This window comes from Nannobrachium achirus (genome assembly GCF_963921795.1).
Source record: "Nannobrachium achirus genome assembly, chromosome: 15".
NCBI lineage: Eukaryota > Metazoa > Chordata > Actinopteri > Myctophiformes > Myctophidae > Nannobrachium > Nannobrachium achirus.
Genome location: NC_137822.1, coordinates 4,921,158 through 5,054,362, shown reverse-complemented (window position 1 = coordinate 5,054,362; position 133,205 = coordinate 4,921,158). Strand labels below are relative to the sequence as shown.

The 133,205-nt window shown below is 42.6% G+C and overlaps 3 protein-coding genes across 3 annotated transcripts; all 3 read left to right on the top strand.

Annotated features, from left to right (window-relative positions):
* Positions 1-17,988: 17,988 nt before the first annotated feature.
* On the top strand, positions 17,989-90,028 carry slc12a2 (solute carrier family 12 member 2; the record flags this gene model as incomplete). The annotated part of the gene is made up of 27 exons (XM_080742879.1): positions 17,989-18,534; positions 46,318-46,437; positions 47,714-47,789; positions 48,301-48,396; positions 53,580-53,719; positions 54,638-54,748; positions 55,417-55,525; positions 56,059-56,186; positions 56,823-56,907; positions 57,686-57,861; positions 58,939-59,046; positions 60,258-60,381; positions 60,843-60,944; positions 63,465-63,620; positions 65,301-65,400; positions 68,778-68,889; positions 71,208-71,348; positions 71,901-72,007; positions 73,197-73,276; positions 75,936-76,079; positions 81,598-81,645; positions 84,059-84,181; positions 84,685-84,796; positions 86,289-86,375; positions 88,015-88,150; positions 88,664-88,731; positions 89,893-90,028. 27 exons carry the CDS (start codon positions 17,989-17,991, stop codon positions 90,026-90,028), a joined length of 3,471 nt encoding a protein of 1,156 aa, XP_080599005.1.
* An 8,169-nt stretch (positions 90,029-98,197) lies between these two features.
* Positions 98,198-124,307, top strand: LOC308298945 (long-chain fatty acid transport protein 6). The gene is made up of 12 exons (XM_080742640.1): positions 98,198-98,484; positions 100,057-100,348; positions 103,585-103,794; positions 104,719-104,877; positions 105,870-105,994; positions 108,119-108,313; positions 109,244-109,334; positions 110,538-110,736; positions 117,177-117,274; positions 118,623-118,753; positions 120,851-121,023; positions 124,255-124,307. Exons 1-12 carry the CDS (start codon positions 98,296-98,298, stop codon positions 124,256-124,258), a joined length of 1,866 nt encoding a protein of 621 aa, XP_080598766.1. The 5' UTR covers positions 98,198-98,295; the 3' UTR covers positions 124,259-124,307.
* LOC308298947 (proteasome maturation protein-like) lies at positions 111,528-111,956 on the top strand (the record flags this gene model as incomplete). The annotated part of the gene is made up of 1 exon (XM_080742642.1): positions 111,528-111,956. One exon carries the CDS (start codon positions 111,528-111,530, stop codon positions 111,954-111,956), a length of 429 nt encoding a protein of 142 aa, XP_080598768.1.
* Positions 124,308-133,205: the final 8,898 nt, after the last annotated feature.

The following is a 133,205-nucleotide window of genomic DNA, read 5'->3' as shown; positions in this document are numbered from 1 at the left end:
AAATATATATATATATACTATATGTATATGTATATCTTGAAACATTTTAAAGACACTGCAGAGTCAGACAATGTGTGCTCTCGTCTCTATGTGCCATTTCAGATCAAAATGCAGACATTCACAGGAAATATGTGGATCATTTCCCTTCCAATGACCTTTTACTGTGTGTGTGTGTGTGTGTGTGTGTGTGTGTGTGTGTGTGTGTGTGTGTGTGTGTGTGTGTGTGTGTGTGTGTGTGTGTGTGTGCGTGCGTGCGTGCGTGCGTGCGTGCGTGCGTGCGTGCGTGTGTCGGCGTGCATGTGCACATACCGTATGAAGCTTTTTTAATGCCTTCTGAACGTTGCTACGCATCTTGTGCAGCATGGTTTTTGTTTAGATATGCATGCGTGTGTGCATGCGTTAGTTCTGCTCCAGTGGCACTCCGGCGCACACGATTGCCCTGCATTGGTACGCGTGGACACGTCATGTAAATGTCCACTATGGTTCCACTATGGTACGCGTGACCCGTCATGTAAAAAAAAAAAAGGATGGCACTGACTGGAAAAAAAAAGCCCTTCTATTTTTGCAAAAGCAATGCGCGGCCGCTGCTTCTATAAGCGAACGATTCAGCTGTGCGTAGAGCGGCAGTTCATAGGGGTGGAAGAAGAAGAAGAAAAAAAAGGAATGAGTTTATGTGCATCTCCCCCCATCTCTCTTTCTCTCTTTCTTTCTTTCTTTCTTTCTTTCTTTCTTTCTTTCTTTCTCTCTCTCTCCCTCTCTTTCTCTCTCTCTCTCTCTCTCTCTCTCTCTCTCTCTCTCTCTCTCTCTCTCTCAACGCAATCTTGTAACGGCCTAGTATTATTCCTGTACTTCAAGCTTGATGGTTTGATGGAGGGACAATTAAAGCATTTAGGCCTATATACACTGTATTCAGACACTTCACAGATAGTACTTAAAATTAGAAAAATCCCTTGAGAATTGACCGAGAAATAAGGCTTTGTGCGTCCACCGAGGCGGCGCCAACACCCAGGCAGCATCGGAGCTTCATCCAGTGGTCCCCCGGCCCCGCGGACCACCGCCTGTCACCCCGCCGTTCAGTGGGCACCTGGGCCAGCCTGCCAGGCCCACCGGAGCCCCGGGGAGCCACGGACAGCAACGACGCGCCATTCCCCGCATTAATGATTGAATAATATCCTACAGAACAGATGAAATCACGTAGCTGTAATGTAGGCTATATTGCTGGCTTAATTTGTTAATTATTAGGAGCAATAAATATAGTCTATACGCCTACTTGATTTAACAATAGGCTCAAAAAAGTTGCCAAATTACAATGGGTCACTGTGACATGGCTTATTTAATCTAATCTAATCAAAGCTTTATAGTATGCCTTGGGGTAGCTCACCAGATCTGCAAACTCGCAAGCATGCATGTTGTGTAGTCTGTAGACACACCTCGTTGTGAGCTTGTAGATCGGCAATTTTTCGCAGTTTGGCTGGGGTCTGTCTTGTTATCAAATGATAGCCTATCGTCGGCCCAAAACTGATGGACATGGAATATATAGCTACTGACAAGTCGCACAGTTGTGCACGACGCTGTCTGTCTGTCTGTCTGTCTGTCTGTCTGTCTGTCTGTCTGTCTGTCTGTCTGTCTGTCTGTCTGTCTGTCTGTCTGTCTGTCTGTCTTTATTTAGATCAGATTGGTCAATGAAATGCACCTATTGTCGCGCTGTTGCATTAGTCCTATTCCTATATCATTATCATCATCACATAAACAATCCATATGTGTGCGCCTGGCGGCCCATGGGCCTATAAAATAGCCTAATAGGCTCCAATCGCTCCATATACAAGTGCTTAAAAAGGCTTAAATAGGCCTACTTCTAAAATGGACAATTTCTTATATCCCTTTACTCCAGTCCCCTTAATTTATCTGATGAAGGATATTTTGCTGTGGTTTCGTTATTCGTAGGCTATTTATGATCGCAAGCCAAGAAGACAATTAAGGTGGCGTTTCCAAAACGTTTCTGGACACACACGCACACACTGACACACACACGCACGCACACACACGCACATGCACACATTTGCGCTAAGTTATGTAGGCCTATTGCTGCAACCAAATCGCCCCTCTGGAAAAACGAATATACACGTAGGCCTAAATGAACTCTGAGTGGATCGATCGCTCTCTCCCTCTCTCTCTTTCTGTCATTTGTTTCTTTTCCTAAATAAATAAGCAGCAGCAGTTAACGGCTGCATGGCGCTGTCAACTAAATGATAAGGTCGCTTTTGGCTGTATCCATATGAACCTCTCCCTCTGTCGATGAGTAGTTACTGGTAGTCTGGTAACTGTCGTTTCCATTCTGTGTAGAGCAATGGTTGTGCCAAAGTGCACCAAAAAATGAGAGAAAAAGAAAAAAGAATCATGATCATCATAATAACTCATATTTTCGCCGCCTAAAAATAATCACGGCATGCATGCATGCATGCAAGCAAGCATGCGTGATGCCAGATCAATGGTTGTGATGCCTGCTCTGTTTAATTCATTTGATATGTGGGTGGTGCATTGAAAAAGCGCGCAGTCGGGCACAAAATGGGTTGCAGCGGCGGCCTCTCTCTCTCTCTCTCTCTCTCTCTCTCTCTCTCTCTCTCTCTCTCTCTCTCTCTCTCTCTCTCTCTCTGAAACGCAGCTTACTTCTCGTTCATGCGTAATTTGGGGCTCTTGGACAGCTCTCCAAAAACCCATCAACATTCAGAAGGCCTTTTCTCAAATTCTCAATGAATGTCTGTTTTACTAATTTCTAATTCTCTCCCACCGTCCCCGTGACCCAACACACACTGTGCGCACATCTACCACATAACGGTATTCGAAACTAAGTTATGATGCCAGACAGAAAACATCCAACAGCAGCTTTCATCCCAGAGGGACACTTTACTTATATGCTTTTTATACATTGTATTATCTTATATCGTTTTGCACTAAATTAGAAACCAAATTAAACAAAGTCCAGGCTTAAGATGTGATCTTTCACAGCTGAACTGGCATATTTCTTTCAAAGTATAGACATGAGATTTACTCCACGGTAAAACAAAAAAACAATGGAATTATGAATGATTATTAACATAAAAATGTAGGTATAACAACGGTATAGGCCTACTGATGCACAATGTTGGTCCCAATTCAAGTTTTCAAATGTATACAAATCAACAGTGCACCCCAGCAAAATTGCGGCGCTTATCGCGGTCGGAAACGGGCGATCAAAAAATAAAACCAGCGGCGTTAAACCCTGCAATAAACCAGACAAATTATATAGAGCCTATACTTAGTTTAGCAAGATATTAATGTATATTCAACGTCTCTCTCTATCTTAACCTGGCTGTCTCTCCTCTCGCCCTCCCTCTCTGCTCTATCAATCTCTCCTCGCAGCCCAGGCTTGAGCTTGGTGAACTGGAGCGGGTGAACTTCTTCTTAGCTGGTGGTCCCATGTTGGAGTTCAGTCAGTAATGAATCAAGGCTAGTCTGAGAGCCTGTTTTATACAGTAGCCCACCTTTCAGCCAGGTAGAGGTGATAATGGCCCAAAATCTCCTCCCCTGCCCTGTAACACCATTATAACAAAAGACGCACAGGAACAAAAAGGCGAGAAAAAGGCGAGGAGAAGCAATTTACATCCCAAAGAACTGGCTGGCTGCCTTCCCCAGCGAGTGTGCAAGGGGGGTTGAGAGACATTCTTGAAATTAGCAGGGCCTTTTGGGTGCTTGGGGGTGCTTTGGGGGCTATTTTTAACATTTTCTACAGAATTAATGTAAGGCGACGGCCTTTTCGCCTTAATGAAGTGTACGCGCCTGCTATAGGGTCAACGAGTTAACCCAATTAGCGCAGCAGTCCCGCAGCTGGTCTGAATGGACCAGCTCTGCGCTTCTCAAAGTTACATTAGATAACTTAAACCATTGTGGCATTATATTCTCAGTCAGCCAACTAATGATAGTCTATCCTGCATTCTGGTCACCCCAAATAACGGATTACTTCTTCATGGACCTTCAAAATGCATCACATCACATCACAGCGGCAGGCCGGCAGTGACAGTATAAGGTAAAAGGCCCATTCCCACTGGGCCAGATAACAGATATCTGGAGATATTTCTCCAGATATTTTTCCATGCAAAGTGGATGGTAGATACAGATAAAAAAAATATTTGCCACAGATAAAAGTATCTGTGGCAAATATCTGTGGTAGACTTTTTTTTTTATCTGTATCTACCATCCACTTTGCATGGAAAAATATCTGGAGAAATATCTCCAGATATCTGTTATCTGGCCCAGTGGGAATGGGCCTAAAGGGTTATTCACAATTCACATAGTAGTCTTTATTCAGTTTATTGGATGACTTTTCAGACAGTAATGAATAATGATAATGAATGCATGCACAGCCAGCCTGAAGGTGCACTCACTGCGGGCGACCACCCAAATCGATTATCACAACAACCATTGATTAGGCATCACGCAACATTTTGGCATGCATTCCGTGTTTATTTTTAGGCGGAGCAAATAGGCTACCAGTAGGCCTACATATTAGTTATTAGGCTCTGAATCTATGATGATGATCGGCACACACACACACACACACACACACACACACACACACACACACACACACACACACACACAGAGAGAGAGAGAGAGAGAGAGAGAGAGAGAGAGAGAGAGAGAGAGAGAGAGAGAGAGATAGCCTGATCAAGTGAGAAAAAGAGAGCGAAAGCGAACAAGATTAAGAACGACAGAGAGAAAGAAACAAACCCACAGCTTGTTCGTGGGATGTTTAAATTCCCTATACTTGGCAGTTATGCGTGAGGAATCTATGAATGAAATCTCAACTTTTTTAGCGCAGGGCAACCACGGAGGTGTAACGAGCGCGACAAGTGGTCACAGGCTCGCAGCTGTTTCGTTTTACTGTGGATTGGAGCACTGGGCATTGCCTCATCATGACAATTTAACAAATTAGACAAATAACACACTATTTAACAGCAATATTAGCCTACTAGTGATCTGTCCGCTGGACCGCTGCGTAATAATGCCCTGATCTTTCTCCATTCTCCAGCTCTCCTCATGAAATACATGGCTGCAGTAGCCTTACATTAAGAGGCCTATAATGTAGTATTGGAAGCTAATAATTAAAACAGCGGCGAGACTAGGAGGAGAACCACGTATCTGTCTGTCTACACCCCCCCCCCCTCCTCTCTCCTCTCTCTCCCTTTCTATCTCTCTCCGCTCCTCGCTCCGTGCGTATCATCCATTTGAAACACACACACACAGAGAGAGAGAAAGAGAGAGAGAGAGAGAGAGAGAGAGAGAGAGAGAGAGAGAGAGAGAGAGAGAGAGAGAGAGAGAGAGAGAGAGAGAGAGAGAGCCTTTCATACACAGCGAGCAAAACGATCTCTCTCTCTCTCTCTCTCTCTCTCTCTCTCTCTCTCTCTCTCTCTCTCTCTCTCTCTCTCTGGAGAGTCCCAAAAATCCAGCGCTGGGCGCAAGGCCGCGCTGGGAGGCCGCACCGCCGCAGGGCGCTCGCTCCGGCGAATAATCCAATCAGACAGCAAGCAGCTGAAATTAAATAAAATACATTTATAAATAAATGATAAGATCACAAGAGACCAAGATGACTACATTCTACGTTGGCCATTGGGTATATATTGCTAACAGTTAAAGGCTAGGAGGCTGTAGGCCTACTCACCGATCTTATAAATTGTGACGAAGAAAAGGCCGCTGCTCAGAGCTGAAATTAATAACTAAACAAAACAAACAAATAACGAAATAAAGGTCTAAACACAACATAACTGAACAGAACTAAACTAATAATAAATAAAGCAATTTAACTGACAACATAACCAGAAGGCAGCCATTCCGAAGGGCTCAACTTAGGAACACCAAACAAAACAAAAACAGTTAAATAAATAAATATAAATAAATTAACGAAATATGTATAGTCTCAATCAGTCAGGACCACCAGGACCACCAACTCACCAAAGGACCACCGCGGTGGTCCTTGAGGGTCTGTATTTTATCTCAATTCAAATAGGCCTATATAAAGCAAATTTGCTACGCCAGCCCTAAGGAGCACAGAGAGCATGCAGCCCACAGTGACAGACCAACGCATGCTCGCATGAACGTCTGGAATCCAGACTCTGGATGGATGTTTTATTTGATATACACGTCTACACACACACACGCAGGTTTAGCGCTGAGAATCAAATGGGTGGCACACAGCTCACACGTGCGTCCCAGAGCAGAGCAACAAGTCAATCACGCGTACAGTTCATGGCGGCGCTGCATTTGACCGTGTCGTCTCACGCATGATGGCCACATGACCAAAAGATGTATGCGTGCGTTAACACATGCGTTCGCCACAAACGCCTAATTAAACGCGTCCCAGTGTACCCCGCCTGGCCACTTAAATGAAGACACACAGCTACGCGTGCCAGCGACGCCTACGTGTAATGCTATTAAATGCCATTGAAAAATTACAGGAGAAGTCCATGCGTTCAGTACAACACAGATAAAATCGAATGCGTGCACGCGCACGCACCAACGTCCCCGTGTCACGATTCGAGCCCCATACATACCGTACGTGTGTGTGTGTGTGTGTGTGTGTGCGTGCGTGTGTGTATGAGCAGTGAGCTCATAGATCAATGCTAAAGTGATCTAAGGTCACTGATTGATTGTAATGAAGACCAATGAGGCTGATTTACATTACGTTACCAATGCGGTCAATTGGTTTTGTTATTAGGAACAGGAAATTGGAAATGTATTCACTCACATTTTATATATTTTTTACGTCTATTTGATTTTCTTTCTTTTTTCACTGTCACTTATAAATTAAATAAAGGAATAAAAGTAAAAGTTTCCAAAAGATTTGGCTACATTCTTCATGTTTCTTTTATGTTTACCCTTTATTACTGTATATATCCTTGTTGGGCATAACTCTCTATCTCTTTATCTCTATATTTTAACCTTTTGTACTATACACGTTTCCCTATACACCAGTGGTTTTCAACCTTTTTAATATCAAGGTCCATTATCTATTCTGCATTTGAGCCACGGACCACCATTTGATGAGAGTTGGGTCTCAGACCCAAAACATAGAATGTTTTGTTATTGTTGGATAAGATTTTGTCCACAATTCCATGCTGTATTGATGTTGGTACCATAGGAGAGATAACAGGTCAACCGAAATCACAATTCTTCTGCATTCTGTAATTGTGTAGACTTCTTGTAAATTAAGTAATGCAGGAGCATTAATTTACCTCTTGAGAGCGTAAAATGAAACCAAATGAGCCTGTGAGGGTCTATAAGGGTCCATTTGGCAAATTGGTTACCAACTCTCCATCATTTAGCTGGGGACCACCTGAACCCCCTCAAGGACCACTGAGAACCACTGCTCTACACCAAATCTCTGCCTTATTGTATGAAATAGTATGGAGTATTTGAATTGTCTTTTCACTAGATACTTTTACTCTTACTCAAGCAATTATTTGGACGACAACTTTTACTTCTACATGAGTCTTTCTTATTGTAAAATAACACAACATTTTACTAGTGTGTTTAGTTTAGTTTAGTTTAGTTTAGTTGCTGTTAAAAACACATGGGAAAGGAAGAGAAAATAAATAAAATAGTTTGTTAGAATAGGTATGCAATAACGAAAAGACAAGATTGATTGATTGATTGATTACTTTATTAGCAGTTTGTATAGGAAAAGGACCGCACAGGACAGTACAAGGTCTACTAATGGTATTTAAACCCAAGAAAGCCCATTTGCTGTTTACATTGGGGTCCTTTTGTACAAGATGATGATGCATGTAGAGGCCCCAAAGGGGCTTGTCAGGTGGCCTTCCAAATGAGAGTCCTAAAAAACAACAACAAAATACTAAAGTAAGTAAAAGCATGGTGACAAAAAGATAATACTGGGAAGCAGTCTGGAAATAGGGACATACGTTTATATCCCTATAGTGTTTTGGCTACTCTAGCCAGATCTGCAGCCTAGCATGGCTGATATACACATGAGCTTTCTCCACCCAGATGCCAAATACCAAATGGCTATTCACCAGGGCGTCACACGAGGGCTGAAAACGGAGCCGCAAAGACGATACATTTGTCATCTGATTGGTAGCGATCAGATTCAACATAGTGACAACTTGAAGAGCTGCTGATTTACGTTGGAAGATGACCAGTGACCACAACAGAAATAACCCCAGACTGAGGCAGTGGCGTCAGTTCAGAAAAAGCTAAGGTATGGCAACATGACTGGTGTCTTGCACGCGCGCCCTCGCGCGCGTGCAAGACACCAGTCATGTTGCCATACCTTAGCAACAGGCCCGGTTACAGTACATTTTATTATTTTCCCCTGTAGCCAAGGTATGGCAGCTGCCATAGCTTGCCATACCCAATTGACGCCTCTGGACTGAGGTACGAGCTGGAGCCGTCATATCTTCTTACAGTCAACTTAACACCAGGAGGAAGGGGGAAGCAATGCAGACTCTGACCACTTAACTTAAAAAAAACTGCTGTGAAAATAGTCGATCTGCAAACTCACTGCATTGCTTCACACTGCGATCGGCTAATTTCGGTGATTTGATGAAGAAGGGGGGAAAAGGAGGGGGCCAAGAACAGAACCCTGAGGGACCCCGGGCAACAAAGTAGCTAAAGGGTTATGGCAACTTTTGTCAGAGGAATATCTTTATCTTTGCATTCATGATTAGCCATCATCATCATCATCACCATCAGTAGTAGGCCAACAATTGCAGTAACTTTTATTTCTTGTTGCTGCATATGGAGTCAATGTTTGCTACATGTTTTTCCTTGCAGCCCGAGAAGATAAGAAAACCAAATCAAGCGTCATACTATTACAGTAGTACACCTTAACCTACAGATACTATTCAGTACCTCACCCTGAACAGCTATTCAGAAATGGCTAAACACCAAACTCTTATTGCCAAATGCCCAGAACCCCCACCCCCATCCAGCAACAACTCCCATGGGACATCAGAGTCATAGATACTGTAGCCCTGGGGACAACTGGGGTAGTGTTTGTAGACAAATAACAGAATATAAGCCTGTATTTGGAGAAGAGGAAAAAACACACAAACAAACAAAAAAAGAGTTTGAATTACCGGTTTGACCCTCAGGAAAGTGATCCAAAAATAGGGCCCTGGTTTAAAATGAATAAAGTTCCCCTAAAGCCCCTGTAAATCAGTTTGTGTCTGTGATATAATGAAAGCATATAGTTTCAAATAATGTAGGCCTAGATTATTAGAATAAGTATGCTAGATTATTAGAATAAATGTGCCGTATAAATGGGTGACAGATTATTCACAAGCTGTTTAATGAGTTATTCATTAATTGTTTAATGTTCATAAATTGCTGGTTAAAACTATGCTCAATAGGTCATTCATTAATAAGCTATTATAGTAAACTAATTGCTTGTTAAGTATTTGTTTATAGTTGATGAACAACTTTCATTACAGATAAATAATCATTACTGGGAAAACAACCTACACATGCACGCACACACGCACACAAGCACACAAGCACACAAATTGTGGTGACAAATGTACTTTGTAGCACCTTTAAGATAGGTGCTATATAGCACCAAAAGAGGTTCCCCCTTAGATTACGAGCTAAATATCCACTTTTAGGGCTATTTAGCACCATTTGTTTGTTTTAGGGCAAATAAAGGAAATGTGGCCCCTTATAAAAGTTGAGTACCGATATGTGTCCAACAAATAGTTGTTTCTTTTCCCCTGCTGAAAACTGAAGACGCTCTTGTAAAAGCTCTATTCAAAACGCCCAGAAGTGACACATTTTGAGCTTGAAGATCTGCTGCTACTTTTGGATTAGAAACCTTAAAAGTAACAGTTTTGGACACCTGACAGAGGTGATATAGTGTGAATGTGGGGTGCTGCCATTGAAGTAAAATAAAGTCTTACACTCAATTGCCACTATACCTCAAACATCGTACAGTAATTAGGTGCAAGGACTTGAATAAACATACTTTATTACTTTCCACATACACTCAGGTCAAGAGACAAAAATACGTTTGCTTTTCCAAATGTGCAGTTCCAAATGTCTATATCCCAAGAGTGTACAAAGGTGACCCGTATAAGGGTCCATTTGGTTACCGTTGTACTCTGGTTACTCTTTGTACCTTTGAGCTTCCAAGCGACACACACAAAAGGGAAGATGGCTGATGGACAAGATGGATAATTGACCTGGGAACCTGTTTCCAAATGTCCCCCCGCTCCCGACTCTCCAGTGCTCCGTCTTTCAACTCCAGTGAATGCTTTGAAAAGATGCTTTCTACTGTATGTTAATGCCTACACAACCGCTCCTCTGTGAGGCATGGCCCCCTGCAGGGATGCACATTGGAATGTAGAACAGTTACAGCAGCTATGGCCAATATTTGATGATGGTCTGTGATAAACATACACAGCAATGTACTTACTGTACAGTAAAACTGTTGATTGTGAGTTTGTGAGGTTCTCAAACATGTTTCATGTCAATGATATACAATGTAATTTTACAATGATATACAATGTAATTTTGTCCAATCTGTATGGTACAGTATGTTAATACAATATGACTTTATGATTTCCCTGCTCTGCTATTGAGAAATGTAGGTTGTGTCAAAGGTCATGTCTCACCTAGACACAGGATCTGACAAATTCTGACCTGATGGTCAAGATTAAATTTATTTCCTGAGCAGGCATGCCGGCTCTATTAGCTCAATGGTAAAAATGTCAACACTTGCATAGGAAAACCTGGTGAAGAGGAACGTTACATACAGTGCTGCTTTAAGCTGCACATTTTCAAATGTTTCATTTAAAAAGAAGTTGTGCCAGCAACCCATGAGAGAAGATCTTAGTTGTTAGATTAGGCCTACATGTAGTATTCTACAACTTGGAGAGGGAGAAACCTAGGCATTCTATACATTCTCCCGTTGGATTAGCTTCTGGATGGTGAAATTACCGTTTGTGCAGGTCACATAGGCAAAACATTTGAAGAATACAGTAGCAAAGATATGCAGATCTACTAGCAACTAGCTCACGAAAGTGCCACATCACGACGGGTTGTCTCACACTTACACATGTGAAATGAGAGTTAGCAGAGTAAGCATGAACCTTAATAGTCAATAAACAAGGTAAACAATCACATAAGCAGAGTGAGAGAGTACAATGAAGTTCCTCAACGTAACTAGGATACCAGGTAAACAATGAACCTAGCATCTGTCTAAACCAGTGGTTCTCAAACCTTTTCACGTCAAGGACCCCCATTTCAAAAGATATGCCAGGGAACCCCATAAGAGAAGATTTTAACAGCTTTAGCAGTGATTCTCAACCATTTTAATTTCATGGACCCCCAGTTTGACTTGCATTAGGCTACGGACCCCCTTTTAATGTAATTTCTATCTCTGGGACCCCAATTTACATTGTAAAATCAATGTTAATTTAACTCTGAGAGTGTACGGTTCCATTTGTACACTCTCTGAGTTACAGACCCATAAGGGTCCATTTGGTTCCTAACTATCATTTAGCTGGAGACCCCCTGGAACTCCCTCAAGGACGGCACTTTGGACTCCATTTTGAGGACCAATGGTCTAAATAACATGTTATCTAAATAACATGCTGTACATTTGTGGTTGAGAAAAAATAACATATCTAAATTATAAAAAGCTAAAAATAATAAAACTAGAAACGTGCAATACTGGGAAATTGCAAGTGTGGTTGAACTGACGCTATGGCCACAAGGAATCTGCTGGGAATACATGGGGAAATCACTCAACGCAATTTTGTAGAAGAGGCCTATTTAGTTACTATTCAGCTCTTATTTCTGCTTTATCAAAGTTCTATGGAAGATGGTTATGTCATCTGTAATGGACTTCAGTCCATTACAGATGGCATCTGTGGAAGATGGTTATGTGTCATCAGTTTTTTGTAAGCAAGAGAAGAGGAACTATTCAGTCAGTGGTTTGCACAATAAGATGTCCCATGTTTCGTGCCTATAAGCCTACTGCGGTCACCTCAAATTCCTAAAGTTGCATGGGCGCTGCTCTCTCATTGGCTGAAGGTTACTCTATAAAGAAGAAGAAGAAAGTTGGATGAGAACTACTGTTTGGTTGCCCTGTAGGCAACCACACAGGGTTATAACATTTGTAATAATACAAAATCACACATAGTGTGAAGTGAGTGGTGCTATTTATTTCATCAAGCGTCCTGCCATCCAATCACAGCGCTTCCTGCGAAGTTTGGCAAATGGGACCCTGGGCAAGTGGGCATACAACAATCTTTGAGCCGTTTGTGCCAAGATGTAGGCCATATCTAGGCCAGATGTAGGCCACGCTTCAGTTTACTGTCCGTTTACGGACATTTTTTAACACGTTTCTTCCCATCGGTTTTTGACCAGACAAAGCCAGATGTTCCAGGAGCACCGCTCAAAAAGAAAGAAAGAAATATCAAAAAGCATTAAAACAAGTGACGAGATGAGTGCTATAGGGGACGAGTTGGAGTCTGAAAAGGTCAGTGCTAGGGGGTGAGGTGGAGTCTGAAGAGGTGAGTGCTATAGGGGTGAAGAGGAGTCTGAAGTGGTGCTAGCTTGGGGGTGAGTCTGCAGTTCTGACTGCAATGAGGAGTTTATTGAACAGTTTGGGTCACTTTGGGAGCCAGGAGGGAGAAGAGTCTGGGACGTGTGAAACGTTGTCCAGGGTGATTTAGGGAAGGCTCGGACAGCATTCCTGTGTTAGCTGATCATCTAAGGGCTTCTTGCATGTCAAATAGCGAAATGAGCCGGTGTGTCTCGTGTGAGCTTGTATACTGGCTATTTTCACTATGTCTTTAACCTTTTGAAAAAAATGACACTATTTTTGAGCTATCAAAAACATCTTGCTCTGAGTCTGTCCACTAATCTGGCCGCCAGGGGGCTCTGAGATTGACTTAAGTGTGTGTCATGGCAGCCTGGACTCCCATGTAATGGGCTCCCAGTGGACAAGGAGGAACATTAAGTGGATTACAGATTTTCCTGGCTGATTAGCAGTAGTTGGAACAGTGGCGGGTCTGACCTTGGACCATAGGGGGTTTTGCAGCACTACTGTATACAGTGGTCTGTCCAACTGTTGTGTGAATGAATGAGCTGGACCTTTTGACTGCTTGCTTGGATGGTGCTTCCAGTGCCTGTCTAATAATAGAGAGGTCACAGCTGTTGCCATGCGTCCAGTCACAAGAAATCGGGACCAGAACACGCAAAGCCAAGTTTACTCAATGAGTCATTCTGGATATGACCAACCGCCTTTTATACTGTCATTAACATGTTGAACTCATAATTGTTGAGGAGCAATAGCACTTTTTCTTTTTTAATCCCGACCCTAATTTAGTTTTTATCTCAACTGATTCCTCCCCACATACATTTGTTGTATCCTACTGTCTGACTCACCTGCTGCCAGTGAGGAGCCCCCACCGGGAGGAAGTAGACGTAGAGCCTTCGTCCTGTACTCCTCCCCAGGGGCGTCACACCAAATTCTGGGCCCTGGGTACAAGGATTCACTGTGGGCCCCCCATGAATGTTAAATATTGAAAAATAGCAGATATACAACCAAGTGCCGCGCTGCGAGCTTGTAGATCTGCTATTTTTGAAAAATCGTGAAAATGTGTGCAAGAAACCTATGTTTCCATGTCAGTGATGCTCAAACTTTTTTCACGTGAAGGACCCCCAAAATGATATGAATTTGGCCACAGACACACAAACTATTTAGTTCCAGTGACCCCCCCAACCCCCGGAAGCAAAATTTGAGTTACAAATGTTCGCTTAAAAAATACATATTCAAAGATTTGCACACATTTTCACGACTTTTCAAAAATAGCAGATCTACAAGATCGCAGTGCGGCACTCGGTGCCGCGCTGTGAGCTTGTATATCTGCTATTTTTCAATAGCTAAAGTTACTAGGGCCCCTCCACCTTGGGCCCTGGTAACTCAGTCCCACTTTCCTACCCCTTGTGACGCCCCTGCTCCTCCCGCCCAACACTCCCATGCTGACAGGTGCCTCCCCAGCCTGTAGGAATGCAATGACAAATTATCACCCTCCCCGCCCAGCTTCCCTCCCCCAAACACGGGCCAACTGTGCCTCGTATAGACGCACCCAGTTGGACCCCGTCCCGAGTTGGTGTTGGCTACCACACTCTCGCATCGCATTGCTCTGCGGTGTAGGGCAGGCACTTAACCTCTGCGCCAACCCATGAGACCTAGGGCCCTATTTTGAACCAGGTCTTAAGCCTTATGCCTTAACTTCTTTGCCTTTTTTTACTATTTTGTTTTTGTTTTTTAAATATTTCAAATAGCTGATCTGCAAGTTCACAACATGCAGATGTAGATCAGCATTTGAAGTATTTAAAAATGTTTTTCAAAATAGTGAAAAAAAGGTAAAGAAGTTAAGGCATAAGGCATAAGGCATAAGACCTGGTTCAAAATAATAGGGCCCCTAGTCTGTTTGAAGGTAGTCCAACATTTGAAAAATGTTGCCCATGTTGTCTGTGTGTTCTCAGTGTAATATCAGTTCAACTCAGGGGGTCATCGCCATGTTTTGTCAAAATTCCATTTTTGCTGTGGACATACAAAATGAGTGGACAACTATATTATCAGAAACACATAAAGAGATAGCCCTGAATGACCAAAACCTTTATTAGTTTCAAATATAGCCTATAACAAAAACATTCTGCCAAACTAGTAGGGAATACAAATGCAATTTCAGTAGTCAAAGTATGGCCATGCTCAGAATCAGAAAACAACTTTATTGTCACATGACAGGTTTACAGGTGTAATGATGTGGGTGAAATTTGCTAGATTGATGGTGGGGTGAGGGGAGCAAGGAGCAATGACAATGAGAAAGGAAATCACACAGTAAATAGAAGCATGTCAGGGATCAAAGATATACCAGTAAGACGTAACAGGGCATCATCTCTGGGATACGATCCCTTTTATGCCCATATATGGAGATCCCTAGCAGAATCCCTTTTATGTCCATATATGGAGATCCCTGCTCTGAGTATCTGACATCACTGTGATGTCACCTGTTTATGCCCATATATGGAGATCCCTGCTCTGGGTATCTGACATCACTGTGATGTCACATGTGTTAGGCATTATCTGTCCGGACGACCGGACAGACAGACACGGACAAACTGTGACGGTTCTGATAGTAAACTGCGACCTACGGTCGCAATAAAGCTACACAGAGCATAATCGAGCTGGAACAGCACTGTATGTACGGTACATATACGGTACATATACAGTAGGTGCATAAAGTTAGGCACAAAGGTCGTTGCACTTCGGTAGGTCCACAAAGCAGCATTGTTGTAGCCTAGCTGGCATTAGCTAGACTGATAACGTGGATTCACTATCAGTCTGGCTAGCATTGTTGTACATGAGATGAAGTGCAAACGGAGTGTCAACGTATTGTCAGGTACATAGTCCTAGAAGGACTGTGACTTTCATAGGTAAAATCCACATGGTAGATTCACAAGGAAAAGTCCAAGGCCTCAATAGTCTGATGGTAGCTGAGTGCAGTGATGCAAAAGTACTCACATGTTTAACTTAAAGTAAAAGTATCAATACTGCAATGTAGATATACTATGTTCCAAATAGAAGTCCCGCATTAAAAATGTACTTGAGTAAAAAGTACAAAAGTATAAGGGCACGGCCACACCGCACTTTTATTCTACCTATATGAGGGCAAATTCTGCCAATGCATTTCAATGAGAATGGAGCGGGTTTTTTGTTGCAGAAATCCGCTGCAGGGGTGGAAGAGAGCAAGCAAGCAACTGTGAAGGTCGGAGCTGATTGGAGGCCTGGTGCCTCCACTGCTCTGATTGTCATCTACCTCCAACCAGGAGCGTGCGCACACACACACACACACACACACACACACACACACACACACACACACACACACACACACACACACACACACACACACACACACACACACACACACACACACACACCGTGGCAGAGGCCCTAGGGCCATACGTCGTAAGTGTGTATGCAGGACATTTGCTGTGTGACAAACTGAGCTATATCTACAATCAGCAGCTTGAGACAGTTATCTAAAATCTCGCTACTGTTATTATTAAGGACGGGTGTTTTGCGTTGCATTAATGCCGTAATCCAATTCATTATGATGCAAATGAAAACTGGTTGTTATGCAATAAGCAGCAGCTGCCAACAGTCTGTGACTGCCATACAGAAGCAGACTGACTGGCTCATGAGAACACAATTTTGAGCCAGTTGTTTCATAGTTATTAATCATAGCAGAGTTACAGTGGTGGAAACTCTAATGTTTTACTGTACTTGGGTAAGAGTATTGGCATCAAAATGTACTTAGAGTACCAAAAGTAAAAGTGTATCAAAAATATTGTGAAAATAACATATCTACAAGCTTACAGTGTGTTGCAAAGTAATGCATGGTGAGCTTGTAGATTTGCTATTTTTAAATAGCCAAAGTAGGGCTGAAGTGGTTTATTTACAGTAATTAAAATCTAAGTAACCAGTAGCCTAACTAAAGTTGTCACTTATTCTTATAGAAAAATGTGTGTGTGTGTGTGTGAGTGTGTGTGTGTGTGTGTGTGTGTGTGTGTGTGTGTGTGTGTGTGTGTGTGTGTGTGTGTGTGTGTGTGTGTGTGCGCGCGCGCGCATGCATGCGTAATAAAGTAGTTAATATGTTCCCATTTAGATATTGGTAGAGAGATACCATGCTCTCTCACTCTGTCATGGAAAGTCTTAAATTAAGGCACAAAACGTGTCATTTTTATGAATTTCGCTGAATTAAGAGATCAGTTGTAGGCCTAAAATGGGTGTTAAAGCTTTAAGTTATGTTGCATAAGAATAAGAATAAAACACAATAGTGTATAAATGATTAAAGTAAAAAAAAATGCTAGGTCAGAAATAGTTCTTATAGTTCCTGGAAAGAACATGCATGGAATACAAAGGGCATTAAAAAAGGGGGCCTAAATATACAACATATACTGCATATATGCTGCATTTTCTGCATATATACAATACAGCACCAACTCTTTGCAAGTTTTTTTCCCCCCCTTTATGAACACAACTTTTGAAACACGTCAATGTATGCAAAGCCCAATGAAGGCATCATCATGCATGCGTCAGTGCCATTAGAACAAAAGTGATGGCGACAACAGCGTTGCGTGACGTCAGCCCTGACTCCTTTGCTTTTTGGGGGAGGAGGGGAAGAGGAGGGGCGATGCTCCCCCCACCCCCCCAATACCCACCACCCACATCTCGCGAGAAGAGCCGGGTCTCCGCCCATCCTGCTTTAAAGGCGTGCTGCGGCGTGTGAAGCAGAGGAGAAGGAACAAACATCCAGCACATACACACACTACAGCATCCTGTTCTTCTCTGTATATGTGTGTGTGTATGTGTGTGTCATCCTCACTTCTTCTCTAAGGATCACATAGAAAAGAAAGAGAGAAAATCCTCACATCCGAAGGGGAAAAAAGGTCGGTCGGTCGGTCGCTCGCTCGTTCGGTTCGTTCCTGGGAAGACTTTTCTACCCGGCTGTTTCCAGACGGACCCCCGCGCTTGTGGATGCTCCCCCCGCCATACCTTCCTCCCCCCGCCCGCCGACAGGCTCCAGGCAGCGGATAAACCGAAGCGAGGCGAAGCGCCGGAGCAGGGCGTGCTGCTTCCATTTTATAAAAAAAACATCCACATTCACCCGGAGTGGAGCTACGCCGAGGCAACTTAGAAAGAGAGGGAGAGAGAGCATTTTGAGTGTGTGTGTGTGCGTGCGAGACGAGTGTTTGTCAGTGTGTGTGTGTGAGGCGGCGCGTGCGTGTGTGTATATGTGTGCGTGCGCGTGCCCGGGAAGCAGCAGCAGCAGCAGCCGGGTTACTTTGGGAGAAACAGCACGCGGAAGTTTTGTGTCTCATTGATCTGGGTGTGAGTAGTGAGTGACTGATACCAGAATGTCCGCGCCGACCTCCTCGCCCTCCGCGGAGACGGAGACCCCCGCCACGGCCACGGCCCTCCTCGACACGGCGGACCCCTCCCCGCCGGCCCTCCACCCCACGCCCAGCCAGAGCCGCTTCCAGGTGGACATTGTGCCCGACGCGGCCGCCGCAGCAGCAGCAGCCGCCGCGGCAGCAGCTGCCGGCGGTGACGGCGCGTCCTCCTCCGACGCGTCGAGCTCCGCCGCCGCCGCGGAGGAGGCGAAAGGCCGGTTCCGGGTGGTGAACTTCGCGGCGGGCGACGCCGAGGAGGCGCCGGTCCACGAAGGCGGCGTGCACGGCAACGGGGACACGGTGATGAGCGAGACGTCGCTGCACTCGTCGACGGGCGGCCAGCATCACTACCACTACGACACGCACACCAACACCTACTACCTGCGCACCTTCGGCCACAACACCATCGACGCCGTGCCCAACATCGACTTCTACCGGCAGACGGCGGCGCCGCTCGGGGAGAAGCTGATCAGGCCCACGCTGAGCGAGCTCCACGATGAGCTGGACAAGGTGAGAGACTGAGAGACACACACACACACACACACACACACACACACACCGACACTGACACACCGCACGCGTCAGGATGCGCGACAGGCGACAGATAGCCTGGCTGGTGGCCGGGCATCACCTCGATCTCGGTTTCTCAACCCCTGGTCCGGGACCCACTGGGGGGTCGCCGTCCAAAAGGACCTTTGCTGGTCTGTAACTATGAGAGTGGTTAAATTGGAACGGTCTTTCATCTTTGGGACCCAAATCTACACTAAAATGCTCAGTGTTAGTTTAACTCAGAGTTTCAGACCCATAAGGGTCAAGTTTGTACCTCCTGGTGGTACCCAGACTGACCTTGAGCACCACAGTGATCTTTATGTATTGATCTCCTGGTTTCTCATTACCACTCCACATTTGTACTTGGCTATTTCGAAAATGGCAGATCTTTAGGCCCTCTGAGCTTGTAGATCTGGTATTTTCTTTTTACATTTGACCAAATACTGGTACCTGATTATACATACTGTATCATACTGTACAACATTTTCAAAAAGTGCTTTAAAAAGGTATTAAAGGAGTAGTTCACCCCCAAAATGACTTTTTATCCATTGATTACTCATGCCATGGAGACTAGAGTTCAATAATATTCTTTGTTTTTTGTCACATTCCTAAGACAAAAATGTGATAACAATAAATTTACCCCCATTCGTTCCGGATGGGGGCCCGTTTCGAAACGGGTCCCCATCCGAAATCAATGGGGGTAAATTTACTCGAATCAAATTTTTGTCTTAGGAATGCGACAAAAACCCAAAAATATTATTGAACTCATGTCTCCATGGCGTGAGTAATCGATAGAAGAAAAAAAAACATTTTGGGGGTGAACTACTCCTTTAACTGATTAAAACGAAGAAAACACAACACTTTTTCCTATCACAACATGGATATAACATCAATACGCTGCCCAGCCCACACACAGACACACACACACACACACACACACACACACACACACACACACACCAAATTCGACCTGTCTCTTTATTTGCGGGCCAGCCTTTCAGGGGAGTGTTGTTTACTGGGGGTATCTATGACTACAGACGTCCTTTTGTTCAAGGACCATACATTGTTTTATTTGTGTCCCATACACGCATTGTTGTCTTTCACATGGCATGTGGTCCAACCCCCCCCTCCCCTCCCCCCACAGAGCCCCCTCCGAAGGACAGTGAGTCAAGGCGCGCCCACATCCTCTCCCATCATGGGAAGTCGTAAAATAGATTCATGGTCAAATTATTTACAATAACAATTTAGTGTGGTTGGTTAATAGCTCCCCCTTCAACATTCTAACCATTGTATTCGTTCACGAGGCGGCACTCAGAGCCAATTAAGTATTGATAAATAAGCTTCATTTTTTTAGTTTTTTTTATGAATCTGCCAGGAAAGATAATGTCCCATGGAGACTACTTCAAGGTTGAGAGGCTGATAAAGACTTCAATGCCATTATATCGTCCCTATTGGGTGGAAACCTCACACGTCCAACACTGTTACTTTCCAAGATTCAAGAAAAAAACAGAAGTAGCAGATCTACAAGCTCAAAGCGTGTTGCTTTACGCTGCCTTTCCAGCTTGCTGATCTGCTACTTTTGATGCTTTTGTGTGATGCTGCAGTATGATCAAGCATGATCATTTATGGAGAAAAAAAACACCAAGTTAGAATATGGACACAGGTTTCTGCCCAACAGCAACGATATATTTGTTTTTCCTGCTCTAAATGTATTTTTATATCTATAGAATAAAACACAACAACCTCTAAAGCCTATAAGGTCGATGGTGAAGCACGACCATTATTGATTCAGAAGTGGATTAGTAACTTGAAGCTGGTTGAAATGGTCCGTGTTGAAGAGCTGCTGTGTCAGAGTACCCCGAGCTTAACTTATTACAATGTCTTCTTGGCTCGGAGCAGAGGAAAAAATGATATGTTGTGATTTTTCCTTCACCTCAGGTAGAAAATGTTTTAGTCTGCGTGCCGTATAATGCTTTTTATGTTTTTTACAGAATTCACTACCAACCATTTTATTGAACGTGGATGCTTGTTGGGAATTTTCCGAACGGCAGTTTTCTTAGCCACTTAAAACCTTTATACTTTGTTGACAAGAGTCCCCCAGGGGGTCTAGGGCCCCCTAATATTTTCCTTCTACGCCAATATCTCTGTCGAAAATAGGCCGTTTACATGCTCACAATGGGTGCGTTTATATGCACATTCAGAATGCCATTCAGAATGAACTTATTCTGAATAGAGCTTCATTCCCAAACGTTTACATGGGACCTGAATACAAGTATCCCTCATTCCACTGTCGTTTACATGACCAAAGGATTCATTCGGAATAGAACTTTGGGCATGCGCAAAGTAGGCCTACTTCAGTTCGGAGAGGGGGGGGGGGGGGGGGGGGGGCAGTTCAGACAGCAGTTAATTCCGAATGGAGCGTTCATATGACAAATGTATCCCGATTGAAACGGCATAAACCACCTCTTCAGACCAGAATGAAAATTAATTCGGGTCAGACCGGAATGGCCATTCCTAAACGTTTATATGAGCATTTCTATTCTGAAGGAGCAGTCATTCAGAATATAAGTGGAATACATCTGTGCATATAAATGCACCCAATGTGTAGTGAGCTTGTTGAGTGGTTAAGATGCAAGTGGCTTCATATTAGTCCCACTCCCAACCTGTTGCTACAGCTTACATACACATCACTGTGTACTGACATGTGTGGCAAATGATACACAGACAATGACAGGAACAATGTAGATCAACTTCACCTTAAAACACCCCTAGCAATGGCATCATGTCAAATGCTTATCATGTTTTACTGATGTTTTTGTTAATTAGGAGCGACAGACTGTAGCACCACTCTCTGCCAAAGACACATTACCTCTTGGGTACAATAAAGTGCCTCTATCCATCTCTCTCTCTCTATCTCTCCCTTTCTCTCCATCTCTGTATCTGACTCACTCTCTCTTCGGTCTCTCCCAACATTTAACAATGGCTTATATAATGGGGTGGAAATGGAAGATGTATTTTCATATCCTGCCTGGTATGCTTTCTCTCTACATGATATTGTGATATGCCGGTGTTAACTGTCTGGCTGTGTTGCGTTTCAACTCATCGGATGTTCATATCGCGTCACGTGTGCAGCAGCACAATGGACCATTTTTTAGAAATTCATAGGCGGTGGCCCAAGTTCCGGTACATGTACTTGTCCTATGCCTTTTTGTGCTTATCAGTATCATTTAGGGATGACGGGACGATATGAAAATGACATGTTATTATGATCACTGTGGCAAAAATAATTGCAATTTAACGATATTATCACGATAATAAAAATATGCTTCAAACTTCAAATGCCACTTTTGGTAACAACTTGAACCCCCAGCCAGCATCCCTGTTCTGGGTGGAACGTTCGCCAAAGATGGCGATCTGAAATCTCACAACGTGCTGTGAGCTTGTAGATCGGCTATTTTTGGCAAATCGATTTGTGTAGAGTGAAATAAGAGCATACCAAGTGCGCTCTTTACAAGTCCGTTTTTTTTTGCAGCCCAAAAAAAAGCTAATTTCATCCTAAGTTATGACGGAGGACAATTTTACGATAAATTAAAATCCCCTCAATACGATTATTGTGAGCATTCTTTTATCGTGATAAACGAAAGTAACGATTATCGTCTTATCCAGAGTGTCGTGTTTTCCCAGAAACAATTGAAAGATTTTGAACTGAACATCAATTCCCATTAGCTGTGTGTTATTGTATTAACAGCTGGTGAGTCAGGTATGCATAAAAAACTCTGCATTGGTAGAAAGTGTTTGACTCGATTGGAGACGCCTCGCAAAAACAGTTAGGGCCCAGTTTGAAGGAAGTAAATGACACACTTGAACTTTTTAAGTGAGATGTTTACACAGCCGACATGTTTGTGTTTCGAGTCGGGCTGCTGTACTTTTGTTTTGGACGTGGGACTTGGAATCGAGCCAACCCGCAGTTGACCGCATTTAATCTAATCTAAAAGCATGAACTACATTAGTAACATGACCAAGTTACTATAATCTGTTTAATGTTACCCAAGCCAAAGATTAAATTCAATATAACTTTTTTTTAAATTTCCTGTAGAGAAATTGTTTTGGACATACAAGGTTTCCACCCAACAACAGCGAAGATGATCGTTCTAGTTAGTTATATAGTCTATTAATAATAGTGGCTACAAGCTTAAAGGAGTATATGAGATGAGCTACACTCTCAGCTGGTAAGCGAATAACCATATGACCTTCATCAGATGATCCGATGGAGGTCACGTGTGACGGAGACGTCACGCTTTGAAGTTTCTTTGAAGCCGGGAACTTCTACAAGGGCAAATGCCGCTATTCACACACGCACACGTGTGTTCTTAAGTGGTGCTCGTCTAAGACATGACATGAGGGCGTGTGTTTATTGGTCTAGTGTGTTTACAGTGGCATGCTAGCTGGGTGAGTTGTGAGGACTCGAGGAACGGGGGCCTGAGAAGACATATTGCCCCCTAGATGTGATGTGTTCCCTTTCCCCGGGGATGTCTTGCATAATGCTTCCTGTTTGGTCGTGTTCTCGTCACATCAGCGCTGCACTCTGCGGTGCTCTGTTCATTGTTATGGCGTCAGTGTCTTGGCAAGCGCTCCGGCGATGCCGTTGGATGATGTATGTTGGCCGAAATGTTTATATATCTGTGTTTAATGAAAGTCACAATGGATGTTCGGACGGGGAGCAGTCGAGCAGCGCACGTGCACAGGTTCAGAACGGGCCACGCGGTTGTGCAGCACAGTTTACAGTTTGAAGTTTGGGACTATTCAGTCTAACCACATTTTAAAGAGTTTCATATTTGTGTTTAGAAGTCTGTGACCTCTGCTAAGGTCTCCCGCCATTGCTCATTTGAAAGTGAGCGGTTCTTAAGCCTGATGTCACATGATGCGGGAAACGGCTACAAGCTCACAACGCTTTGCATCGTGACGCGCTGTGAGCTTGTAGATCGCCTATTTCCGGAGCACGAGACGGCGGGTAACCCAGGTATAAATCAGGCTTTAATAACGTATAACTTTGAGATATTCCTTAGCCGGCTCAGGAGACGCTATAAGATTATTTTCTTACAATTTTTTGCTTAGTCTGGAATGACCGTAAAGCATTCTGTTTGACCCTGAACGCAGGCAGCCCTCCCCCTGGCCTGTACACAGTTCAAGATCGCGGCGTCTGCTCCTAGTTAATGCAGAAATGAATCAAAACGGAAAGAAAGTAAGCCTCCCCCTCCCCCCTTTCCCCAGCCATGACTCCTAGAAGGTGATTCTGCATCAGCCGTAAAGTAGTTTTTGATGAAAAGGGCTGGTATGTATCTTCCTCCTTCAAGGTCGCTGCGGTCAGAAAGAGAAGGTTCCTATTGTTGGTGCCCTCAGATGATCACAGGGGGAGGGGAGGGCATGTCAGTGAAAGTCAAACGCCCGGCCGGGTCCCGTGTCATTTAGTGTCATCGCCAAGACATTATCTGCTGTTGGCAGATATGTGGGGGGAAAAAAAGTCAGATGATAGACTGTGATTTAATTATATAGTTAATAAGCTGCCGCTGTAGGTCTAGGAAATTGCTTCTTCTTTAGGTTGGTCTTTGAATGTGACCGTGAGTTTTTTCCCTGTTTCTTTTTTTTTTAAAGTCACTGTTTCTCAACGTAAGGACCGGGGCCCACCCCAGGGGTCCAAATATGGACCCTTGCGGGTCTTCAACTCTTGAGTGTAATGGAATGTACACTCAGAGAGTTAAATTAACACTGATGGATTACACAGTTAATTGGGGTCCAAACTAAGGTATCAAATCAAATGTCTTAATGCACATCGTTGCCGTCAGGGAGAAACCTCTAAGCTCCATTTTTCAACTTTTAGTTGTTTTTTCCCCCTGCAGATGAGAAAGCCATTCTTGCATTGTTGTGTTGCCACACAAAATGAATGAAAGTAGCTGATCTAGCATTGCATCGCGTTGTTGCCATCTTTCTGATGGCAATGATGCCAAACTACAAAAATAACATAAAATACAATAAAAGGCAGAGAGATCACAGGAGGAAATTGCGTTCTTCTCTCGCTTGTTGTTGTTTTTGAATGTGACCGTGAGCTTGAGCTGCCTCAGTTCCCCAGCCAGCGTATGGCACGGTATCCTCTGGGTAAGATGATGATGAGCACTGACTCTCACATCCCCCCCCCTCCTATCGGTTGTCACAGGGCGGCCAGCAGAGCAGCAGCAGCAGGCAGCAGCGTGCTATAGGAGCATATTGACTGGCCGGTAAACCGCTGACAGGGCAGATTGATTTAGCGGCAGGCAGCCAAGCATGCCTTGGGTTTGCATATCGATGCCTGGTGGCCCTGACTGTCACTGTCCCCAACCCAAACATGCTACTGTCTGTCCCAGTGACACGTTACGCTACACACACTCACACACACACACACACACACACACACACACACACACACACACACACACACACACACACACACACACACACACACACACACACACAGCCACACATCATGTCTGCTTATATCGAGGCCGGGAGGGGGGACACACACCAAATGTCCCCTTTTGAATTTGTTGTGTTGTGTTTTATTTGTCAATCGATGTTTGCCTCAACAGCAGTGAGGTAGTTCCTCATGTAAACCCGGTTGCTCAATCAACAGTCACACTAGGATAAACAGTGACCGGGCATTTTCACTGTGTCTGAACAATCAAACGGAAAATTTCCTTTGGCATTTAAATATTAAACAAAGAGTCGATTATAGTGTAGTTACATAAAATTATTCCAAGGCGGAAAAATTGGTAAATGAATAATAGAGTGAAGTAATTTCTGGTCTGGTCGTGAATCGGTTGCATTTAGTTGAAAACGGGGACACTCTCTTCATGGAGTTGAAAGTCAATTGACTTTAAAACCATGGTGCATTAGTTATTTTTAAGTGGGATCCAGGGACCTTCAGGGTCCTTGAGGGGGACAATATGGCCTATGGCCTATGTAGACATCTGGGGTGGGGCTGCAAATATGGATTGTTTTCTTAATGATTTTCTTTCGATTTATCTTTTTCGATTAGTCCATTGAGATGAATGACATTTTTATATGTACATAAATCAGCGAATCGACTAATCACTTAAAACCTATTTTATACTTTCTGGCAAAGCGGTCTCGTGCAAAAACATAGTTAAAAGGGCCTACCACTCTCACTATGTCAGAAAAAAGTCCTCCCCCTTTCTCCCCTTTCTTATTTCCACACATCAACTCTAAGGTATATTAATGACAGTTCAATGTTGAAAATTAGTGATATTCCCCTTAAGAGCTGATCTACAAACTTGCAGCGTTTCACCTTGTGGTGCGTGAGCTTGTAGATCAGCTTTTTTTTTTTAAGGATTTCAAACATTTCGCCTATAAAGACAAAGATCGATTATTAATTTTATTAAATGATCAATTATCGCAACTGTTGCACCCCTAATCTGGGGGGGCCTTGTTGTGTGTGTTTGAGAATCAGTGCATGTGCGTGTGTAGCTGCTCTGTAGGTGGTCAAAAGCACAAGATGTCGTGTCAGGAACTGATTGCGTTGCACACAGGAAATGCTTGTTGAGGTGCACTGCCTGCATTACACCATGTTGGTTAAGAAATGCTGTTCAGAAGTGCCCACATTTAAACACTCACAGATATGGCATTTGATTTGAACATTGTGTACTTTGTACAATGGCGATCAGCAGTATCAAAAATGTCAGTTTAAGCTTTAAGGTATATGGTATATGATACCATCGCAGTCAATTGACTCAACATAACAGAATACCTCTGATATGGTCCTTGGTTTCCCCCCACTCTTTTTCACTAAGCGTCAAACTCGACAAGGATAAGAAATCTACAACCTCACAACGTGTTCCAAGCAACACAACGACAACGCGATGTGAGCTTATAGATCTGCTGTTCTTCCTTCGCCGAATGTTCATCCCCCAGAATGGAGACGCTAGGGTTCACGTAGTTGCGGTTAGGTTCTACTTTGTTAGAAACACCGCACAGCACATGTCGAAGACTGTTGCCTCGACAGTGTTTTAAGTTGAAAAGTCAACATTTTTGACAAGTTGCTCCTCCTGTTTCTGTACATGTAGCTGAACAGGGTTTATTGCTGGAGGGTGGGTCATGTTTTGGTGGCTGAGACCGGCTGTGTTGGCCAAGTCAAATACACAAACCCCCCCATTTCATGATTTCAATCTCTGTGACCATACACTGTAAAATCTGTTTTAATTAAACTGAGTGTACGTATGGGTCCATTTGGTTCCATTTATATACATACATTCTGAGAGTTACAGACCCCTAAGAGTCAATTTGGCTTCCTGATCTAAATATTGTTTTGCTGGGGACCCTCTGGAACTCCACGTTGAGAACCCTTGTTGTAGAAGGAAAAGAAATGAGGGGGGCCAAGAAAGTATTGCGTACCCCCGTGGGACCCCTGTCAGCGAAGTATATAGGGATTTAAGTGATTAAGGGGAGGGTCCCCCAAAATGCCAAATACAACCAAATCTTTTGAGTTTTCTTATTTGTCACTCACATTCCATAGAGGACCATTTTTTTTAGTGGATGGCAGTGTGTGTTTTATGTTGTAATGTAAAACTCTACTTACCCTGAATAATCAGATTACAGGGATAAACCTGCGTGTTTGTTTACATGGTTTTTTTGTTGTTGGAAGCATCGGCCATCCTCTGCCATAACAGCGACCTGAGGCTGAGGGTAGTACTGTCACTGTGTCACATGAGTGTAAGTGCTTAACCCATTTAGAACGGGTACACATTATAGTGTATTATTATTTTATGCTTTAACTATTGAAAAATGGCAGATATACAAGCTCACAGCGCGGCACCGAGTGCCGCGCTGCGAGCTTGTAGATCTGCTATTTTTGAAAGCTTGTGAAAATTTGAATTTGGACCCGATTCTATAAGTGTCTTTTGAAAAACCCTACGTTTCTATGTCAGCAATCTGGCCAGCCATCGTCAGAGAAAAGGTCCTTTTCACTTCAACTGGAGTTTAGTTAGTCTGTTCTTGAGAGACTACTATGTCAGTGGTTCTCAAACCTTTTCATGTGAAGGACCCCCAAAATTATATGAATTTGGCCACGGACCCCATCTCAAAATATTTAGTTCCAGGGACTACCCAGAAGCAAAATACATACATTCAAAGATCTGCACACATTTTCACGACTTAAAAAAAAAATAGCAGATCTACAAGCTCGCAGCGCGGCACTCGGTGCCGCGCTGTGAGCTTGTATATCTGCTATTTTTCACTGGTTAAAGCATTCAATAATCCTAAATGGGTTTTAAGGTGAATGGATGGTGTATTTTTATAATGTTGTGCCCTGTTTACAGGCCGCCGTAATGAGGAGGTGGTGCTGGGAGGTTAGCTCTGCTCGCTACACAAAGCAAGCTGTGTGTGGTGTAAAGTAACTTGAGTACATTTACTCATGTACTGTCCTTAAAGTAAAAGTTTTAGGTACTTTTACTTTACTGGATTATCTTTTTACTCCAGTACAATTATTTGAAAACTTGAGTTACTTTGTAGATTTAAATTTTACTACATAAAACCAGCTTCAGCCCTATATACATTTCGTACAATTGTAAAGGGCCGATCTACAAGCTCATGATGTGACACGTTGTGAGCTTGTAGATCTGCTATTTTCAATAGCTGATCACACAGCGCCGCGATGCGACCCATTGTGTAGTTTGGCTATTTTCACAGCTTGTTGTGTGACACGTGTGTGATGAAGTAGTAGGGTATTCATTTTACGGCACATTCTTAACCACCGCCAGGTATGAATTAATGAATTCACCTGCCTCTGCCAGGGCTTATCTTCACTGGCAACAGGAACGCATGTGGCCAAGAAGTAAACAAAGAGCACATGGCCAGGCAAATGTCTTTTTTTAAGGGAAAAAAAAAAGTATCCATAGTTGGGGTCAGTAGAAAAAAAAGCTTGTTTTGAACAAAAACTGTATCTGAGAAAAGAATTTGAGATAATTCATTTTCCCCAAATCCAATAACCTGGAAGAGAATTTGGCATAGATCATTTACGTTTGTATGCCTCTCCCTGCTTCTCTTAGTCAGGCACACTACTTTACTTTACGCACGATGAGCTTTAACTTGAATTATTCATTTGATTGTAGTACGATGCAACACAAAACGATGAGCTTTAACTTGAATTATTCATTTGATTGTAGTACGATGCAACACAAAATGGCACAAGTCAAAGGTGAAGTCCAGCTATCATACTTTTTTTTTTGCCAGACCCAGGGGGTCGGCCTACAAAAGGCTTTGTCGGTCTGTCGGTCTGTCGGTCGGTCGGTCGGTCCCTCTTTTCCTCAGTGTGCCTGTGTTTGCCTCTGACTGCTCATCTGCCCCTCCCTTCCCTTGCTCGGCTGATTGCCTTGAGTGCCGTCACCTGTACAGGACCAGCTGAGTTGAGTTGGCTGACGAGCTGCTGACACTATAAATTCCTCAGCCCATCTACAAGCTCAGAAACATTTCCAGCTGCTCAGCCTATACAATCCTGTGTGTTCATGTGTTAGTTCAGTGCCATACTAGTGAAAACAGCCGATCTACAAGCCTTGCATTCTGATTTTCATTGCGGGTCTGGCAGAACCAGGTGACCTGGTCTAGTTTAAAAAGAGGAGTGTGCGCGGCCCCTAACTAAGAAGTACCGGGGGAGGTTTCATCATCGTCTTTCCTACCAGCACCTGTCCTGTGCACTCAGATTTTTTTTGAAAGAGTACAGTATACATACAGTATGAGAGAAAGATGATTAGTTGTAGTGTGATATTAACGATGAATAGTATAGCAAGCGACACGTTGTGGTTTCCCACCAGTCTAGGCCTCCGCAAGAACCAGATCAGATATCCGAGAGAGACTGTGTGTCTTTGAGAATCCTCCTCCTTTTTGTTTAAAGAAAGACCCCGCCACGCAGGCGTTGTGTTATTGTGCTCCTATGTTTCACCCCCTCCTTTCCCCTCCCGAGGTGGGACCCCCGAGCCACCTAGGGCGGGCGTGCTGATGGAACCTAAATGGAGGCGGCCTAGTGTTACTCCCTGAGCCCTTTCTCTCTCTATACCTCCTGAATTGTGTTGGATTACGGGGCTGGGGAGGGAGGGAGGGAGGGAGGGAGGGGAGGGATCCCTGCAGGTCTGTGAAGCTGCGTGAGGGGAACAATGCCGGACCTTGTTTTCCAAGGTTAGCCGCGGCACTCTGGACTGAATGGGACTTATCTTGTTGACCGCTTTCAACCCCCCCGTTTGTTCGAAATCGTTCGAATCTATTCTCGGAAGATGGAAGAAATGGAAGCTCAACAAGCTCACACAAGCGTGTCCCTTTGCGATGTGTTGTGAGCTTGTAGTTTGTCTTATGGTGAAGTATATAGGTTTTAAGAAGTGGTTAGGTGCCGTGTTTTTTTAAACATTTTATGTATAGGTCATGATGGACACCATTGCCTTTCTTCACAAAGCAGGAATCTATTTTCTAATTCGGATGCCGTGAGGTATTTTAACGTTTGTTAAATTCTTAAGGTCAGGACTCGGGACACCAATTTCATCCAATCAGGGCAGAGAACTCATACAGGATAAACAAGTGAAATTGGAAGAGACAAAACAAAACATACTAGCACTAGTAGACAATATTGGAATTTGAACACTATTCAATTTAACCTGAAAAATGGGTGTGAGTGGATTCGGTCTCCTGATTGGATGAAATGTGTAACCCACCTGGAAATATATTTTATATTTTCTAAAGTGCTGGAGAGACGTGGAAGACCCCCTGTTACTGAAATAGCAGATGTACAAGCTAACAGCGTGGCATGAAGTGACACACTATGAGCTTGTATATCTGCTATTTCTTAATGGCCAAAGTATAACAAAAGTTAAATTGCGTAAAATGATTGTAACGCTGTATTAAATAATTTTGCTGGCGGACCCCTGGTACCCTCCTAAAGAAAAAATAGGATTGCCGCTTTAAGATGCTACAAGGTTTGCACATGACAGGAAGCTGGATTCAGAATGCCATGACGAGATGCAGTGAGTTGACTGTTTTGATTGCGGCGTTGCCAAGAGGAGATGTGATTGAATGCACATGTCTGCTCATGATTGTGAACTGGCAACAAAGCAGCATTTAGACGGAGCTACTGTAGAGAGCAGCATACCTGCAGGCTGAACAAGCAAGCACGTCAACTGGTGTTGCCAGATTTTGCGAGAGAAATAAGCAGCCGTGTCTATGAAAACGAGCCCAAAAACCCCTATTTGTGAGCTTGTAGATCTGCTATTTTAAAAGAAAATCGTAGGAAAAAAAGTGCTGTGTGTGTGTGTGTGTGTGTGTGTGTGTGTGTGTGTGTGTGTGTGTGTGTGTGTGTGTGTGTGTGTGTGTGTGTGTGTGTGTGTGTGTGTGTGTGTGTGTGTGTGTGTGTGTGTGTGTGTGTGTGTGTGTGTGTGTGTGTGTGTGTCATTCTAATGAGACAAATCTGGTATACGGTGGTCTTGGCACAAGACTCAGATGGGTGGGGGGTCCGTGAACAAATACATTTTAATTTGGGGCTCCATGACATGAAAATGGTTGAACCACTGGTTTCAACTATAATAAAAAAACAGAACTTGCAACTACCAATATTTACAAGTGACTTTACACAACAACAAGGCCCAAAGTCGCTTATAATACGCAGACATGGCAACACTGGAAAGATGTTGGTCTCCTTTCGCTCACCCTTCTACATGTGACTTCTATCCCGGCTCTGATTGGCTCTCATAGGGCATGTGCAAGTTGCTGCTTCCACATGTCTGAAACGTGCACACTGTCAGTGTCAACAACATCACGTTATGATGATGTCACTTTAACCATTTGATTTATACCGGTTTATAAAGGTTTAAATTGTTCAAAAATGGAGAGGATGGCAGACAAACAAGGTCTTGTTGGATCTCTCATTCTCATTAGAATGTATGAGCATTTTTCTTAAAAAAAAAAAAGAAAAAACATTTTAACTCATTAAAAGCCAACCCCGCGATGTCGCGGGAAAAGTAATAGAGTATCTATAGTGCCATCCACGCGATGTCGCGGGAAAAGTAATATATTACTGTAACGGCGAGTAAAAATACCTAGTACAATGGCCGACGCTCCGGAGACGAAATCCGCGCTGATTTGTCATCATCACGGCTCCACGAGCACACAATAGTCATCCCATAACATTGAGGTGGACGGCCGATCTCATCTTTAATGTCCATTATCTCAAAACTACACTTTAGAAGCTAGGATGGAGGCAGATGCTCGCTTATTTTACACAGTTATAAAAGCTCCCGGTCGGCCATTACACAACTCCACGTGGACACGCATCGGTTCCGGCGCACGATCCGATGACGTCAGACCGGAAGTACTTCCGGTCTAGACTTCTGGCCTTCAAAATAAGACAGCGGCCGTTAATGGGGCCGGGAGGGGGCACTCTGGACCCCCTAATCCGTTAATGTCCTGGGCTCAGAATGAGTTAAGAGTATTTGCCAGGACAACTCCTATGAGGCCTGGATTGCTGGCCTCGCGGTCCGGTCACCTGCGTGTTGCGGGTTCGAGTCCCGATCTTTGCTGCGCGGCACTCCCTGTCCGTCTCTCTCCCCATTTCTTGTCGATCTATATACTATCAATAAATGCAGAAAAAGCTAAAACAAAACTAAAATCGTTAAAAATTGAGATACGTGTTTTTTTTTTTACTTTGATTGTCTACAACCCTTGACCACAAAGAGAGCCTTCTGTCTGTCTGTCAGCCAAATAACTTGGAACAGATGTGTGGATCTTTATGAAACCTGGTGAGACTGAGCCCAGTGGAGATGATTCACTTTTGGGTTAAAGCTCAAAGGCAATAATATCAGGCTGTGGCCCCCTCCCCAAAATAATCATATTTGAACTGGGGACCCCCAACCCTGACAAGCACTTGGAATGTAGGAGTTGAGGTGTTAAAAGATGATTTCAGATAAATGCAGTAGAAAGAATTACGATATTTTCCTTAGTGGAGTAGAAGTAGTACTGAAAAATGGAGATACTCTTGCAAAGCAAAAACACATCAACATTGTACTTAAGTACAGTCCTTGAGTAAATGTACTTACTTACTGGTGTTACTTTACACAACTGGAAAGGGACAAAGTTCCGATCAAGAACAAAAGTCGAAATGTCATGGAGAGTGATACTGTATATGCAGTGATGTCAGCGTCATATTGTTAGTGAGGTATGCAGTCTGTCTAGTTTCACATGGAGCTTAGGGTTATAGGAATGCAGAGTGGACCTGGCCGTTCATTAAACAAAATCATGTTTATTTTTTGATTAGATGCTTTGCGTCATTAATGTGCAGCAGTTTATCAAGTGCATCTCGCCTGTTGTTCTGCACTTATGCCACTCAATCAACCTTTATTTAGACTATTGTTGATTACTATTAGTCATATTTTAGTCACCTGAAACGTTTTACTTTTAGTCTATATCATATGTTGTTATAACATATCAGTCGACTAAATCTACAGTTGATAATGTCAACCAAAAATGTTTTGGTGGGGCTTTGGAGTAATGGCTGATTTTACTGCATGCTGAAATTAGCCGATCTACATAAGCTGCGAGTGTAACACCTGATCGCAACCAAGCATAAAATGTATTTTAGTTCTACTGGATATCTTCTCCTCTAGTCACTAGTTATTTTTTTGATGAAAATGTCAATATATTCAGTGTTAGTCTTCATAATCATGGCTTGGTTTTTATGTAGTTTTCGTCAGTGAAAAATGGTAGTCGACGACCATTTTTCACCATGGTTTTAGTCGATGAAAATAACACTGATTTAAACCCCTCGGAGATTGTCTGATTTTTTTAAATTGTTAAACGATTGCAGTGAAATGAAATAAGAACTTCTGAAATGGCAGCAAACAGTGTTATTTCCAAGTGTTTTTCAGTTTGTTCCAGCCAGGAACAGAGTGATGGTTGCCAGTGTTCAAGTCACACACGGACCTTTAAATAAGATGGTAGTTTCAACAAGCAGGGCTTTGTAGATTAAAAGCAGCCAGCCAGTCTTTCCACACAGAAGACCACGTTGGCTGCAATCACAGGCAGGCTTCACTATCACTTAATGAATCTGAATGCACTGTTCAGAGAGGCAAACTGAACCGTTTGGCCTACCAGCCAGGCAGATATTTTACTGGACAAAAGTAATAAATAGTCATGTAATATTATTAATATCCTCATATCGTCCGCATATTTTAACTTTTAGTTTTTTCCCCCCGTAAGTTCTTGATACCCTACTTCAGTGGTTCTCAAAGTGGATTTCAGGGACTCTCTAGGTTCCTTTGGGTCCGCAGCAGTGTGCCGACGGGCCGGTATTCCGACACTAAAACTAACCCTAACTCTACCCCTAACCCTAAACGTAACCTCAGTAACTGTATCTCAGTAACTAACCTGCCGACGCTAATCGGTAACCGTACCTCAGTAACTAACCTGCCGACGCTAGTCGGTAACCGTACCTCAGTATTAACTAACCTGCCGACGACGCTAGTCGGAACAGCGGCCCGTCGGGATAGTGAGCGGACCCCGGTTCCTTTAGGGGGGTCTAAATTGACCCATACAAGTCTGTAACTTTGACAGTGTACAAATGGAACCAAATGAACCCTAACGGGTCCATTTGGTTCCATTAGTACACTATCAAAGTTAAGGGGAGACCTTATAATTTCAAAGTTTGAGAACAACTGCCCTACTTTACTACAGATACTACAGTGTCAAACAAAAGTAGCAAAGAATAGCCAATCCACTAGCTCAAAACGTGACGTGTTGTCCATGGCACCCATGAATTACATTGTTACGTTTGTTTACCTGTCACGAGGAATCATGTCACGAGGAAAAAGTGTTACTTTACAGCATGCCACGAGGAAAACTTGTTACTTTACAGCATACCACGAGGAAAACTTGAGAGTATATCTGTTTCCATTGTGACAGATTGAATGAAAATAACGTTATACTTGTCGTTTAACCACTCGAATCCCAGTATCCCCATTCTGGGGGTAACTTTCTCCCCAAAATAGCAGAGCTTGTAGATCGGCTATTTTTGGCAAAGAGATTTGGTGTAGATTGAAAAAGAACGCGTAATAAGTATAGAGCAGGGGTGGGCAACTTTTATGCTGGAAAGGGCCACTATATTTTCACACACACTCCAGAGGGCCACAATGCATATACAGTCAAAAATAGCAGATCTACAAGCTCAAAACGCATCGCAGTGCGACGCGTTTTGAGCTTGTAGATCTGCTATTTTTGCAATTTTTTAAATTGGTATCCTGAAAAGTAATTTTTGTATTTACCGTAATTTCAAATGCATGTACAGGTTCTTATGTTACTTTATGAACTTAATCACAAATGAAGTGGACATAAAAAAGACTAGTAGTAGGCTACTAGTCAAGAAGATACTAATATACAGTCGACTGAAGTAATTAAAGCGTGTCATGTTTGCACGTTTGGAATTATAACAGCTGAATTCAATAATATATCAGTATTCTGATATCAAACTGCGGGCCGCATTAAGTGAAGGTGGGGGCCGCATGTGGCCCCCAGGCCGCCAGTTGCCCATGTATGGTATAGAGGGTCAGAGTGATAAAAACAGTGACATTGATAAACTCTAAATAGTATCAATGGCACCCCTGGACTTGCATCACGGCACCCACATACAGTCACCCTGCTGCAGAGTGTCCTGTTCCAAAAATAGCTGATCTATACAGGCGTTGACAGCTTGTAGATCTGCTCTTTTTCAGGCCCGTGGCCACCTCCCTCTGAGCTTAGGACCGTACCATGGAGCTCTCCGTGGTTTCACTGAAAAGGCCTCTTCTTAGACCAGTAAGACTCCCTAATCGGACAAACTTTTGAAGGCAATGGTAGCCAATCAGGAGGGAATATGGGAAATGGGACAGATCCATGTTGATGATGACAAAATCTGTCGGAGCAGTGTCCAAAAATGTGTTTTGCAAAAAATCAACCTGATGGTGGCGCTAAATGGAACAGATGCATGTTGATGACATGACTGACTCCTGGCGAGATCCCTTGGATTGACATGTTGGATTGGTCCTGTAAGTGACAAGACGTTGTGAGCTTGTAGATCGTCTATTTCAAACACCAGACGTATATATAGTATATCATTTTAATGTGCTCTTGTGTAGTCGCTTCTTTTGGGCTTGTTTTCCTAGACCTGGTTGCATGCTTATTATTTCTCACAAAATCTGGCAAATGATAACCTGTGTGTGTGTGTGTGTGTGTGTGTGTGTGTGTGTGTGTGTGTGTGTGTGTGTGTGTGTGTGTGTGTGTGTGTGTGTGTGTGTGTGTGTGTGTGTGTGTGTGTGTGTGTGTGTGTGTGTGTGTGTGTGTGTGTGTGTGTGTGTGTGTGTGTGTGTGTGTGTGTGTGCGTGCGTGCGTGCGTGCACGCTGCTAAGCTTGTCTTACTTATTTACACAACATATCAAATTGGCGCAATAAAGTGCCAAATTATGTGGTTTTAATTAACATGTCACATTTTCCCATAATAAAGTGGCTCATTATCCGTTTGAATTAACATGGGCAAATTACCCTTTTAATAAAAGTGACACTTTATCTGTTTAATGATCGACGTCAAAGTCCATTTGTGGAGCAATACTCATTAAAACGTTCTTGTTTATCATGGAACGATCAGAAAGGAAGGCTGTAAGTTTGTCTTTGCCATCTCTGGATCCAAACAAACACTGCTTCACATTGTTGCATTGCAGAGTTGGGTCACACTTTAATTAAAGGTCGGGTCTATAATGCATTTACAATTGCATTTATAATAAACGGTTTACAATTATGCATAGCAACTTAAAACCCTAATACAGTCTACCTACCTACCTCAGTCACCCTGAAGAAGGCATTATGTGCCGCAACGCGTAGGTGATTTTTTTATTCTTGCCATGCATTAGCCCTAAAATAAAGGCTTTTTAACTGTCCCTCAAGAGTGCCTTGGTCTAACCTTTTTTGCCCTAACAGTGTTTCTCAACCTTTTTTCTGCATGGGCACACTTTTCATGTCCCAAGAATCCATGGGCACACCAACATAATACCGGGGTGCAAATATCGTCACTGTCGGGAAGAAACCTTGTATTTCCAAGTTTCAAATTTGTACGTTTCTTGGCAAAGTAAAGCCCTGCTTCGTCCTACAAGGCTGTCGCACAACAGTAGTGAAAACAGCAGATCTACAAGCACACAACGCCTCGCGGTGTGTGCATGTAGATCTGCTGTTTTCACTAGTCTAAATCATTTTTAAAATTATAAATACAATACTTGCTTTCAAGCAGTTTCAAGGGGCACACTTGACCCTTCTCAGGGGCACACCAAAGGTCCCCAGGCACAGTGGTTGAGAAACACTGCCCTAATAGACAGTTATGTTAGATGTGCTGTTTCACTGACCTTTATGATGCATTATAGCCCTGACCTTCAAAGTGTTGCCAAGAGTGGTACCGTATTGATAGTTGTACGACGGTGGTGTCTCGCAAACGGCAGACCTACAAGCTCAGAGCTTGTAGATCTGCTATTTTCTGATTAATAATCGAGGCTTTAGCCAAGCTAAGCAGGCCAGACTAGTAAATGACGACATTTGTTTCAAAGAGCCTCTGTTTTGCAGGGAGGCTACAGACCTACAGTGCTGATTAAATGTTGCACACCGAACAGAACAGGCTGCCTCCCTGTTGAGTTCTGCAAGAGCAAAAGTAGATCTTTGTGCGGTAGAGAAGTTCTTAGAATGATACATTTGATAGATTTGGGATCAACATTGGCTTACAGTACTTCGTGTAGCACTCATCAGGTGTTACAGTGCTTGAGTTTGGAGGTTCGTAACTACTTGGACACCACCATTCATAATCTTAAAAGACAGGGTGATGTGATTTAAACATGATAATCAGGAATTATAAGGATTATACTTTTTGGAAGATTCTTTTCCAAAAGAAAAGTGTGCATAAAGTGTTTGTTTTCAGGTGGGTGGTGACCCAGCCGAAGTTAGCCACACCCACATCTTTTGTTGTATGCTAAAATGGGGAGGGGATGATTTTATGTCACTAAAGCAGCATATTTCAATTGGGCCTTTTGACTGAGGCCTTCAGCTTTCAGGAAGAAACCAAAAATACACAGGGAAGACATCAAACCACTCTGAACTCCGTTGAGATCAACGTCAGATTGTGTTGTGCGTGAGATTGAGAAGTTGTAGTTATTGAAGCGCTCTTCTGACTGAGTAGGGTTGGGATGGGACAATATGAAAATTTCATATCATGATTATTATTGTGACCAAAGAAATCACAACCACAATATGATTTTTTTTTATCACGATTTATTTTTATCACGATAAACAATATCGCTTATCGTCCCATCCCTACCTTTGAGCGGCCACTCTGCTGTGCTAAGCAGTGGATGTACGGCTCTTGTTGTTTCAGCCAGGCTGCCTTTGTGATGCGTCGCCCATGTAGATAATGTCCCCGGACTCGCTCCCCCCCGTCCTGTACATTTGAAAGTGATAGCTCTTACATAGTATCTAGTTCAGGGTCTCTCATACCCACAAGGGTCCATTTAACTATCATTTAGCTGGGGACCCCCTGGAACTCGCTCAAGGACCTCTGGGGGTCCCCGGACCCTACTTTGAGAACCAATGCCCAAGTCCATGAGTGCCGCATAATATTTTGATAATATTTGGAATTAATCAATGTGACTTCAGTTTAACCACTTAAACCCTCTCTAAAACTCACCTGATCTTTGCTGTACTTGGCACGTTCTTTTTTCCCCATCTACACAAAATCTCTTTGCTACAAATAGTCGATCTACAAGCTCACAGTGCGTCACGTTAGTGTTGAACTTGTAGATCGTCTATCTTAGGCGAATGTTCCCCCCCAGAATTTCTGCACTCCCCGTTCAGGGAGTTCACTCAATTTAAACGCCTGTGAAGGACTTCTCCAGTGTTTACCACATGCTTTGAAATTAGCATAAAATTAATTGGGTTTTTGTGCGTCATGACTGTCATCAAAACTAGGGAAGATTAAACAGCTGGTAAACACTACACAGATGCTACATCCTTATATAATGGGTATTTTAGAAGGTGAAATATTATAGTGGTGAAAAATAACTTTTTTTTCTCATTCTGATTGTTGTTGCTGCGATGACACCTGGCTGACATTTCCCCCCGGAGATCAATAAAGAATAATACTATCTTCTAAAGAAAAGTGAAAGTTTACGTGATGAATGATATAACTCACAAAGTGTCTCTCAAACAACCTCCAGGCTAAAGCGGCTTAACAAGTCAGCCACAGCCACAGCTTACATAAAACATACTGTGGCCATATGTCTACCCTTAGTGGGCATACTCACAAAGTGTCATCACATACGTTTGATCACAATCTGCTTCATCTCCAAGACGTCTTAAAGAGCGGTTATGGTTTCCTGAAGAGGCCCTGCGGGCTGTTTGTTACAAGTTACAACAAGAGTTTTGTCACAATCACACACATGCCATCATGCAGTGTGGCTGCTGGTGGTGTCACAGCATTGTTGGTGTAATCAACATTGCTTCTCAATAATGTGTGGTCCCAAGTAGCGATGGGACGATATGAAAATGTCATATCACGATTATTGTGACAAAGAAATCGCGATTTACGCTATTATCGCGATAATCAAGATCCATTATCGGAACTCGCTCACAACGCGTTGCGTTGCGAGCTTGTAGATCGGCTATTTTCTGGCAAAGACATTTGATAGAGAGTGAAAAAACGACTATCAAGTACGTATATTATAAGTACCTTTTACCAACTAGAAATACTGTTCCTTCGAAACAGTGTGGGCTCGCTTCCAACCCAACAAATAGGATACTTTAAGGTACTGTAAGGTACAGTACCTTACAGTATTGTACTGTACCTTACTATACTGTACTGTACTGTACTGTACTGTACTGTACTGTACTGTACTGTAACCTACTGTACTTTACTGTACTCTACTGTACTGTACTTTACTGTATTCTACTGTAACTTACTGTACTTTACTGTACTCTACTGTACCTTACTGTACTGTACTCTACTGTACCTTACTGTACTGTACTGTACCTTACTGTACTATACTATACTGTACTCTACTGTACCGTACTGTACCTTACTGTACTGTACTCTACTGTACCTTACTATACTGTACTTTACTGTACTCTACTGTACTTTACTGTACTCCACTGTACCTTACTGTACTTTATTCTACTTTACTGTACTTTATTGTACTTTACTGTACTCTACTGTACCTTACTGTACTGTATTGTACTTTACTGTACCTTACTGTACTGTACTCTACTGTACCTTTCTGTACTGTACCTTTCTGTACCTTACTGTACTTTACTGTACTCTACTGAACCTTACTGTACTTTTACTGTACTCTACTGAACCTTATTGTACTGTACATATTCTATGTGTTCTAGATCTACATTTTTGATTCTGTGTTTGGGAACCAGCAACTGTCAAATGGACTCCAACTGTAGTGGAGTATATTGAGTGCATATACTGTAGGCTAACAATCCCAGATCACATCTGTCCTCCACTATGTCTATAACCAAGGCGTTCTTCTATGTGGCCACTCCAGACTGAGGAGTGGAGCATGGCTTTTATTGTGTTTGTGGATCTGACTTGGAAATGCATTGGTTTTGATATCTCCCTGACAACCAACAACAACCACTAATATGGCTGACTGTCCCTGCGGGCTCTAGGATATATGGCTATGGGATTTACATCCCATCGCCCGGACTTGATTCTTGATCACAGCTGTGTAATCAGTAGAGTGGAGAGGGACATTTATTTATAGTTTTAACTATAACTATAGTTTTATACATCACACAGCTTAGACATTTGGATCAAATCAGAGAGCAGACCTGTGTGAACGCAATGATATAGATAGCATATCTGAAGTGTGAACACTGCAGCCACAGCGCCTTAACATAAACATGGGTCTATTATCCTTCTCTCCACTCACTAAACCCATTGGAAATGCATTGGGTGCTTAAAGTTAAACATTTTTATTTTTTTATATTTATACTACAAAACATTTCAAAACCAAAAGTACAAGCACACGTGTCCTCAGTAAGCTGAACACATAAAAATTTGAATGGTGTTGAAAGGTGTAAGCGTTTAAGAGATGAAGCGCGCCAAAGTTTTGAGGAGATACTGACTAGTATAGTATATAAATAATGAAGATAACATACGTGTGCTCGCCTTCCAGGCGAGCCCACAATTATAGAAGGTTAAATGGCACTGGATATGCAGCTCTGCAAATAAGAGGTGAATTGATCCCAGTGCATGACGGAGGACGATATCACGATAAACTAAATCTCCACGATACGATTATCGTGAGTGTTTTTTATCACGATAAACGATAATATCGCGTATTGTCCCATCCCTAGTCCCAAGCACCCCCCAAAGTAGCACATCTTACAAGCTCAAAGCGCGCTGCTTCACCACGCGTTTCAAGCTACTTTTGATGCTTTTTTGTGACGCTAATAGGTTTCTGCGGGAAGGCAACAATATTTAGCAACTTGGTTTGGTTCCATTTGGTTCCATTTTGCACACACTCAAGAGTTAACCCAACACTGATTTCGCCGTGTGGATTAGGGCCCCAGAGATAAGGATCTTATGAAACAAGGGGGGGGGGGGTGAAAATTAAAAGAAATGTTGAGAATCGCAGGTCTAATCTAGTCTAGCCAGACAGCTCTCTGATGAATATCTGCAGAGGTATTGGGCCAGCATGCGGCTCCCTTTTGGGCAGAACCAGGGAGCTTTGATTACACTGTTGCATAACCCTGCTGAGCCCAGGATGTCAAGGTCAGTACTAGATGTACAGGTGTGTGTCTCACACACACACACACACACACACACACACACACACACACACACACACACACACACACACACACACACACACACACACACACACACACACACACACACACACACACCCCGAGTTGGAAGGCGGACCGGTCATGTGGTGCTCGAGTTGTACTCGAGAGAGACACACACGCACGCACGCGCACGTTCTGTTTTTACTATACTTGTAAGGACATCGATATGTTTGGACGGCATAGAGAGGGTATGCATCATATGTCACTCATCTAGACAGAGTGACGAAACATAGCAGCATGAAGCATTGGAGTTTGGAAGCGCTCGTTGGGAAACTCTTACTGACTCCTCATGACTCCTGATGGTTCCTCATGATTCCTGACTTCTTTTGCCACTCAGTAGGCGTTCCCGCATAACTTCCAGGAGCGACGATGTCATGCGCTTACCCTCTATTGAATATGGCAGAGAATGGTAGATATGTGACATGTTTTTAGATTGTAGATTGTCTGTTTCTCAGAATCTCGGTGTGACGTCACAGGTATATAATAGGGAGAAATAACTAACTCAAGGTAACTCAAAGGTATAGTAGTAGTATTAAGTCTACACACACACACACACACACACATACACACACACACATACACACACACAGTTTCTGACTGCATTCTTTAGAACGATAAAGTGACCTCCAGTCGTGCCAATATCGATGTCAAATTGAGCAGTAGAGGATGTTTAGGGGATTTCTTTTGTCTTGCAAATGACACCAACCGACTGTATGTCCTCACAGACACACAGCTCAGCTGGGTTCGTTGGGTTCTCTCGCCCTGGCCCACACACACACATAAATAGACTGAGTACTTAGAAAAGCGCAATATAAATACGTTCTTATTATTATTATTATTAACATGGATGACACAGTGTTGAACTCGAATAGATAGATACGCTGCCAAGACTAAACAGAATGACGTCGTCAGCCATGTTTGTGAAAGAAAAAAAGTTTCTCCACTTGTGCCGTCCGTTTGACCTTGAAAAGCTCCAGCTTTTGGAGTACTGTAGTTGTGGTAGAAAGTAGTGCTTTGAGCCATAGAAACTGCCCTCTAAATCATTCCAAAATGTCCGACCTACAGGCTACAGCTCAGCTTGTAGATCGACTATTCCCGCTGCACGACACTGACACCGATGTACGACGAGTATCAAAGTATTCAAATACTCAAATACTGCAAGTGTTTAAAAACGTAAACCATATTTTGGATGACTGGAGTCCCTCAGGACTAGTGTATACTAGTGTATTTTCAGTTTTCAATCTATATCGGGGGCACTTAGGCTCGAGTCCCGTTCCCGACAATCTTTGCTGCATGTCTCTCCCCATTTCTCTCAATGTTTCCTGTCCATCTCCTCTACAATCTATCACCCCCCCCAAAAAGAAGAAAAACTATATTGAATATCTTTACAGAAAATAGCTGATCACATTGCGACACGTTGTGAGATCTAGATTGGCTATTTTCTCTAGTTTGGGTCCCGGGGCGACAATGCCATCACATTCTCTCTTTCGGGTCTGGAAATGAAAAGTTTTTGGAAGCCCTGGCCTAAATGCTAGAAGGGTGTAATTTTTGGCCGGTGACAGACAGTGTTCCTTAAAACACTTCCCAGTCCCAGTCTGTTGGCTACTTGGGTTGCTCTTGTCACTTGGCTGAACGCTGCTGCTCGCCAGCCCTGTGTTTCCCCACAGAGCCTTGGGACAATGCGTGGCTAGGGCTGTCACAATTATTACATAATCGTCTAATCGTGATTATTTGACATTATCGCAATTATTTTGTCATAATCGGCATAATCGTGAATGTTGAAAAACTTCCGAAATAGTGGAAATAGCAGATCTACAGATCTTGTAGATCGGCTATTTCCACTATCAAAGTTATTTTTTAAGTAGTAAGTTGTCAAATATGTCAGTAATTTCTTTGTATATTTAGGTTATGTGTCATATCTACCTTCATATCTAACTTCAAAGCCTAAAAGCCAAACAGAAATGTAATTCTCAACGACAAAAACACAATTAAATTGTTAATCGCCAATTATTTGAGAGACAATTAATCGTCATGTAAAATGTCATATCGTGACAGCCCTATGCGTGGCCACTTTCTGTGGAGCTCACCAGGCTACCTACAGTACCGTACCGCCTTCCTTCACTGGTCACAGCCCAGGTGACGTGGCTGAGTCACAGAGGGGCCGCGGGGGCCGTGGTGGGGGGTGGCGTTGTGTGACAGATGGCTCAGGTTGAAGAAGTGATGCTGAACCCCCCCCCTGCCACCACCCACCAAGCCTTGCCTTCCGCAACTCAACTCTGCAGTCTGCACACCTTGTTGGATAATTCATAAGACATGTATAAGTTATATACTGTTTATATTTAGGCCCCCCCATAATTGATTGTACTTTTTTATTCTGACGATGCTTCTCAAAGTCCTTATCACTATAGAGATGGGTCATTTAGATCTTTAAACTAAATACCATCTCTTTATCTGCTTTTGTAAAGAACACATGATGTTGAAAACATCGTTGCGGCCTGGCTGCGGAAACCTTTATATCTTCATATTATCCTGATTATCTCATAATCAGTATTATCAAATATAAGCCGAAGTCTGCAATACTAAGAAGCGGATCTTTTCGCATGCGTTTTAAATGAATCCTAGCAGTGCTCTGGTTTTCATGCAGACAATGAGTCAGGTGGTGTCACCCATTGGGTGGCAGATAGTGCGGTGATTCAGAGGATTAAGGTGGTGTTTTGGAACAAAAGGTGCCGGTGGGTGTCAGCCAAACGTCCAGGGACCTCCACACCGCACCGCCCTCAAGACGCCAGCAGCTAAGGGCTGGCCTGTATGACTTAAAATATCAATATCACCACTATTTCAAACGTTTGCCTCAATTATAATGAACCAATTAACTCATTTACTCCAGAGAATCCCGAGAAATAGCCGTAGGTCCAGGCTGTCCTGGCCTGAAAATCTTAAATTTAAATTGATTTAATTCATTCATATTCATAAAAACAATCCAAAATTGAATGCTTCCCGGTTTGGGACCAGAAACGGAACCGGATCTGCATTTTTTTTGGCCGGAACAACCCATTTCTCTGTGACCACTTCCTGCCGGCATTCACTTCCTATGTAAACAACACTGCTCCTAGCTCGGCAACAGTAGCATAGATTAAGATGGGGTCTTTTGCAATGGTGAACGGATCATGGCGTACAAGCTCACAGTGAACTTGCATGTCTATTTTTGAATAGCCAACGCGGAACTCTAAAATGACACAGATGCTTTCCCGGTCTTAAAGGGTTAAGGAACGATTATGATATTCTTTTCTACAGTGAAAATGGCGTCTCCATAAGTTATTTAGCTACTTTTGTAGGTCGCCATTGAACAAGGGTGACCGTTGTCCACAAGTCATCGGACTCATCGATTATAGAAAATCAATTAAAAAGCATTCATGTTGATTCGTTGATGATATAATAATACCAGTGGTTCTCAAAGTGGGGTTCCTGGACCCTCTCGGTTCCTTTTTTGAGCATGTAGATCTGCTATTTTCACAAATATAACAAAGTCCTTAAATTGTCACTTTAAAAATGGGCAGATACCCTGTGTATATACTGTTGGTCTGTTTACTGTTGAGTGAGAAAACAATGTTAGTTAACATTTAGCTAAACATCTGGGGACCACCCAAAATAATTCGGGGACCCCCCTGGGGATCCCGACCCACAGTTTGAGAACCATTGTATTAAAGGAATCTGGATTCGGATTGTCTGTCGTTGAAATGACGTTGGAGAACCTTTTAAAATTTCACTTTAATGGGTTAAATACCCATTAAAGTGACATTTTAAAATGTTGTATCGGCTAAATCAACACAATCAGTTAACGATAGAAGTATACTCTGTAAGGCAATCATGGATCATCAGCCATTCATGTCACAGGCAGACAGACAAATAGGCTTTACAGTGGCAGGATACTAAACTCCCTTTTCTAGTTCAGACCTATATATCTGTCCCAGCTGAATGTGAGTGCACAGCCAGTGTTGAGCGAGTGAGCCTGCGGTGGTTTGGTGTCATAGTTTCATAGTTGCAGCGCTGGGCTCCTGGGGGCCGTATTGAATCGCCGGGCATCGCGTCAATAACACCCAGCGCCGAGCAGAACAGACGGCCCTGTTTGTGCATCGAGTTGGAACTCGTCAATTTTTCCACACAGTAGCTGTTGAAGAACAACTAATACTTTTCTGGTTTTGGCTCGTTGCAGCGCAGCGCTGGGAGTGGGAGTCGGGGCAAACACATTTTTATTGAATTTGAAATGTGGTGTTTTTTTCCGTTTCTCTGTGTTTCTCTCAATTCAATTCAAGTGGGCTTTAGTGGCACGTGAAATCGTACGTTTACATTGCCAAAGCAAAAGTGGAACAAAACGATCAAAACTAAAATAATATATCGTCATTGTCGGGTGGAAACCTTGTATGTCCAAGACCGTTCGTTTTGTATTTATCATTTTAAAAATGAACTAAACTAGTGAACTACTTTTGTGCGATAGCCTTGTATGATGAAGCAGGGCTTTACTTGGTGAAAAAATTTACAAACGTGAAACTTGGAGATACCAGGTTTCTGCCCGACAGTGACGATATGTACAATTAAAAGGGAATAAAGAAATGTGTAAACCGAGCTGTGTGACATACATTGCTTGGCGAAAATTCTGTCTTGCTTTGTCTTAATCATTGCATGTTTGCATTTGCATCTGTACTGAAAACATAGCCATTTCTCTTCTGATATTTACGCCCTGGGTGTTAAGATGTCATGTATTTTGCACAGTATTTTTCAACCGCGTCTCCTCTGGTCTTGTGTCCCCAGGAACCGTTTGAAGATGGCTTCGCCAACGGCGATGAGCTGACCCCCGCCGAGGAGGCTGCAGCCAAGGAGGCAGCCGAGAGCAAGGGAATCGTCAAGTTTGGATGGATCAAAGGAGTGCTGGTGAGTGACACTTCTACTGTGTGTGTGTGCCATCGTCGGATAAATGGATTAATCGGTTTGGTCTTAGCTGATTCTTTTATTTTTATTTTCATACTTTTTCCAATGAATGTTTTTTTTTTTTTTTTTTTTTTGAATATATGTATAGGTATTTTTACATATTTGTGGATTAAAGAAACCAATTTAGTAGTCAACAAGTTGCACATGAAGTATAAATTAAGCTTAAAATGACGACAAATATTTATTTGATTAGAATGTGCAAGCCAAGGAAACATTTAAGAACCATCATAATAATGATTAATGAACCTGCTGCGTACTGTGTAACAGTGTTTCTCCAAGTGGATTCCAGGGACTCTGTGGGTTCCTTTTGGGTGGTCAAAATGGACCTGAACAAGTCTGTAAGGGGAGACCTTGAAATGTCTAAGTTTGAGAAACACTGCTGTATAATAAGCCTGAGCATTGACCCACACAGTGTTTTGCCTGGTGGTGACAGTCCACAGTGCCACTGTGATTAGGCAACACTGTCAATCTCTGGATCGCTGCCGTTACATTGAAAGGGTTAATTCTTACACTCCAACCAAAGCTCCGGGTTTCACTTTGTATGTCGGCTGGCTTGTTGATCTTTCGCCACGCGTCCATCGGGTGCCACCGGCGTGCGACCAGTGGAACGGCGTCCACGAAATCACCTCTCGCCGCGCTGAGGATTTTGTCCGCAGTGTGTGAAGTAGTCTCTCAGCTGTGTTCTAAATACCGACACAGAGGTCCAAATGGGCCTGCGGCGCTACGCTACACAACACAACCTCTGCGTGAACTCCACCATTTCTCAGTCCTCATGTTGGAGCAACTACCAGCCTTTTTTTCAGTCTAAAATAAACGTACAGTAGTTACAATTTAGAGCTGGGCCATTTTTAGAACCGATAACAGACTTAAATCGATTTTTAAGAGAAATGGCCATCAGTAGTTTCGGTTTAGATTTCGAATTTCTGAATTTATATTTCTCGATTTAATAGTTATAATCTCTTGCAAAAGATCCTTTTCATCTCAATGAGCCACTTAAATATAAGTCCTACACACTATTTCTGGCCATTATTGGAACATTGTTGCCCATAATGACAAAATACTGGTACCGATAGTTATTGATGATCCAGTCTAGTCAGCAGTTGTTTGCATTTTAAGTGAATGTAAACAGGTACTTGTTTGTATGACGAGTGCGTGTTGACAGGTAGGTGTTTGTCCTGCGCAGTGCGTGTTGTTGACATGCAGTCGTTTGTCTCTACAGGTACGATGCATGCTGAACATTTGGGGCGTGATGCTGTTCATCCGCATGTCATGGATCGTGGGCCAGGCAGGAATCGGTAAGCTCATATCGGTCTTAACCCATATCATCGTTTTTAATCTGCAGCCGAGTTTGGTGTAATGGAAAAAAAAAACTGATCTATAACTTTAATGCTATTTCTTAAAGGAGTTGTTCACCACTTTTCAACCTGTCTTCATATAATAGGTCCTCACTAATGTTCATGATAAAATATCACACATTTTTTCTACTCAGTCCAAGTCTCCTAGTCTCCTATCGTGAGAACAATGGCTTCCACTTTAAAATTGCAACTTTTCAGGAATAGAAAGCCTGCAGTTTCTATAAGCTGGATTGGCAATCGATGATGTCACAAGATGATGGGTTTCTGACCTGCCCACAGCCCTCCTCTGAAAAAAAGAAAAGAAAAAAAAGCTATTTTTTAGTGAGGACCAATTATATGAATATAGGTTGAAAAGTGGTGGAGTGCCCCTTTAATTGACAAATGGCCATTGATCGTGTAGGAACAAAGTCCAACTAACTTGTTCTGTCCGTCTTGTCTTCCTTCCTTGCAGTGCTGTCCTGCGTCATCGTGCTCATGGCCACGGTGGTGACCACCATCACCGGCCTGTCCACCTCGGCCATCGCCACCAACGGGTTTGTTCGAGGAGGTATGAATCCATGCACCCCTCGCTATAAAGCCAGAGTTAGACTTGGTTGCACACAAGGTGTCACGCTGGAAATGGCAGATCTAATAGTACATGCTCATAGGCCTGTCACAATTATCACATAATCGTCTAATTGCAATTATTTGACATAATCCGCAATTACTTTGTCATAATCATCATAATCATGAATGTTGAACATTTTTCATACATTTTCAAACATTTTCAGAAATAGTGGAAATAGCAGATCTACATGCTCACAACGTGTCGCATCTTTGTGTATTTATTTAGGTTATGTGTCATATCTTCCATGTGCAACTTTAAAGCCTAAAAGCCAAACAGAAATATAATTATCAACAACAAACACACAATTAAATCGTTAATCACAATTATTTGAGTGACAATTAATCGTCATGTAAAATGTCATATCGTGACAGCCCTAATTGCTCATATATCGTTCCCCCCCCCCCTCGAAAAGGAAACTATTTTTCTGACTGATTCTGGATTGAAAGTGCAGTTAGGGCAGTGGTAGTCTCGCGTAGCCACTACTAGCCAGACAACTATTCCACAATCTCCGAATGCTATATAGAGTCTGGAAGAGCAGCTCCCGAACGGCGAGTATCGGAAGTAGCCACTGCTGCACTGAACTGTAGTCCCATTGGAAACATAACAGAAACACAATAGCTCAGACAAAGTCATTCGAGCTGCCTATTATTGTTATGAGTGTATAGTTTATGAAACGTTTGAAAACATCATGAATGTGACACCAATAACACCAGAGAAAGACAAAATAAAGTCCCCAGAAATGTTGAAAGGAGACATAACGCTTCCAGTAGGACATGTTATTGCTACTGCACTAAGGGAGCGGTTGCGTCACATCCGCTTTATCTCGCACTCACCGTTTCTATTTCCGTCTGCCAGACTGTATGCTGGGAGCATTTGACCAAATCGCGGAGGCAACAGTCTGGCCACGCGAGACTAGGGCAGTGGTGGTCTGTTTTTGGGGGTTCATTGCCTGAAAAGGTTGAGAGCCACTGCTTTTAGAGCAGCACTTAACGTCTTACAAAAGCTGAGACGAAACGGTGCTCTAAAAGGGGTACACAGACTACACACACACACACACACACACCGATAGAGAGAGACTTGTCCATCTGTCATCAATTAAAAGAATATTAACCGAGAAAAGTTCTTCCCAGGGGTCTTAACGTGCCCTGAGAAAAGCATAAATAAGATCATTATGACGTTTTAACTGGCGTAGCGGGCATTCTTTCTGCCCTGCGCTGTAGTGGAATATATGAGCTCACTGGGTCACCAGCTTCTCTGCTGCACCCAGGGGTGTCGCACCAAATTCTGGGCCCCGGGTACAAGGATTCACTGTGGGGCCCCTGTGCTTTAACTATTGAAAAATAGCAGATATACAAGCTCACAGCGCGGCACCGAGTGCCGCGCTGCGAGCTTGTAGATCTGCTATTTTTGAAAAATCATGAAAATCTTTGAATATTTCAAATCCTTCTGAGGTTTTTTGAAAAACCTATGTTTCGATGTCAGTGGAGCTCGAACCTTTTCATGTGAAGGACCCCCAAAATGGTATGTATTTGGCCATGGAACCCCATCTCAAAATATTGAGTTCCAGGGACCCCCCAGAAGCAAAATTTGAGTTACAAATGTTCGCTTAAAAAATACATATATTCAAAGATTTGCACACATTTTCACGACTTTTCAAAAATAGCAGATCTACAAGCTTGCAGTGCGGCACTCGGTGCCGCGCTGTGAGCTTGTATATCTGCTATTTTTCAATAGCTAAAGTATAAAATAATTAAGGCCCCTCCACCACCTTGGGCCCTAGTAACTCAGTCCCACTTTCCTACCCCTTGTGACGCCCCTGGCTGCAGCACTGTGCGTTGGACTGGACTCTGCTTTGTCCGAAAAGAAAATCTCTCTCTCGGTCTGCAAGTAAAGAAGCTGCATAGGGCTGTCACAATTATTACATAATCGTCTAATCGCAATTATTTGACATAATCGCAGTTATTTTGTGATAATCGTCGCTAGCCCTTACCCGTTCAAAGATATGTGCTCCGACATGATGTGCAGTGTGTGGGTTATGGGATGTGCAGTGTGCACTGCACACAGTATATGAGGGATGGAAAGTAACTTTAACTGGTGCTTGCATGATAATATGTAGGAGCATCAATGTAAAAAATACCCGTTCAGTTTAATGGCTACAGAGATACTGTGTACCGATCTGCATGATTTTTGGACAACATCTGTAACGGGGCCAGACACCCCCCCCTGCTGGTTAAACATGTTGCCTCATGCTAGATGCAGAATGGATAGTAGATACACCATAAAAATGCTAATATACAGCATATGATTTGTGAAAGTGACAAACGGGCTTCACAGTTATGTCAGGTGTGTTCATATGCTAATGGTGATGCGATTTCAGATCAATTGCTCCAGCCACTGAGGAGAAACGCTGTGACAGACACTCACTCAGACAGACAGACAGACACTCAGACAGACAGACATTTGGAAAATTATATGTTTGATAATCGTTTACATGTTGAAAAATGTTTATATATATTTTTAAAAATATTGGAAATAGCCGATCTACAAGCTCACAACGCGTCGCGGTGCGACGCGTTGTGAGCTTGTAGATCGGCTTGATTGCTCGGACTTGATTTGAATTCATACGTGGTTGTGGTGCACATCTCAACACCCACTCTGTCACTTTTTCTCAGCTGTTTCCTGCCGAGGCTTTGTCATGTTTACTCGCATAGCGTCTAGTATGTTCTCTGTTCCAGGGGTCTTTAACGTTATTAAACCCAAGGACCCCCTTAGCTGAGAAATAGATGAAGTAGAGGACCCCCTCCCCCCACACACATACTACGACAGCACTATCATCAGTGTTGGATTCATGTTGATGTGCGTCGTCTTGATTTAACCACTTAAACCACATCAATACTAAACTTGACCTTTTACTCTGTACTTGGTCTGCTCTTTTTTTTCTCCTCGCCTCACAGCTCGAGGCCTTGTGATCTTGTCGATCTGCTGTTTTTGGCTAAAGTTCTCCCTAAGAATATGGATGCTAGGGTTCAAGTGGTTAATGTAAAAAAAAAAAAGATCATACAAAGATTTGGCAGCCTCCCCGTAGTTACTCTGAGGAACCCCTAGGGGTCCCGGACCCCCGCTCTGTTCCATTCAGAACGGCAACACACTTCTCACATGACTTCTGGGCCAGGTGTCTGTGTTGTTTTCCTTGTGGGACCAGGGTGTCCCACACGTGTGTTTTCTAACCGCGGGGAGCTAGAATCCGCCGCTGTACGCCTCGTCACCCGACCGAACACGTACGGCTCGTGTTTTGCAGCTTTGATGGATTTCTTTTAACACGATCTCACGAAACACACTGCTAACCCAGTGTTGTTTTTGACAGCAAATTTTGATTTAGTTTTAGTCATAATTTAGTCACCTGAAAAGTTTTAGTTTTAGTAAAATTTTAGTCGACTAAATATCATACGATGCGACTAAATCTACAGTTGATTTAGTAAACTAAAATGTATTTTGGCAGGCCTTGATGGCATCGCAATGACTGATTTTACACGCTGCGACGCGTTGTGAGCTTGTAGATCGGCTATTTTCAACACCTGAGAGCAACCAAACATAAAATGACTCTCTTCAGCACTAGACCCTCCCTAACGTTTTAGTCTAGTTTTTATTTTGTTGACGAAATTGTCAATATATTTAGTCTTAGTTTTAGTCATCACAGCTTAGTTTTTATTTAGTTTTTATTTGGTTTTCGTCAGTGTAAAAAACGCATATTCGACACATAGTTTTAGTCGACGAAATCAACACTTGTGCTAACCACATGAGCTGTTCGGCAAAAAGGCAAATCTACAAGCTCTTCTACAAGTGGTCCTTAAAGGTCTTATGATCATTTTTCTTAGGCTTTTCTTTCATGTTTCCTGACCTCAATTACACCAAAAAAAACTTGACCTTTCAACATTCTGTGTTTTTCCTGTAATCTGTAGTTTTTTGAATAATTGGGCTCGGAAAGGTGAGTTAATTTGTCTCTGGACGTACTCTTCATCATTATCCAGGGGAGGGTGTGGTTGTAGGGGAGGGTGTATCACCTTTGCTGTTACTTTACATTGTGTTTGCATCGGTCCAATGCACCATTTACCATTCACCACTTTGGTTGTTGCGTTCACCCTCCCCTACAACCCCACCCTCCCCTGGATGATGATGCGTACGTCCAGAGGCAAATTAAATCACTTTTCTGAGCCTAGTAGTAATTAAAAAAACTAGATTACAGAAGAACCACTGAATGTTGAAAGTTCTGTTTTTTGTGTGTAATTGAGGTCAGGAAACAAAAATAACAAAAAAAAAAAAGAATATATATACTATATACTATATACTATATATACTACTATATATATACGAATATATATATATATATATATATATATATATATATATATTCAATATATATATATATATATATTTATATATATATATATATATGGAATTTGATGACATAAGAGTAGAGATGTTACCGATCAATCGGCAATGGATCGGATCGGGCCGATCAAAGCGTGATCGGCTATAATCGGTGGTTTAGATCAAAAGGTAAATTCACCGATCTGATCCGATCGGTGCATCCGATCAACCAGCCGTTCAGTATGCCCACTTGAGGCCATTTTGGGGTATTGATTTCCACAGTGCTGAAGGAATAATTAGTTACTGCTATGATAATAAATACATAGTAATGCTGGTAAATCACTATAAGGCAAATATATAAATGAATTCATGAGTGAATTAATTAATGAAAGTAAAAACATTAACATTTAGAAAATATAAATAATATATAAATAATAACTTGATCGGATCGGTGATTGATCGGTATCGGGTGATCAAACTTTTGTGATCGGTGCTCGGTGATCGGTTCCAAAAAACCTGATCGGACCATCCCTAAAGGATCCTTGGCTAATGAGCTACATATGTGTTAATGCATTATAATTACAGTCTATAACTAAAATGTAAAATATTGCTTTGATGAAACCTAAATATCTGTCTAGATGAAGTATATATCAGACATTAATCATCCGTTCAACCCTTCAGGATATGACTAGGCGTTTTTAACCTGTGGCGGCGATGTTGCAACTTCTTATTCTGTGTTCCGTGTTGCTTCTCAGGCGGGGCGTATTACTTGATATCACGAAGTTTGGGCCCCGAGTTTGGCGGCTCCATCGGCCTGATCTTCGCCTTCGCCAACGCAGTGGCCGTGGCCATGTACGTGGTGGGCTTCGCCGAGACCGTGCAGGAACTCCTGGCGGTAAGTTCACCATTTCACTACGGGCAGGGGTCATTAATTAAGTAAATAGTACAAGTCTGTGGCAAAGACTTGGTCTTGTCTGGGGCAAATTTGATATATTCTTTTTTACACACTTTTTTTTTTCTTATTTTTTTTACTTAAAGGACGACTTTGCCACTTTTCAACCTATCTTCATATAATAGGTCCTCATTAATGTTCATAATAAAATAGCAAAAAGAAATTCTACTCGGTCCAAGTCTCGGAAGTTCAGAAACCCATCATCTTCTGACATCATCGTTTGACAGATTTATTTTTTTAAATGATCACGAGAACAATGGCTTCTACTTTAACTTTGCAACTTTTCAGGAGTAGAAAGCCTGCATTTTCTATTAGCTTGGATGTCACAAGATGATGGGTTTCTGACCTGCCCACAGCCCTCCTCTGAGACACAGACCAAGTAGAAAAAGAATATGCTATTTTATCATGAACATTAGTGAGGATCAATTATATGAAGATAGGTTGAAAAGTGGTGAAATCGTCCTTACGTAAAAGACCCAATTACTGTCAAGCCTCCAGGTTTTCTTCAGAATATGCATGACACTTATTTAATACGACCCAACTAGATACATTTTGTGTATCATTATTTTATGCTTTAACTATTGAAAAATAGCAGATATACAAGCTCACAGCGCGGCACCGAGTGCCGCGCTGCGAGCTTGTAGATCTGCTATTTTTGAAAAATCGTGAAAATTTGAATTTTGACCCGATTCTATAAGTGTGGTTCTCAGATGTTTTATTTGCAAGGACCCCCACAACTCACTGTGTACAAATGGAACCAAACGTCTGGTTCCATTTGAACACTCCAGCCCTTTATTATGGTGATTCAGTTCTCCTGTGTTGGAGCGCTTTCAAGCCCCTCTTGTTCCCTCCCTCTGGCAGGGCGTGGACGCCGTCATGATGGACACCACCAACGACATCCGAATCATCGGCACCATCACAGTCATCCTGCTCCTCGGCATCTCGGTGGCCGGGATGGAATGGGAGGCCAAGGTACCCAGCAACCAGGCCTAGAACTGTCAACGTTTTAGGGGCAAGGCCACTTGGCCTTATTGGTGGTTTCAGTTTTAGGGCACAAATGCCAAATGCTATCCACAAGTTTCCAACATCCCATCGTGCATTGCGCATTAGTTGGACGGAGCTTCCGGTGCCGCAGCGGAGTGTGATCTACAAGCTCACAACGCTTGCATCTGCGACGCGACGTGAGCTTGTATGTCTGCTGTTAAACCGGAAGTGTGGTCCAAATAATCTCCAGTAAACTCCTGCGGAAAGAGGTGGATAGGACAACAAATAAAACAAGGTTTTAGTTAATTGAAATGATTTATTGAAGGGCTAATGCCATTAATTTGTTTCCATAAATCTTGTCTGTATCCACCTTTTAATAATTGGTTGCTGTTTACTAGAAACACATTTCAACTTTTTACTATATTCTTTTTGTAAATGAATGCCCTACTTGTTCATACAAGACTCTCGCACAAAGGTAGTGAAAATAGCAGATCTACAGGCTCACAACTTGTGAGGTTGTAAATCTGCTATTTTCAGTTATTAAATGGTATTATTCTTTTCATTATAATAAAAAAAGGGGAATGGTTTTGGACGTAACAAGGTTTCCACCCAACAACGACGACTCTTATGCTTATACAATGTGGTGGTTTCTGCAGGCCCAGATCTTCCTGCTGTTTGTCCTCTGCACCGCCATCGTCAACTACTTCATCGGGTCCTTCATCCCGGTCAAGGCAAAGGAATCCCAGGGCTTCTTTGGCTACGACGGTACTTCCACCTTTTATCTCAACTTGATCAACACTTACCTCCTTCTTACAATAAATGCAGGGAATCTCTGTATGTATGTATGTATGTATGTATGTACGTACGTACGTCTGTAATCCACGTATCTCGAGAACCGTTCGACGAACTTCAAATTGGCCACGCGCGTCGCAGACGAGACAACCCGAGGGAGTGCAGTGCCCGGCGTTGAGTCGTGGGATAGACATTTGCCTCAGGCCAACCTTGATTTGGCGAATTCCCCACACCATTTGCCATTTGATTAGTTGGTTTAAAAAAAGGGTCCTTGCTGCAAGACTTCAGTCTCAGACTTCGGTGCATGATGGACGAAGCAGGGGCTTTCCAAAGAAACAATGTCAGTTCGAGACCCAAAAGATAAATATGGTGTCTTCCCGACGCCAAAAAAAAAGAAAAAAAAAAAAAAAGAAAAAACTACATTACAAATTAGCCTCAAAATAGCGTTGTGAGCTGTGTTTTTGTTTCCAATGATCATCACACACTTTTGTTTGCTTTTTTCTCAGGTTCGATCATGATGGAGAACATGGGTCCGGATTTCCGAGACTCGGAGACTTTCTTCTCCGTGTTCGCCATCTTCTTCCCCGCTGCCACTGGCATCCTGGCCGGTGCCAACATCTCCGGAGACCTGGCTGTAAGTAGAACGTCAAACACGGCACAGGCACACCAGTCCTTATGAGATGCCAGCCAATAGATTAACACTTTCCATGCCAGGGCCAAAATGGCCCACGGTCCCTGTGCCAGGATTTTGTATGTTTTTCTTTACTATGCAATGAAAAAGAAAAATATTTTTTTTTAGATTTTTTTCCCCACAGAAACAGACACATTTGTTGTGATAATCAGACAAATGGTTCCAGAGATAGAGCTGAATGAATACAAAAAAGTGTCCATCCACTAGAATGGACACACATTTTCTCAATCAGCTAAACGAGGGAGCCAACACACAAACAGAGAAAAGCATCTCTCTGATCTCAGGTCATTTTGACATATTTAAAAAATAATAATAATAATAATAATAAAAATTATCCATTTTTGTTATTCTCGTCAAAAGCCGTCATTGGCACTGACGGGTTTTGCGATGATTCTCGTCAATTCTCGTCTGTGGCATTTGTATTAAATAATAATACAAATAATAGACACAGACACATAGCTGCCATTGCTAGTTTTACTGTAGACAGACAGAAACATACCAACGTTTCGGACAGATTAAGCTGCTTTCTTAATAATGGCTCATAATGATCTGGGGGATGTCTTTGATTTGCACTTGCAGGATCCACAGCTGGCGATCCCCAGAGGAACACTCCTGGCCATCTTGATCACTGGGATCGTGTACTTGGGAGTGGCCTTCTCTACAGGTAACACTGTCGCACTCAATTAGCAGGGGGTCGGGGATCCCTAGGGGGTCCTCAGAGTTACTACAGTGGGGGCCACCAAATCTTTGTGTGATCGCGATTGGATACTTTGTTTTTACATGAACCACTTGAACCCGAGCAGCATCCCTATTCTGAAGAGAACTTTAGCTAAACATAGCAGATCTACAAGCCTGTAGAACGGCTATTTTCGGCAAAGAGTTTTGGTGTACAGGGGGGGGAAAAAGCAGACCAAGTACAGGGTGAAAGGTCAAGTTTACTAAGTATTGACGGTTCACGTGATTAAATGTCTGAAAATCCACATGAATACAACACATGCTTATGGTGGTGATGTCAAACAAGTCTATGAAGCTATATAAATCTATGACATCTGTGAAAAAGTTTAATGTGCAACACAGTTCTATACACTAATTTGTAGTGGGAGTCGCTAGGCCTGCCCCGGCTGAGGCATTTAGCAGATGCTCTTATCCGGAGCGACTAGTAACTAAACTTTTCAAGTGGAGTAAAAGTACAATATTTGCCTCTGAGATGTAGTGGAGTAGTAAAAGTATTGGAAATACTAAAATACAAATAAATCAACATTATAATTATTATAATGGTGGGTAAAGAAACTAGGATGCCATGTAAACGATGACCCTACCATCTAAAAAAAATAGCCTAACATTTTCTCCCAGCAGCATCTACAACTAATACAGGATTACATTTTGTTTTAATTTGACAATAAAATAAAAATCCCATTTCTTTTTCTCCTTGGTTGACTCAGGCTCGTGTATTGTGAGAGACGCCACGGGCGTGGCGCTGAACGAGACGCTCAGCGTTTCTGAGCTCCTGAGCAACTGCACCGAGGCCGCCTGCAAGTTCGGCTACGACTTCTCCTCCTGCGCGTCCAAAGCGGGCGAGGCTTCGGCCTGCAAGTACGGACTCCAGAACGACTTCCAGGTATGGGATGGTGACACAGGCCAGAAGGATGTAAAAATCGAACAATCCGGTTGTGTTATGAAGCATTAGATAGAAATAATGTGTTTATTCCATTGGCTCCCACTCTTTGTTTGTGGTCCAAATAATCAAAACAAAAAATCACACCTGTGATTAAGTGAGTGGTGCTGTTAATGAGTTAATTTCATGCCAGTGTGACCCTGGGCCTACAGCAAACTTTGAGCGCTTTGTGCCAAGACGTAGGCCAGATGTAGGCCAGACTTCAGAGCTTTGGACAAAGGCAGATGTTGGAGCCTAGCTCCTTCCAGAAGCACTGGAAGGTGGAGGGGGGGGGACACATAAATCCCATTTAAATACATGCATACAGTGCAGACAAAGTCAATTAAAATACATCTCTAAACTTTTAATGATTTGTTTGTTTGAGGATGTCTTATTGTGATGTTACCTTTCTGTACCTACTGTACTTCTTTTTTTTTTTTAAGATTTGTTTTGGGGCTTTTATGCCTTTATTGATAGGACAGTAGACTGACGGGTCATCCGGATCGGGAATCGAACTGGCGACGCCGCCAGGCCGCCAGGCATGCCTATGTGGCAATGCCTAACGGCCGGACTACACCAAAAATGCGCGCATACGCGCGTACTGTCCGTGAAGACGCTTGCGTATGCGTAAACGCTCCAGGCTACACCAAGGAGGGAGTATACGTGAGGAAGACCAGATAGTCTGTGTACAAAACGCATACGCGTGCTTAAAAAATAGAACCGATCCTATTTTTAGGGAATGCGTATCCGTGGTTCGTGCTATCAGTACGCCTGGTGTAGCCGGCTGAATTGATATACATTGGATCTATCCAAAACGCGCATACGCGCGCACGACCCGCATACGCACGCATACGCACTGATGCGCGCAAAACGGCTTGGTGTAGCCCGGCCGTAATGTGGTATGCGCCTGGACCAGTAGGCCAGCGGATGCCCCACCTACTGTACTTCTATGCCCTGTAACTTTCACTGCTGTGCTCTCTCTGGCATCATGAATTTTGCCTCGCCACAGGATCAATATAACTATCTCTCATCTATCTGCAGGTGATGAGCCTGGTGTCTGGGTTCGGCCCCATCATCACGGCAGGAATCTTCTCCGCCACGCTGTCCTCTGCGTTGGCCTCGCTGGTCAGCGCTCCCAAGGTGTTCCAGGTACGTTTGTTCCTATTGTGTTACACGCTGTTCATTGCCTCTGCTAAAACTATTGAACAAAATAAAATCACACCCGTGTGAAGTGGAGGGGTGTGTGTGTGTGTGTGTGTGTGTGTGTGTGTGTGTGTGTGTGTGTGTGTGTGTGTGTGTGTGTGTGTGTGTGTGTGTGTGTGTGTGTGTGTGTGTGTGTGTGTGTGTGTGTGTGTGTGTGTGTGTGTGTGTGTGTGTGTGTGTGTGTGTGTGTGTGTGTAGATCATGTGTACCGATTTTTGTGACATTTGAAGAAAATATGTAGGAAAAGGAGCAAAAAGTGTGTTTTGGAGAAAATTCAAGATGGCGGAAAATCTATCCTGGCGCAAATGGGCGTGGCCTATATGGGGAGATGCGTCTTGACCCAAGGAATCCAGGGAAAAAAGAATTTTAATTTTCCGATCTACGGTTCAAGAGTTACGGGGCAAAACGTAAAGTGGGCCGTTATAGCGCCACCATGAGGCCGAGTGATGTAATTATTTTTCGATTCATTCTTAAAATCATTATGAATCTCCTCTCCGAGGTTTGAAACTGTAGCTCCTATGGTTTACGAGAGAAAAATACTTGAAAGTGATTTCTTGCATTGTCCCATTATAAGTCAATGGGGACAATTAAGCGTCGTTTTTTGCCGATTACGTCGGCATGGTAAGGCGGATCGGAACGAAAGGTAATAGAACACCATTCCCGGCCGAGCCGCACATTTTGAGGTATATATTGCGCGAGTGGCGTAAATGGTGCGGCACTAGTTACGCGCCGAAGTCAGGCTACATACACACAGACACACACACAGACAGACAGACAGACAGACACACACACACACAGACCCACACAGCCATGTATAGGGAGCTGCACACAGCTCCAAAAACTAGGCTACGATGACTAAATATATTGAGAATTTCAGTAGAACCAGTTGAACTTAAAGACAAGTCATTTTATGTTTGGTTGTGCTCTGAAAATGGCATGTGATTGGCTATTTTCAACATGCAACAGAGTGTAAAATCAGCCGTTACAACGCCATCAAGGCCTGCCGAAAAAAATTAAAAAGAATTACTACAAAATCATTTGTACATTTAGTCGACCAAAATCCAAAACTAAAACATTTTGGATGACTAAAAATGTATGTTACAACGGTATGATTTGAACTGTTGTTTTTTTATTTATTTTTTCACCATTTTCCATAGGCTCTGTGTAAAGACAACATCTACCCAGGTCTGGGCATGTTCGCCAAAGGCTACGGCAAGAACAACGAGCCTCTCCGAGGATACATCCTGACCTTCTGCATCGCCCTGGCCTTCATCCTCATCGGTACGTGACCAGCTGCACCACCGCTAGGGATGGGACCATATGAAAAGTTCATATCACGATTATTGTGACAAAAGAAATCGCGATTTACGATATTATGGCAATGATCAAAATCCATTATCCTGGGGCGAAACATTTGCCAAAAAATACAAGCGTCGCGTTGTGAGCTTGTAGATCGGCTATTTTTTTGGCAAAGACATTTGATAGAGTGAAAAAAAGACTATCAAGTATGTATATTATGAATGCCTTTTAGCGACATATACAGTATTTAGAATATAAACAATCCTTTGTTTCATTTCAATTGTTTTGTTAATATTTAATATTACTGATCTAAGCCGATCTACAAGCTCTGAACTCTGTTGTGAGCTTGTAGGTTTACTGAAACTAATACATATTTGCCATGTAAAAGGACTGTGAAGTGTGGAAGCCTAACCATTATCATGTTTTCTTTTTTCTTCTTTCAGCTGAGTTGAATGTAATCGCTCCCATCATTTCCAACTTCTTCCTGGCATCCTATGCTTTGATCAACTTCTCTGTGTTCCACGCCTCTCTGGCCAACTCACCAGGTAAAAGACAAACAAACTCTTATCTTGTGAAAGCTCCGTACATTAAAGTACTCCTTTTATCTCGAGACATTGTTTGTATTCACGTAAAGACAAATACAAAAGAATGGCTGACGGAGAAAAAAAAGCTGTTGGATTTTAAACGTTGTCATGCGAACGCTGTCACGTGCGAAAAACAGCCTATCTACAAGCTCACAATACGTCCATCAGCGTTGTGAGCTTGTAGATCTGCTATTTCGCCGATGGGAGGTGATGGGGCCTGAAAGGACGTTAGACCTATAAGATAACAATGTTATTTCTTTCCCCTCATCTTTCAACTTTGGCAACTTCTAGAACAGCAAAACAATATGTAAATGTCAGCCATAATAAGTAGGCATACACAGTAGTTGCATGTTCTGTGAGATGCTGTGGTACAGTATATTGGCATGCACCACGGCCATAATTCATAGTATAATATGAAGTGTCACAGCAGCGATTAGCAGGCAGATTCATCCCCCAGTTTGAACCAAAAATGTATGTTGCTTACAAAACCCCTAGTGTAGCAGTGTGTTAACCTTATGGTACAACAGAGAACTTGTTGAATGAAAGTAAAAGCGCTTCTAGCTTGCGGATCTGCCACTTGTGATGCTTTTGTGTGATGCTGAAGCTGTAACATGCATGATCAAGTAGAGCGTTACTTTAAAAAAAAAAAAGTTAAATCATGGAGATTTTAGGTTTCTGCCCAACCGCAACAATACTGTACAATTATGTTCCTGACTTCCTGTCCACCACTGCGGCCTCCAGTTGCTGGAATCCTCCCATCCATCTAGGCTTGGCCGGGCTTTCCAACCAACACAATTGGAAGGGAAGGGCGTGGAGGGCGATATCTATTAATACGTTCTTTCCAACCCTCCTTTTGCAGTCCTGTCTGTCAGTCAGGAATCTGACAAATAGCAACTATGGTTTGAACAGCCGCCATGTGTAGAACTGTTATCAAATGATTTAAAGAGGTGTTTTATTGTGTTTGTGTGTTTCTCCCTTTACACCAAAGCTCTTGAAGAACACCAGGTACAAAACAAATCCTCCATGCTGATTCTGCTTTTTCCTCCAGGCAGTTCAATGTAAAAACATGGACATAAATGGTACGCCTCTTGGTAAAATGATTGATTAGCCCGTCATGATTGGATCTTCAAGCTCACAATAATATTATGTCACAGTGCGGTATGGTGTTGTCTGACTGTAGATCGGCTATTTTCCTGTGCACTACGACATGGGATGGGGTGTGACATGAATCATAGTATAAATGTAGCACATGCCTTTGATAAGGATGTACCATTTGTGTCTGTGGCTTTGTTCTAGAGCGTCTCATTGTATAACAGTCAAACTTGTTCATCATGTACTAAAACTCCCACTAGTTTAGTTCCTGTGGTTCCACTAGATAACCAGACGTCTCTTAACTGGTTAACTTTTTAATCTATGGCCATATCCATGCTCCTTTTAATATGCAGCATTATGTTAATATGCTAAAATATTCAGTAACATCACTTACAACTGTTTATTTATTATTATTGGAAATGTATTTTTGCTTCTGAAGAGTTTTCAGCATTTGAGATCCCAGGCACCGACTGAATGTAGTTTGTATACAGTTTGGTTTGAAGGGTTAGGGCTTGTTGAAGTGTTGGTTTCAGATCTACATAAGGTAGCCAGCTGTTCCCAGTGATGTTTTAGTGGATCAAGTATATTCTACAACAACCCATTTTACAAATGCCTTCTAAATCATTAGAAGCCATTTGTAGAATCGTTGCGCAAGTGCCAAGGACCCCCAAATGTGTGTCGGGGATCCCCAGAAGAGAATATTTGTGTTGTAAACACCTTAAAGCTTTAAAATCTAAAATTACATGGATGCTTTCCCGGTTTTAATCAGTAACATCACTTAAAATATATATTTATTTGTTATTGGGCTTTTATTGAATTATTTCCTTGTGTTTGGGATACCCAGGCAAAGACTGCATTTTAGTTTATCATTACTTTAAGAAAAGGATGAGGCACACCTCAAAGGCTAGTTGCCAGGTGCGTAGGACAAAAATGCATATATCTAAAAGGGATCTCTGATAATGAAATCAAAGAAGGGGACCTGCACACTGTAGAGAACTTGCAAAAAAGAAAAGTAGCTTTATTCTACATTTCTGTAATTTCGACCTTCATCAGGACAGACAATGTTCATCATTTTATCATTACTGAATTTGGTCTTCTGTTTGAAGGGTTAGGGCAGTTGTATGTTGTAGGTTTTGTCGTCTTCTCCTGAGCACAGGAAAAACGCTATGCTGGAAAGAAGCGCCAACGAGGAGCTGCAAGTCTCTTCCGTGCTGAACGTTGGCAAAAATTGTCAACTTTTGTGGCGTTTGAGCGTTTCTAGATGAGAGCCTTCCATTTTCAGAAGGGATCAAAGGGATTTGAAAAATTAATGATGTTATTGGCATTGACGCGGCAGACGCGACATGGCGTGATGTTTGTTAACCTCTCCGTGGCGGTAACCCTACGCAGGATGGCGCCCCAGCTTCAAGTGGTACAACATGTGGGTGTCTCTGGCGGGGGCCGTGCTGTGCTGCGTGGTCATGTTCGTCATCAACTGGTGGGCGGCGCTGCTCACCAACGGCATCGTGCTGGGCCTCTACATCTACGTCAGCTACAAGAAGCCAGGTGAGGAAGTCCATGTCAAATTATTGCAGAAATACCACGATATATATATCGCAAAATGTGTAAAACGCTATGAATAATCTACACTAGGGATGGGATGATTGTGACAAAGGAAATCGTGATTTATGATATTATCGTGATAATCAAAATCCATTATCTTGGGGTGGAACATTTGCCAAAAAATAGCAGATCTACAAGCTCACAACGTGTCGCGTTGCGACGCGTTGTGAGCTTGTAGAACGGCTATTTTTTGGCAACGACATTGCGAAAAAAATACTGTATCAAGTATGTATATAAGTACTTTTTATCAATTATAAAAAGTGGTATGGCATATGCAGCTCGGCAAATAAAAGGTGAATTGATCCCAGTGCATGACGGAGGACGATATCACAATAAATTCAATCTCCACGATTCGATTATCGTGAGGTTTTTTTTTTATTATCACAAACGTATAATGATATCGGGTATTGTCCCATCCCTAATCTACACCAGGTGTTTTCAAAGTGGGTGACGGGGCACCCTGGGGTGCCGTGACGGCAGTCCAGGGGTGCCGCGAGATAATTTGATAATATTTTACATTTATTTGGACACTTAAAAACACATGTTGGATCATTTTAAACTTCAAAGTTATATTCAGTCAAATTCTAACCAAAATGGCTATTATCTCAATGTTTTCCTCACAACATAATCGCTAAAATATGCTATAAATATAAGGTGCTGGGAGTGTAAATTATGAATATAATGTAGGGGTGCCCCGGATGAAGAAATTATTTATAGGGGTGCCCTGAGCCAAAAAGGTTTGGGGACCCCTGATCTACACACACAGCACACCCATAAAAGTGCGTCGCGACGATGAGGATTCCTTTCATATCTGACAAAATGGAAAATTGAAAAGAAGGTTGTTTCACAACCCTGAAACAGTGGTAAATCCGCCAACAACCCACTCCCTCTCATGGTAAATGGCTTACTTCCACATTGAAATGAGCATGTTGTTCATTCATGTCCTCCGGTCGCAGACAGCAAGCCAGCTTGACCTTTTCGACCCCCACCGCGACAAACGTGCTGGCATCTGAGCGGCGCGCGGCGCCCGCGGCTGCCTGGCCACCCACACGCTCGCACGCTCACGTGCACTCTGACCCTGAAGGAGACTAGAAAAACACAGAGGGGAAGAAAACATGGCTTTTCAGACGTGCTCAGTTTGACATGCAGCTACGCACACATGACACACGTCGCAGCTGACCCAACACTCTGCACGGTGACTCACACTCTCTCTTTCTTTCCCTCCTACCCTCTCTCTCCCCTTCTCCCCTTCTTTCTTTCTTTCTTTCTTTCTTTCTTTCTTTCTTTCTTTCTTTCTTTTCTTTCCCTCCCTATCTCTCTCTTCCCTCACTCTCTCCTCCTGTCTTCCCTCTCTCTCTCTGACTCACTCCCTCTCTGTCTCTCCCATCCTCTCTTCCTCGCTTTGTCCCCCGTCCGTCTCTCCTCTCTCTGCCTCTTTTCTCGCTTTCTCACTCTTTCTTTCTCTATCTCTCCCCCTCGCTCTCTCTGAATCTTTCTCCCTCACTCATTCTCTCTCAATGGCCCCTCACTCTCTCTCCCTCCCTCTCTGCCTCTGTCTCTATCTCTGAATCTTTCTTCCCCTGTCTCTCCCTCCCTGACTCCCCCCCCCCTCTCTCTCTCCAGATGTGAACTGGGGCTCGTCCACCCAGGCTCTGACCTACCACCAGGCTCTGACCCACACGCTGCACCTCAGTGGCGTGGAGGATCACATCAAGAACTTCAGGTGACCGCCGCCATCATGCACGCTTTTTTTTTTCTCTTCTCCTTCTCTCTGGGCTCCGTAACACATTAAGAGCTGTAGGCTGATTCTACAAATGTCTTCTAAATAAGTGGTTCTCAACCTTTTCAGGCCGCGACCTCCAAAATAATCATATTCTATCTGGGGACCCCCCCCATCCTACGAGCACCAAGAGTTGAGGCATTACATTTTGTACAACACGGTTCTTTTGTATAAATGGCAGATCTACATGCTCACAACGCCTCGCAACGCGAGGCGTTGTGAGCATGTAGATCGGCTATTTTCACAATTTCTGTCTCTAATATTTGACAATTTGGCCAATGTTTAACTTGTCATTTTAGAGGTATTCAAAAGTCCTTAAATTGTCACGTTAGAAAAGTGCATATACCCTCTATACAATTAAACTTTATGTTGATTTGTTTACTGTTGTGTGAAAAAACAATGTTTCACGTTAAATTAATAATCTGGGGACCCCCCAAAATAATTTGGGGACCCCCCTGGGGGTCCCGACCCACAGGTTGAGAACCACTACAATAGAATACCGAAGTACCTGACTCGCTCATCACCTGGTGTCGCGGAAGTATTTTCTCTATGGAGAATAACACTTGTTTACAAGTTCTGTTACACATTAAGAGCTGTAGGCCGACTCTACAAATGCCTTCAAAAATAGCAGATATACAAGCTCGCAGCATGGCACGAAGTGCCCCCTCCCCCCCTCTTTTATTCCCTCCCTTTCTTTCCCAGAAAGCAGTAAGTCTGTAATAGAAATCCAGCTCTGCGATTACTAAATAAAGCAGTGCCGTGGGTACAACAGCTTTCAGATCGGAAACCCATTATTAGGCTTAGCATTGTGGAAGTCGGTAGTTGGCTGCGAAATCTGTCAAAGACATAAGCTGTGCCAGTTGTTAACCATTATTAAAACTGTGAAAGCGTTTGTGACGCTTTAGATTTTTGCGGCACGCTGCGAGCTTTTACATCTGCTATTTTTGAACGTTTTTGGAAAGGTTTTTGATTTGATTCCAGGCCTGAAATGTTGTCATTTAGGAGCAAGGCCACTTGACATTTACAATTTTACAATTTTACACCTTTGGTGTTGTCCATTTTTTAGGACACAAAGGCCAAATGCCAGGGCAGGAAGGCCATTAAATGAAACAAGACCATTGAAAGAATTTGTAGAATTTAAGGGTTAGGGTCTAATTTGCAGTGAAATAGATACATTATGGTATTTACAATCTGATCCATGCTCAGCCCTGCATGTAAGTGGTGGCTTTAGGTCATGCCATTTTTTTTGAGGGGCACAAGGCCATGGCCTTCATGGCTTCCATGAAATTCCTGCCCTGGTCAGAACTACTGATTTTAGAAGGCACCTGTAAAATCTGCCTCGGATATGAAGATATGAAGGACCCTCCTGCCCTAAGTATTAGTTCATAATTCATATATTTTCCATGTTCCTCTCCTGTACTGTATATAACCAGCCTGTCATGCCTCTAGTTCTCGGTACATCACTTTAGTTACAGGATAGATAGTCTAGACAGTGAGATCTCTGTGAAATGGAACGTTCTATTTCAACATGTGTATCATCTTGTTGCTAAGGCATAGTGTGCCAGATGTTTGCTAAGGTTTGTATGTATATACTTAATATGAGAGCGAGAGAAAGAGAGAAGTTAATGACAGTTTTTACAGTGCCTGTGTCAACTAACAAACCACAGCTCCAGTCCTGTTTGCAAACAGGAGCACATGGATTAAAGTTGTAACAATGGAACACATGCTCTCATGCTTAAAGCAATCCTGTGCATTAGAAAAGAGGACTGTGGTGAGTGAAGTCTCTCACAGAACTCTATATCCCAGCATGCATCTGCTGCCCCCACCCCCTCCACCCCTCCGGGATCAGAGCAGTGTAATTGTTGTCTTCCAGAGGGTTACCATGGCAGGGTTAAAAGGCTAGAGCACCCGTTGCAAAAGTCTACTTGTAACATAATGAGCGTCACTGTCGGGTGGAAACCTTGTGCGTGTGTCCAGAAAAGGTTACTTTTCAGGAAATGAATGGGGGAAAAAAATAACCTGTGTTGCAACGGATCTAATGTACCGGTAGTTATTATTTAGTCACAAGATCTAGCTGATACTTTTCATTGGTTGGTTCAAAATGTATAAAAACCAACAGACTACTTTAACTGTCCCTTAAATGTTAAGCTTTTCTACAAGCTCATAACACGTCATTGCGAGCTTGTAGATCGGCTATTTTAGCAAGTTTTCCGTGGCACTAGTGTAACGGAAGTACAGTTCGTTAATTTATGGGGGTTGGGGGGGAACAACATAGGCGGTTTTTAATGCGGAGATACCAGGTTTCTGCCCGACAGTCACGACCACAGTGTTATACAACTGTAAATAATCATTTTAAAGGGCGTACAGTACGGTGAACTCGTCGTCCCTGTGTGGATGCGTTTGGGATTAAAAACCCAGCGTCTTGGGAAATAGGCTTCCCATGGCAACAGGCCAGCAAAGAGATTAGAACGCAATTTGTCGTCTTGGATATTTCCTATGTGTTTTGTGTGCGTGTGTGTGTGTGTTGGTGGGCTGGCAGGCAGGCAGGCATGGCAGGCAGGGCTGGCTTTTAAATCCTGCTCTACTTAACATAGTTGCTTTCATGTGCGCTACTCATGGTCCTGGTTGTAAGTCTGCTTTGATATCCTCTCCTCCCTGAGACGTGAGTCACAAGGAAGGATGGGAGGAAACCATAGCTGCTCATGTGAGCGCAGGAAAGAAAGGCACAAGTCCTGTTCCACTTTACTCACTTCACTTTGTTTATTTGGTAGGGACAACAATGCACCTTAATGAACACTGAAACACTTGATTTATTTATGTAATACATACACATGATCAAGCGTAAATATGCTGTGAATATGCCTATTTTCGGTTGTATTTCTTAAAGATTCAAGCATTTGACGTGGTCATAATAGCAATAGAGGGTATGCCCATGCATAAAGTGAATGGCAAGTCGAGTGGCAAAGTGAGTTTAAAGTCATTTAACGTCGTTTAATGCAATCAGATAGGACTTTTCTTTTTTTGGATGTATGGGCTGTCAAGGCCAGAAAGTAGTTTTTTGCCACTCAGTAGGCGTTCACGCTTAACTTCCGGGTATGATGATTTCTTAACTGTTGGGCAGAAAGTAGAAGCAGGAACAATATTTCTAAAACGTAATCATCATTTTACATATCTTTTGTTAATTATTTAGGAAACAGTGCTGGTGTGTGGGGTTCTTCCACAGTGTTTCTCTATTTGCATAATAGGAGAGATTTTAGATCTTATTTTTGCTTTAAACCATGAATCCTAATGTGGTGTTGTGTGTGTGTTGTGTCCGGTAGGCCTCAGTGTCTGGTGATGACCGGCTATCCCAACGCTCGTCCAGCGCTCCTCAACCTGGTCCACTCCTTCACCAAGAACGTTGGCCTGCTGATCTGTGGACACGTTCGCACTGTGAGTACCTGACCGTTTACACTCTCTTATCCAGAGCCACTAGCAGCAAGCAAAGGTAATCACACACACAGAACGCAGAGAGACCATGTAGTGCCTCAGTAAACTAGGTCCCCCCCAAAAGAATCATATTTGAACTGGGGACCCCCCCACCTTGACGAGCACAAAAATTGTAGGAGTTGGCATTACATTTAGTTTGACTCGATGTGTTCCATTGTGAAAATAGCAGATCTACATGTTCACAACGCCTCGCGAGCATGTAGATCTGCTATTTTCACGATTATTTGACAATTTGCCATTGTTTGACCAGAGGTCCTAAAAAGGTCTTAACACATTTACTGCCACGATTAAAAATCAACATACTAAGGATATGCCACCATTCTTTTGCAAAATGTAAAAAAAACGATTTTTGTGCATTGTGTACGGATCATGCACGGATCGTGCACCATATGTGTGTGCGCGCCGTTCACAGCTTTCAAACAAAAAAATCTGCTTGGAAATCTGCAGATACCCCCTATACACATATACTGTTGTATGTTGGTGTGTTTACTGTTGAGTAAGAAAACAATGTTTCACATTAAGCTATTCATCTGGGGACCCCCAAAAATAATTGGGGACCCCCGTGGGGGGACCCACAGGTTGAGAACCACTGAACTAGAATAACGGGTAAACCAAAGAAAAAAATACACCCTCTGAATAACATTCTGTACATTCAAACTATAGGACAAAAACCTAGCATGAACCTGTGGTGTCTCGTAGATTAATGTCCTACTTCATCGGAAAGTCGTGGACAAAAGCAGTGCCAACAGCCTCTTTACAAGCTCACAACGCAACACCTTGTGATTGGGTGTGAGGAGGGTAGTGGCTGCGAGCAGGATTTCTTTTAGACTCCTAGTCTTGTTGGCAATTGTTTCCGTTGAGTGATTTCTTCTCAGGCGCTTCGAAGCGAATAAATTGTACTGCCAGGAAGTTTGCTGTTGATGAGGAGGGGGGGGTGTGATGTAATCTGCTCCTCAAATGTTCACCACGTGCGGCCTCGGTCCAGCCACTGTTACTTTACTAAATTCCCAGAACGAAAGTGGGCGAAACGCACCCATTCCTCCTGTTCCGGGATTGGAAAGGGGCAGGGGAGTCAATTGGGTATGGCAGGGGTATGCAGCTGCCATACCCTAGGTCCCGGGGGGAGAATACAAGTTACTTTAAAATATAAATCCATGAATGTCTCTTTGTCTATCTGTGCTGGTTATGTTGTTAAATTACATTAAAATAACTACAAATGCAACATTTAACAAGGTTTTATAATTATATTCTCCACACTTTTATTCTCCCCATCTTGACAGAATAGTATATTCCCAGGTTCCGCAGGTCAGCTGCACAGGTGCAATTCATTATTGTTAATTGTGGCACGTTTACTATATTATGCCAAGTTTAGCCGCACTTGAACAACTGTTCCAGACTGCCATATCCAGCCCAAGAAACCATAGAAGTTTTTTGGGGAAAAAATAGAATGTACTTCTTAAAATAAATGTATCATGCCTGTTGCTAAGGTAAGGTGTCTTGCACGCACGCCTTCGCGCGCGTGCAAGACACCAGTCATGTTGCCATACCTTACCCTTTTCTGAACTGACGCCACTGGAAAGGGGGAGAGTTATTTGGAACACAACAGGCCTTCAGAGATGTAGGAGCTGGTTTGGTTGCCCTGCAGGTCGCCTGTTCCATTAGCAGCGCGGGTCTGATGCCAGTCACCAGGCCGCTGGAATAAACACGCTCTGTTAATGGAGATACATTATCCAGGCTTAGGGCAGGTTTACACCATGTGCCCTTTATGGAGGCACGGACAAGACTGCTTAATCACTTTAAACCCTGGTGTCCCTTAAAAGTGTAATTAAACTAAAAGTCCCTAAAATTGTTAACAAACCAGCGACGGCGAGTCCTGGGTTCCATTCCCGAGCCTGGTCAACCTTTGCTGCATGTCACTCACTGACTCACCTTCGTTTTACCGTCTCTCTTCACCGTGTACTATCAAAAGGCTGAAAAGGGACCCAAATATCTGTTGTTAATTGAGGAGAATGTACTGTATGACGTTTTTTGTTTAGTTTTTTCACACGAGAAGGGACTGCCTAGTAATTAATTTTTCAGTGAGAGGCAAGCTGGCAAGTTACTGTAGGGCACACTGACAAGCATGAACCTGTCAATGTTCACGCTTGAGTCACACACACTGACTCACACCTGCAGCCATGTAGTGACACATTCTGTGACACATTCATGACACACTTTGCTCTCTCTATCTCTCTCTATCTCTCTCTCGCCGTCTCACACAGGGCTCTCGGCGGCCCAACTTCAAAGAGCTGGCCTCAGACCAGTCCCGCTACCAGCGCTGGCTGCTGAAGAACGAGACCAAGGCCTTCTACACGCCCGTGTTCGCCGAAGACATGAGACAAGGCACTCAGTACCTGCTACAGGTGAGGAAACCCCACTGGTACCACTGTGGAACATGAGCAGTGGCGGACAGTAACGGACAGTAACAAAGTACATTTACTTGAGTAGCTGTGTAGTCGTGTATATGTTTATAAAGTTTTAATGTTTTATAATAAATGAATGCATTTATTAAAATAAACTAATGCTCTACTTCGTTGCAAAAGGCCGTCGCGCAAACGTTTTTGAAAGTGAATTCTGCCTGTGTGTTTTTATAAATATTGAACCAACATTATCAAGACCTTGTGACTACTGTAAATCAATTGGGCCTCTGTTCCATTCTGTTTCAAACCGAGTCAGGATGCCGGTATTGTGCCTTGTTGGCTCACTGGAAATGGGTCTCAAAGTGTGGTCCAGGGACTATCACGGTTCCTTGAGGGGGTTCCAAATGGATGTGTAACTCTTTTGAGTGTGTACAAATGGAATTTGTACACTCTCAGAGTTATGGGGGCCCTTAAAAATAAAAGGTTTGAGAACCACTGTGCCACACTAAACAGAACAGAGGTTTCTGACAGTGTGGTGTTGGTTCTGTGTTGCAGGCTGCAGGTCTGGGTCGGCTCAGACCCAACACTCTGGTGCTGGGCTTCAAGAACGACTGGAGAGACGGAGACATGATGAACGTTGAGACCTACTGCCAGCTGATCCAGTGAGTACCAACACCCTTTTAGCTTTATAAAACCATGGCTGATGAATCTGGGGGGTAGTCCCTGCTCCCCAAAACACTGGTTGGAGGTACTGTAGTGCAAACATTTGAAACATTTTGAACAAACAGGGCTTGCTTTCATTCACTGTGTATTTTATCAATGGGATGTCAGTCCAACGTGTCATACAGAAAACATTAGATTCTATTTGTTGTGGCAAAAATAGCCGATCTACAAGTTCTCGGCACAAGAAACATTTAGTCCCTTGAAGTGGTTAACATGTCTCAAGTGCACACGTGCGTTGCGTGTGTGCTTGCTTGCACATGTGTTAGGGGGTCTCAAAAAGGCCCAACCCTTTTTGAAACCCCCTAACACTTGTGCACTGCTATCGCACGCCGGACGAAAATAGCCCACCCTAAGAGCTCATAACACGTCGCGAATGCGAATTGTTTGAGCGTCTAGATCTTGATAATTCTCATCACACAACAAAGTTGAATGGGGCTTAATGAGCCTGATGTACTGGGATGCATCATTACTGACGTTGGTAAAAGCCCCGAGTGGTCATGTGAGCTTTGCTCTGGATGCTTGGAGAGTACAGTGGGATTATGGCCTTAAGCTGGAAGGTCCGCTTCTATTAAAATGATGACTAATGCTCCATGCAATGTGCTCCTTATTACTGGTAATCCAATAACTGGACTCTTAGTTAGCACACGTGTTGGATGGGCATGGATGGACTTTTTCTTTTATCTTTTTTTTTATGTATACTGTATACCTTTTTTAGTTGTCATTTGTTTCGCAGACTACAGGAGACTTGGCTCAGATCTGAACCCATTTGATTATATCAAGACATGTTTCATTTTAACAATGCACTGTGAGCCAGGAAATAGTGTCCAGTAATTATGAAGTATTGCTTGACCGTTTTAAGTAACCTGTTTTAAGTAACACTGTAAATATGTATGGCTTCTTAGATTATAATTACTGTATGTTTCATAATGCATTCTAGACACGAGTATTCATTAGAATTGTTGCAAAGATGACAAAATATGTCCCTCTTATTTGACATTAGTGGCTGTAGCCATTTCCTGAGCGGATCTCAGCTGTGTTTCTTTGCGTATTTGAGTCAGTGTAAAACGTCAGTCTTCCTGTAATCGCGCTCCAGACGTTGTTGACGTGTGTGTTTGTTGTGCTTTGCAGCGATGCGTTCGACTTCCAGTACGGGGCTGTGATTCTCCGGCTGAAGGAAGGCCTGGACGTTTCCCACATTCAGGGACAAGGTACGCTCACACGCACACGTCTTCCTAACTTGATATTGGTTACGAACCTTCATTCGATCTCTGCGACCCCAGTCTACATGAACCAATCCTAACTTTGACAGTGTACAAACCCTCACGGGTCCATTTGCTTCCATTTGTACACTGTCAGAGAACTACTGCCCTTGCTGTAATTTAATATTACAGTTTACAATTTAGGCATTTAGTAGACTTTTATCCCTAGTAGCGACTTAAATAAGCAAGGTAAGCATTCATCACATGCAGAGAGACAGTGTAGTGGCTCAGTAAACCATAGCATCACAAGTAAACCAAGAACCATAGCATCAGTCTAAAAAAATATGCTATCAAAATCTGTTAACACTTATGTTGCAATGATCAAGTGTGTAAAAAGTGCACGCCCATGCCTAGATGATGCACCACGTGTGTAGATGCTGTTCACAGCTTTCAAACAAAAAAATCCGCTTGGAAATCCGTTCAGGCATTCATGATTTATCAGCCATTATGTTTTCTTCAGAAGTAAACAAACATGGCTGCCATGTTTGAAAGAATGGGTTGGTATGGGGGTTAAACATGCAATTTCGCGATCGCGATCATGCCTAATACATTTCTGGAGGTCCAAAAAAAATTTTTGAAATTTTTTTTTTTTTTTTTTTTTTTTTTCAAAAACGGCCCAAACTCGGGAAACTCGGGGTTGGCACAGCACTAGTACCAATACAAACTCGGGAAACTCGGGGTTGGCACCATATGTGTTAAGTTGGAACTATACAAGTTGGATCTATACAATACCAGGTAAACAACGAACCTAGCACCTGTCTAAACTAGTAAGACGCCTCAGGGCGACAAGCGAGGTCGCACCATGTCTTTGCCATCTGGCCAGTGATGTGTATATAGAGTGGTTCCTCTGATATCACAGTGATGTCAGAGCAACAAACCCATATGACCGTAAAAAAGTGTACACGTCCAGACAGACGGAGTCAGCATGTGCAGTTTCACATACTAAACAATAACTTGCCATCTCAATTTTAACATTGGTGGTGTATGAAAAAACTTGCCTAAGTAACAAAAACATGAGAACCAAATGACTGCGGGAAGTCTGCATGGTAGTCCTAACTAGGTCAAGTGCTACAGGCTAAGGTAGAGTCTGAAGAGGTGGGTTTTCAGATTACTGCAGGAAATTGGGGGTGAGTCTGCAGTTCTGACTGCAATGGGGAGTTCCTTCCATAGTTTGGGAGACAGAAGGGGGAAGAGTTTGGGAGGTGTGGAGCGTTGTCCCGGGTGTTTTTAAGGAAGGTTTGTGCACTACTTCACGACCCCTCAATCGATAACATTTTCTGTCTCTTGGAACCCAATCTATACTATAAAATCCTAATTCTGGGGTCCGTTTGGTTCCATTTGTACACTCCGGATATTCTGATATGTTTAAAGACAGCCCTACAATGTCAATTTAAACATCAAGAGAACACAACAAAGGCTATAATTTCACATCGCGGAGAATCCATGATAATAAAAGACTGAAATAGTCGCCATGATGGCCTATTGAAGGGGAAATAATCTATTATTAGTGCCAACGGCAGCCCACTGCGGCCTCGTCAGTGGATGCTCATCATTGCAGAGTGTATAAATACTGAGCACCAGGTTCTTACAGTGTTAGCTATTTATTTTCACAATGTTTGCATCTTCTAAAGGTCGTATCTTTAGAACCCTGTATACACTTATACTGTATGCTTGTCGTGGTAAAAACGACAAGCTTGTGAAGTTGTGACAGGCCATCTATACACACCCGACGAAATATTATTTGGTTCACATTTAATATATAGGAGTCTCCTTGGTTTGCCCTCCCCTATTTGTGTCAACTCCTGCACATCTCATCTGCAGCCGTTCTGCTCGTTTGATTCTGCTGCAAGGTCCCTGAACACGACTCTGCCCTCGGCTTTGTCGTCTTTTCAATCTGCTGCAGCCAGAAACTGGAATGATGTACTGTACACAAACTGGACTCTTTCCTCCCCACGTCATCATCTTTTAAAACACTATTATGAACATTCATAAAGACAAATGCCGCTTCGCTCTATCTCTCTTCTCTCCCCCTATAGATTTCATAATAACCAGACATATGACGTGCTCTATCTCTCCGCCTATAGAGAATAACCAGACATATGATGTGCTCTATCTCTCCGCCTATAGAGAATAACCAGACATATGATGTGCTCTATCTAGGGATGGGACGATAAGCGATATTATTGTTTCTCGTGAAAAAAAAAAACACTCAAGATAAGCGTATCGTGGAGATTTTAATTCATCGTGATCTCGTCCTCCGTCATGCACTGGGATCAATTCACCTTTTATTTGCAGAGCTGCATATCCGGTACCACTTAAACCCTCTATAATTGGTAAAAGGTACTTCTAATATACAGTACGTCTTTTTTCACTCTGTCTTTGCCAAAACATAGCCAATCTACAAGCTCACTGTGATCTGCCATTTTTTGGCAAATGTTTCGGCCCAGGATAATGGATTTTGATTATCGCGATAACAAATCGCGATTTCTTTTGCCACAATAATCGTGATATGAAATGTTCATATCGTCCCCTCCCTATAGCTCTATCTCTCCCCCTATAGATGTCATAATAGCCAGACACATGACGTCCTCTATCTCTCCCCCTATAGACGAGCTGCTGTCGTCTCAGGAGAAGCAGTCGGGCATGAAGGACGTGGTGGTCTCCATAGACATGAGCAAGGACTCTGACGCAGACTCGTCCAAGCCCTCCTCCAAGACCACCAGTGTGCAGAACAGCCCTGCCACCCAGAAAGGTCAGTGTCGGCACCGTCTCTACATGATGTACTGTATCGTCACTGTCGGGTTGAGAAAGTAGGGCGTTAATCTTTTTGTACATTAACACCCTACATTCTCATACTACTGCAGTGGTTCTCCACCCGTGTTCTGGGGACCACCAGTGGTCCTTTAGGGGGTTCCAGGTGGTCCCCAGCTAAAATGATGGAGTTGGTAACCATATGGACCCGTAGAGATATTTAACTCTTGAGAGCGTAAAATGTGTGTTTATGTGTTTAATTGTCACACCCCAAGCAATCACCGTTGCATCGGTATGATTTGTTAACGGCTATTTTGGTTTTTTATTTACCGACACAAAATGAAGTTTGTAGTCATGCAACAACAAGCAACCTATTTTTATGTTTGGGTTGTAATGTTATTAAGCACTGATCCAGGTACGGAAAGCAGTTTAGACCTTTCAGGAACAATGGCTTCCCTTATTCCTCTCACGCGCACGCACACACAAACACGCATGCACGCACACACGAGCTGCCCAGAAAGGAAGTCGCCTCTTGTCACCCGTGACCCAAATAGTCCCACTGGGATCTGTGTTTGTGACATTGCAGATGTGTGTTTAGAGTGTGTGTGTGCAGTGGCGTCAGTTCAGAAAAAGCTAAGGTATGGCAACATGACTGGTGTCTTGCACGCGCGCAAGACACCAGTCATGTTGCCATACCTTAGCAACAGGCATGATACATTTATTTTAAGAAGTACATTTTATTTTTTCCCCCCGTTTCTATGGTTTCTTGGGCTGGATATGGCCGCCTGGAACGGTTGTTCAAGTGCATTGCACCTGTGCAGCTGACCTGCGGAACCTGGGAATATACCATTTTGGGGAGAATAAAAGTGTGGAGAATGTTATTATAATAGCTACCTTGTTAAAGTGACCATTTTGTAACATTTTGCATTTGTAGTTTACTGTAATTTAACAACATAATAACCAACACAGATAGACAAAGAGACATTCATGGATTTATAGTTAAAAGTAACTTTTATTTCCCCCCCTGGACCCAGGGTATGGCAGCTGCATACCCCTGCCTTACCCAATTGACGCCCCTGTGTGTGTGTGTGTGTGTGTGTGTGTGTGTGTGTCCTCCTCACAAGAGCACAGTAGAAAACAACAAGCAGTAATGTATGTACGCACTAACCACGCGAAAACAGCGAACAAATAAACAGGGGGGTCAGTTTCCCAGACTGTCAGCTGCGTGGGGACCGTGCGTGTCACCACAGTTTCCGCTCTTGTCGGGGTAGAAACCTTGCATCTGTCCATACTTTTCCAACATTTATGTTTTTTGTGTAAACTAATGCTCTACTTCACCAGACAAGAGCATCAACCAAGAGTAGCGATGGTAGCAGATACACAAGATCGATTGGATATCATTCGATCAATGGTATAGTTCAGTGATTCTCAAACTTTGAGATTTCAAGGTCTCCCTTTAACTCTGACAGTGTACAAATGGAACCAAATGAACCCGTCCAGGTTCATTTGGTTCCATTTGTATGGGTCAATTTAGACCCTCCTAAAGGAACCCACAGAGTCCCTGGAATCCACTTTGAGAACCACTGTGGTATAGTAGATGTACAAGCACACTGCGTGTCACTTGGTGCTGCGCTGCAAGCGTGTGCATGTGCCGTTTTGGAACATTTTGGAAATGTTTTGAAAGTGTTTGGACATGTTTTCATTTAGAATTCTTTAACGTCTCTTCTGGGGGGGGGATACATATCATTTTGGGGGTCCTTGGCAGGAAATAGTTTGAGTACTACTGATTTGGAAAGCATTTGCAGAATCGGCTTTCGGTCCTTAACTCATACCTCGCGATCCCCGTAGAGCCCGTAGATTTCCCGCTGTACCGCGCTGCCATGCCCGTAGAGCCCGCATAGTTTAATTAGCTTTAATCATTATGAAAGGATTAAAAGTATTAGCGCAGATTTTCGCTGATTCTGGCTCTTTAGGCCCGCCCCCCTAACTGTATCCGGTCATTTCCGGTCTGGACCGGATCCAGCTTTCCGTATCCAGTCTGAGCCTGGGCCATAGTCCCGCCTCCATTGGTTTACTGTGTAACAGAAGTGGAAGCTACTGGGCGATGGAACGCTCGTTTTTCAATCTGATTTTTGCGTTTGGAAACTTTGATCCAGTCTCTACACGCCTGGATTATGATCCCCGCACATATCGTGCGTTTTGTGCGCGAACGTGTCCACGTGTTACCATAGCGCACAGTTGGCTTTTTTCAATGCTTTTTCATGTAAACACTGGCTGATAAGCAGAGATACAGCGTGGCAACGGATATGTCTTTTTCAATGGGGTTTTTTGTATTCGAAAGCTTGTCACCGAGTCTACACGTCTACTAGATGAGTCGCGCACAGATTGTGCACGATGCGTGCGCGTGCCCACGTTAAAAGGTAAGGACAATTTGGCAGCTGCTTACTACAGCTATGTTTAAAATGGCAGAGAAAAAGTTAATGGGTAATTAAGACCCGACATACCCGACATAAAGGACATACCAGGTTTCCGTCCGACAGCTACCATATGTTGACGCACACATCTCACATCTCACCTCCTAAACTAGGGCAGTAGTTCCACCGGATTCGTTGGCCTCGGGGGGGAAATAATAATCCATAGATTACGTGGTGGGGGGGGAAAGAGACTAACATTGTAATTTCCACACACACTGCGGTGACAACTCTTGTGTAACACGGTTTTAACTAGTTGCCCCTCCCCGTTCTGGGGGCGAGCATTTGGATGAAATGGCTCAGAATAATGCGTCGCTTTTGTGAGCTTGATTTGGTGTGTGTGTGTGTGGGGTGGGGTGGGGTGGGGGAGGAGGCTTAGTGCAGTCCCCTGTGGGACTCCGGTCAACAAAGTATAATAGTGTTTAAAAATAAATCACACCCGGTATGAAGTGAGCGGTGCCTTTTTATGAGTTGATTTCATTAAGCGTCCCGCGAAGCTTGGCCAATGAGCGGGAGTGTGGGACGGACATACAGACAAAGCCAGATGTAGGAGCGTTTAGCACCGCTCAAAAATGGTTAACAACTGCACAGCTTATGTCTCTAATAGATTTTGCAATGAAACGCACAGATCAGAAAATCAATGGAGTTTTGCAGCCAACTACCTACTTCCACAATGTTAAGCCTAATAATGGGTTTCCGATCTGAAAGCTTTTGTACCCACTGCACTGCTTTAGTTAGTAATCGCAGAGCAGAGTTGGATTTCTTTTTACACACTTGATGCTTTCCAGGATTGAGCGAATTGATGACAGCGCAAGTTGTTGTTAAAACAAGTGTTAAATAGCTTCTATATTCTGATTATTGCTATAGAGTGTTTGTTCAGTAACAGGAGTCTCCCCTTCTCTCTGGCTCTTCAGTAAACAGAAAATACATTCTCAGGTCGGGATACCAATTTTATCCAATCAGGAGAGAGAACTGATGCAGGATAAACAATGAATTTGGAACTGATGAAACAAATGAATGTGAATTGGAACTGGAACACAAGCTGATAAATAACCTTGAGGGATTTCTTATTCTTATTCTTATTCTTATTGCAATGATTACTCTCAGAACATAGAGCTTTAACTTCTTGCTTTAACCAAAAATGTTCACGGACCCGAGGCCGAAAATGCCATCTAAATCAGTAGTTATCAAACTTTTTCATGCCAAGGACCCCCAAAATGATATGTATTTGGCCGTGGACCCCCTTCTGAGAAGGTTTTGCCAGGGATCCCATTCCCAAGAAGAGAAGATTTGTTTAAAATATATTATATATTCAAAACAATTTAAAGATTTTTCCAAAATGTTCAAAAATAGCAGATGTACAATCTCGCAGCGCGGTACGAAGTGCCACACTGAGATTGTAGATCTGGTTATTTTGTGAACTAAATCCTTAAGTGTTTTTTCTGAAAAATGTATATTGCTTTACCTGTTTGAACTGAGCTCAGGCCCTCTTTAGGTTGATAACAGTGCCCTCTGCTGGACTAAGTTATTTTAAGTTATTTTTTTCTGGTCAGTCATATTCAAGATATTCATGTTATGTATTGTTACGTCTTACAAGTATCAAAGAGTAAAACATATTTTGTTCTTAGTTCCTCACACATTTTAGCAATAATAAGAAATAGAGATGAAAGAGTAGGAAAACAATTATAGAATAATTGCAGCAATCGTACGACGGCAAGTTTGTCACAAACGTCATAGTTTGTACGTTGGTCTTAGCACTTAAAGACTTTGTCTGGGGTTCTCCAGGGATCTACACTAGGTCCCCTCTTTTTTATCCCTTTATACTGCATCTATTTGCAGAAAATTGCCCCTCCACAAGCTCTTGAACTTGTGAAAAGGCTATTTTTGGCGATTGTTTGCCACAGAATAGGGACGCTAGGGTTCATGTGGTTAACGTTAAGGGGTGTGTGTTGAGAACACAATCTGCCATCTGTTGGCGTTTTAATATTGAATTGCTGGAATTGCATTTGCATCACCATTGAATCAAATGAAGAGAAGGCCTGCATTGTGCGTGTTCCTCCACGTAATTCTGATTATATCTGAGAATTATGGGTGTTCATAAGAGAACATATCTTCTATCTTTTGTCTTCACAATTCCGACCTTAATATCTCAAAATTCTGAGTGTTTGTTTTTTTCTGAAACTAGAGGTCTATCGATATTCTAAATGTGTTTTTGTTTTCTTCACTCAAATTGCCATGGGATAAGAAGAAAAAACCTCAGAGTTAAGAGTTACGAAGTTAAATATATTGTAGGAAACATGCTTCAATTAACTCATCTTGGATGATCAAATCCACACTTTGTGTGGACGGATTTAGCAATTGGATTAGCCATAACTCTATCAGAGAAGACCTTCTCTCCCTGTTGCCTGGACAGTTTCATTGCATTTTGCAGCTGAACAACAATAATAATGGATTTAACTTACCAGAAAACGTATCACCGGTTGAATCTAAACAAACCATAAGCCCCGTTCACACAGGAATGTCACCACAGTTTTCAAATAAAATCCTATTTTATCACCGAGTATCTCAGGTACGGCATCAATTTGGTGCCATATACGTTGGAATACTTTCACAGTGTTTGGAATTTACCAATATCACTTCAGTTTAACCATTTAAACCCTCTATATCTGGTAAGACAGACCACCAAACCTTCACACCAAAAATAGATCTACAAGCTTATAGATCTGCTATTTTTGGTGAATGTTCACCCCCAGAATAGGGATGCTGGGTACATGTCAAGTATGAAGTTATTTCCAATCTGTTCTAATGGAAACTACTGTTCTTGTGACACATACTGTATTGTATAGGGGAAATATTTAAATGTTTTCGTGCTGCAATATTATATGCCATAATTTTTAGGGTACTTAATTACAATGTAATTCAGGGGTGCCTTGGATGAAAAAGTCTCATCTCTTTCTCTCTCTGCACAAATTCTGATCATTCATTCGAAAGCGTTTAATCCCCCTTTTGATTTTATTTAATTCTAAACATGTTTCTCACATTCCCCAGATGACGAGGACGAAGGCAAGGCCCCGACCCAGCCCCTGTTGAAGAAAGGCAGGACATCCCTTTATTTTTTTTCTTTCTTTTTAATCTTCTTGGATCAATTCTCCTTTGAACTCTTTCCCCTCCTTTCTGTTGTTTTTCTCCACACTTCTCTTCTTGCTTAGCTTTGGCTCTCTGACGTCTCTTCCCGGACACACGCCCCTCTGTGTCTCTCCCTGGTCACCATTGACGCCATCCTCGGCATTGATTAACTCATAAAATTGACATAAAAGAACGATTCGCTTTCATTCTGACACGCTATCAATCAACGACGCCTCTAGGCACTTAACTGCAGAGCTTTTGAGACGAATGGTGAATTTCGGGGTGGCTTTGTAACCTATTTCTCCTCCTTTCACTCCCCTCTTCTATTTCTTGCCGTCTACCTCAATATCTCTCTTTCACATGCACATTCTACCTCTCTTGCTGTCTACTGCAGTGTTTCTCAACCTTTTTTCCTGCATGGGCGCACTTTTCATGTCCCAAGAATCCATGGGCACACCAACATAATCCGGGGGTTGTAAATATCGTCACTGTCGGGAAGAAACCTTGTATCTCCAAGTTTCAAATTTGTACGTTTCTTCGCAAAGTAAAACCCTGCTTCGTCATACAAGGCTGTCGCACAACAGTAGTGAAAACAGCAGATCTACAAGCACACAACGCCTCGCACCGCGAGGCGTTATAGATCGGCTGTTTTCACTAGTTTAAATCATTTTTAAAATGATAAATACAATATTGTCTTTCAAGCAGTTTGAAGGGGCACACTTGACCTTTCTCAGGGGCACACCAAAGGTCCCCAGGCACAGTGGTTGAGAAACACTGGTCTACTGTTCCTCTCTCTGTCTATTTCACACGCACACTCTCCCTCTCTCTCTCTTGCTGTCTACCTCTCCTCATATCCATTATATAATCCAGCTTCCAGCTCTATTCCCATAGCTGTGTGTGTGATTGCATGACCCTGTCTTAAGAACTGTTTAGGTTCCAGTCTGTGCCTTCCATTTTACAATCTATTCTCTCTCTCTCTCATCTGTTTAACATCTGTTTCTTGTCTTTGGAGGTGACTGTGTTACGGGTTTGTGTGTGTTGGGGGAGGGGGAGGGGGTGTTCCTTCTGATGTCGTTTCCTTTCCTCCTTCCAGCTCCGTTTACGGACTAACTCAGCTGTCTCTTTAACCTCTTTGCCCGTCTGCACTAAATGTAAACTGCTGTTTGAACTCGTGTGTGTAAAAATGGGATCCATTTTTAAACTCGGGAGTCGCATTTAAAGCTGCACTCTGTAACCTTCACGTTCTACCCTCAGATTAGAGGCACGTCATGTCAAACCACATCCAAATGTCTCAATAGAAGGAAACCAAAATACAACCACCCCAATTGTATGAGTTCTATTGTATACAACTTTACCATAGTGGTCCTCAAACTTTGAAATTTGAAGGTCTCCCCGTAACTTTGACAGTGTACAATGGAACCAAATGGCCCTGTTGGGGTCCATTTGGTTCCATTTGTACAATTTCAATTTAGACCCTGATAAAGGAACCTAGAGAGTCCCTGAAATCCACTTTGAGAACCATTGCTTTGCCAAACTGATCGGACAAAATACAAATGTATTCATAAGAAAAGTTACATAGTACAGCTTTAACACCAATGATTTTTCCCCTGCAATATCTTTGGTATTTCCCCTATGTTTGTTCAGCACTGGTGCCTCCAACTGATATAAATTAATAATGAAAGACAAGGTATTTTATGAGCGGTGTCTCAATTTGAATGGATATTCAGAAAATTAGGAATTAATTGGTTTTCCATCGACCATCGTTTAGCTTTAGCAGTTCGGCGCTAACCCGTTTCTCACCACGCAGGCTTCCGTTGAAAGGCTTTTTTTCTTTTTTTTCTTTTTTTCTGGTCTATGGGAAACCCAGCAAATGGCACCAGTGGTTGTCAAAGTGGGGTCCTTGAGGGGGTTCCAGGGGGTCCCCACCAAAATGAGTTAATATACCATCACAATCGGGTTAACCACTTTAACCCTATATACGCAGGCTATTTGAAAATAGCCGATTACAAGCTTGCTTGTGGATAAGATAAAAAAAAAAACATTTGTATGTTTGGATATTTTTTAAACATTTTTAATAACACAAATCTTATAGATTGCGGGTCCCTGGCACAAAACATTGTCAGATGTGGGTCCGTGGCCAAATAAGACAACCACTGATCTAGACCGTGTTCAGAAACCATCTATAGGGGAAACACTCGCTTTGTGCTCTCTCTCTCTCTCTCTCTCTCTCTCTCTAATGTGTCGTAACACAACTTTCCTTGCAAACTAAAGCCTTGTTCTCTACTAGTCACAAATACCATAATAACTAGTGTTAGCCTGCTGTCTAACTTTTCTGTTTGTTGTGGTGTGGTCTGTGTGTGTCCTGTATGTTTTGGTGCTCCAGACAAGAAGAGCCCCACGGTGATGCTGAACGTGTCGGACCAGAGGCTGCTGGAAGCCAGCCAGCAGTTCCAGAAGAAGCAAGGCAAAGGCACCGTGGACGTGTGGTGGCTCTTTGACGACGGCGGTAAGAGTTCAACTCATTTCATTCAAACCCCTGTAGTTGTATGCTCTTACCGCCATAGTGTAGCGGTTAGAGCAGATGCCTTTCCATGCAGTGCGTTGTGGGTTCGAATCCTACTCTGGGTCGACGCCTGAAAGGGCGCGCGGTCGCAACTGGTCCCTAATGGCAAATCAAATGGGTTCAGATTTGAGCCTCGTCTGAAGTGTCCAGATGTGAAAACAGAGTTGTAGGAAACTGGACTTGAGTTGCAACTGTACTTGGGTCACTTTTTTCCATCTACACCAAATTTCTTTACTAAGGTTGATAAAGATTAAGTATATAATAATGCACTGGTTAGTTGAACTTGGAAACAAATATTACGCTGTTTTTTTAAAAGGACAAATTACGGCTTAAGCAAATGAACACATTAGCATTCTGTGAAAAGATTTACTATTGCATGAAAACAGGAGCTGGAGCTTGAGAAATGAAATTAAGTGAACGTTTGTGTTTTTATTTCATCCCGTCAGGCCTGACCCTGCTCATTCCATACCTGCTGACCAACAAGAAGAGGTGGAAGGACTGCAAGATCCGTGTCTTCATCGGAGGCAAGATCAACAGGATCGACCACGACCGCCGAGCGTAAGCAGCCCGCCATGCCGTTGTTTAAACACCCCACCACGTTAGCATGTCACCATACTGTTGTTTAAGCACCCCACCACGTTAGCACATAACCATACCATTACTCTTGTGTCACACTCCGCCTGTGAATGTCTGCGGAAATCTGGCCATATGCGTTCGTGTTTTAGGTACCCATTGATTCCTTGTACAGTTCATGCCAAATCAAGTCATTGGATTGATTAGAACTTGATCAATCTCTGATCGAATATAGCCATTAACAAAACCAAACAATCTCACTCTTTCCTTACTGCACTGAAACACACGCACGCACGCTCACTCACTCACTCTCACACACACACACACACACACACACACACACACACACACACACACACACACACACACACTCACACGCTCACACACACTCTCTCACACTCTTGCACTCATGTCAACCACAGCTGCCAGGATAAAATTAAGGCTTGATTTTACTTTGTTGCGGGTGGTGTCGCACACTGAACATAGAAGATCTACACGCTCACAGTGGCGGCCACTTGATGGCACGTTGATGCCATCGAGCTAGTAGAGATATGAGCTTGTAGATCTGCTATTTTTGAAAAATCATGACATTTTGTGCACAACCAAATGCATATTATTTTGGGAGTCCTTGACAAAAAAAGGTTTGAGACAAGCAACATAAATGTTTCATAAAACTGTTAGTATTTAGAATACGTTTGTAGAATCGACCTCAGGTATTAATGGGTTTTTAAAAAACACAAAATTACGTATGGCAGTCCCAGGCCACAACATATTTTCAGTTGGGGGTCCACGGGGGCCAAGTCCTTGACGTAGAAGTTTGGAGAACCGCTGCTGGTCTAAACCTTATTGGATCATTCCTGGACAGAATCAAACCGTTATTTGCAGCATTGCAATGAAATGTCGAGTGGCTTTGAGGCCATGTCTGGGCTCTTCTTCTGGGCTTCAGGGGATGTTGTTTTAGAGATGCACGGCCTCTTTGAAGCAGAGAGGAAATGACCCTGCTCCAAACTAGACTTTTGACTCACATCTGCGGTGCAGAAATAGTTTGGGTTTGAGGGGAATTTCGAGGGTCTGATTCTTTGTGATTTCCTGTTTGAAGAAGGGTTTTTAGCAGTGGTGGAAACTAAGTAAATAAGTACATTTACTCAAGTACTGTACTCGAGATGAGTACAAATTTGAGGTATTATTGCTTTAATTGGGTATTTTAATTTATCTTTTAGTTTTTTTATTTTAGTTTTATTTTAGTTTTTCATATTCTTTGATACTAACTACTACTCCACTACTTCTACTCCACTATGTCTGAGGAAAATATTGTACTTTGTGCTCCACAACATTTATTTGAAAACTCAATTTATTTGAAAACTCAAGTTATTAGAGTTGGATTAAACATAATCTGATTCCCCAGAAGGAATACCAAGTAAAACATCTTGAGTAGCTGTTCCACCATGTGTGACTATGTGTGTTTTGCTGTGTGCAGGATGGCCACGCTGCTCAGCAAGTTCAGGATTGACTTCTCTGACATCTCCGTGCTGGGAGACATCAACACCAAGCCCAAGAAAGAGAAGTATGTCTGTGTTCAACATGCATACCACTGTGACACATTCTGGATTATCTGTCTGTGTTCGACATTCAAACCACTGTGACACATTCTGGATTATCTGTCTGTCTTCAACATTCATACCACTGTGACACATTCTGGATTATCTGTCTGTGTTCAACATTCATACCACTGTGACACATTCTGGATTATCTGTCTGTGTTCAACATGCATACCACTGTGACACATTCTGGATTATCTGTCTGTGTTCAACATGCATACCACTGTGACACATTCTGGATTATCTGTCTGTGTTCAACATGCATACCACTGTGACACATTCTGGATTATCTGTCTGTGTTCAACATGCATACCACTGTGACACATTCTGGATTATCTGTCTGTGTTCAACATGCATACCACTGTGACACATTCTGGATTATCTGTCTGTCTTCAACATGCATACCACTGTGACACATTCTGGATTATCTGGGTCTAGCCAACACCAACTCAGACTCATGAATCGATGCCCTCCACTATTTCCAATTACAATTTAGGCATTTAGCAGACACTCTTAACACATATGGTGCCAACCCCGAGTTTCCCGAGTTTGTATTGGTACTAGTGCTGTGCCAACCCCGAGTTTCCCGAGTTTGGGCCGTTTTTGAAAAAAATATATATTTTTTTTTTTTCAAATTTTTTTTTTGGACCTCCAGAAATGTATTAGGCATGATCGCGATTGCGAAATTGCATGTTTAACCCCCATACCAACCCATTCTTTCAAACATGGCAGCCATGTTTGTTTACATCTGTAGAAAACATAATGGCTGATAAATCATGAATGCCTGAACGGATTTCCAAGCGGATTTGTTTGTTTGAAAGCTGTGAACAGCATCTACACACGTGGTGCATCATCTAAGCATGGGCGTGCACTTTTTACACACTTGCACAATTACATGGAAGTCTATGGTAACCATGGCAACGCGAGACTTTGAAGAGAAAAAATCATTGCAACATAAGTGTTAATCCAAAGTGATTCATAATGGCAAGGTAATATACATCAAATGCATAGAAATGGTAAGAAAAACTCTAAGAAATCTAAGAAAAACTTGGGTAGACTAAGCACCTATTCAGTAAAAAAACTAAAACTAAAATGTATACCTAAATTACATGTATGGTCATTGAGTAGGTAGGCAAGTGCTTTCGGCTAAGGTGGAGTCTGAAGAGGTAGACAGGGACACCCTCCTGTCTAGCGACAGGGTCTTGAGTAGGTGTAGCTCCGCTATCGTGTTGCAGTGCATCTATGTAGGTGTTGTGCCCATTTCCACTCCTGGCTGTGCCATTTCCGGGTGCCTTTCACAGTGCCCAGTAGGGATGAGACGATATGAGAATTTCATATCACGATTATTGTGACCAAAGAAATTACGATATTATCGCGATAATCAAAATCCATTATCCTGGGGCGGAACATTTGCCAAAAAAGAAAGTACCTTTAACCAATTATAGAGGGTTTAAGTGGTACCGGATATGCAGCTCGGCAAATAAAAGGTGAATTAATCCCAGTGCTTGATGTCTCGGCCCTATGATGGCAGCACTGACTCCACTGTAGCTAGGAACGGGTCAAAGCTTCCGTGGTCGTAACCTCCCCCCTCTCTCGTGTTTTCAGCACGACGGCCTTCGAGGAGCTGATTGAGCCGTACCGCCTGAAAGAGGACGACATGGAACAAGAGGCCGCCGAGAGGCTGAAGAACAGCGAGCCCTGGAGGATAACCGACAACGAGCTGGAGCTCTACCGCGCCAAGGTCAGCCTACTACATTCTTATTTCCCCAATGTTCTTTGGGCTTTTCTGTCTCTATTGGATGGTATGGTGAAGAATGACGGCTCACATGGAGAGAGAAGACGTGGAGGGACACGCAGCAAAGGCCGTCGGGCTCGGAAATCAAACCCTCGACTGGCTGTCGGGCTTCATGAGAGCCTATAACCATTGGCGCCCTGTCAGCCTAGTTACGTTCAACGAGGATCTAAAGCCAGAGTGCAGTAACTACACAAAGAAGTAAACTGATGAAACCGGCTTTGAAGTGATTCAGTTGGCCAGCCAAATGGGTTATTAGTATAAGTGATATTGATATAACGTATCTGTTCATGATGTAATTGTTTATCCCCCAAAATCATGTATGCTTATTTACAATCCTGGTGTCGTGTGAGACACACACACACACCACTTCTTGACATTATAATAGTTATTTGAAGCAGACAACTTGACATAACGACTGCATCTAAACCCAATGCTCTGTTTTTTATTTGTCCTTTTCAGACCAATCGCCAGATCAGACTCAACGAGCTTCTGAAGGAGCACTCGAGCACGGCCAACCTCATCGTCATGTAAGATCACCCACCACTCTTCTGAAGTATTATTAGACGTATTATTAGCTGTTAGGGGCCCATTTGGATTTCATGTCCATAGCGCTCATACACAGTGTGGATATAACAGTCCAGGTTACCATGTCCATAGCGCTACAGTGTGGATATAGTGAAAGGTCCATAGAGTTCACACACAGTGTAATCTCTCAAGAACAGATTCTCTGATGCTACACAAGCGAAAAGGACCTTTCTTTGATGATGGCTAGCCAGATTGCACACAGTGTGATGCCTGCACTGTTTCCAACCTATAACAGCTCAGACGTCCTCTCATCTGCTTTATTAACACAAATAGATTAGCTGTAAACAACGTAAACATGGAACCTCTTGTGGTTGTGGTAACGATTCAAGGTCAGCTTGTAAATTGTCCGGTTGTCACATTACAATCAGCAGGATCAAATGACCAGGCTGCTTTCCAAACGTTGAACAGTTTCCAGCGTGAAGTGAAGGGCGTTGCATCCAAAAACAAATGATACCATTTTAAAATGATGCTAGTTTACTGAGGCACTACACTGTTCTCTCTGCGTTTGATGCATGCATTTTTCTTTTTTTAATCTTTAGTTTACTTGTATTGTAAGTCGCTCTGGTTCAAGAGCGTCTGCTCAACCCGTTTAGACCTAGAATTATTTGATACTTTAGCTATTGAAAAATAGCAGATATACAAGCTCACAGCGCAGCCCCGAGTGCCACGCTGCAAACTTGTAGATCTGCTATTTTTTTTATTATGATTGGTACTTTATTAAGTTTTCCCTATCTGCTATTTTTGAAAGATCTAGACCCAAATCTAGATTTTTTTTTTTTGCAAATCTTTGAATATAATTCTTTTAAAGCAAACATTTGTAACTCAAATATTTGCTTCTGGGGGGTCCCTGGAACTAAATACTTTGAGATGGGGGTCCGTGGCCAAATGCATATCATTTTGGGGGTCCTTGACATGAAAATGTTTGAGCACCACTGACATATAAACATAAGTAAAAAAAAAAAAGAAAAAAAGAAAATCAAATTTTCAAAATCTTCCTAAAATAGCAGATTTACATTGTATATCTGCTATTTTTTAAAAGTTAAAATGATGCGTACCCGGTCTAAATTGGTAAAACTGGATGTTTTGTGTGTTTGTTTCAACAGGAGCATGCCCCTGGCCCGGAAGGGCGCCGTGTCCAGCGCTATGTACATGGCCTGGCTAGAGACACTGTCCGGGGGTCTGCCGCCCATCCTGCTGGTCCGAGGAAATCACCAAAGCGTCCTCACCTTCTACTCTTAGAACAGACACACACACACACACACACACACACACACACACACACACACACACACACACACACACACACACACACACACACACACACTACTACTGTATAATCCAAGCACACTCCAATTATCTATAGAATAATACAGGTGGATCTCAAACTGCGTACGTTCAAGGACCCGCGTAACTCTTGAGAGTGTACAAACGGAACCGTGTCAAAGAGTCCATTCGGTTCCATTTGTACACTCTGAGAGTTGACAGACCCGGCCGTAGCGGCCTTCAAGGAACCCTGAGGGGGACCGCGCTTTGAGAACCACTGCGCCCTACCGCCACCTACTGGATTCTCTAGGGACAACACGACCACACATAACACAACACAACACACACGCCTCCACACTCTTAAAAAAAAGGGCCCAGAGCTGGGGGTGTTTGAACTCGCCCCGATTGTGACTTTGTGACGTACTTGACCTTACCGGCTTACTTACATAAAAAAAACATAACTGTAGTTTGTTAGGGGGTTTTTGTTTTTTGTTTTTAATTGACTTTTTTTTATAATTTTTTAATGTCAGGCGATGAGCCCTCCTATAAAATGCCCTCTGCGCCCCTGGCTGATCAGTCTGTCGCCTTTTTATGACATCATGGATGTTTGGATTTTTGTTCTCAAATTTATATTTATTTCGTTTTTTTTCTCCCCCTCTTAGTGGCTATGTTTGGTGATTCAAATTGATCGGCACTTTCAATTGCTTAATGGTTTAATCACATTAACCCCGCGAAAAGTCTCAATAATTTATAATTCATAGTCGTACGACACTGTCGCACAAGTTTGTTTCGCGACAAGTGAACAACTGGGAAAGTGTTCAGATGCGTAAACGTCGGATGGAGATACGATCTCCAGCTTGAAATGCATGCAAGCGGATCACCATAGTGTGGTGAACGTGAATTGGTTTTCCCGGAAAGTCCATCAAACTACAGTATGTTGGCCAGTAATGTCAAGTATACCATGAGCCATAGTCCATGGACTCTACATAACGGACCAGACGCTATGGTGCTCCCAAGCCTCTTAACTTCCACACACAACCCTGGCAGACACGCAGACGTCGGTAGGAAGACTGTATTTAAACAATGTCCTTCAAGTGGTTAGGGTTGGAACGGTTTTTGGCCATGAAGTTTCTGAACTGAGTTTCATGTAAAAAAAAAAAAGGCTTGATTTTAGTTGGTTGCACGCAACGAACTATGAATTGGGCTTTTTTTTTTTTTACGGTTCATGTCATGGTTTTCCCCCACAAAGTGGGAGAAAGCCCTTTAAAAGTTGGTTTCACCACACTTCTGCACAATGTTCACGTCATCGATAACACTGCTTTTATCCCCTGGATTTTCTTGATGTCATGATAACTTAAGTTCTTATTTTTATTTTTACTTGTGACGCAGCAATAATTTTATTTAATTTTCTCTTTGATGGAGTATTGGGGAGAGAGAGAGAGCTGTATAGAATGCTTTGCAACACCTTCTATAGCCTTATGGATGTGCCTTTCCAGTTGAATCAGATTAAATTATTGATAATACACTGATAATAATACCTATATGAATAAATGCTTTTATTTGGAGAATTGCGTTCATGCTAGTGGAGGCTTGCTCGACTGCGTTGGCGACATTCTCGTTCATCTTCCGTTTTCGTTCATCTTCCGCTTTGAAACCATCAGCGGCTTTTTGTCGTGCTTAATTCTAGCCACATTCAAGTCTTCCTTTTTTTAACAACGTCGTCGAGGCATATTTGTTAGTGCACTAACGCGATTCCTTGCAGTCACAATCTAAACTCCCTGGAAATGTGACCACATTTTGAGCGGTCCAAAATAACATATTTCTCTCTCTACAGCTGAGATCGTACGTCGGTCTCCGTTTTAGTTCTGTGTCAGAAATGAATGGGACGGCGGGGGGGTATAAAAATTATGCTTAGGATTCTGTCGTGTTTCTCGCAAAGCCGCGCGTTGACTCCGCGGTTGTAAACTACAAGCTTTGACATCCCTGTTCCGTGTTTTTTCCATGAAACCCTAAAAGAGACAGCTTTAAGCCTAATATATGCTGCGTCATGCTTGATGAACAAAAACAACAAAAAATAACCGGCATTAAAAAAAAAAAAAGTTTTCTCAGTTTGGAAGGTGTTGTTTTTGGTGAGCGGCAAACATTGTACAATGACATATAAATTAGCTGTTTAGCCCCACACAAGCTACTTAAGACTTTGCCTTAATGCTAGATCTAATGATTGTCAAGATTTTCTCTTATAAGCCATACTGGCTGGAATGTTGACTTCCTCTGGAGGGGGTACAGATATGGACAGCGATCCATTGGTAAACATGAAGATAACACATTGATTGTTCAGTGCATTCTACGCGCAGTTTATGTCTACGCATTTAGTTTTAGTTCCATAAATCGCCCTCTAGTGGAATGGCCTGCGCTGTGCGTTCACCGAAGACATGACCAATGATTTGGAACTTGAGAGTTCATGGACTGACAGATTTCTGTTAATCTTTTAAAGAGTTCTTGGCAGTTTGCCGTTCCGTCACATTCAAGAACATGTAGCTTCCTAGTTCCACAAAGCACTGTACTGGCGTGTAAGTCGTTATCGTGATATTCCCGACTGTTTTTAATCATTTTTAAGAGGGGAGAATCGCTGGTTTAGCAGAAGCAACAGACCACAGTTGAAAAGTGGGGATCTGAACATACACGTCTATGCAGAGGACTCTATGTAGGAGCGAGCGTGGCCACTGGTTCACACGAGTGGCATCATTCACCTCTGTTGTTGGGGGCGAGTTTATGTATAGCATGTATAGCCCTCATGACTTGTTTTTTATTTTATTTTATTTTTCATTTCTTTCCCAGAGCAATTGGTATGCTACTCGGGAGCATTTCTTGTCAAGGTTGCTATTGGAACCGAGGAGATAGCCAAGTGTACAGGGAACTCATACTTTGTCGTAATGGCGCATCATACAGTAGTCTAATAATTAACCAATTGGTCCAAAGATATATTAAAGATTGGAGACGGGGGGGAAAATAGGAGGGATCTAGTATAGATTTTGGAATCTGGTCAGCCAATTATAGGGTTTATGTCTTAATGTATCTTCAAATAAAATAGAATAAAACATTTGTTTCGCGCAAGATTACAGCAAAGTATGAATTGGCCTCAATGGCTGCCTCACAACAGAGGTGTTGAATTAGTTACTGCCATCATCCAACGGATTAAAACAGGGTTCTTTTGTCACTGTGTTTATTTTCTGTTTTGACCTTTGCCTTCCCCTCACATGCTGTTAATAGGCTCTAGAAGTAGACTTGATTTCTTTCCACATAATATCCTGTCCTATATGCAATTTCAAACGAGAATATGTGACAACAATGTTGCTTAGGTTAACTGAATATACTACAAGTACGAGTTCACGTGTATAATCTTTTTTTTCCCCCCTCATTTATACAAATCCTTTTTTTTCCCTCTCTCCTCGCCCGGTTTCCACAAGCATTGATGTAGATTTCAGTCCCACATGAAAAATCAGCAGAGATCCAGTGTAGTTTTTGGTACTATTTTATGTAGGTTTAACACACACACGCTAGTTCTGAAGATTATTTCATGAATAGAGCTTGAAGGTTTTTAAGAATTCAGAATGTACTTAACTAAAGCCCCCTTGTTACCTCTGTGATATACTCACCCCTTCAATACTGTTACAAAGCAACAATGTTACCAAGAACCTGTTTATGTTACATTTGTATATTGAAACACATTGGTATAGATACATATAATGTATATGTATCATTACAACTTTAATAAGAGGGGATGTTTTTCTTTTTTTGTCTTTCATGTTCCAATACGCACACAAATGAAAACGACCTTGCTTTCAGTGGATTCATCACAACCAAATAAAGCGTGTTAATCTGTTAAGCTGTTTGCATTTTCATCCATACTCAACGGTTTGAGACCATTTTTTCAGTTATATCGTGACTCGTTGCACCGCTCGCTTCAGGCTTTGTCGTGCGACGGAGTCTCCCGCCAGGCGAAAACCAGGCGATGGGAAAGCTCTCGACAAGCTTTTATCGTCTATTTTCCGCTGCCTGAATCCATCGTACAACGAAGTCTAAATCGGGCCATCGGATACCCTTCTCAGAACATTTTGCAGCTCATTTTGGGGCCCGAGCCCCTCTGCAAAGCACTGCTGCACTGTATATGTACGTTTAGCTAAAGCTCTGTAACTGTGTGACGGTGTGGAGAGAAAAATGCAGATTGTCTGAATGTGTCATCCCATAGTTCACACTACAAACATGACTTAAACCTGTAAATACATTTAGCACCACAAATTAAGGGAGTGGACATATAAAAAAAAAAGTCAAAATTATAATGGAGGATATATATTTATTTTTAGTTTAGAATTCTCTCCAAGTTATTTTCTTTTCCAAAACACACAATATGGTTTTGGTTTTAAGTTAATTTGCATGTAGAATTTTCTTTTCTCTATACTAGGGGGCGGGGGTGATTTTATTAAATTAAATTTCCTTTTTTCTTTTCTTTTTTTCAGTCTGTATATTTCTATACTTTTCAATGCCTTTTTCTTTTGAAGAAAAGCTATGTTGACAAAAATGGTTCAAGCCTGTTTTATTTTATTTTCCCAGCTCACCCACAAAGGTGCACCAACCTGTTGGGTTGAAACAGTAATGTTTTCATATACTGTACTCTACTGTTACCTGTCACAGATATGCTTTTTCTAACATTTTAACATTTAAAATTATCTATACTTTGTACATCTTTATTGCAATAAAGAAATCAAATGAAACAAATCAATTTCACGTGGGGTGTTTAACTGTTTACTTTTGTCAAGTTCAGTTTGCTTCAGTTAATTCTGGTCACACAATTAGACATAATAGTTATTCATACTACAAATGCAGCAAAACAAGCAATGGCCGAAAAGGTATTCGTGTCCTGAAGCTGCTTATTACTTAACGTGTTAGGAAAAAATAGCAAACTAAAAAACAAAGATTTTACTGTAACTTGACCTCAAATGAATTCCAGCAATGCAATAATATGCATTCCTAAGACAAATATTTGATTATAGTACATTTATTTTGGTCCCCATCCGGAATCAATGGGGTACATTAATTGTAATCAATTTTTTGTTTTAGGATTATGATAAAACTAAAAAATGTTATTGAACTCCATGGTGTGAGTAATCAATAGGAAAAAAAACAACATTTTGGGGTGAACTACTCCTTTAACGTTTCTGAATATGTTACTGTTAGCCTGTAGGGGGAGATGTTAACCCATTTACAGACTTGGTTGACTGGAGGCCACCTCCTGTTTTCGCTACACTATAGGGGGTGAGGACTGGGCGGGGCCTTGCAAAAATCGGCCACTTCCGCCCGCCATGTTCGTTGCTATCTTTCTTGTAAGACTCTTGGATAAAAGGAAGCGATGACCGGAGAACAGCATTGACAGTTCGCTGGTTGTAGATAAGATGGATTGGTCAATGCAAGTGTGCTCTATTACAAGTCGAAGTCCAGTAGGCCTATTCAAAATTGACATGAGTAAAAGTATAAAAGTATTGGTAATGGTATCAAAATGTACTTAAAGTACCAACAGTAAAAGTAGGCCTACTCATTGTGCAGAATGTCCCTTTCAAGTTATCAAAACATCTTTTGAAAATAGCATGGATCTAACATTGTAAGCTTGTAGATCGGCTATTTTCAAATGGTCAAAATATATGTATATGCTGAAGTGGTTGATGATGTTTTGTAATGATAATCAAAAGTATAGTAGGCCTAGCATTACTAACTAAAGTTTTGAAATAAATGCAGTGGAGTAAAAGCAGGCCTACAATATTTGGATCAGAGATGTAGTGGAGAAGAAGTAAAAATATTGGCAAAGTACAAAAGTGTAGGCCTACTTAAGTACAGTACTTAAGTAAATATACTTAATTACTTTATACCACATAGCGTGCCTACAGCCAGTTATTGGGCCACTGCCAAGACCACTTGCAATTTGACTCGGCCATTACTCGGTCAATTTTCATCAAAAAATTTAAATTTAAACGTGTCCATATTCACTGGAATGTCTGCTTTCATTTGCTGGTGCTCATTATTGTCTCCCAATAAAAAGATATCACGCTAAAATCTGTCCATGCATGAGCGCAGAAAGAGCACAAGCAGATCAGAACAGCCATCACATTCATCCATTGCTTTGGAAATAAAGATCGGTTTATAATAATATAACATTCCCTATAAACAGTAAAATGTGTGTGATCGTTATGTTGATCAAATATGGTTTTATTGAAATGCAATAAAGCCTAGAAGCCCTAGACTAGAGCAATTGAAGTAAAAGTATCGTTGCTTGCTCAACGAGTAGAACTAGTACAGACTGATCTTGATGCATCCAAGACCTAGCAATGGCAATGGCCGCCAAAGTGGGCGGAGTTAAGCCCCGAATCTTGCGGTGATGTCATAACCGACAGTCCCTATTATATTATTAAGGTATAGGCCTAATAAGGGAAAATACACCACTGGTTGCCAAACAGTGGGTCGGGACCCATTTATGTTTCTCGTAACAAAATGCTGTGTGTGTGTGTGTGTGTGTGTGTGTGTGTGTGTGTGTGTGTGTGTGTGTGTGTGTGTGTGTGTGCGCGCGCGCGCGCCTATACATTAAAAAATATAGCCTATATTTTGAAATATATAATATATTTTTGGGGAAAAATATCATAGGTACTGCCTGTTCATCAAAAAATGCATGAATACTCCTTATTTACGCATTGTCACTTAAATGTTGACAATAGTCTCACAGCCTCAGTAGGCCTATCTAAAATATCAATGTACCATGAACTGATTCAGTAAAACTACAAGAATATATTTATATATTTAGTGCATAGGGGGATTATGAACCTGGGCTAGTGGTGCCAGCATGCACCGACCCTTACTACCAGTGGTCGAAGAAGTACTCGGATTATTATAAAAGTAAAAAAGATTAGCTATTTTCAAATAGCCTATGTATAAAATAGGGCTAAAGTGGTTAATGTCTGTTTTATACATAGGTTTTATAATATGATAGGCCTAATAATTCTGCAAATCTGCAATCAATCCCTCATATACTGTGTGCACAGTGCACATCCCATAACCCACACACTGCACATCATTTCGGAGCTCATATCTTTGAACGGGTAAGAGCTAGTAGTACTTAACCTCGCCTACCAGGCTTTCTAAGTAGTACTAACTAGGCTTAATTTAAAGTTGCCAACTCGCCCCAACAAGGGGACGATAAAACCGCAGACCTACAAGCTCACAACGCCTCGCTCTGCCTCGGTGTTGTGAGCTTGTAGGTCTGCTGTTCTTCTTCGCGCGACACCGCCGTGCGACGAAGCGCACACCTCTGGGCTTCAGGTTGCACAACAACCCAGAGGAGCGTCCACGCGTCCAGAACTAGTAGGCCTACTGTACTTACTACTTATTACGTATAATTTGTAGGTACTTTTACTTTACTGTAGCTCTGGTCCAGACTCCAGAGCGAACTTTACTGGAGTATTCCAATAGTTTTACTTATACTCCACACTATGGGAAAAATATTGTAGCCTACTTTTTTTTTTACTCCACTACAATTATTTGAAAACTTTATAGTTAGTTTGTAGATTTTGATTAGCATATTATCAGAAGAAAACAATTACATCAACCCACTTCAGGCTTCAGCTCATTTCGAGTTTCGACACACAATTTGAAAACTTAATTGAAACGGACATTCTGCACAATACTTTTTAACTTTTGGTACTTCAAGTAGGCCTACGTTTTGAACTTTTTTACTCAAGTACATTTTGAATTCCGGACTTTTACTTGCAACAGAGTATTTCTACGCTGCAGTATCGATACTTTTACTCAAGTAAAAGATAGGCCTTGCGCATGCGCACTTACCAAGTCACCAGCCCCCTGCTGCACTGCACGACACGTTAGTAACCAGACTGGGATCAAGTTGCTTTGCAAGTCACTGATCCGGTCTGGCTCTATACCGGATACGAAAACGTTTCTTGCATGTATGTGTGCGTGCAAACAACCGGATACAGTAGGCGGGCTTTAGACCGGATCACACTGGTTGATTCGCAATAGCAACCAGGCTTCCCACGGGTGCGGCGGAAAGCCTGGTGAAGCGAGGTTAGTCCAGTAGGAAGGAACCGTCCTCCCAGCTCAGAGCCATGTAAACAAGTTATTAAAAGTTGTTCTTGTTGAAGAAACAGGACTTTCAGAGTGATTAAAAGGTGCGTTTTAGAGTAAACATGTTGACATGGCTGGCGGTGACAACAGTAGCAGCGGGCCTGCTGTCTCTGCTCTGGTACCAGAGCACCGCGTTCCCCTGGTTCTGGGTCGACCTGCTCTACAACCTCAGGGTTCGAACCGTGGGACGGGCTGTGAGGTCCCGCATGGGGAGAGGGGTGATCACCTACCTGGACTGCTTCATAGACCAGGTAATGTAGTGATCACCTATAATCTATCTGGACTGCTTTGTACACCAGACAGTTGTAGTGATCCAGGTAAAGATCATGCGATTATTACCTACACCAGAGTTTCTCAAACTGTCAGATTTCAAGGTCTCCCCTTAACTCCCCACTTATTACAACTCTATGCTTAACTCTGACGGTGTACAAATGGATATGGTTGTCATTGGATACGATGTTGTCCATTCTATGCTGTATTGATACTGGTACCACTACCATAGGAGGGATGACAGGCAAACGTTGATCAAAATAAATACAATTTCTCAACATTCTCTAATTGTGTAGACTTCTCTAAATTAAGTAATGCAGATGTTAAATTAATACTTTAACTAGGGTCCATTTCATGGTTTCATTTTACACTCTCGAGAGTTAAAGATTGATAAGGGTCCATTTGGTTACCAACTCTACATAATTTAGCTGGGGACCACCTCCCCGGACCACTGGTTGAAAACCACTGTTGTAAAGGGTACATTTACAACCCCCTCAAGGACCCCTGGGGGTCCCCGGACCACACTTTGGGAACCACTAAAAGTCCTGTACCGGTATGTTCCAAATGCGACTTGGGTCATCACATCACTGTGATGTCAGGGGAACCACACTAAAAGAATGGTGTTGTCAATATTAATGATGCCCTGTTAGAGTTATCCCTGTGATGCCAAGGGGAACAAATCCCTTTTATGCCCATATATGGAGATCCCTGATGTCCACATCACTGTGGCGTGACCTTGCCCCTAGGGCGAGGTCGCTGTCGCAGTGTCGCCTTGAGGCATCTTACTAGTATAAATACAACACAGGATTCATTAAGGGGACCTTCTGTTAAACCCACTGATGGTGCAAAAAGTGAAGCTTTTGGAGAGTTTGGACATGCTTTAGTTCATCACAATTATAATAAAAATGGTAAGACGGAATTAATTTCCCAGTGGAATCCTTGCGACCCGCGTCAGTGCATCAGCTACACTTGCAATTTCCCAGGATTGCATCTTTCTAGTGAGTGTGGTTGCCAGTAGGGCAACCAGACTATTGTTCTAGTCCGGAACACAAACATTGCGTAAACATAGCCAATCAGGAAGCAGCATTCTCGGTGACTTCAACATTATAGAGTAAGTCCATTGAGTTCATTGGGGAAGTGGTCACAATTATTTTGCATAATCGTCATAATCGTTTCCATGTTGAGAAATGTTCATATACCGGTAGTTTCAAACACTTTCATAAAGTAGTGGAAGTAGCAGATCTACAAGCATCGCGGCGCATTGTGAGCTTGTAGATCGGCTATTTCCACTATTAATGTTATAAAATTGTCAAATATGTCAGTAATTTCTTTGTATATTTAAGTTTTGTGTCAGGACTCAGGATTGCCATGTGCAACTTCAAAGCCTAAAAGCCAAACAGAAATGTAATTGTCAACGACAAATACACAATTAATCTGTTAATCGCAATTATTTGAGTGACAATTAATCGCCATGTAAAATGTCATAATCGTGACAGCCCTACCTGTGACGTGACAATAAAGATGCCATTTCCGATATGCTCATCTCTACCTAGGCGAGGAAGACCCCCGACAAGGCCTTCATCGTCTACGAGGACCAGAGGCTGAGCTACGGGGACGTGGACAGGCGGTCCGGCCGCTTCGCGCGCGTCCTCCAGACTGAGGGCGGCGTGGAGCGCGGCGACGTGGTGGCTCTGCTCATGAGCAACGAGCCCGACTTCGTGTGCGCGTGGCTGGGCCTGTGCAAGCTGGGCGCGCAGGCGGCCTTCCTCAACTACAACCTCAAGCCCCACGCTCTGCTGCACTGTCTGGCCAGCTGTGGAGCCACGCGGCTGCTGGTGGGGGCAGGTCAGTGGGGCTGTCGTCAATGTTTTCGTCTACTAAAACTGTGGTTCTCGACTTTTTCAGGCCGTGACCCCCAAAAGAATTTGAACTGGGGACCCCCCACCCTGATGAGAATTGTAGGAGTTGGCATCACATTTAGTTTGACTCGATCTCTTCCCATTGTGAAAATAGCCGATCTACCAGCTCACAACGAACAATTTCTGCCTCTAATATTTGACAATGTGCCAATGTTTGACCAGAGATCCTAAAAAGGTCTTAAAAGTCCTTAAATTGTCACTTTAGAAATGTGCAGGTACCCTCTATACACGTATATTGTATGTTGGTTTGTTTGCTGTTGAGTGAGAAAACAACGTTTGACATTAAGCCACAGGTTGAGAAAACTATGACAAAAAATGTTCGTTGACTACCTTTTTTTCTAAAGACTAAATAAGAACCAAATAAAAACTAAGATGCTTAAAACTAAGACTAAATGTATTGACAATTTTGACAACGAATAAAAACTAGACTAAAATGTTAGGGAGGGACTAGTGGAGAAGCGATCCAGTAGAACTAAAAGACAGGCCTTTTTGTGATTGTTTGCGCTCGGTTGTTGCGCTCTTAAAATAGCACACTTTAGCGGTACTTTAGCAAAAATTGGCCTCCTGGTGGTGCCATAGCAGGCCGATCATGTGAAACATTTGGGGCAGAGGTTCTGCTCTGGCTTTCAGGAAGTGCGTGTACACAGTTTCATGTTGATTGGGCAAACGGTGCCGGAGATTAGCTGCTTACAGACCGGCGGACGGACGGACAAGGGGCATATTGGCCTGGCGGAGACAATTAACACTGAGGATTTTCAAATGGACCCAGAAGGGTCCGCTTGTATGCTTTCAGAACTAAGTGAACATATAGTACAGTGAGGGTTTTACAGTGTTTGGGTCCCTGTTTTCAGGGGCCAAAGTCCCCTGGTTCCATGGATAAGCTGTGAGTCTACATATCATCGCTGTCGGGCTGAAACCTTGTATGTCCAAGACTGTTGCTTTCCAGGAATCCAGGAAATGTCAAAAAGAAGCTGTGTTCCAGGGAATCCAATGTAGTTATTATTTAGTCACAATACCTTTAGTTGATTCCTTTCATTTGTTCAATATTTATAAACCCCACAGACACTCTTAACCAGCATTTTCACTTAAAAAACGAAAAAAAGCAGATATTTTTGTGTAACACTGTAGTATGATGAAATAGGGTGTTAAGTTACGAAAGAAATGGAGATACAAGGTTTCCACCAGACAGCAACCATATGTACTAATAACATGACATAACATTCTCCTTCCAGGACATTAAGATTACACATCACCCTTCACCCACTTTCTGTTCCTCCCATAAAACCTGCTCCCCAGGCCTGGAAAGTAACTAAGTACTTTTACTCTTAAGTACTTTATTTGAATTGTTGAGGTAACTTTTACTTTACTTGAGTTTCTTGATACATTTTACATATCCACGACACACTCAGTGTTTATTTGAAATCTTAGTTACTAGTTACGTTAGGCTGATTTATATTAGCAAATGCATCATGAATAAAAAGAAAATGGCAGATACAAGCTTATTATGTGCTACTTTCAAGTAGCCCAATGTATAAAATATGGCTTTAGTGGTTGAGGACTTGAAGTCAATTAAGTTCAGTAATTATATACTGTAACTACGCACAAAAAGTTAGGAAACTTAATTCCGGTCCATTATATCTCCCCTTTAATAATACCACATTGGTATTGTGTTTTGTATAATTTTTTATCGTTGATTAGTCACCTTTACAACGAGGTACAGCTTGTAAGCATCGGGCATTCGCGGAATGAGTAACACAGCCAAACGTGTGAGAGCCCCCCAAAGATTTGCCAAAAGTCTGTCCATTATATCTCCCTTAATAATACCAATTGGTATTGTGCTTGATATCATTATTATCGTTGATTAGTCACCTTTACAACGAAGTACAGCTTGTATGCATAGGGCATTTGTGGAATGAGCAGCACAGCCAAACGTGTGGGTAGCGCACCCCCCCCCCCCCCCCCCCACACAATTTGCCAAAATTCGGTCCATTATATCTCCCCTTTAATAACCCATTGGTATTGTGTTTATTCTTGGAATGAGCAACACAGCCAAACGTGTAAAATACTACTCGCCACCTTCTGCACTGAACAAGTACCCTACCTGGGGCGATGGGGCTTTTGCTTTTGCTGCCCCAAGACTCACAGAGAAGCCCCCACCCTTCAAACCTTCAAAACCGCTCTCAAAACCCATTTCTTCACTATGGCTTTCCCCAGCAAAGGCAATTCTGTGAATAGACCCTGTGGCCAGCATTTGGGATCAGTCGTAAAAAGTGCCTATATGTTATTTTGGTCCGGAATTGTTTCATTTTCCTTCCAATTTCACTAGTTGGATTATCTCTCATAATTGAATGAAATTGGTATTCCAACCTGACAATGTATTTTCTGTTTACTGAAGGCCTGGAGAGACAGAGAAAGACAGAGATAGAGTGTTTGTTATGGAACAAACATTCTGTAGCAACGATTACCCTTTATTAACTTCAGAACGGGTACACATTATAGTGTATTATTATTTTATGCTTTAACTATTGAAAAATAGCAGATCTACAAGCTCACAGCGCGGCACCGAGTGCCGCGCTGCGAGCTTGTAGATCTGCTATTTTTGAAAAATCGTGAAAATTAGAATTTTGTGTCTTTTGAATCCTTCTAAGGTTTTTTGAAAAACCTTTGTTAACAATCTGGCTAGCCATCGTCAAAGAAAAAGGTCCTTTTCACTTAACCTGGAGCTCAGTTAGTCTGTTCTTGAGAGACTACTATGACAGTGGTTCTCAAACCTTTTCACGTGAAGGACCCCCAAAATGATATGCATTTGGCCACGGACGCCCATCTCAAAATATTTAGTTCCAGGGACCACCCAGAAGCAAAATTTGAGTTGCAAACGTTCGCTTTGAAAATACATATATTCAAAGATTTGCACATATTTTCACAACTTTTTAAAAAATAGCAGATCTACAAGCTCGCAGCGCGGCACTCGGTGCCGCGCTGTGAGCTTGTATATCTGCTATTTCTCACTGGTTAAAGCATTCAATAATTCTAGGCCTGAATGGGTTAAAGTTTGGTTATATAGGTACACTTTTTCCAAGTGTCCATGTACAATCTCAGTGTTCCAAATGATATAGGATTTTACCATGAAGGAATAAATCCACTTTTTCCGTTCCTTCATAGACGTGGTGAGTGGTGTGGTTGAGGTGCTGGCTGAGCTACAGCAGCAGCAGGTGGAGGTGTGGGTGGTGGACCACACGTCGCCCTCTAGTGGCGTCAACACCTTACTGGACAAGGTGGAGCAGGTCTCCGCTGATGAGGCCGTGATGGCCAGCCCGTCCAACGTCGACGTCATGTCCAACTTCCTCTTCATCTTCACGTCGGGAACCACCGGTAATGTGCAGTTGTTGTTTTTTTAATTCCTTTATTTAGGACAGGGGTCTTCAACTTTGTCAGGCCGAGGACCCCTTAGCTGAGAGAGAGATGAAGCAGGGACCCCCACAATCTGTTCATAGATTCCATATAGTTTCATCGTTTGACAGCACAATCATCAGTGTATTTTGGATTCATGTCAATTTGTGTTATCAGATACAGTATGTAACCACTTGAACCATCAATACCTAATAAACTTGCCCTTTCACTCTGTAACGCTGCGAGGCGTTGTGAGCTTGTAGATCTGCTATTTTTGGCTAAAGCTCTCAGAATATGGACGTTAGGGTTCAAGTGGTTAATATAAAAAAGGAGAAAAAAAGTTACTATCACACAAAGATTTGAAGGACCCCCTGTAGTAAGTAACTCTGAGGACCCCCTAGGGGTTCCGGACCTCCTGTTGAAGACCCCTGATTTATGACTTGATTCAAGTCACGTGAACTTTTTAGCTCTAGACCCAATAGAGAAATGAAGCCATTGCCATCATTGCCCTTCAAAAAAATGGCATGCCCAGAGGCCACAGTGGCCTTAATGCCCCAGCTGACTGGACCACTTTCTCTTTCTTGACAATTATGTAGACACTAGTCTCTTTCTTGACATATAGACACCAGTGTCTCTTTCTTGTCATGTAGACACCAGTGTCTCTTTCTTGTCATGTAGACACCAGTGTCTCTTTCTTGTCATGTAGACACCAGTGTCTCTTTCTTGTCATGTTGTCTTTTGTTGAGATTCTGAATTCTTAACTCCCCGGAGTCCCCCATCGTTATACCAATCCAGTAACTTTGTTGTGCAGGGCTGAGCATGGATCAGATTGTAAATAACATTATTTATTTTACTGCAGATAGTCATACACATCATAAACTGTCCCCAATACTGTCCCTTCCCCAGGTGTGTCCAAGGCGACGCGCGTGGGTCATCTCAAAGCCATCATGAGCATGTCCTTCCTGCAGCTGTGCGGGGCCAGGTCCAGTGACGTCATCTACATCACCCTGCCGCTCTACCACATGTCTGCTTCCTTGCTGGGGATTGGAGGATGCATCCAGCTGGGTAACCAATAGAACGGTGGCTCTCAAAGTGGTCCTCGAGGGCGTTCCGGGGGTTCCCTGTCAAAATGAGTGAGCGTAGCATCGAAGTTTAACCACTTTTAACCCTAAATAAATGTTCATTGGCTATTTGGAAATAGGGGATCTACAAGCTCACAACGTGTTGCGGTGCAACGTGTTGTGAGCTTGTAGACCTGCTCTTTTCGGTGTGCGAAACTGCGCACAACAAAGTATACCATTCACCCATTGTCAACCTTATCTTCAGAGAATGTGTCAATACTAATGCTCATTATAAGATGACACTATTTCTGTCTGTTCACTCTGTGCCTCAGAGGAGGGCTGTGGACAGTTCAGTAACCTGCCTACCAGTGACCTCATCAATCCAAGCTAATAGAAACTACAGCCTGACTCTTCCTGAAAAACTGAAATAGAAGCCATTGTTCTTGTATTCATGAATAATTAAAAAATAATAATGATAAAGTTTGAAATATTGTTTGAAATGTCCAAATCTGCATGACGGTGATGTCACTGGTTGGTTTAGGTGGGTTTCTGGACTGTCCACATACACACAGTAGCTCTGAGACATAGACTTAATAGACAAGATTGTTAAGTAAGCATTAGTGAGGAACAAATGCATGTATTTATACACGTTGAAAATGGTTGAAGTGCTCCCTTAACTTTCCATATTTCATTTCAAACGCCTATTGGTTAAAAAATGTTCTTAAAGTCATATTGTGCAACTCTTTCAATTGAGCAAAAGTTGACTTTCACTGGTATATTTTTCACAATAACAATTCCACATTTGTACAACTATACTTTGTTAATGTTGCCTGGCGGAAACCTCATTATGTCCAAAACTATTACTTTTCCAGATTCAAATTCAAAAGTAGCAGATCTAAAAGCTGGAAATACGTCGCTTCGTGCCGCGTTTGGAGCTTGCTGATTCAGAACTGTTCTTTTCTTTGTACATGTTTCTTTTCTCCCGGGGGCCAACAGGTGCTACCTGTGTTTTAAAAAAGAAGTTTTCTGCGAGCAAGTTCTGGAAGGACTGCATGAAGCATGAAGTGACCATGTTCCTCTACATAGGAGAGCTGTGTCGATACCTCATCAACCAGCCTACCGTAAGAAGCAACAACACTCATTTAGCACAGTCCTTCTCAGCCTTTTCAGGCCGGGCCTCCCCAAAAGAATCACGTTTGAACCGGGAACTTCGAGCTTGCAGATTGCTATTCTGTTTTGAATCCTGACATTTGAGTTTTCTAGCCTGGAATCGGACGACTCCCCGTGCAATTTAGTTTTTGCCTTTGGCGGATTTGGGTCTGGCCCCGCTCAATACCTGTTGTAAGAGTGCTTAGTGCGTGGTTTTGTTACGGGATTGTTTTTGCTTTTGTGTTATGTTTGTAAAAAATATGTTTGATGTTCTCTGTAAAAGAAAAAAAGAAAAGTCAATAAATATATTGTTTAAAAAAAAGAAGAAAAAAAGAGTGCTTAGTGCATTAGCCATTATCATAGCACTTGGAGGCCAGTCTATGACATCAGCAGTCTATGGTGTCAGTTCTATGATGTCAGTACTATGACATCATATTTAAACCAGAGATCTCCATATAGGGGCATAAAAGGGACACAGGCAATGTGCTCTTCTTTGGACAGATACAGACATTTGTATACTAGTATGACCTATTTGGGGCCATGCTTCTGAAATGCTCAATTAAAGTAAAAGTACTTCAAAAGTCTACTTAACACATATGGTGCCAACCCCGAGTTTCCCGAGTTTGTATTGGTACTACCGCTGTGCCAACCCAGAGTTTCCCGAGTTTGGCCCGTTTTTGGAAAAAAAAATTTTTTTCTTTTTTCAAAAAAATTTTTTTCAAATTTTTTTTTGGACCTCCAGAAATGTATTAGGCATGATCGCGATCGCGAAATTGCATGTTTAACCCCCATACCAACTCATTCTTTCAAACATGGCAGCCATGTTTGTTTACATCTGAAGAAAACATAATGGCTGATAAATCATGAATGCCTGAACGGATTTCCAAGCGGATTTTTTTGTTTGAAAGCTGTGAACAGCATCTACACACGTGGTGCATCATCTAGGCATGGGCGTGCACTTTTTACACAATTGCACAATTACATGGAAGTCTATGGTAACCATGGCAACGCGAGACATTGAAGAGAAAAAATCATTGCAACATAAGTGTTAAGTACATTATTTGATTAGATTTACTTTGTTGGTTTCCAAATATAAGCACTGACAGGAGACAGTGACTAAACAGTGTGCAATGTGGACCGACGCTGACACCTAGAGGTCGTTTTCAGCAATTGTCAGTAGGGGTTGACACATTTTTATTCTAAATCCTAATTGTTTTCTGAAAAACGTATGTTTCTTTATCTGTGGTGCTCAAAGTTTTTAATGTCAAGGACCCCTAGAATTATATGTATTTGACGGCGGACCCTCATCTCAATATATATTGTTCCAGGGAACCCCCCGGGAGCAAAGATTTGTGTTAAAAATGTTCGCTTTAAAAGAATATACATTTAAAGATTCATAGTTCTTCAAAAATAGCAGATCTATAAGCTCATAGCATGGCACTTCTTTTGTGTTTTTTTTTATACAAAATGTATACAAATGAAACCAAATTTGGTTATTTGGTTTCATTTGTATACTGTCAGAGTTAAGTGGAGACCTTCACATTTTAAAGTTTGAGAACTATGACTTAGTCTAAAATGCAAGTTTAAATTGAATTCTGCAATAAATCTCTGTATTAACGATTAAACAGGATTTTTTACAAGGCTCCCTCAATTCACCCTTTGTCAAGTCCCGCCCATTGTCCTGCCCCTCTCCACACCCATTGGTTGCTTTGACTTGGAGGGACATTCAGTGGGACATTCCATCCACTGCCATGTTAATTCAGTTGCTTCATATTGTTATTCTGTGTGCTCAATTCTAATTTCAAACTTTGTTTCAGTCAATTGGAGCTGCTCAGTGGCAGCATAGTGAATCAGCATGTTTTTAAATGTTTTTATTTCTCCAAAAATTATGTTTTAGCTAATTCAACATAAAAAAGGCGGAACCAGGGCGGGACAAGGCAGATAGAGCCTGCTGGTTGGTCAGTCAGGGACCAACCAGGAGGCTAACAAAGGGTGAATTGTATCACGATATATACGTTATCTCTGAAAATGCATATCGCGGAGACATTGTATCGTCTCAACGATAATTATCACCATATCGCCCACCCCTATTTCAGACACTAGAGGAGCGCGCCCACAAGGTGCGTGTGGCGGCGGGCAGCGGGCTGCGGGCCGACGTGTGGAGGGAGTTCGCGCGGCGCTTCGGGAGGATCGCCGTCCGCGAGGGCTACGGCCTGACCGAGGCCAGCGTCGGCTTCCTCAACTACACCGATGAGGTGGGACCCATTGGCAGGGCCAGCTACTTCAACAAGGTACGTTCTGCAGGTCTATAAACTCTATGAGCTTGTAGATCTGAATATTTTTTACCCGATTCTACAAAAGGTCTTTGAAAAATGGATGTTTCTATGTCAGTGGTTCTCAAACCTTTTCATTAACACTTGGGCTGCCATTATTTTGGTAATTATTTGGCTGTAGAGTGCCGCCATTCACTTACGCTTTATTTTGAAGAGCCCCGGAAGCCACAATTGTGTCCAAAATGTGTGGAAATTGATGATTTTAAAATGGACGTCAGTTTGTGCAGCATTGGGAGCTTTTATATCTGCTATTTTTCAATAATTAATGGCTTAATAGCCAAGAGGATCTCTGCCCTACTGAAATGGTACCATATTATTCTAATGAGCATTAGTGAGGACCAATTGTTTGAACACAGGTGTTGGAGATGGGTCACATGGTCGTTTTATTGTTCAGCCCAGAATAGGGACACTTTGGTCATGTTGTTAACATATTATGCTATGGTAATGTATTGTGCCCAGGGGTCATCAAATGTATCCTCATCCGGTTTTGATCATAAGACCCAAATACTGAATGCCATGTCTTCAGCTTTTCTTCAGAATATGTAAGACACTGATTTACTACGACACTATGGCACATTGTGGGTCCACTAGTACTAGCGGTTCTCAAAAGTTTTGTTTGCAAGGACCCCCCTTAACTCTGAGAGTGTTCAAATGGAACCAAATGGACCCTTACAGATCCAACTGGTTCCATTTGTACACTCTCAGAGTTACAGACCTGTTATGGTCATTCAGGGCTAGCTCTTTGTGTGTTTCTGCTTAATATTGTCTGTGAAAAAAAATGATTTTCGATAAAAAAATGTCCAACACAAGCCAGCATAGTGATGAACCCTGCTTGTGCCACTTAACAGTTATTAATATTGTTTGGTTTTAATTTTTTATTTTTTTCAGCTAAATATGCCTTTTGAGCTTTTGAGATGTGATGCAGAGACATACGAACCCATCCGCACAGACACTGGAAGATGTATACTATGTCAGAGAGGTAAAATCCGCCACTGTTCATGTATGTATGTATTGTGTAAATGTGATTTCCTGTTTATTTTGTGTGTTGCAGTATTCCTAAACGTGTATTTGTTAAAAGGTTGCAGCTCTACTATATTCTAATCATTGCTATATAGAGCATGGGTCTCCAACAGGCGGTCTGGAACCGCTAGGGGAACAGATTGTGAGTTTTTGCCACTTCTGTATGACACTGTAGTACGATGAACTCTTTTACTGCTTTGAACGAGCGCGCTCGCTCGATTTTTCAATGAACGAGTGCTCATTCGTTCGTTCTTTTACCTGTCTGATCAGATGAGGGGTGGCGCGGGTGTGTACAGTAGCAGCAGCTCCCATAACGCTAGTCTCAAATCTGGACCGCACATAAACAATAATGGCGGCGTGATCGCTTTTCTGGTTGTTTTCTATGCCTGGATCTAGTTTCTCCATTTCTATGCTCTAAACTACTGGTTTGAGCGAGGAACTAACAGCCTCGTTCATTTCAATGGCTGTGCACGCCCGTCTGTTTGTTTGTTTTTCCCGGTGAGGGATACGCTTGTCTTTTACAAAAGATTGCGTTTGGAAATAATGGATGGATATTTTTCTATAAAAGGTAAGCTACTTTTAAAGGACAACATTGTTTTTTTACAACAAGGGTTCATATTTTAGATAGTAATTAAAAAATATAAAAGATGAGTGTTAAAATGATTTCATTTACTTCTTTCTATTGTTTTAGAGATTTGTATTTCAGTGGCTGGGGGCATGCATACAAGTACTAAATATGTCATTTTACACAGAATAAGCCCATTCCCAAGATACAACGCAACCTTTCATGGTTGGATGTGACTTATGGGGGCTAGTAGTGTTACTGTAAATAGCAATAAAGAAACTGCTGGCTTATTGTGTCTAAAAAGACATATTTAGCCACTTGTACGCATGCCCCCATTCATGCGCATGCCCCACATTTACAACGGTAAACGTGATAAAACGATAGAACGAAGCAAATGAAAACATTTTAACACTCACCTTTTCTTTTCCCTAATTATAATCTAAAATATGAACCCTTGTTGTAAAAAAACAAAGTTGTCCTTTAAGCTACTTAGTGGGGCGTTAAAATTACGAAAATACATCATTATAGGGTAGGTTAGAGGTACTAGCGAGATATCTGCCCGACAGTGACAGCATGTGTTTTCACCACGTCATGCAGGAGAGACGGGTCTCCTGGTGGCTCCGCTGTCGGCCACCAACCAGTTCCTGGGCTACGCCGGGAACAAGACGCAGTCGGAGAAGAAGCTGCTCAGGGACGTGCTCCGCCAAGGAGACGTCTACTTCAACACTGGAGACCTCATGCTGCACGACCACCGAGACTTCCTCTACTTCAGGGACCGCCTCGGAGACACCTTCAGGTAACTGCATTTCTTATTTGTCCGGAACCCAACCCATTTGTGAACACTTTCTGACTCCGTTTCCTAGCTCAGCAATGATTGCATGCATTAAGATGGGGTCTTATGTAATCGTGAATGGATCGCACACGGTTTGTGCATGATTCGCTCACGATGGACATGCACACGCCCACGTTACTTAAAAGGTAAAAAAAACGTGGCAGACAACCCAGAAAGACCTTCAGGTAAGTAATGACAAAAAAGGACCCCCCCCATCTAAAATGTTTTGTTCCAGGGACCCCCTCCAGAAAAGTACTTCAAGACTTTTCTAAAATGTTCAAATATAGCAAATGTACAGAATGAGTACAGTCTACGTTGTCAGAGCTCCCGTTGCACCCGTCTGTTTGTGTTCCTTTTGTGCCCATATATGAAGATCTCTGAAGTCATCAATATATGCCTATATATGGGGCATTCCCATACAACACGTTGTGAACTTGTAGATCAGCTATTCCCCGCGCCCACTCCCCCCCCCACTGAATATAGACGCAAGGTTGTTCATGTTCATAACCTAAGTCAACGGGGCTCTGACAGGGCTGTGACGAGGCTGAAACATTGTCCAAATTTGGAGTCACACGTCATGTCATACATCACAGATAAATGATAAATAGACTGCATTTATATGCTGCCTTCCCTCCAAAGCGCTTTACCACAGTTAAGAAGCACAGGAAAAAGAGACACGTACAGAGAGCCAGCCAGAGCCGTAATCCAGAGATATCTCAAAGGAGCGAATCCGCAAAAGACAACCCCTTTCTACCATGGAAAGTCGAGGACTCCAGTCCCAGCTGAAGGACAGCGTCCCTGTGGCGGGCCTGGGTCTCCAGCACAGCGCGTACGGCGTGCAGGACTCGCTGCGCAGCGGCTTCACCAGCGTCAGGAACCAGCTGCTGCCCGGTCACGCGCTTGAGCTGCCCGAGAGGAACTTCCAGCTGAACCGCGACCGGCTGAACCTGGCCACGCTCCGCGCGGAGCAGGGCCTCCACGCCCCGCTGCGGCTGCAGATGGAGCTGCGGGCGGCGGGCAAAATGCAGCGCCTGCCCTTCCTGCAGAGCTCCAACCTGGGCCTGGACACGCTGCGGGGCACGGACGAGAGCGTCGCCTTCGAGGACTTCCTGGGCGACCCGTCTCAGAGCGAGGTGATGGGCGACCCGCACGTGATGACCGAGCACAAGCTGGGGCTGTTGTGAACTTTGTTGGACCGATAATGCTCGCATAAGTTTAGTTTCCTTAACCACTTGAACCAGTAGTTATTAAGGAAACTCAACACGAGAAACCAGTAGTTCTCAAACTCCTTTTTATTTGGCTGCGGACTGGACCCCCATCTGAAAGTGTTTTGTGCCAGGGACCCCTCAGGGACCCCCCAGAAAAGATCTGTGCTAAAGCAAAATAGAAGATTTACAAGTGGTTAAAGTGGCATTCCTATTTTTTTTCCTCAAATGAGAATTTACAAAAATAAGAAATAATAATTTGGACACCTTTGGGCATAAGGACGACATCTGTCACCAAGAAGTCTAACATGGTCACTCCTACAGGAATGTTCCCTGTGGCAGGGTTTCTCAAAGTGTGTGCTGTTACGCAATTCCTAGGGTGCCGCAGAATTATTGTTTTATAATGTTTGGAATTCATCAATATATCACCTCAATCTAACCACTTAGAGTCTAGACCTTCTATGCATAATAAAACGGACTGCAACGAAGTTGCACTGCACTGTTATTTTTCAATTTAGGCCAAATCTCTTTGCCAAAAATAGTACCAATATGCACCACTCAAATTGACAGTGTAATTCAGGGGTGCTTTGTATGAAAAAATCACACCCGTGTGAAGTGAGCGGTGCTCACTTTGCCTGGTATCAAACGCGACACATGTGCATATCTCCTTGTATGGGCCATTCTGTCCGTGACGTTATTTATCTCCATACATGGCGTTCCATGCATGAGTTCCATACGCAGTGGTGTAAAGTTTACTTAAGTAAAATGTTGTCGTATTTGTACTTTACTTGAGTATTTCCAATTTACAGTACTTTTACTTCTACTCCACTACATTTATTTTAAAACTTTAGTTACCACTTACTTTACAGATATAGAATAGAATAGTATAGTATCATAGTAGTATAATATAGTAACTGTAAGTTGTCATAATTATACATTTAGTGGAGTAAAAGTACAATATTTGGATCTGAGATGTAGTGGAGTAGAAGTAAAAGTATTGAAAATTGTACTTAAAAATTGTACGTAAATGTACTTAGTTACTTTACACCCCTGACAGAAACAAAAAATCACACCTGTGTGAAGTGGAGCTGTGTGTGTGTGTGTGTGTGTGTGTGTGTGTGTGTGTGTGTGTGTGTGTGTGTGTGTGTGTGTGTGTGTGTGTGTGTGTGTGTGTGTGTGTGTGTGTGTGTGTGTGTGTGTGTGTGTGTGTGTGTAGATCATGTGTACCGATTTTTGTGACATTTGAAGAAAATATGTAGGTAAAGGAGCAAAAAGTGTGTTTTGGAGAAAATTCAAGATGGCGGAAAATCTATCCTGGCGCAAATGGGCGTGGCCTATATGGGGAGATGCGTCTTGACCCAAGGAATCCAGGGAAAAAAGAATTTTAATTTTCCGATCTACGGTTCAAGAGTTACGGGGCAAAACGTAAAGTGGGCCGTTATAGCGCCACCATGAGGCCGAATGATGTAATTATTTTTCAATTCATTCTTAAAATCATTATGAATCTCCTCTCCGAGGTTTGAAACTGTAGCTCCTATGGTTTACGAGAGAAAAATACTTGAAAGTGATTTCTTGCATTGTCCCATTATAAGTCAATGGGGACAATTAAGCGTCGTTTTTTGCCGATTACGTCGGCATGGTAAGGCGGATCGGAACGAAAGGTAATAGAACACCATTCCCGGCCGAGCCGCACATTTTGATGTATATATTGCGCGAGTGGCGTAAATGGTGCGGCACTAGTTACGCGCCGAAAGTCAGGCTACATACACACACACAGACAGACAGACCCACACAGCCACGTATAGGGAGCTGCACACAGCTCCAAAAAAGTCAACTCAGTTACTTGCGCCAGCAGAGTACTCAAGAACTGGGTTCGGTGTTTCTGTCTGTTCACGCCCGTAGCAAATCAGGGACCAGCATTCCTGGTGACGTCACCATCAACAGCCAACAATGGACCAGCATTCTTGGTGACGTCACCATCAACAAGTACGACCTGACATAATTAACCAGTAGGTGGCGCACAAGTAGGCCATACATGGCCACGAGTGCACAAGGCACAAGTTGGCACTTTTTGAGCGGTGGGCACACCACTCCTAAGCGTGTCTGTGTAGGTTTGTTACATCTGTGTGTTGGCATGTATCTATGCGTGTAGCCTGAGCCTGAACTACAATACCGCTGTTGACCAGGTGGCGCTGTTGCGTCACACGCATGCACACGCACACACATGCACCACTGCTCACTTCAAACTTGGTTTGATTTTTTCTTAAAATAATTCCCTATGTCTCTCACACAAAAGTAGCAGAAACATGCTTGAAAGTGAAATATCTCATCAAGTACAGTACTAATATAAATATACATCAGCCAGCGGCCTCCTGTGTGAGTGTGTCCAAGACCTGCAGTGGGCTCAGAGAACACGTCAGGGTGATGCTCTTGTCTCTGGAGCGCTGGCCCTTCTCCACGCACACCTCGCTCCTCCGCACGCCCAGGACCTCCGCCAGGTATCTGACCAGCTCCGCGTTGGCCTCCCCGCCTGCGGGGGGCGCCGCTATTGAAACCCCCACCGCCTCCGGGGACACGTGCGTGACGGCGGTGCGCTTGGCGCCGGGCGTGGCGCGCACGGACACGGTGAGAGCTCCGCTCCTGTTGTCTCGCGCCACCGGCCCGGTGGGAGGAAGTGATGACGACGATGTCCTTGTCTCAGTGACACTGGGTTTCTGTCCTCCTCCGCCTTTAGGCATTTTGTCTTTTTTGGGCATTTCCTTCTGTTTGTTTGTTGGTAGACAAGCTGCCCTGGTAGGTTGAAGTGGGGATAATCAACGATGGGGACAAAAGCGAGGTTTGGCTATCTGTCTTTGAGGAGCTGGAAACGGGGTTGATTCCTCTACAAATGAAATGCATGTATGCAAAAGTGAAGATTTCGTTAACTATGATTTCTTTCTTACTCTCTGCTAGATACTGTATGTCACAGATGTCTGACGTCATAGACCTCTGATGTCAAAGATGTCTGCCGCTGGTCACATGAAGTCAAAGATGCACAGAGCCAAAACGTTTCTATGTGGATCCCAAGATACATATGGTTAGATTTTTGAGCGGGGTTAGCACCACTAAAGGCTGGGTGACGACAACGGCATACTATATCTGGCAAGCCGGCGGTGTCTGGTCTCAAATTGGTCCCACAACTGACGGAGGATGGTGCTCGAGATTAACTTTCGTGCTCGCAATGTGGCCTCCCTCTTTGCATTGATCGTAATATCGACATTTGCTTTGGCGAACGCTTCTGCGGCGCAAACTGTGAAAACGGTGGAATTCAACGTCAAACCGGGAGGCGTGGTGCACACCTTCGCCCAGGGAATACAAGACTATGAGTGCTCATTCACGTATGCCGCGCAAGGGGGAACCAACGAGCAGTGGCTGATGAGTGTGGGACTGGTTGATGACGACGACGGCAGACTCTTCTTCTACTGCTCGGTGGCGAGGCCCCAGGGGAAGAAGTCATACCTTTTCTTCACACAGTTCAAAGCTGAGCTGAAGGGAACCAGGATTGAACATGCCCACGCATATTCACAGAGCGACGTGCCTTTGGAGCCGAAGGAGTTCTCAGTTGGAGACTCCACAGTTACCCAGACCGATGGGAAGTTCCGGAATGAACTCTCCAAACTGACCCTCTTTGGCCAGACATGACATACCGAGCTGTAGTTTGGAAGGAGGAACCCTAACCTAACCAATCGGAACATTTGAGGAGGCTCTGAGGTCGGGGTAGAGCTCCATGCTCTACCTCAGTAGATAGAGCAGGGGTGGGCAACTTTGATGATGGGGAGGGCCACTATATTTTCACATTCACTCCAGAGAGCCACAATGCATATACAGTTTGAGCTTGTAGATCTGCTATTTTTGCTATTTTGGAATTGGAATCCTGAATATTTTTTAGCTAGAGTTGGAGTCCTGAATAGTAACATTTTTGTTTAATTTCCAATGCATTTATATGTTCTTATGTTAACTTTATGAACTTAAATACAAATACATAATGCATAAAAAGACTAGACTATAGACTATCTAGTCATTAAGCTACTAATTTAGACTGAAGTAATTAAAGCGGGTCATGTCTGCATGTTTGGAATTGTAAAAGCTGAAATCAGTAATATCTCAGTATTCAGATATTAACCTGTGGGCCAAGGTGAGGGCCGCATGTGGCCCCTGGGCCGCCAGTCGCCCATGTATGAGATGGAGGAATTGTGACGGAGAGCAATTCTTGTGCAGTGACAGCCAGAGGTTGCTTCTACTTTACTGTTGAATATGTGGGCACTTTGTCAACTGTACAATGGAATTAGCATGGAACTAGACTGCACTCTGTTGAGGCGCCAACTTGATAACTCGTGGCCATATATGGTCTACTTGTGCGCCAGCAGAGCGCGCAAGTCCTGCGATCGATCGGTGCTGGGTAAGTGGGTATGTGATGACAATTGTTGGTTGTGGTGACGTCACCAAGACGCTGCTCCCTCATTGGCTGAAGTCCCTGCCTTTGTACTGTCAAACGGATACAGACAGCACCAATCGCATTGCCTGCACGCTCTGCTGGCGCAATAAATATATGATGTAAGAAAATCACGTACCGAGTGCCGCGCTGCGAGCTTGTAGATCTGCTATTTTTGAAAAATCGTGAAAATTAGAATCTTGACCCGACTCTATAAGTGTCTTTTGAATCCTTCTAAGATTTTTTTGAAAAACCTATGTTTCTATGTCAGCAATCTGGCCAGCCATCGTCACTTAACTGGAGCTCAGTTAGTCTGTTCTTGAGAGACTACTATGTCAGTGGTTCTCAAACCTTTTCATGTGAAGGACCCCCAAAATGATATTTATTTGGCCACGGACCCCCATCTCAAAATATTTTGTTCCAGGGACCACCCAGAAGCAAAATTTGAGTTACAAACGTTCGCTTTGAAAATACATATATTCAAAGATTTGCACACATTTTCACTTTTTCAAAAATAGCAGATCTACAAGCTCGCAGCGCAGCACTCGGTGCCGCGCTGTGAGCTTGTATATCTGCTATTTTTCACTGGTTAAAGCAATCAATAATTCTAGGCCTAAATGGGTTAAATAAGAGCGGTGCTAACCGCTCGTGCATCTTTCTTTGTCTGTTTAATTTGTCCTGCGTCTGTGAGTAGAGTGTTTAGTGATGGTGTGTTGTTGTCGTTGCAGGTGGAAGGGGGAGAACGTGTCCACCACGGAGGTGTCCGAGGTCCTCTGTAGCGTGGACTTCATCCAGGAGGTCAACGTTTATGGAGTGACCGTCCCAGGTCTGTACCCCGCATCCACTGTTGTTTTTGACAGCAAATTTTGATTTAGTTTTAGTCATAGTCTTTTGAATAAAATGTCGTTTAGTTTTAGACATAATTTCGTCACCTGAAAAGTATTAGTTTTAGTCTAATTTTAGTCGACTAAATATCATAAGATTTTAGGCGACTAAAATGTATTTTGGCAGGCCTTGATAGCATCGTAATGATTGATTTTACACTTGTTAGTGTGCTGAAAATAGCAGATCTACACCTGAGAGCAACCAAACATAAAATTACTCTCTTCTCCACTAGATGGACGCTGCCTAACGTTTTAGTCTAGTTTTTATTTTGTTGATGAAATTGTCAATATATTTAGTCTTAGTTTTAGTCATCACAGGCACAGCTTAGTTTTTATTTAGTTTTCGTCAGTGAAAAAAACACAGTCGACAAAATTTTTCGTCATAGTTGTAGTCGACAAAATCAACACTGCCTGCATCACTACGCTTACCTTCAACGTGACACTGTCACTGTTGTTTTGCAGTGAGGCGATTTTCAAATAGTTTTCAACGACGAGACGTCCCACTGCCTCCTGCTTCATATGCAATTTCAAAACTACGTTTTTTTTCTTGCACAGAATTTCTTGACAGAAACTAGCTCATAACATGTCTACGGTGGATGTTTATGAAACAACTGTTTGACTGATAGAAAGAGAATAATTTAAGCTTTCTGTGCTGTTGCAGTGTTTCTGAGTTAAATGTTGTTTAAAACATTCAGATAGGACTTTTCTGTTTGGATGTACAGTACAGTATGGGCTCTCAGTGGTTGGTGTTGCAACTCTAGATTCAAGAAATTCAAAGTAGAATTCAAAGTTGCTTGCGGCTAGGTTTTTACTGAACTGTCCACAGCCCACCAATGAATTGATGCCAGATATTGTCCCTCACAGTCTAAGAATCTGACAGGCATCTGAAGATTCTGAACACATGTATCCACTCCAAATTGTATAGCTAATTAACAGACGTTTAAATTTCAAGGACCCCCATAACTCTGAGAGTGTACAAATTGAACTAAATTGACCCATACCCACCCACTCGTGAGATGCCATTTGGAACCCCCTCAAAGAGTCACGAGGGTCCCTGGACCACACTTTGAGACCCACTGGTGTAGCAGGGTGTTTCCGGTGAGCCAGCGTGGCTCTGTTTGACCAGAATGAAATGCAACCATAATTAGCTTCATTGGTAAGGAAGAGACCCAATTTCTTTCCAATATGGCTGCCGTGCATAGGGCCTATTTATGCTGGGTATCGACGTTCCGTTGATAAAACGAGGGCCATTATTATTAATGTGTTTCCAAACTGTGTCTGTGTGAACAGGATACGAAGGTCGAGCGGGCATGGCCGCCGTGGTTTTAAAAGCAGACCACAAGCTGGACGGAGAGAAGCTCTACCAGCATCTAGTGAGAACACTGCCTGCATACTCCTGGCCCTGGTTCCTCAGGATACAGGTAGGACTAGGGGTTGGACGACATGAACATTTCATATCAACATTATTGTGACAAAAGAAATATACAATATTATCCTTATAATCAAAATCCATTATCCTGGGGCAGAACATTTGCCAATAAATAGCAGATCTACAAGCTCAAACTACAAGCTTGCTATTTTTTGGCAAAGACATTTGATAGAGAGTGAAAACAAGACTGTATCAAGTATGTATATTATAAGTACCTTTTACCAATTCTAGAGGGTTTTAGTTGTACCGGATATGCAGCTCAGTAAATCAAAGGTGAATTGATCCTAAATCTCCACAATACGATTATCGTGTTTTTTATCAGGATAAATGATTATATCGCTTATCGTCCCATTCCTATAGTATGACTAAACTATTATTATAGTGTTTAGTGTGTTCATTTTTGTTTTTTATTTCGTTCTGATTTCCATGTTTTCAATTTCAGTTTGCTATTGTTCTTTTTCTTTCAAAAATGGTTTGCTAGTTCAGTTCAGTCTTTGTTTTGTGAAAAATGCTTAGTTTTATTTTATTGAAGGAAAATAGTGAACGTAGCCAATCTACAAAGAGCTTGTAGATACAGCTATTTCCACTATTATTGAAGCAAAATTATTATTATAAATTATTGAAAAAAGGAAATATTCTCTATGATTTAAAGGAGACATCCAGACCAAAACACATATAGGGTTAAATCTGCCTTTTATCATACCCCTTCATACCTGCTTTAGTCGATTTTTTTCATAGCTGCCCCTTTTGCTAGATTTCGGCTGCCCCTGTTGCTAGATTTCGCGTGCTCTCTCATAACTAACACAGTGGATTGTCCTTAGGCAAGTGCGGTCATTTCTTGAGCTTCAAAGTTATTTTTTTTTATTGGATTGTGTTTACAAAACGTCCTGAGACGAACCACACCGCTGTTTTGACCTCACAGGCACCCTTACTTGTCAAACAGACCCCTCCCTCCCTCCCTTTCTAGCCTCTCCTCAGAAGCCGTTTGACAAGTAAGGGTGCCTGTGAGGTCAAAACAGCGGTTTGGTTGATCTCAGGACGTTGTGTAAACACAATCCAATAAAAAAAACTAACTTTGAAGCTACAGAAATGACCGCACTGGCCTAAGGACAATCCACTGTGTTAGTTATGAGAGAGCCTGCGAAATCTAGCAACAGGGGCAGCCGAAATCTAGCAACAGGGGCAGCTATGAAAAAAATCGACTAAAGCAGGTATGAAGGGGTATGAAAAAAGGCAGATTTAACCCTATACGTGTTTTGGTCTGGATGTCTCCTAAGTTTGCTGTTTACAGTTATTTTTAACGAACTATAATGCCTTATATTTTGTTAAAACGTTAATTGGAGCGATTTATGATATTATCGTGATAATCAATATATCCCCAACATCCATTATCCTGTGGCGGAACATTTGCGCAAAGAGATTTGGTAGAGAGTGAAAAAAAAAAAGACAAGTATGTTATTTCCGGGTCAGTTTTACAAATTATAGAACCTCCACCGGCTGTCCATCCGTCAGTCAGTCTGTCTGTCACGTCACGTTGCCCCTGTCCATGCCAAACTTTGCACACACACTCCTTGCCTGCCAATCCACAACCTCCACCCCTCCAGGGACCCCCTGGCGCTGCTGCCAAAAAGTGCAAAAATGACCAAATGACCGGCCCAACGGGGCTGCTCACGTGGAATTCCCGGGGACCACCGGCTCCTGGTGCTCCAGAACGGATGCAAAAGTGGTCGCGGCACCTAGCAGCGGATCCCCGCCACTGCAGCCCGCTAAAAAGGCCGTAACTCGACCCCCGATCGACCGGGAGAGACGGGGCCGGACCCCCGCGCCGCAGGTAAAAAAATATGGGAAAATTGTCAAAAGTAGCCGTCAGCCGATCATACATATGACCTGACAGTCGCTTTAGGGAGTCTTACCGGTGATACCTGACATGGGTTTATATTTCTCAGTGCCATTCTTGGGAGACCACCTCCAACCAGACATTGTAGAATAGATACTGGTTATTATCTGCTATCTTCCCATCCCTACACCCGACACGATAGCCCTTACCTTGAAGTGTGATTCTCCGTCTCAATGTGTCCTGTCCTTACAGGAGTCTCTGGACGTGACGGAGACATACAAGCAACGGAAGCAGACACTGGTCCAAGAGGGCTTCGACCCCGCCTCCGTCCGCAGTCCTCTGTACTTCCTGGACCTGTCCCGGAAGGACTACGTTTCCCTAACACCACCTGTGTACCACGACATCGTCACCGCACAGGTCAAGCTGTAACGTCCAGGTTCACACGTGACCGCCCGTTCCTCTTAAAAATCAATGGCTGCGTCCGAAATGCCATACCGAACACACTGTTTTCAGTGTGCCGAAATAGTTATGTATGTGAGACTTTTTAGTATGTTTCGAGAGCTTAGGTAGCTACTAAATTAGTATGTGAAATGCATACTAGATTCCTGCCACAGTGGACACTTACGCTGCTATAAATGTCCCACAATGAGCAACATTCCAGAATTGACAAGGCTTACAGTGACCAAACCTCTGTCGTAACGTCAATTATGCTTCTATACATTCCAACACATGTAGAATGTAATTTGATTAATTATATCGTATGACGTCCAGTAAACGTTGAACTGCTACGGTGAATACACGCCACTGAGAATGAACATGTATGCGTAGTAGTACCGCTGCTTTGTCACTAGATGGGGCACTTTGCTAACATTCCGTGCGGTTGTCAGTATGTCTGAAATTGTAACTTAGGCCTATGTACAATTTTTGAGCCGAGGAGTGCCTTGTGGGCACTATCACAAGTGGCTTTTCAGGTTTTCTTGCTACATTGAAATATTTTCGCTGAAAATAGCAGATATATAAGCTCACAATGTGTCGCGAATTGTGAGCTTGCTATTTTCCTACGTTTCTCCCACATTACGGATGTGCAGGGTGCATACGCTCTAAAGTATGTTGAAAAATAGATTATTTATTAGTATGTAGTTTGTGATTTTGGATGCAGTCAAACTTAATACGTCCGATCCACATTTTTTAAATTTTTATTTAAAGGAATCCTTCAATTTTTTAACAGCCTAACGTATAAACGTTGCTGTCGGGTGGAAACCTTGTAAGTCCAAAAGTGTTACCTTTCAGGAAATGGACTCAGTGTAGTTATTTAGTCACGAGATCTTTTCAACACTTTTCATTGGCTCAATATTTATAAAACCCACAGACACACATTACTACTTTCACTCACAACGCCTCACGACGTGAGCCTGTAGATCTGCTATTTTAGTTACGACTCTTTAGTTACGACTCTCTCTCTAAATAAGGAAATATGGAGATACAAGGTTTCAGGCCGACAGCAAAGAAAAACACTTAAGCCTCGATCAGAGTCGGCTCCGTGGTGGATAGCCTTCCACCGCGGAGTGTAGTCTTTTTGAGTCATGAAACTACAACGTTACATCATTCCTCGCGGTGAAGAGCTTTCCACCGTGAGTCCCGACACATCTCTCTGTTTTTACTATCAGACAGATAGGCTCTTCACCCCGTTCACTGTTTGGTCGATCTAGACCAGTCAGTCACGGTGAATAGGACTTCACCGTGACTGACCATGATGGCCTTCGCTTATTTTCTGACCAGATTTGCGGTGGATAGCTCTTCACCGCAGATTCTGATCGAGGCTTTATACTCCGATGTTTACAATCTTTGCCAACTTAAACAAATCACTCCAGCTAAGCATCAAAATGCAGTTTAAAGTCATATTCCTTAGTCATATTTCCTTTTTAAAGTATTTTTTTAAATGTTTTACAACAATCATTCCACTTCCTTAAATCAGGGGTTCCCAACCTTTTCTGGATCAGGGTCCACTTGAATATCTCCAAAGTGCTTGAGATCCACTGTCCATCCATCTGACCACTTAAGCGGTCGTGTGCACTTTCAGAGCATGTTGGAGCATTTTATTGAGCAATCAATTGATTGTGATCCGGCTTGGATCAATGGAACTAACGTGGTATACTTTAAAGCTGTATTATGTACGTTTCTTTCTTATTGAATAAAAGGTAAATGTCCAGTTTTTATGGCAGAGTTAGTTAATACAATATAACTTCTATAATCGGGGTGGTTATCTTTGGTCTCCCTGCTCTTCTATTGAGACATTTAGATGCTGTGTCTGGGTGAGACATGACCTTTGACATGATCCTCTTTCTGGTAGGGCTGTCACAATTATTACATAATCGCCTAATCGTGATTATTTGACATTATCGCAATTATTTTGTCATAATCGTCATAATCGTGAATGTTGAAAAATCTCCGAAATAGTGGAAATAGCAGATCTACATCTTGTGAGCTTGTAGATCGGCTATTTCCACTATCAAAGTTATTCTTTAAGTAGTAAGTTGTCAAATATGTCAGTAATTTCTTTGTATATTTAGGTTATGTGTCATATCTACCATGTACAACTTCAAAGTCTAAAAGCCAAACAGAAATGTAATTATCAACGACAAAAACACAATTAAATCGTTAATCGCCAATTATTTGAGTGACAATTAATCGTCATGTAAAATGTCATATCGTGACAGCCCTACTTTCTGGTTTGACACAAATTTTGACCAGGAGGTCAAAATTAAATTTCTCCCCTGAGCAAGCAGGCAGGCTCTATTAGCTCAGTGGTAAAAACCTGCACCTGCACTGGAGACCTGGGTTCAAATCCCTGCTAGAGGAAAGTTACATAGTACAGCTTTAAGTTCCTATTTATGCATATCACAATGAAAACTAGGTTTTTATTTCTGTTTGGGTGAGTGACATTTCTGTCTAGGCTCTAGATGAAAGAGATATTCTCTTAACTTTCTCTCTTAACTCTAAAATGTCTTTATTACCTCCAGATTAATAAACTGTCTATATAGCACAATATAGATTAGTAGTTCTCAAACTGGTTCTCCCCCAGGGATCCTCGAGGGGGTCCCCGGTAAGATTAGGAACATTCTAACCACTTAAATGTATTTTATATTTAGCTATTTGAAAATAGACAATCTAAAGCTTGGACATCGGAATCTTTTTTAGTTTTTTAATTTTTTATCTTGACATTTTGTGAAAATAAATGTGAAATGGTTTTTAACATTCATCTTTCATGGGGGCTCCTCGCACAACATTGTTTCAGAAGGGGGGGGGGGCCGCCACCAAATAACACAAATTTGGGGGTCAAAATGTTTGAGAACCACTGCTGTAGATTAAGATAAGTCATAATAAAAGCAGGCTAGAAAGGTTTTATTGTAACAGTGAAATATTTCTAACATTCTGGTTTACAGATTAAATGTTTTAGTTTTTTATTTAACATGAGCACAAACCATCAAGCATTCATTCCTCGAAACAAAATGTTTTTTAAAAGGTGATGTATTTTTACGTATTTCAATTGTAAATTAGATTCTAAATGATATACATGTCAGTCTTTTGTAAGTCTTAACATTTTCCCAAATAAAGTGAATTCATCTGGAGGGACAAACGTGTGTGTCTCTTCTCAGATAAACATGGACCCGCCCACCTGTGTTTTGTCCAATCCAGAGGGACGCGTCTGTTACAATGAACAGGAAGTGATGTCACGGTCCCTGTAGTGCCGTTAACTGACTGGGAAAGTGGGTCAGTGATTTTACAGCACTTCAGTAACAATAACAGCACTGCTTCTGAAGATGTTTAAAACTTCAAAAGACCCAGTCATTTCTACCGGGGGGTGTCACACCAAGTTCTGGGCCCTGGGTACTTTAACTATTGAAGAATAGCACATATACAAGCTCACAGCGCGGCACCGAGTGCCGCGCTGCGAGCTTGTAGATCTGCTATTTTTGAAAAGACGTGACATTTGTGCAAGTCTTTGAATATTTCAAATCCTTCTACAGGTTTTTTGAAAAAACCTGTTTCTATGTAAGTGGTGCTCAAACCTTTTCATGTGAAGGACCCCCAAAAGGATATGTAATTGGCCACGGACCCCCATCTCAAAATATTTCGTTCCAGGGACCTCCCAGATGTAAAACTTTTGTTACGAATGTTCGCTTAAAAAATACATATGTATTTTTTTTACATAATATGTATTTTTTAAGCGAACATTCGTAACAAAAATTTTACATGTTATATTCAAAGATTTGCACACATTTTCACGACTTTTCAAAAATAGCAGACATACAAGCTTGTATATCTGCTATTTTTCAATAGCTAAAGTATAAAATAATTCCAGGCCCCTCCACCTTGGCCCTAGTAACTCAGTCCCACTCCCCCCCCCCCCCCTTGTGACGCACCCTCAAGAGTTAGGCTTATAGACCAGTAAGGGTCCATTTGGTTCCTAACTATCAATCATTTAGCTGTGGGGCCCCACATTGAGATACAACGGTTTAATGACATATTTATGTTTGATTCAAAACAAACAAGGATTCTTTTACAGGAGCACTGGTCAGACGAGAATATAAGCAAGGGCAAGCTGAATTCCAATACTCAAATTTCTGCTCACTCGCTCACTCTCACCCCAGTATGGTGGAGTTACGGTGGAATATGTGACATTGTGTAGTCACCGTTCAGTGTCCGAAACGTGAATCATTGCAGTTTGTTTGTTAACAGTGTTCAACCTAGCAGTATTTAGGCCACGTAGTTAAAGATGTCCAAGTTATGTGAAGTCCACAAGATGGTCATGTATTTCACCAATTTCACCGTAACACCGCCATGCTTGAGTGAGCTAGTGAGCAGAAATTTGAGTTGGGATTTGGCTTTGGTGTACACAGGGACATAAGGACACAATGCATTAACTAATGCCTGGGTGTGTCTGGTATGGAAATCAATGCATTTTAATTTAGGGATTTATGACATCTAGACCTCAAGCAGGGTATTAGTGTCTGACAAGAGCTATGTGCACTGCAGTGGCACCCTTCACCAGGGGGTGCCATAGGACATTTGTTATATAGCTGAGAAGGGGTGTTGTTTCAGCAGATGTGGAGTTATGACCAGTTTGGGAGCATATCTAAATTGTAAATGGTGCATTTATATAGCGCCTGCTTTACAGAGATTGTGCATTACATTCATCCATTCACACACGCATTCATACACCGATGGTGGAGGAAACCATGCAAGACCCCAACCTGCACACCGGCAGTCTAGTGTCTACTGTCTATGATTCCTCATTCCTATGTTTCCTCAGCTGTCAGCTCTATATAATGTTACAAGTTGCAAGTTCTTGTAAATACTTTTCATTGGTTCAGTATACCCCCCTATTTTCACATTTTTTGTGCAAAACTAAAATGTGGAGATACAAGGTTTCTGCCTGACAGCAGCAATAATTTACAATTTAGTAGACTCTCTTAATCCAGACAATAAGCAAGGTAATCAGTACATCAATATCAATACATAAAATGGAAAGAAATATGGTAGGCAAATTTTAGAAAAAACAGCTAGACCAAGCACCTACCTATTCAGTAAAAACCTTATAACAAATTATGACACAAAAAAAAGATGCTATCTAAATTGCATGTACGGTCATTTGAGGAAAGTGCTACAGTAAGTGCTATGGGCTAAGGTGGAGTCTGAATAGGTGAGTCTTCAGACCACGGCAGAAGCTAGGGAGTGAGTCTGCAGTTCTAAGTGCAACTTCAAGTGGGAGTTTATTCCAGAGTTTGGGGGCTATTGGAGGGAGAAGAGTAGGGCAAAACGTCTTCAGGGTCGGCATTTCCGTCAGTGTCATGGTATGCAAAAGGCTGCCCCCAGAACTATGCCGCGGGGACAGCCTGTGCCGGCGGGGACAGCCTGTTGTGTGGTATCATGACACTGAACCACTGGCGCTGATGCTGAGGGGAACAAGCAGGGTCCTGATGCCCACAGATTCACACATGATTGTATGATGCTTGATATGGTCAATATCAGTGCTTCTCAACATGTTGGTCGGGATAGTGTTGTTTTTGACAGCAAATTTAGATTTAGTCTGGCTTTAGTCCACAAAATCTACAATTGATTTCGTCAAATAATATACCATAAGAAAGAGGCAAACATTTTCACATGCAGTATGTATCTGTGAAACCGAGTAAAACTAAATGTAACGCCTCAACTCCTACAATTCCAAGTGCTTGTCAGGGTGGCGGGTCTCCAGTTCAAATATGATCAATTTGGGAGTTCAAATATGTTGGGGGGAAGTCGTGGCCTGAACATGTTGAGAACCACTGTGTGGTCTACTGGTCTATTAGTTTGCCTAAATCCAGTATAGGAATAGTGAACCGAGAAGCACAATTTATTACTTTTCATGTCTACGTTACGTTTCAAGTACAAATAATCAAGCATACTCTCTGTATGCTTGATGGTCAGGGGGGGGGGGAACTGCGTCCATAACTAACTGTTCCCCCCTGAGCTCTCACCATGTGACCATATGATCAGCCATCAACTGGCTGAAGCTGAAACTGAATTTCATCCTGTGGGTCTAACAACGGTCTCCCCTTCTGACACCTCTGTCTGTCTCTCTCTCTCTCTATCTCTATCATCTATCATCCGTCTAAACAGTAGAATATCCAGGAAAACAGTTTCTATATGCCAAGGTCACTCAATGCAGACAGTGCAGGGATATACACAATGATTAGTAGTCTTTAAGGTGGTTGTGTTCTATTTGATATACAGATTTAGCCCTAAAATCACGCAAAGCGGTGCACAGTATCTCTAAAGTCATGTCATCAACATGGATCTGTCCCATTTCCCATATTCCCTCCTGACTGGCTACCATTGCCTTCTAAAGTTTGTATGTGCGACCTGATGGTCGCTTATCTCCCAATAAGGGAGTCTTACTGGTATCCTTCTCCTATCACAGCAGCTCATGAATCTTGCTGCTGTGTTTGCACATTGTTGTACTTCACCCAGCAGATATGGGATGTTTTTGTCATTGGTCATGTTTTCAAACTCCTTGGGTGATTGCTCTCTCTCTCTCTCTCTCTCTCTCTCTCTCTCTCTCTCTCTCTCTCTCTCTCTCTCTCTCTCTCTCTCATAGTCAACAGTATTATCAAAGCACATTTTTGACACACCTACAGTAAATCTAACACGCCCATCAAGTCATGTTTTTCACCTGCTTAACCTGCCTCGCCATACCCCTTCAATTATCTACATTTTGTGATGAGAATATATAATTTCTTTTACTGACCCAACCGTCAACCGTTTTTGTCAAAATTCAGTCTTTGCCTTGGACTTCCAAAATTAGCAGACTATAATATTACCAAAAACATATATTATAAAGAGATAGTCCTGAATGACCATAACAGGTCTGTAACTCTGCAGACTGTACAAATGGAACCAAATGGTCATTTTGTACACTGTCAGAATTATCAGGGGCCTTGGAAATAAAAGTAACATTTGAGAACCACTAGTACTATAGTGGACTCCTAGTGTGCCATAGTGTAAATCAGTGTCATATAGCAGTAACTAGGTCTTATGATCAAAATGTGAACATTATAATGATGTGTAAAACAGAAAATCAAAAGATTTGCCACGGCCAAGGACAAGTTCTTTCCACGGACACGTAATATGTCATATTTAACCCTAACCCTATACATGTGTTTGTGTACAGAGCTACAGACATATTGATGAGCCCTGCTTGGCCTGCTAATAGCACTGAGGGAACATCGGGCCTATGAGGACTCTCTTGTGTGCAGTGTTGCCAGGTCTGCTTATTATAAGTGACTTTGGGCTTGTTTTTCTGTAAAGTTGCTTGTAAAATGTTGGTAGTTGCGGTTTTCTGGGCTTGACAGATTAGTGTCATTATTGTTTGGTTCGGACCCCCATCTGGAAATATTTAATGCCAGGGAATCCACATAAAAGATTTGTGTATTTTAAATGTTTCCTTTTTTCCCCCCAAGATTATTTGAAAATAGCAACCCAGAACCAAGAATACTCTCGCAAACCCATTATGCATGGTCATAATGGGTTTGCGAGAGTATTCTTGGTTCTGGGTTGCTTCTTTTGGGCTTGCTTATTTCTCTTGCAGGGTCTGGCAACGCTGGTTGTGTGAGGACACGCACACAGCCTGTGAGTCACACGCTAAAGCACCAGATGTCCTTCCTCCCCAAGAGCATGCAAGGTTTACCACAAGTAATAGAAACTATTCTATTAATGTTATCTTGGAGCGGTCCTCCTGAATCTGGAAGAAATGACATCATTCATATTGTTATGCAATGATGTTTTCTAATAGAACTTGAACTTAATACCCATTTAGGCCTAGAATTATTGAATGCTTTAACCAGTGAAAATAGCAGATATACAAGCTCACAGCGCGGCACCGAGTGCCGCGCTGCGAGCTTGTAGATCTGCTATTTTTGAAAAAGTTGTGAAAACATTTGTAACTCAAATTTTGCTTCTGGGGGGTCCCTGGAACTAAATATTTTGAGATGGGGGTCCGTGGCCAAATAAATATCAGTTTGGGGGTCCTTCACATGAAAAGGTTTGAGAACCACTGACACAGTAGTCTCTCAAGAACAGACTGAGCTCCAGTTAAGTGAAAAGGACCTTTTCTTTGACGATGGCTGGCCAGATTGCTGACATAGAAACATACGTTTTTCAGAAAACCTTAGAAGGATTCAAAAGACACCGGGTGGGGAGGGTGATATTTATCACTGCACATAACTCCTGGCTGGGGCAGCGCCTGTCAGCAGGGAGTGCTGCGTGGGAGGAGTAGGACAAAGGCTCTATGTCCTCCCGGTGGGGGCTCCTCACTGGCAGGTGGGTCAGTACGATAGGTCAGTGCAACAACACACAGAAATGTGCGTGGGGAGGAATTAATTTGCACAAAGACTACATTTGGGAGAAAAGGGGTAAAAAGAAGAAGAAAAAAAAAACGGTGGTGTAAAGCTACAAAGTACATTTACTCAAGTACTGTACTTGACTGTACTGTAATTTTGAGCTATTTTTGCTTTACTTTAGTATCTCCACATTTCAATACTTTTACTACTAACTAATAATATTGTACTTGTCTTTAACTCCACTACAAGCTATTTGTTACTTTGTAGAGTAACTAATAACTAATATTCTTTCATGTAGGACTACAAGCTCCCAACTGCTACATCTGCTAGATTGAAAACGTGAAATGGGACATTCTGCATAATGAGCACTTTCAACTTTTGGTACTTTAAGTGCATTTTGATACCAATACTGTTGTACTTTTAGTCAAGTACATTTTTAATTCGACTTGTATTGTAGTAGGCTACTTTTTTTTCCTACATTGCAGTATTGATATTTTTACTTTTACCCAAAAAAAGTGAGCACTTTCCCCACCCCTTGACAGCAGGTATGTCAGGTGTACTGGTGTAGCTGCTCAGTTATGAGCCAATGAGGTGGCTCCTCCCCACACAGTCCCAGTAGAGTAGTGTGTCAGTCAGTCAGTCAGATGAGTGAACGCTGCAGGAATGAATGTCAAACCAGTCTGTCCTGTGGCTCCAGTGTGACAGTCGGACCGACCGGTGACACTGCCCTCCATGCGGTGACAGACAGGCAGCCACCTCCTCGGGAACGGATCGCCTCGTGGCTTCTGTCTGGTCTCCACATCCTTGACTAACACACTGGTAGCTTTTAAAGCAGGGGTCTTCGACAGGGGGTCCCCAGAGTGAATTCCAGAACACTCGCCGCAAAACACTGTCGCCCCGGGGTGCAATTTCTGCGAACTCTGAGCGGGCTCTACCTGGTATTCCTAAACGTAACCTCAGTAAACTATGCCTAAACTTAAATTTATGTCTAACCTTATCCTCAGTAAAACAAATACAAATGACAAGAGTCACAAGACCCGCTCCACCGAGCAGTCGGTGGAAAAAAATAGCGTGTTTTGAGGTGAGCATTCCGGTGGGACTTTTTTTTTCTTCTTTTTTTACATTAACCACTTCAACCCACTACGCAACACTGATGATAGTGCTGTCAAACAGCCTATGAAGAAATTTGAGTTATCTGACATCCAAAGTTTAATCTGCAACACAATTTTATACAATATGTCGGCTATACATCTCAGCTAAGGGGTCCTTGGACTGAAAAATGTTGAAGCACTATTAGCTTTTCACCACTTCTAACCCATGGCCCTCCTATTATGGGCATTTAGGTGAAAAGGTCTGTGGAGAAGATATTGATTAGCGAGCTAAGTTCAAACGTCTGTGATTTCTTAACGGTTCTCAAAGTGGGGTCCAGGGACCCCCAGAGTTCCTTGAGAGGGTTCCACAGGGTCCCCAGAAAAATGTGTTTATACAACATCAAAATCAGTTTAACCACTTGAATGAAAAAGTCTGAGATCCACCGATTTAGACACAGTAACAACACAACAAAAACATCTCAAACTAAAGCCATTCATTTGAGAATGTTTATATGCCCTGTTACTGAGCAAACACTATATAGCAGACAGTGCAGTGCTTATCTGATTCTGAAGATAGAGCAAATCAACACATATTTTAACAACAAAATCACCTTTAAAGCGGCAATGCATGCAACTTTCCTCTTCCACCACAGATTTGAACCCGGTTTCCTGCTGAAACCGCTCAGGGGATGCATTGAATCTTGACCATCAGGTCAAACTTCTTGTCAGATCCTTTGTCTCTAGGTGAGACATGACCTTTGACACAATCTAAATGTCTCAATAGAACAGTGGTTCTCAACCTTTTCAGGCCACACACACACACCCTGACAAGCACTAAGAGTTGAGGCATTACATTTTGTATAACATGGTTCTGTTCTGTTGTGAAAATAGCAGATCTACATGCTCACAACGAGCATGTAGATCGTCTATTTTCACAATTTCTGCCTCTAATATTTGACAATTTGGCCAGTGTTTAATTTGTCATTTTAGAGGTATTAAAAAGTCCTTAAATTGTCACTTTATAAATGTGCAGATACCCTCTATACCAGGGGTCTTCAACGTTTTCAGGCCGGGGACCCCCAAACTGATGGGGAGATGGAGCAGGGACCCCCTACCACCTCGTAGGGTGGGGGGGGTCGGGGCTACGACATATTTTTTATTTTAAACATGTACAAGTTACAGCGAGCAGGGTGGGCCGTACCACTACCATTTCTAAACATACTACTTATTAACTGAGAACCAATGTCAATAATATCAACAATCTGTCAATTGCATAGTAATCATGTATTCAAGCGATTCAAAATGGATAGAATCATTATATATTTTTTAACAAATGTGAAAAAAAAAAAAAAAAAACATTTTTTGAAATCTTTTTTTTTTTTTTTTTAAAGCAATAATTTCGCGGACCCCCTGCAGTACCTCCGCGGACCCCCTGGGGGTCGCGGACCCCCTGTTGAAGACCCCTGCTCTATACACTTAAACTTTATGTTTATTTGTTTGTTTACTGTTGAGTGAGAAAACAATGTTGCACATTAGGTAAATCATCTGGGGACCCCCCTGGGGGTCATGACCCACAGGTTGAGAACCACTACAATAGAAGAGCAGGGAGACTAAAGTTATAATGTATTAACATACTCTACCATACAGATCAGACAAAAATAAAATGTACTCATTAAACAAAGTGACATAGTGCCACTTTAAGTGATTCATATTGATTCTAGCGCCCTCAAAGATTTTCTCATGAAAACATTTGAACTGATCGTATGGAGTCAATAGAAAGAAGTGTACTAATTTTCTACTAAGTAGGCTAATATCCACACCATGCCGTTGCTGCAGGTCATGTCTGGTCGAGGTTAAGTGGAGCCACAACAGCTTTATTTGTTCATTCAGGTTCTCCCATGAGTCCCATTAGCACGTGAATGGCAGCTAGCCTTGTAGCAAACAGGAACAAAGTGCAATCTGTCCTTAAAGTACACAGTATACTGTAGTTGGTCCATAGCCTAGAAAGTGTTCTCCGCGTGAACCCTAGCATCACTTTTTCGGGGTGGGGGCTGGGGGGGATTCACAGAAGATTGTACATTTACAAGCTCTGCTATTTTCTGTGTCAGTAGGTCGGGTTGGGTATCGGTCGAGAACAATGCGCTAGACCCCTGGGAGGTGGATTGCTGAGGTGGATAGATACCATCAGCGCCCAGCACTTACAACACCTACCACCATCTCCCCTCTAATGTGTTCTTATTGAGTGGTGCTCCTGGAAGGAGCTGAGCTCCAACATCTGGCTTTATCCGGGCTCTGAAGTGTGGCCTACATCTGGCCTACATCTTGGCACAAAGCTAGCAAAGTTTGTTGGCCAAGCTTCACGGGACGCTTCATGAAATTAACTCATAAATAGCACCACTCACTTCACACTAGGTGTGAAGTGGCCCACGAGCCTGAGTTTGAGTGTCACTGCGCTAGACCCCTGGGAGACGGATGCTGAGGTGGATACCATCCGCTCCCAGTGTTCGCAACTAACACTTAGTTAGCATCATCTGCCTTCTATGTAATAATGCATTTTTTTATTGTTGTATACTGATTACTGACTGCCAGTGTGCCAAAGGCAAATTTCCATTTTGTGTTCAATTGAATGTACCAACA

Bases quoted from the DNA above. Each gene is read 5' to 3' on its own strand.
- LOC308298945 (XM_080742640.1), top strand. From the start codon at position 98,296: ATGTTGACATGGCTGGCGGTGACAACAGTAGCAGCGGGCCTGCTGTCT. The intron at 103,795-104,718 runs GTAATGTGCAGT...TCCCTTCCCCAG, and splicing joins CTTCACGTCGGGAACCACCG to GTGTGTCCAAGGCGACGCGC. The intron at 109,335-110,537 runs GTAAAATCCGCC...CACGTCATGCAG, and splicing joins ATGTATACTATGTCAGAGAG to GAGAGACGGGTCTCCTGGTG.